This window comes from Mangifera indica, chromosome 5 (genome assembly GCF_011075055.1).
Source record: "Mangifera indica cultivar Alphonso chromosome 5, CATAS_Mindica_2.1, whole genome shotgun sequence".
NCBI classification, from domain to species: Eukaryota; Viridiplantae; Streptophyta; class Magnoliopsida; order Sapindales; family Anacardiaceae; genus Mangifera; species Mangifera indica.
Window position 1 is genome coordinate 18,907,688 of NC_058141.1, and position 118,412 is coordinate 19,026,099.

Here is a 118,412-nt window from a genome sequence, read left to right on the forward strand (position 1 = left end):
TGGTAAAACTGTGCCTTAGGGCGAGGCATTTTAAACACGTTAATGGGCTACAAATGTGAGCGTGAGCATAGGACAAAGGTCTAGCATGCGAATTTGGTTAACATTATGCACAGCGGACAGTGTGCCTGCTTTGTACGAGGAGGTGGGTTGGCCCTCATCTGCAATATCAAATTATGCAGCTGGGCCTGAGACAACCCAGGCCTGGCGTTTGATCGTCTGGAATCATATTTACGACTATTCAGATTCCCCAACAGAACTAGTTTTAAGCCTCTTTAGATGAACAACAAGCTTTTGCCAGAGAGGGAAAAAAAATCTCGCTTTTTTTTACCCCCTAATTTCTCACATTTCTAACCCTTCAAACTAGTCACATGCTAAAGGAAGGCCCTTAGATCCTCTAATGGATTCTCCAAGCAAGTGTATCAGTTACATATAAAGAGACAAGGTGAATGTGTTCAACCAAAATAGCATAGGTTTTTGAGTCTTACATGTGTAAAATAATTTGAGTAATTATTGAAATTCCCATCCAATCCAATAATTTTCACGGTCATAAAAAATTCAATAAAATTATATACATAAATAATTATATATTATTATATAATTAAATATTATTTTATCTTTAAATTTTAACTATTTAATCATATAATATATTATTATTGTGTATAAAATTGAACATATAATATTACTAAATTTATTCCCCAATGTGATAGCTTTGGATTAGATGATTAGAAAAGAGAGTTTAAGTATGTATTTACCTTATGTGTATTAATTAATTCAGACTTGGTGCTCATTGTGACGTGCACCACAAATTATAAAATTTTGGAATGCATATAAATTGAAATATAAGAAATATTATGTATATTAACTTTAGATACATAAATAAATAAATAAATAAATATATATATATATATATATATATATATATATATATATATATTTATGTGTGTCATCAGATGATTAAATATTAATTCAAAATAACTTAATCACGTAAAAATATATATAAATACATGTTTATTTGTGTATTTAAAATGAATAAAGATAGATTTATTGTTGAAATATATTCCAAAAACAATTTTAGTTTGTAACATCACTAATTCCATTCTGATTCTAATTAACATGAAATGCAATTCAGAACTGTATAATCCTTGACCAACCGAAATGTCCATTGGAACCCCACCGAACTCATGCCAAGAAGTTATGAACTATAATACCAAGAAAAAAGAGTCAAGAGAGGGATATGACATCCTCACCGTTAATCGGCATTAACTAGTAGTCACAAAATCTAAAATTTACGAATCAAATACGTCACAAGGAAATCTATCTTGAGTCGACACTTAGTGGGACCTACACTTAACCATCCAAGTTCTGATCAGACGGACTGGAACAATACTTCCTATTAATCAACAGCCCGCACAACATACCTGCCGATATTGACCTCATTCGATGTTGCTTTGGCGCCAAACCTGGGATTCCACTTCCATTCCACTCCTTCAACACCGTTGATGCAGTTGACGATGAAGAAGTCGTCGAATCACCACCGTCCGAACAAGGAGATTCAGCACAAGAAGAATACTCCGAAGACTCAGTTCCATTACAAACGGCATTAAGGTCAACAGCCATCGATTTCGATTTCCTCAGCCATTGCCTCTTGCCTTTCTCACTCTCTCCCATCAAATCACGATACCCAATCGCATCGCAGTCGTTAAATCCGGCGAAAGCAGAGCCTTCCATCAGCATTGCACCAATGTTAAGTACTCCATGAACTCTTCCAGAAGGACGGCGAATCTGAAGGGCCGTAAAGGACGGAGTCTTGATGCTGTTGGAGAGAACGATGTTACTAACGAGAACACGGACGGAGCCGACGATGTGATCGCGAAGATAACCGGTGGAGTAGATCTCCACTGAGACTGCCGAAGTTTCTGAGGAAAGAAACTCTGGCGTCACTTTAAAGAGAAACTTGTCATTCCAGGTTGGATTTTCACCTCCAACTCGATCTACTCGAGTACGGAGCTTGGTGGACGAGTTAACCCAGGCTAGGGCATATGTCTGAATTCGTTTGCTAGTAGAAGGCAACTTCAAACCTTGCGCAGAGATTAAGATGATCTCTAGAATATGAGATGCCATGTACTCTATAAGCCCCTCTTTCTTGTTTCTTGTTTCTGCGACCCTGATTTTACCAAGATTCAGAGGTGTGAGGTGGATGGTTCTTTCTGGAACCAAGAAAGGAAAAGTTAAGGCGTGTCATTGCGCCGAGTGCAGATTTCTCATGACTAAAATCTTGGTTTGTTATTCTGTTGGAGAAAGAAAATTAAAAGACTGCATCCAGTATTATATAGTAGCACACCTTGGACAAAAAACAAATACCAACCATAGGAAAAAATAAAAGACCATATAGAAGGGTGAGTTTAATTATGAAGAAAAATAAATTTTATTTTTGTGCATACCAAACACATTATGCGCCCATTACATATAGCATATTACAAATATATCACCAACTGTTACAGATTTTTAGAAAGACATTGCAAGCTTACATAGCAACATTAGCAGCCCTCTTCTTTGAGGAATTGTTATACAATTTGGTGTTGGAAGGTGAGTGTAGTGTTTTTCCGTAGCGTCTTATTCCATGCTTTGTATTCCTGGACAGCTTTCTCTCCAAATCTTTCACTCTTCCGGTTAAGCTGGAAATCACAGACAGCTGCTCTTTTCCTGCTTCCATCAGCTTCTCCATCATCTCTCTTAGTTTTGCATTCTCTTCTATTAACTTCTGATCTCTTTCCATCACTGTGTCCTTTTCATTATTAGATATCTGGTAAGTTGGTGTAGCATCGAGAACATCCTCTTTGGTGCTTTCAACCTCAGCAGGTAGCTCGTCTTCTACTTTGTCTTTGTCAATTAAATACACTACTCCGTCAAATTGTGAGTCAAGAAGCACCTTTTCTTCTTTCTTCCCATTTACTCTCTGCTCCCAGATTTGTTCTTTCTTTTCTTCGGACTCCCCAGTGTCAACATTCTTAACAGCTAATTCGGAAGAGGGCACGTCATCAACATCTATCATTTCTTGACCTCTCTCTCCAACTACGGCCACTTGTTCACTTTTTTCTTCCTCTCCTATAGAAAACAATGGTTGGATTTCCTCTAATTCAGATGCCATATTCACAGGAAATTCCCCCAATTCCAACATCACTTTCTTCGAATCTTCCTCTTCCATTAGAGCAGTTGTATTGGTTGCCACATTGTCAATTGCTTCACCATGGCATAAGGCCTCATCCTTCCCTGCCTTAATTTGTTTGTGCTCCCCAAATGCAGACACAGCTGGCTTATCTTCAATTACACCCATTGGAAGTTGAGCCAACATATTTGTCTCTGGCTCTTCAAATGCAGAAACAGCTAGCTCCTCTTCAGTTACACCCAGAGGAAGTTCAGCCAACAGATTTGTTTCTGGCTCTTTAGTGGCCGCTGTCTTGTCATCAACTTCAACTTCAGAGGCCATCATGTTATCAACATCAGCCGATACATTTGGACCTGATAACATGTTGGATTCCATTTCACCATCTTCAATCTCGCTCCCCTCTTTCCCAGTTAGGTTGATTTCCTCCAACTTGGAAACCGCAGGATGCTCTTCAATCATTTCAATAGGCAATTCTCTCAACTCATTCACCTGCAATTTATCATCCACAAGTAGTGTATCACTTGCTCTGGCAACCTTTGCTTCATCCTCCACCCTACTTGTTTTATAGCACGAGTCCTGAGATAGTGCTCCCATCATTACCTCAGAGCTGGTCTTCTCTTCTGCAACTATTGGCAATTGAACAGACTGTACTTCATTTGTCTCTTCTGTCTCTGACTTGGCAGTTTTAATCGCATCATGCACTCCATTGACAGCCGTCGCTTCTAATTGCACATTTGGAGTTAATTCTGCCACTTGAGAGTCCACGTCACCTACCACAATTGATTCTTTGATCTCATTCTCACATCTTCCATACCCCACTTTATTATCAAGTGAAAGCTTTGAGGTATCTTGACACTGGATTTGTGAACTCTGGGAAAGCTGACTCTGATCTTTCTCTTTCATTTCAATGCTATTATCACCACTTGTCTCAACAGAGTTTTCAAAAATTGCTGCCCTCTTGTTTTGCATTTCCTGCATGACTACATCACTGCTGGTGTCAATCCTGGGATCAACAGAAACTTCAGTAGCTCCTTTAGACTTCTTTGTAGACAACAGATCAAGTTTTTCCTGCAGAATTACGAGCTCTCTTGCCAAGGCCTTTCTGATGTCCCTAAGACTTGGATGCAAGCCCTAATACATCATCAATAACAATAATATCAGAAAGAGTGACATCAGATTTGATAATTGCAAACTACTTCAGAAAGCTTGCCCAGATAATTCATCTATTTACACCATCCAAATATCAATGACTGAGCTGACAGATTATAAAATTTACTCATCAACAATGAAAAGATGCCTAACAATGTAATTGAGAGATACTCCTTACAACTCCCACATAGAGAAAGCATAAAGAATCGAAAAAACAAACAAGATGTATGACACATAATTTTGACATCACTTTAAAAACTGTGGGCACATACCTGAATGGTGTCTAATTTCAGAAGAAGCCGCATTATCATTTCTCCAATTACATTCCTTTCCCTATCATTTTTCTGTAAATCAGAACAAGATTCAAGAGCTTGTATACGGTCTCTAATCTCTGCCACCTGTTCACGCACTTCAGCCATTTGCTTCAATTTCTTCAGTGGTTCCATTCTCCTAACCCCAAACCCCCGGTAGGCAGACTGAACACGTATGGCAGCTTCCACATCTGACAGATTCTTTCTCATTTTTAGTCCTTCACCTTCAGCTGCTCCGGCTAAATGAGATGTTTTAGTTACTTCAGTTGCCTTTGCACCCACCATATCCCCCCCATCACTACCCCTCTTATCCTTGTCAAACTTGCAACTGTCCTTTTCAGTTCCCTCTGTAGATGATTTCCTTAATATGCTTTCTTCAGAATCAATGGGCAACGTCACAGAATTTTCCCTCCGAGATTCAACAACCTTCCTCTCTGTCTCTGCTGGCTCCACCTCCTTGCTCTTGTTCAGGAAACCATCTTGTGCTTTTGCATCCTGTAGTGTGTTCCCTTTCAAACTTGATGAAGCAGAAACCCTAGGAGAGTCTTCTGCTTTCTCTCGTTTGTTAGAGCCAGGAGGACTAGGAGACCTTGAACTGACATTGCCATTTTTCTTTCTTGATAAAGGTTCAACTCTCAGACAAACAGGAGGTAACTTAGATGTCTTTTGAGGGGATAACTGTCTTCTCACACTGGTTTCTGTAGGATTGTCTGTCACAACACAATCCACATTCTTTGATGGACCATTGCTCACTTTCTTAGTTTCATCAGAATTGTCTGCCTTCCTCTGCACTTCCACTTTTTTTGCTGAATCAATTTCTTGATTGGTAATGCTCTCCAATGTCTGTGAACTTTTAGCCTGACCACCAAAATTTTTCTTGTTTTCAGATTCCATCTTGTTATCATCGATCTCTGAAGGCTTCACAGGAATGAACTTGAAGCTGGATAGCGGCTCCTCAGAAATTGAAGCAGCATTTGAATCCCTTTCATCTTTCTTTTCACCCTGCCCTTGCTCGCTGTGAGAAGGCATCCAGATTATAGGAAAAGGGAATTGCCTCCTTTTATCCTCAACTTGTTGATTTTGTCTTCCCTTCTCATCTTCACTTTTCATCAGGGATTTGAGGCCATTTATGTCAATTGGAAACCATCCATTCATCTTCCCTTGGTCCTTTTGAGCCTCCTCTTTCCCATTATTAGAAGGCACCCAGATAATGGGATGTGTGAACTGCCTCATTCTATCCTCGTTCAATTGGCTGTCTGTTCTCTCCTTATCCTCATCGTGCATCAAAGGTTTAAGTCTGTTCAAATCCCGAGGAAACCACTCATTCCAAACTGCTGGTCCCTTTTCCGAGGACTTTATATCCTCATGGGACTTTGTGCTGTGTGAAGCATTCTGGTCTGCTACCTCTGATTCAAGAGGCCTTCCATACTCAAAATTTTTCTTCATATACTCAGGTGGGATCCACATAACTGGATATGGGTAACTTTTTGACTTAATGGGAACCAATGAATAATTTTTCCTCGCAATTTCAGGCTCCTCCTCTTCAATCTTTACACCTTTGTCACTTTTCTGATTGCATACGTGATTAGGGCAGCCACAGCAGTGATAGTCTCTTTGTGCTTCCTTGTCATATCCATACGCTGGCTGCACCACCGAATGGTGTGAAGTAAGTGGGTAATTGACTAGGTATGGTGAAGTGAATGCAGGATTATGCCCACAGCTATGAAGGAATGGTGACGTTGGGAAATGAGAGGTAGGAGGATTAAAACTGTAATAAACTGGGTAGTTGCCAGGGTTGGAGCATGCATAACAGGGTATCATGTGGCCACAGTTGCTGCCATTACTCCATGGTCCATGCATCATAGGATGTTTAGCTTGATCCACCGTCATCTGAGGCGGAATACCATCATAGCTAGGATAATAATACTGACCCGAAGGCACCTGGCTTCGTTGGCGAGGACACGAGTCCACGTAAATGGGCATCATTCTAACTTGGGCAACACACTAGAGAGTTCTCGGAAAACGGTTGTAAACGTTGCTGTGTGAACCACCCGAAGTGTTGGTAGTGTTAGCGGCAATATCTGAAGATATCTACGATGAAAGAGACGAAGGCTGCAAGCACTATGAAAAGAAAGGTAAAAACAAAAGTATCACAAGGAGAAAACTTGATTCATTCAAAAATTATGTAACCTAGCCTAACCATTTACAAAGCTTACTTAAAATAAGAAATTCTTTATAATTAAATCAAATCCTCTCAGTAAAAATTCACAATAATAATACATAACGAAGCGTCTCAAATCCCATATTGTTTCCCTAATCCTGATAGAAAACAACTGCTATTCGGATAAATAGATAGACACAGCGACTCTATTTTATAAAACTTCCAACGGTGATGTCCGAGGTAAACAAACAAATACAAGTTCCGTTCGATTCAAAGAAACAGAAATTTCATGTGTAAAGTATAGACATTTGCAGTTAAAATTCATACTAGTCACACTCACTTCAAATGTTAACATTTTGCCAGCGAATGAAATATCCATGACAATTTTTAGCGCTAATGAGAATAAACAATTAATCTAATAAAAATGAAACTCCAAAAGAAAGTTGAAACACTAGAAATTAACCTGAAGAACAACTAATTACAAATCTCAACTAAATCTACTTAGAGTGTAAAAGCATTACTAACAACGTTTTTTTCTAACGTATACAGAATTGCACATGAATGTAGTTCATTAGGTGAAACCAAAAAACACCACATTTCCGAGATTGTCCAGCATAATCACAATATAATCTCAAGAAACTAAAGCTGAACTTTTGGCTTCTAAAACACAGGAGAAACAATCTTACATTGCCAAGCGGAGGAGAAAGAACTAACAAATAATTCAAAAATGAAAACTCCACCAAAATGGTTCCACAATCCTGATGACTGAGTTATCAGCAGGAATTCAATCCACAAACCAACACAACGATTCAAATTCTTGTTGCGACTTCTCTTAAATGAGTTACTTTCTGTATGAGAATAGGACTTGAGAGATTTTAGCCTTCTATATAAATATGCGCAAGTGTTCTTACTAGATTTTCAAATGAAAAAAGATCTTCAGTTTTCGAGATCTTTCGCGGCTTTCTTTCTTCGACTTGAAATGTCTGGAATTTTCTGGCCACGTGTGAATTCTGCTTCGTGTCCACGCAAGAAGCTTGTTGTTTTGCCGTTGTACCTGGTGACATTGGACTGCTCTCAGAATTAATGGCTATAATGTGACGTGGCGTCACTTTAGTGGCCAAAATATGCATGTACGCTATTCTTTCAAAATTGAAGTCTCCAAAATACAACTTCAGTCTGATTAGAGGAAGCAACTAGACGAAAATATTATTAATAATAATATATTTTTTTAAATAAATAATTTTAAATAAGTGATAAAATAATATTTAATTATATTATAATATATTGTTATTTATATATATAATTTTATTAAAATATTATTAATTTTAATCATAATTATGAGAATAAAATCAAATTAATTAATCAGATTCATCAGATTGTGAAACAGTAATTCAAACGAAAAGATAAATAAAAAAAATTATTTTTAACAATATTTTAAAATAAACTGCAATTGAAACGATGATTTAATATCAATTTACAGTTTAAGACGGTTTTAAATTAATCCAATTCCATGAATCATATATAATAAATTTAAAAAAATTGTAAAAATGGTAAAATCTACTTCATTTGACTAGACACATCAATTAAATCGGATCGAATAAAGGTTCGATACGAAATACGAAAAAAAAGCATGGTATGAGAAAGTCTAATCCGATACTGTAGCATATCGAGTTAGGCCCATGAGCTTATTGGGCCAGACTTTGGACTTTAATATTAAGTCAATGGACTGGCCTAGTCGGGCCTGTTACTGTTTAATTTTTTTTTTTTTATAATTTCTGCTGCCAGAAGCAAGGCTTCTGCCTTGCGGGCAAGGCAGAAGCCTTGTTAGGCAGAGAGGGAAGGTCTTCAATTTTTTTTTTAAAATTTTTAATTAATTAATTTTTTTATATAAATCTATTCAATTTTTTTTTTATTTTCACTTTCATTTATAAATCTCTCAATCTCAATTATTTTATTATATTTTCAATCTCATTTTCTCTTATTAATTATTTTTCAAAAAATATCTAAATTCATAAATAATAATTTTTTACGTTTATAATTTTAATTTTATCATTACAAAATATTATAAATAAATCAAATATCAAATGAATTCAATCAATTTAAATATTATCATAATATATATTTATTTACATTTTATAATTTAAAAAATAATTTGTATTTAAAAATTTTAAATAATTTGTTTAAATATTTAAAGTTTCGCCCGGCCTGACCCATTTAACACCTATTTTATATGGGCCAAGCCTTGGTCTTTATATATTAATGAATCGACTTGACCCAAAGCTTGTTACTGTTTAGACTTTGAGACCGCTTTGATCCATCGACATCTCTATTTGACTATGCATCTTAACCAAACACGCCTAGCTCACAAAAAACTTACAGCATTTGACGATATTTAACCGGTGTTTGTGCCATTCAACCCAAGTTTGCTTCTTCAAATTTGACTCTCTGTCGAAAGTTTATTATAAATATTAGCGCTTCTTTATCAATTGTAAATATTGACGCTTCTTTATTGAATTTACTGCCTACAATTAAGTCTCTCTTCAAACTCATTATGTTGACTCTCACTTTTTTAATAATGCAAAAACCTTGGGAAGGATGGTTTTCCCAACTTTCCAAATAATATTATTATATAATATATTATTTCCACTTGGCCGTTTAAACTTTTAACTATTATATAATATATTATAATATTGTTATATAACATATTTTGGCATTTTCAAACAAAGTTGACACCGTCAAGTTTAAACTTTGTAATATATTATATAATATACTTTAATATTCTCAAACTTTCCACTGCCTAACCATGGTTTTTCCAACTTCCCAAACAATATTATGTACAGTTTCAATACATTTAAAGTAGCTAATGTCTGCTGGTTTTATTTTAACATTTAACCATATTTTAGTAATTAATTTGTAATAGTATTTTTGTAAAGTTTTAATTAAAAATTATGCATAAATAAAAATTTAGTAAGTAAAGAATATGTAATTAGATATAATTTTTTTAAATTTTTATATAAAATTAAAATTTCAATTGAATCGATTAATCGGAATAGTCTAATCAATTCGATAAAAACTAATACTCTAAATGATTTATGCCCCAATCTTGTTCTTAAAACCTTGGTTTTAACTCATCAGGTGGTTGCTCGATTTAAGAAGTAGAGATGTGAAGGAGTTTGGGTCGACATGTGTCCTGGTTTGGTTTGCTCAACTTTGACATTATTTACAGGTTATGGTTCAAAAAATCGCAAATCGCGTTATGTCCGTGCACCGGCAGGGCCAAAAATAATATATATAAAATATAGTCAACCAACTTGCAAACACAGGAGCCGATCCGATAAAACTTACGGGGACGCAATTCAAAGGCCTGAGCCATACCCCGGGCCAGATCCGCAAGCCCACTGCCAGTGTCTGGCTCCAAGGCTATGATGGAAACTTTGGTTTGTCTATATGCAGCGCTTCATTTTATATTGGAAGATAGACGTCATTCACGTTACATGATAAAAGTTAAAAACGCAATGCATTTATTTTCCTTGTGGACGGACACCATTTTGTACACGTTCACGCAAGGGATTAAGGGAAGATCATCTTGGGGAAATTATTAAAAATAGACAAAATTAAAGGGGTCAAAGCGAAATTGCCCAAAAAATTTAGGTTTAAGCAAAAATGCCCATGTTTTGTGAAATGACGAAAATACCCCATATATAAAGTTAACTAATTTTCACTGTACAACGGCAAGAATATTCCAAAGTTTCCCACCTCCCACGGCAATCCCACGGCGAGCGTCATTTCCGCCGATTTTCTTTCGTTCCGGCAACCGAAAATGGCAAATAAGGTTAGTATATCTCCCGTAATCTTCTTTGGATCAAGTTATTGCTGATATTATTGAGATTTAACTGAGAATTTTAGGTTTGAAATTTTAGGGTTTACGGGTTGAATAATGCTTAAAATGTTTCGATTTTTGGTTGTTTTCGTTGAATTGATTGAGGGGTTTTATGTTATAAAATGTGTAGATTTGATTTATGTGAAAATCGGAGGTCGAAACGACCAAAAATTGGCCGAAAATGCTGCCGAATGGATCGGCCGAACGAAGTTTCCCACGGCAAGAGATTTCTCCCACGGCAGCTAAATGGACAATGGGTTTTTGGGGGTGTGAAATAACTTTTTTAAAACATTGGGTTTTCGGGGAAATATTTATCCCACGTCGGGTTTTTATGATATTTCGCAAGTTGGTGTGGGAAAAGCGCAATTACGAAAATGCCCTCCCTTATAAGCACAGCAAAATTTCATTTCCTCCCACGGCAAGTTGCGTTCATTTCCACGAAAATTCCAAAAGCATTCCACCTCCCACGACAATTCCACGGCGATCTCATTTCCGTCGATTTTGAAGCTTCCCGGCAACCGCAAATGGCAAAGAAGGTTAGTATATCTCCCGTAATATTGTTTGGATCAAGTTATTGCTGAAATAATTGAGATTTGATTGAGAATTTTGGTTTTGAAATGTTAGGGTTTACGTTTGAATATTGCTTAAAATCTTTCGATTTTTGGTTGTTTTGGTTGAATTGATTGAGGGCTTTGATGTTATACAATGTTTACCTTTGATGTATGTGAAAATTGGAGGTCAAAACAACCAAAATTGGGTCGAAAATCGCTGCCAAATGAATCGGCAGTCTGCCGTGGGAACGGCGTTTCCCACGGCAGCACGAGTTTTCCCACGGCAGCGAATTTTCCTTGTTTAGTTGGGGCTGAAGTTGGTTTTTTAAAACCTTGGGGAGCCGGATGAGTTTCGTTACAGCACAGGGGGTTTTAGGAAATTTGGCATATAACAGTGGACTTTTTTTATTAAAGAATTTTCATGAGGGGTTAAATTGAAGATTTTCTTATCTACGGTTTCTGACCGTGTAGTTTTCGAATTTTATATCCGTTTTTTTTGTTTTAGGTTTTTGTATATCTATTTTTCAAATTTCAAATTCGAGTTTTCGAATTTTGATGCTTTTTGACACAACTTACGATGTAACGACGTTATTTAAATTTAATATTTTGATTTTTTTGTTTATAGGATATATCGATTCGTTTTTTTCAATTTTTCAAATGATTTTTCCGTTAGCGAAATTCATAGGTATTTCAACGTATAGAATTCGAATTTTAGTCCCGTTTTTTAGAATTTCACCATTTTAGGATATATCGAATCGTATTTTCACGATCTCCGAACGATTTTCCGAGTATCGTCACTTTTAGGTATTTCAACGTATAGAATTCGAATTTCAGTTCCGTTTTTTCGAATTTCACCATTTTAGCATATACGATTCGTATTTTCACGATCTCCGTACGATTTCCCGAGTATCGTCACTTTTAGGTATTTCAACGTATAGAATTCGAATTTCATTTTCGTTTTTCGAATTTCACCATTTTAGGATATATCAATTCATATTTTCACGTTTCCCGAACCATTTTCTTATAATCGTCACTTTAAGGTATTGCAACGTATAGAATTTGAATTTCAGTTACGTTTTTTCGAATTTCACCATTTTAGGGTATATCAATTCGTATTTTCAAGATCTCCGAATGATTTTCTGAATATCGTCACTTTTAGGTATTTCAACGTATAGAATTCGAATATCAGTTCCGTTTTTTCGAATTTCACCATTTTAGGGTATATCAATTCGTATTTTCAAGATCTCCGAACTATTTTCTGAATATCGTCACTTTAAGGTATTTCAACGTATAGAATTCGAATTTCAGTTCCGTTTTTTCAAATTTCACCATTTTAGGATAGAACCATTTTCTGAGTATCGTCACTTTAAGGTATTTCAACGTATAGAATTCGAAATTCAGTTCCGTTTTTTCGAATTTCACCATTTTAGGTTATATCGATTCGTATTTTCAAGATCTCCGAACGATTTTCCGAATATCGTCACTTTAAGGTATTTCAACGTATAGAATTCGAATTTCAGTTCCGTTTTTTTGAATTTCACCATTTTAGGATATATCGATTCGTATTTTCAAGATTTCCGAACGATTTTCTGAGTATCGTCACTTTAAGGTATTTCAACGTATATAATTCGAATTTCAGTTTCGTTTTTTCAAATTTAACCATTTTAGGATATATTGATTCGTATTTTCAAGATCTGCGATCGATTTCCTTAGTATTGTCACTCTAAAGTATTTCAACGTATAGAATTTGAATTTTAGTTCCGTTTTTCTGAATTTCACCATTTTAGGATATATCGATTCATATTTTCAAGATCTCCAAACGATTTTCTGAGTATCTTCACTCTAAGGTATTTCAACGTATAGAATTTGAATTTTAGTTTCGTTTTTCCCAATTTCACCATTTTAGGATATATCGATTCGTATTTTCAAGATTTCCGAATCATTTTCTTATTATCGTCACTTTAAGGTATTTCAATATATAAAATTCGAATTTCAGTTCCGTTTTTTTGAATTTCATCATTTTAGGGTATATCGATTCGTCTTTTCAAGATTTTTGAACCATTTTCTGATTATCGTCACTTTAAGGTATTTCATTGTATAGAATTCAAATTTCTATTCTTATTTCTTACGTTTTGTTATTTTCATTTTAATTATTTGATATTTCTCATCTTTTTATATTTTTTTCATTACTACATTTGTTTACATATTTATTTATATGAAAGTCTAACAATTTTTACGTGATTGTTACAGGATATTTCTCGCAAAAGAAGACGAGTTGACAGCGAGCTACGCATTCCCGACGAGTCCAGACACTTTAGGGCAGATGCGATATCTCGTGCACAGCGTACTGCATTATCTCGAATTTCTTCTACATTGACCCCGCGTCAGCAGCGACTATTTGAGAGGACATGTTTCGGGTCATTCCTTCGTTTACCCGAAACAAAATTCTGCGGGATATTAGTTCATGCATTTCTACTACGACAGTTACATCCACCATTTGCCAGAGACGAGTTTTGGTTTAGGATTAGCGGGATCGATGTGAGGTTTAGCCCGTTTGAGTTTGCGTTGGTGACAGGGCTTTCGTTTAGCCGTCGGACTGATGTTTCTTCATATATTCCTCGCTCCTCCGGACATAGGATCAGATCTACGTACTTTCGCGGTTGTCCGAAGGTGCAGTATCACGATATTGAGCGTGTTTTCTTGTCGAGGGCATGGGGGGATGACGATATTGACGCTGTCAAGCTCGCCTTGTTGTATATTCTACACATGGTTTTGTTGGGGAATGATCGACGAAAGAAGGTGTCCACGGAGTACTTACAGTTAGTTGATCATTTGGACGGGTTTAATTCCTACCCTTGGGGCGTCGTTGTTTGGCAGATGACATACGATTCTATGTCACAGACGTGTGAGAGACTCTGTTCTGGACGTATGCAGGAAATCCGTAAATACGACCTTTACGGATTTCCTTTCGCATTTCAGGTAAGTTTTATATTATTATTTATATATATTAATTGGCAAAAATATAAATTGATTTATTTACATCGTAAATGATTATATTGCAGTATTGGATATATGAGACTCTAGAGACGTTACACGAGTGGATTGACCTTGTTGATCTTTATGTGTCCCCACGGATGTTGAGGTGGCGTACGCGAGACGTCCCTGTTTGGACTCATATCGGTCGTATTTTCACTGGTGATCCGGTATGTATTAGTAAATTAATAAGTCGATTAATTCATTATATATTATAATTATTTTGACTTATATATCTTCATCATTAGGAGGATGTCACATTCCCTCTTCGTCCATCAGTCATCGAGGAGGGTTTACCGTGGTACGCGGAGATTCGTGAGTACACCGGTTTACCAGATGCTGATTCCTCCTCATCTTCTTCGACCCCGACCGCGACTGCAGACGGGGCTCCTCCATCCTCGAGACATTCTGATGTACCCGTAGAGACTTCTGAGACACGTGAGGAGCCTATTCAGACTCCTGTTATCGAGCAGCATGTATGTTCCCCTGTTGTTCAGAGCCCACGGACGACAGACCATCCTAGAGTGGAGGAGCACCCTACCGTGGACGAGCATCCTAGTGTGGAGGACCACACTACTTTAGCGCACTGGGGTGCTACGATTTTACGTGAGATATCAAGTTTTCGCGATGATATCTCTTCGCAGATGACTCGATTACGTGACGATATCTATTCCCAGATGACTCGATTAGAGGATCGTATGACTCGTTTAGAGGACATCGTCACGCGTATATATTCAGCCCCCGTCGTTGAGGTTGTAAAACTACTTCTAATTTATTACTTATATAAAATGCGTTTAGTGTTATTATTCTAACAACTATTCGAACCATTCGGACAGGAGAGGGACGACGTTATTGGGATGACCTCCCCCATTGATACCGCAATACCATCCCATCAGTCACATGAGGTACGAATATAATTCAAATTTATATTTAATATCCAATGTCCAATGTTGTTATTATATTATAATATCGTTATATATAAAATGTCACTAAATAGATTTAATATTACTATTATCTTAGGGTCATCGACAGGATGGGGCACCGGTTGACCCTTCGGTGACTTCACCGATCCGATCTGAGGTATGTCACTTATCATTATAACTTAATTTTTAATACTATTTTGTTATCGATTAATTCATGATATATATTTGTATAGGGTCTTCGTCATGAGGAGGGTTTACCGATCGGATCTCCTATCATTTTAGATCATCCACTGGAGGTATAAAAATTATTGTTCATATGATATTTTATATTAAATATCATTAACCGTTTTTTCCTTTTCATATATATAGGGACTTCACATTGACATATCATCGATCGAGGGTTATTTCCGGACACCTTCCCCGGAAGTTCAGGTTATGGGGATTTAAGAAATATCATTGATCATTTTGTCTTTAATATTATATATTTTTTTAAATGATGTTTTGTCTCTTTTTCAGGATGAGCGACTCTGGTTACTTGCTGATATCCCGAGCTCGACCAAAAAGCTTGTGGATATCAGTTCACAGGAGGAGGACGTCCAGGAGGATGTTTATGAGACCGTTGACATTGAGGTTTGTCAATTATAATTACTAAATAAATATAATTGTTAAATATATGTCACTAAGATGTTTGAATATATAATTATGTAGCCTGTCGACGGAGCATGCGATATTGACTTTACCGTGAGTCAGCATTCTCCGGTTAAACCTCCTCCCGCATACGTACAGAAGGTAACATAAATCGAATAATGTGTATGTTTTTGTTGAATGAAATAATGAATTAATAGTTTTTTGTAACATGCAGTTGGTTCGTACTGCACGTGGTCGAATCGTCCGGAAGGTTCCACTGGTTCGCACCCCGTATACAAATCCACTCAGAGGGAGGGCGAAACGGCAACTCACGACGATTCCATCCTCTGCGGCAGACCGTGAGGAATCTTTCCTCACATGGTATACCAGAGCTGCGCCTTCTGACACACATGATGTGTACTTCATAGGATCAAAGACGAAAGACAGCTTCTGGAGGCTTGTTGTAGAGTTACGCGAGTGGTTGACCGACGATGTGAGTTGTCCATATTATATAATTTGGTAAAAAGCTAGATATATTTATTAATAACTAACACGTGAACTTGTTTATACCATTTTAGCATGTGGATTCCTTTTTGGCTTTATTACGTCGGCAGCAAGACGATCACCAGTCGACTATCTCACAGCGTTGGACGACTGCGCACACATTCTTCGGAGGCCATATTGAGATGGCCTGGCAGAGTTGGCAGACCACCCCGATTGGCGAGTTTGAGTTTTCGGGGCTCTTCACGAGGATGGTTGATGCAGGGTACACCCCGGGATTGTTATACAAACCATGGGGGCTGGTCGATCAGGTATAGTTTATATATATTTCTATTACATTCAAGAACATAACGACAACGATAAGTAACTGAAATGTCTCATTGTTTATAGGTTTTCATCCCTATAAACTTCGGGAACGCACATTGGGTTGCCGGAGTTATAGATTTCCGTGAGTGGTCGATTACGGTGTACGATTCAGAGGTTTCATTTTCAGGGAATATAGGGACTTTAGAGCAGCGCATGCGACCATACATGACCTTTATTCCCGCATTATTAGAGGCGACGAGTTTTTGGACTGCTTCGAGGATGACTCCACGACGTGATCCTTTCACTTTGCATCGAGCGTCGGATGTCCCTCAGCAAGGGGTAGGCTCCGGTGACTGTGGCGTGTTTATGTTGCGATTTTTTGAGTGTTTGGCGTTGTCACGGAGCTACGTTTTCCCCCGAGAGTCGTCTACCTCTATGCGTCGACGATTAGCGACGCAGTTGTACTTTCATTGTATCGAGTAGCTCACGGATGTATATTTATCGTTATTCCTATGTTTAGATGTATATATTTAGTGTATGTTCATATGTATATGATATACTTTATTTGTGGTTATATATAGATGTGTATCGTATTTGAGTTCATTTTTTACATAATCTTGTCCTGAAAAAACAATAAAAACGTATAATTACTCAAACATTTACACAATTGAAACAATTAGAGAAAATAAAGTAATACTGAAATAAAGTAACACTAAATTTATTACATCAAATGACAATACAATTACACATTTGAAACAATAATAAAAATACATCGGTTACATAAACCTGAAGTACAACAATGAAGAATCATATAAAAAACAAAATTGAGTATAAGCATGTCAAGATCTCGTTCCTTTGCCTTTTGTATGTGAACGCTGGGGGGTAGAGCTCGGGACAGGTGCTGGAGATTTACATTGGGTTCGTGTATGCCCCGGTTCATGACAACGACTGCAAATCCTCGGTGTAACAATTTCTCCTTGTGATGGATGTCGATTTCTATTGGCTGGACGACCTGGACGACGACTATCGAGGACGGGGGGCAATATAACTCTGTCTTCCGGTGAGTGTAACCAATCACATTGATTTCCAAGAGGATTGATTGGTTCCTGATATATTGCATGATAAATATCGGTGCGGAAGAATGGATGAACCCATGCGTGCACATTTGTCAATCTCATATGTCGTGCAACGGCAATGGCATGCTTGCACGGAATACGTGAAAGCTGTCACTTTCTACACGTGCATGACATGTCACCAAAGTCCACAATACCCATGAATCCACCAATTTCAACAACCTGATACCGAGTAGGTGTAATCGGTCGAACATCCAAACTTGCAGACTTTGAAAGACGATCACTGATCTTATCTTCCGCCCAAGGAGTGAGGAAGTTATGACATTCACCTGTAATTCAGAAAAAATATTAAGAACACATTTGGTAATATGATTAACAAAGTGGAAAAAAAGTATATGAGACAACTTTTAATTAATATCGATTTGATACTTACTTGCATGGGTTCTCCTCTCGTAAAACCATCGTTGCATTGTACCACGAATAAACTCCAAGAGCATGGTTATAGGTAGGCCCCGTGCATGTCTGACAAGGGCATTAAATGACTCAGCAATATTTGTGGTCATGATATTATATCGATGCCCTGGAAAGTACGCTCTACTCCAACGGGGAAAGCCGACATCCCGTAGATAAGCTCCAGCTTGGGGGTTCATTGAGTCAATGGATTGCATCATCTGCCCAAATTCAGACTCTGTGTATGATTTAGCGGCTTTCCAATATGCACCCGCGACCTGTAAGAGGGAAAAAAATATGAAAACTCATTGTAAGCAAAATGTTTGAAAATGATAAACTGTTATAAATGTAATAACTTGTTTACAATATACCTTTGAGTCTCGTTTATACTTTGCCCGCATGTTACACAGAAGGTGATGACAACAACATCCATGGTGGACATCTGGAAAGACTTCAGCCATTGCCGAGTAGATAGCATGATGTCGATCGGAGATTATTGTAAGCTCAGAGAGGTCAGGGATGCATTCTTTAATTCTCATAAGAAACCAACACCACGTGTCGTGATCTTCTTTTTTGCCGACACCGAAACCAATAGGGTATATTTGATTATTACCATCAAGAGCCACCGCGATAAATAAATGCCCCAGATATCGACCTTTAAGGAAAGCAGCGTCAATGCAAATAACGGGGCGAAGATATTGACTAAACGCACGAACGGAACATCCTAACGCCATGAAAAAATTTGTAAATCGATGCTCATCGTCTGTTTCAATAGCAGTAATGGTGCCCGGATTAGTACGTTGTAAATTGTAGCAATAATCTGGTAACAACATAAAAGATTCCTCCGGTGAACCCCTCAATGAATTGATAGCCCAATTTCTTGTCCGCCAAGCCTGTGAGTAGGAAATATCAATTTTATATCGGTCGGCGATGTCTACAATTATTTCTTTAGGTCGATAAATTCGATCAATCATCACAAACTTTGATCTCATTAATTGACCTAAAGCTCGGGCCCCAGCTTGTCTGTGATGTGGCATGATTTGATCAACTAAACATGTGTGGGTAGGATTTATAGAGTTGATCCCCCACACATCACCGACAGTGGACTTGGTTGCATGTATATACCACTTACAATTTGCAGCCTTGCATTTAATTTCCCACCGTTTCTTGTCAGACTTTTTAACACCAAATTGAAATCCTTTTAGTAAGGCGAATTGTCTCATGGCGTCAATCAATTGGACTTTACTATGAAAAATATCACCAATCTTGACCCCATTCTCCTCTCGGATTGATCTGGAACCACTTGATGATGCTGATGGTTGTGGAGGAAAATCAGGAAGCCACCTAAATGGATCAGTGGGGACATTGTCAAAAAACGGCCCAGAATAATTTCCACCACCTGAAGTAGGATCTTCAAGCCGTAAACTATCTATACCCTCGGTTACTGATGTCATATACTCAGGATCTACATCGTCTGAAGGAATGTCGGGCATATCGTTTCCATCGAAATCACCCCAATAGGGAACTATATCTTTTTCTCCATGAGCCCATGAGTTTGCAATATATAATGGGTCATTACTGAAATCAATCAACTTTTCCAAATCGTATTCTTTTTTGACCCAACTGCTTTCTTTTTCATCTTCATCCTCATATTCATCTTCATCTTCATCTTCATCTTCATCTTCTTCCTTCTGCCCTTCAATTGGGGTACATGTAACAAAAACAGGAATACATTCCTGAAAGTACTGGGACATATCAAGAAGACCTTGCACATCTTCATCATTTTGGATCTGGATGGGACAGTCGAGCTCAATTTTTCTTGGCTTCATTGATACTTGAATGTAGTTTTTCATTGGATCAATACTGCAATACTCCGTCAAAAGCTCAATAAATCCCTCGAATGTTGTTCCATAAGGGATTTTAATCAATTGTTTGGCTCCTCCAACATATTTCATTGTGTTGTTGCGACCTTGAATCCATTCTCCTTGGTAACGAACCGATGCATAACCCTCCATTTTAAATATCAATCCTGCAATGACAAGTTTTTGAAGATAATTATTCAGGTATAAAAAAAAATCAATAATAACTATGTAAATCAGCCGTACAATTATTAATAATTAAAAAAAACACCTCATATTTTTCTAATATGTTATTTATCCCCCTATAATTATTTAACAATTTATATAACAATTTATATAACACTTTCGTATGTTATCTTATATCAAAATGCATCTATCTGTTTATAACGTTCTATTTAAAACGTTTTTATAATATCTATACTTTGAAATAGATATTCAAATTCTATACTTTGAATTACTTTAAAATGTCAATAATAAATAATTTCTGCAGAAATCTGAAAAATACTAGTGGATATATCCTAAAACGATAATTTAAAAAAAAACTGAGCTTAAATTCAAATTCTAAAAATTGAAATACCCTAGAATGGTATTAATCGAACAATTCTAAAAAAATCTGAAAAATACGAGTTGATATATGCTAAAACAGTGAAATTCGAAAAAACAAAACTGAAATTTGAATCCTAAAAGTTGAAATACCATAGAATGACAACAATCGAAAAATTCTTCAGAAATAAGAAAAATGTGCATTGATATATCCTAAAGCGGTGAAACTCGAAAAAACCTATAATTTTAATTATAATGCGCCTACAATGTTTAATATGAAAATACGTCCTAATTTTAATAACATTTCATTTGACACTCTTGTATGTCGTCTTGTATCAAAGCAATCCCTATATATTTTTAACATGTTATATAAATCCTATATATATTGTAAAATATCTAAAACCCCCATAGCAATGTAAAATATCCAAAAACCCCCTATATTTATCCTAAATTATTTTAACCCCCCATACTTGTCAAATATTACATTTAACCCCATTGCAATGACATAAAAACTTTACTTAACAAATAAAATGAAGTTTTAGGGTAAGATTGACATAAATACCTTTTTTTGATGAATAGTATTTTTCGAATCAAATTTAGAAATACGAACTTCCTTCGTCCGAACGAATCCCTACTAATTGATGTTAACAAAAAAAATGAAAATGAGAGTGAGTGTTTGAGTGATATGAGAAGTGTGTGAAAATAAAATGAGTAAGGAGGGTTTATATAGATGAGGGGAAGGGTATTTTTGACATTTTAGAAAAATTAATAAAAATATATAAATAAATATGAAAATGTCTTTACAATGTAAAATATCCAAAAACCCCCCATTTTATCCTAAATTACATTTAACCCCTAATACTTGTCACATATTGCATTTAACCCCCATATTACGACATAAAAACTATACTTAACAAATAAAATGAAGTTTTAGGATAAGATTGACATAAATACCTTTTTTTGATGAATAGTATTTTTTCGAGTCGAATTCAAAAATACGAACTTCCTTCGTCCGAACGAATCCCTACTAATTGATGTTGAAAAAAAATGAAAATGAGAGTGAGTGTTTGAGTGATATAAGTGTGTGGAAATAAAATGAGTGAGGAGGGTTTATATAGATGAGGGGAAGGGTATTTTTGACATTTTAGAAAAAGTAATAAAATATATAAATAAATATGAAAATGCCTTTACAATGTAAAATATCCGAAAACCTCCCATATTTATCCTAAATTACATTTAACCCCCAATACTTGTCACATATTGCATTTAACCCCCATATTACGACATAAAAACTATACTTAACAAATAAAATGAAGTTTTAGGATAAGATTGACATAAATACCTTTTTTTGATGAATAGTATTTTTTCGAATCGAATTCAGAAATACGAACTTCCTTCGTCCGAACGAATCCCTACTAATTGATGTTGAAAAAAAATGAAAATGAGAGTGAGTGTTTGAGTGATATGAGAAGTGTGTGGAAATAAAATGAGTGAGGAGGGTTTATATAGATGAGGGGAAGGGTATTTTTGACATTTTAGAAAAAGTAATAAAATATATAAATAAATATGAAAATGCCTTTACAATGTAAAATATCCGAAAACCTCTCATATTTATCCTAAATTATATTTAACCCCCAATACTTGTCACATATTGCATTTAACCCCTATATTACGACATAAAAACTATACTTAACAAATAAAATGAAGTTTTAGGATAAGATTGACATAAATACCTTTTTTTGATGAATAGTATTTTTTCGAGTCGAATTCAGAAATACGAACTTCCTTCGTCCGAACGAATCCCTACTAATTGATGTTGAAAAAAAATGAAAATGAAAGTGAGTGTTTGAGTGATATGAGAAGTGTGTGGAAATAAAATGAGTGAAGAGGGTTTATATAGATGAGGGGAAGGGTATTTTTGACATTTTAGAAAAAGTAATAAAATATATAAATAAATATGAAAATGCCTTTACAATGTAAAATATCCGAAAACCTCCCATATTTATCCTAAATTACATTTAACCCCCAATACTTGTCACATATTACATTTAACCCCCATATAACGACATAAAAACTATACTTAACAAATAAAATGAAGTTTTAGGATAAGATTGATATAAATACCTTTTTTTGATGAATAGTATTTTTTCGAGTCGAATTCAAAAATACGAACTTCCTTCGTCCGAACGAATCCCTACTAATTGATGTTGAAAAAAAATGAAAATGAGAGTGAGTGTTTGAGTGATATGAGAAGTGTGTGGAAATAAAATGAGTGAGGAGGGTTTATATAGATGAGGGGAAGGGTATTTTTGACATTTTAGAAAAAGTAATAAAATATATAAATAAATATGAAAATGCCTTTATAATGTAAAATATCTAAAAACCCCCCATATTTATCCTAAATTACATTTAACCCTATAGTGAGTGAGGAGAGTTGTATAAATGAAGGGAGGGGTAATTTTGTCATTTTAGAAAAAGTTTTAAATAAATAAATATATATCAAAATCTTTTATAGTGTAAAATATCTAAAAACCCTCCATATTTATCTAAAATTGCCTTAAAACCCCTATAGTTAGTGGAAAAGTTATATAAATATGAGGGAAAGGGCAATTTCGGTATTTAAAAAAAGTCATAGGCTTTTTTTTTTTTGGAACAGTGATTTTGGGCATTTTGGCTTGGAAATAGTGATTTTGGGCATTTTGGCTTAATGGGAGGGCATTTTGGCTATTTTTTAAAATTTCCCATCATCTTGTATATTTCCTTCTCTCTTAGAATTTTGGGGCCAATCATGTCTCCGTTCTCATCAGATTTTTTTTATTTTTCTAACGCGTTGTTGACATTTGGGACACGGCCGGCTGGCTGCTTGCTTGGTATTTGACGGATCAGTATTACCCTCTCTGTACATAAGAAAATATAAAAATTTAAGCAATTTGTAAAACTAAATTATTAAAAGAGGAAAAGGATTACATCCCATCTAAATTTTAATTTAACCTTAAAATTATATTTATAATAGATAAAAAATTTAAATACTCACACATAAACTAAATATTTTCTAAATTTTTAGTTAGAAAAAGAGATAAAATCATCATTTTACTTAAAAACTCTAAAACTTTAAAATTTATATAATTTCTTTCTCGAGTTTTAAAAATTAACACTTTAACCCATTTTCAAAGTTTAAAAGGTTTAATTTCACCCCTACGTTTGTTTCATTCTCTGGCCACTATCATTTCGATTGATGATCGATGTTTTTCATCTAGCTTTCAGATTGGACTATGAAAGACAATAAAAGACAATCATCTAGATGTAATAACGAAGTGTTGTCTTTCATTGAGTCTTCTTGATCTAGATGATAAAGGGTTGTCTATCGTCAGAGAATACCTTCACTTCTTTTTGATAACTGGTCAGTTCCCTAAGTCATCAGTGATGAAACTAGTAAATGAAAAAAAAGTGAATTTTTTTAAGTTTTATTATATGGGTAAATATGAGTTTACTAAATTAAAGAGAGAAATTATATAAATTTTTTAAGTTTTAAGATTTATGGGTAAAATAACAATTTTATCTTTACGTCAAACTAAAAATTTGGAAGATAATTAGCACATTAGTAGGTTTTAAATTTTTTTATCTATTATCAGTATGATTTTGAATTTTAACTAAAATTTGGGTAAAAAATGACCTTTTTTTTTCTCATTAAAAAAATTTAAATTTAAAAAAATAGAATTAATCAGAGTTTTTAAAGAGAAAGAATTGACCAAACAATAACATAATTAACAAAGAAAACAAACAAATTATAATAACACAGATTTTAAATATAATTAATAAACAATACTTTGACAATTCTTTTGAAGACAATTGAATTGAAACTTCCTAACATCCAAGAATTAAACCACCATGACTTGAACGTGTAAACTGGGCTAGAACGAAGGCATGGTTACGTTATATACTAGCCTATATAAGACGATGTTTCTCAATTAATGTTAAGCGAAGCAAGAGACTATCCCATCACAATGGCTTCTCAATATCTAAGCAAAGCCCTAATCTTAATCCTCATGATAATAGCTGTCTTCTTCAGCGGCTCTAATGCGGGCGTGATTTCAGTTTACTGGGGTCAGAACTCAAACGAAGGAAGCTTGGCAGATGCTTGTGGCACTGGCAATTACGGAATTGTTAACATAGCTTTTTTATCCACCTTTGGTAATGGCCAGACTCCGTCACTCAACCTCGCCGGCCACTGTGATCCCGCCTCTAATGGCTGCACTGGTTTGAGCACCGACATAAAGGCTTGCCAAAGTCAAGGAATTAAAGTCATGCTCTCCATTGGAGGCGCTTCAGGAAGCTATTTCCTCGCCTCAGCTGATGATGCAAGGCATGCTTAATTTTTTATTACAATTATCATTTTGGTGGCTTTGCTGTTTGACAGAATGAGTAATTAATTAATTAATTAATGTTGCAGGCAAGTTGCCAATTACCTGTGGAACAATTTTCTTGGCGGTCAATCAAGCTCACGGCCACTGGGTGACGCTGTTTTAGATGGTATTGATTTTGATATTGAGGGAGGCACTACACAGCACTGGGACGAACTGGCCAAGGCCTTATCAGGATTTAGCCAGCAGAAGAAGGTGTACTTAACAGCAGCTCCTCAATGTCCATACCCAGATGCTTGGATGGGCGGTGCCATAAGCACTGGTTTATTTGATTACATTTGGGTCCAATTCTACAACAACAATCCTTGTGAATATTCTGGCAATGGTGACAACCTGAAGAACAGTTGGAATCAGTGGACATCAAGTCAACCTTCAAGCCAGATTTTTCTGGGACTACCTGCGTCTCCTGAAGCAGCAGGGAGTGGCTATGTTGCTCCTGATGTGGTTAACTCTCAGATTTTACCGACTATTAAGACTTCTGCAAACTATGGAGGTGTCATGCTCTGGTCAAGGCAATATGACAACGGCTATAGCTCTGCTATTAAGCCAAATGTTTAATTCAACTACTGCTTTTTCTTCTTCGGCTTAATAATTGGCTTAAAGCCTTAAACAATAAGTACTACCTTAGTACTCTCTTGATGGAATAAAATTATATTTTACGCAAAGAAAAATATCCTATTATGAATCCAGAAATTTGACTTAAAATTTCATCAAAATGGGTAAAAGTGTTGTGACCTGAAATCCTACATCGCTCATGTATTGTCTATTGAGTTTGTATATAAGCAGAAGTCTAAAGCTCTTAATTTGAACGAAGTGTTTTAACGTCGTGAGGGCCTGAAACCTAAAGCGGATAATATCGATCGAGCTGTTTATAACACGTTATCAGTATGATAGCGATGAAGGGGTGTATTATGACCTGAAGTCTAACATTGCTCCCGTCGTGTCTACTGAGCTTGTATATAAGCAAAAGTCTAAAGCTCTTAACAGTACGATAGCGATGAACGGTGTGTTGTGACCTGAAGTCCTACATCGCTCTCGCACTATCTATTGAGCTTATATATAAATAGGAACCTGAAGCTCTTAATTTGAACGACACGTGCGTTTTAAAGTTGTGAGGGTTTGAAGCCCAAAACAGACAATATCGATCGAGGAAATTTTCTACCTTACCATTTTCTTTTCTACCGTTTACTTTGACCTGTAAACATTGTCGTCCTCTGCTATCAGCCTCTACTCCATCTGGTACCCACTTAGAAAACAGAATTGAATTTTAAGGACTCCGAATTATCAATAAACACTTTTCCGGTAATGATTGACTGCTGACTACTGACTTTCGGGTCAACAAGGCAGACCGATGAGAATGTCGGTCAGATCGGGTTAAATTATTCGTTTCAACGGAATGGGCTGGAATGAAGAAAATTTGAAGTTTGGACTTCTTGGGTACAATTTATTATTTCGTAAATTCTAGACAACTAGGCGACGCCGTATTGGATAGTATCGATTGAACTTGGGTTCAGCCCAATCTAATTTCAAGCCCATGGCGTTGCCACCATAAATTAGGTTAAAGTTGAAAAAAAACAGCAAAGCCATAAGGAAATATGTAAGTCACCATTATTGCTTGCTTTCTTCACATCGGTTTTCTTACTACACTTTCTGCAGAATTATGTTGCTTTCATATGGCAAATTTCATTGTTGTCCAGTTAATTTTGGTGGAGGGAATCCCTGTCAGTGAGCCAAAGACTAAAAATTCTTAAAAGTATTTGTTAGCCTTAAATCGAAAAGATGGGAAGAGCCAAGAAGGCCGCTAAATTCCCAGCCATGAAGAAGATCATCACCAAGAAAGCAATCAAAAAGTAAATTCTATTTTTATATTTTTTCTGTTTGTTTATATTCAATTATTATTATCTAATACTAATGTTGATTTTTGTTCAATATTTTTATTAGTTACAAAGAAGAGGTTTTGAATCCCAATAAGAAAGACCATAACAAGGAAAAGCTTCCCAGAAATGTGTAAGCCTCTTTACTATTTTATGTAAACCAAAATAAGGAAAAATATTTTTCATTTATCTTAATTAGTGCTTAAATTTTGTGTATGAATTAGGCCAAATGTTTCCACGGCGCTTTTCTTCAAATACAACACAACATTGGTGCCACCTTACCGGGTCTTGGTGGACACCAACTTCATTAATTTCTCTATCCAGAATAAGGTAGGTTCTTTATGCTTTTAATTTTCTTTTTATTCATGTTAAAAGTATACCATTTAAGAGTTAAGTGATATCGGTTATTAAATATGCTCAATTTCTGCTTACTCGTTGAGTTTTTGTTTTTGAAATTACTGACTGTTTTGAAGAGTGGGGCTTTGACTCGCTTAACTTACATTCTATTTTATAATTTTCTTTAGTTGGATCTAGAGAAGGGAATGATGGACTGCTTATATGCAAAATGTGAGTGTTTAATTCCTGCACTTCCACTCTATTTTAATAAGAGCTTTTCTACTTTTATAAGTTTTGAACAAGTTTTAGGAGATAATGTGTATTAGTAACGTGGGTAACCATATGAATTGAATGAAAAATATGTTCAAATTTTAGTTTATTCTCTTCTTGTCTTTTTAAAATCTCTTTACCTTTTTTATTCTTAAAGCACTCCTTGTATTACGGATTGTGTGATGGCAGAGCTTGAGAAGTTAGGTCAGAAGTACCGTGTAGCTCTGAGGTATGTTCCCTAGTGCTATATTTCAGGCAATTTATCAGCAAGCTTTAAGTTCAATTTTTGGTTGTAGGTGTGAAAAGGTTCTAATTATTAGCTACATGTTCTCATGTCTTCTTATTGGAATTTGGGGATAGGTTTCAGCTAAATGTTTTTCATTTCCTTTTCAATCATTTGTTCTTCATAGGATTGCTAAGAATCCTCGATTTGAGAGGCTACCCTGTACTCACAAAGGGACATATGCTGATGACTGTCTTGTTGATCGAGTTACACAGGTACAAATGGCATCCATTGACTGCTTTGTAAAAATTTTATTGTCATTCATGGTCAGTGTAGTTTTCGCTGACCTTTTCTGGACATCCTATATTGTCAAATTGACGTTGATCTAAGATTTTTTTGAATTCTGGAAATATGAATGGCCTTGTTTATGATAGGAAAGAGAGGTTATAATTAAGTTGGGTAATGATGCTGCACTGTATATTGTTTGTATTGATAGCCAAATTACAAAATTTTCCTGGTGTTTTCTTGTACCTTACATGAACTCTGTTGGAAACAGCACAAATGCTTCATTGTTGCTACATGTGATCGAGATTTAAAGAGAAGGATTCGGAAGGTAAGGTTAACCAGTTGTAATTTGGCGCTGAGATACTTGAAACTAAAGCCCATCATATGAGGAAAAAAATTATGTTTCTTGGCAGGTTCTTGGTGTGCCGATAATATACGTTACTCAACATAACTATTCAATCGAGGGGTTCCCAGAGGCGACAATTGGAGGAGGTAGGCTGAATTCATAACTGTGAATGGTGTTGTATTGGGAAATTCATGGTTGACTCCTATTGGATTATTGTGTCTGATGCAATCTTGAATTTTAAGATTGGATATTTATCATTTTAAAAAATATTGAAATTGGTTGAATGATGCAATTTTATCCTGTGATAACTTTGAAATTGTTTCATAGGTTGGTTGTGTTTCTTTAATTAAAATTTTAATTTTACCCCTCATATTTAATTTGACATTTACAAGTTGCATTTTGTTGCAGCTCCAAGGATCTGAAGATGGGAGGATGGTCACTCAGAAATGCGGTATTCATGGGTTCATTCTTACTCTCGACTAGGAATGCTGTAGCTCCCCAATATTTTTTTCACTGAAATCATTTTGATCTGGTGACTGCAGATAGCATGCAACAGCATGGTTGTATTTTAGTGTAGAATTACAATAGTTTGAATCTTGAATGCTACCTTCTTTTTGCATTGCGAGTTTTATTTTTTTCCAAGGTTACTGAGTCCAGGCAGCACAATTTTGTTTAGACTTCTGCAATGCTGATATGGTTGCAGAAAACTGTAATTGTAAAATGTAGCTTAAGGCTTTTAGTCAACGTTATATTGCGGAATATTATTGTCAATATGGAGGAAGAATTTGATTTTCAATGACATAGACAACAACATATGCTAAAGAATTTGATACTAGCGGATAGAGGGCAAAAAATAATTAGAACTTCCAAAGAGCTAAAATTATACAAATTCACTGATGATTTGTCTTTACAAATATTCATGCCTTTTTCTTCCACTTTAATGTATCAACCTTGGAAATGGCATTAAAAAATGAAAAAGAAAATTGCCTCTGTACATTTGCCTTTCGTCAGCATCAAATGGCCATTACCAGAAGGAAGCAAGCGTGGACATAACATATTTGTGCTTCCTTTCTGACCAAAAAACGACCAGATGAGAGTTTAAAAATTAAAAAAATTATTTGATCAATCTACTTAGACGCCACAACCTTCAAAAATCAATATGGCATTACTAAAGTCTTGGTTTCACCATTGTTGAGTTTGAATTTTCTGTCTCTCCTTCAGGTGGGGGTTTCACATACCTGCCTATTACCTTTTGCCGGTGTCGTTTCTTCATCCTCAAAAGTTTATCTTTACTCTGTTGCTTCCTCTTCTCTTTCTGTCGACTTCGAAGGTTCCTCTCTCTCTCAATAACACCTTGCCATACAACCTCACCTGTTGATGGCCACAACCATCGTCGTGTAGGGTGGTCGGAATCTGTCTCTTCAGCCATGTCCTCATCCATGCTTTTTAAAGTGGTGTATGAGAACCATTTGATCCACATTTTACCTCTTCGGCTCTTAAAGCTGTGGTGTTCTTGCATTGCACCGGTCTCATGGTTCACATATATCATCCTTCTACTACTGTGGTATGCCCAGACATTTACAAGTAGCTCAAGCAAACGTAAGTAACAATGTTTGTCCTGCAGTGGCCACAAATGTGAGAAATCAACAAATAAAGGATACCAGATTCCTTCAAATAAATAACAGTTAAGTGGACCATAAACTGAGATTTTGTATTTATATAATGCCGGATCCCTTCAAAATGATTACAGTTAAATGGAATCAACCCAAGATGATGATGAAGTCTATATATGGAAAATACTGTTCTCTTAGAAAGAGCACAATTATATTAAGTAGAAGCAATGTACCCTTGAGATACTCAGATAACAGTATCCATTTTGATGGTGCTCATCATACATGTGTGCATCCAAGGCATCCACAAACATCCTGCAATGAGGAAACAATAGAGGCAATTTCATAAATTATTTATGAGATGTGCACAGGCCCCATTGCTAGTATCCAGAGATATACATGCAACCACAATTACCTTGAGAACATAACAAATTCTAGGAAGGATTTTGTTGGCAAAGCCCAACTCTGCATAACAGCCCATGTACCCCCATCTTCAGGCATGGGAGGTAAAACATTGAAATCATGCTTTATGCCATACATTCTCTTGAGAGACTCAGAAAATGCATACCTTCAACCACTCATCAATTGGAGAAACTAAGTCAAATATTCTCATAAAAGAAATAGAAAATAAAGTCAGAATTTAAAATAAAATTGTGCTTAATTAATTTATCAACTAAACAGCTCTTACTTGCAATTGCCAGCATTTATTGCATCACAAAACGACCAGAAATCCTGTTGTAAGGGGTTTCTTGAATCCATGTCCATACGAACCCAAAAGTAGAGTGAGTCACCATGCCTTCGTGTTTGAATTGCATTTAGCAATTCGTTTTCTGCAATCCTAGACAATGATGCCTGTTTATGTGCCCCAGACAACAAAAAAAGAGAAACTCATGTCCAGCCCTAACAATACTTGGAAAATGGAGTGCAAAACGTGTGCAGTGACTTACTAGCAAAACTCATGTCACCAAATTCTAATTTTTTGTTCCGATAACTAATCAAAATTAATGTTAACTAGCAGAACTCTCAACAGCTAAATGCAAACCACACAGTTTATGACAATCTATTAAAACCATATGTGCATTTAATTTGATATGTTACTCTATAAGTTTGGCATTTCATAAAGGAATGTCGATTTTAAACTAATTAGAAAAGTTATTGATATGATGTCAATAAGATAACCATGAACGAGGCTGCTGATGTTGACTAATCTAATAGCGTAGCACAATAATTCTCTTGCTAAAATTTGCATTCCATACTAAAAACTGTTTGAACCCACTAACCTGACAAGATCAGTCTGCCAGACCTGTATTCAGGATTGAATGTATTCTAATTTCCAATGAAGATGTAAAGGTAACTTAAAGCAGAGTTACAAAGTAAAATAACAAATCAACAACAGCAGATGGGCAGTAAGGTGAGACAAAGAGCCAAAAACCTTGTTTGCTGTTACTCTCCAAGACTGAAATCCTATCCAGGCATTTTTGTGCATACGATCTATCCGGTTTGCAATTGCGAAAAAGGCTCCATATTCACCAAGGCTGTCTCGGTAGTAAGGATTGTTAAGGAGTGGCAGACGGGAGGGTGCATCAACATCATCTGTTCCAGGTCTTCTGCCTTTGGTGGACTGAAAATATAGCCGATGGAGCCACATCAAAAATGTAAAAAAGAAGATTCTTTCATGCAGGTTCCAGTAAAAATTAGTTATATAATAGTATATTTAGGGAATGAGCATCAAAACCGTAGAATAGTACAGAAAGGAGGGAAGCTTAAAACTTTACTATAATAAATTTTTTTCTTTAGATAACAGAGGATATACACAGTTTCGATAATTTAAATGCAACGCACCAATCCAATGCCACGATAAAGCGATCTATGGTGCAGAAAAGGCCAGGTTCCTTCCCCGTAATAAGGTTCATAAATGCACAATGGTTGACCTGTCCTTTCAAGTTCACCGTCCTCTCGTTCATGCAAATCATTTTTAGACCGATCAGCCCTTTTGGCACTTCGATACACTTCCTCCCATGTCCCATGAGATTGTTCACTTCTATCTTTCAACTGCATAAAATTCCAGAGAATGTGAAAAACTAAACCAAATAACAGGATCAGATATTATTCTTTTTTAATCACCCTTCTCTTGTTACATTCTTGATATCAATACATAGGCTTTATCCTCTAAAAAAGTAAAAGAGAGAGAAAGAATTGTCACTGTTCAGCACGACTCTTTACCTCTTCTTCCTCTCTCCTTTTTCTCATGTTGAATATCCCAAATAATTTTTCTTCCTCCCAAATCTCATATAAAAATGAGTCATCTGTTGCAGGCATAGAACCATAGCTCTCTCTTTGTGTAAGGTTCCACTGTCCCTCAACTTGCTTTAAAAATCTCTCACTTCTTGAGGTTCTTTCTTCATATGTTGAATTTGAAAAGGTTTTAAATAGTTGCCACTGCCATTCTTTCTTAAATTTGAGGGGAAGTTCTCTAATAGCCTTTGGCATTGCAACTTCTGATGGGAGCTTGAGAACATTTTCTAGCAGCAAAGCATAACTTTCAATAGTTTCAAAAACCATCAGGTTCTTAGCTGTAGCTCTTCCAACTGAGGCAATATTGCGAGCCAGAGGTGATAATTTTCCTTTTGTAATTACTTGCAATACAATTTCTGTCAGAACTCTGAAATTTTCTTTAGGAAAAAGATAGCCAGTCACCCTGTCAGCAACCTAATTGTTATTGCCAATCAGTTAGTACTTCATCAACAACCAAAATAAATAAATAAATAAATAAAAGATGATTTATAGACAGATATTTACTACACCCAGTAAGCTGCATGAGCTGCTAATTATAAAATGTACAAAGGACACAGCTCATATATTTACATCCACTTGTGATTGAACCATGTGTCCCCCCAGCCAATAGCTAGTTTTAAATAGTGAATTTCGAACAATAGGTTTCCCTTTGAGCTTTTCAGGCTTCATGTGGGATTAAATTTCAGATAACCATCAGACCAATGGTAGCAGTTAAGAGGCAGAAAAACCACAAAATGACCGAACCGAAAATAAATCGAGTTTTTGATGCATGAGAAGCTATTACAGCTAAGAAGAAAAAATCTAGTTAAATTCTAATACACCTTATTAATTTTAGTTGACTTCAGTATTTGAATTTACCAGGAAACAAAAACCGGAAATAGGTAAAGAGACATGCCTACTCTAACTATTGGACAGTTTTCATGGCAGGGAAGTATGCATTTATAAGTTCAACTTGTTAGCCAGTTTAACTAAGACATTGAAGAATCAAAAGCATACATATTTCTTGATGTTGGAGAGGTCTGGAGCTATGATTGGTTTCCCAAAGCACATGGCTTTCATCAACATATCAGGAAAAGATTGCTCCTCAACAAAGGATCCGTATATCACCACATCGGCCATGTTAAGAACACTATCAGCATCCTCTTCAACAGCTATGTGCTTCACAACTCCTGCAGGATAATGCAGGTTAAGAGCAACGGCCTGAGGGACAGAGAAAAAATGCTGGTTAACCAACTAGATGATTAGAAAAGTTTGTACACAATCAACTAGAACCACAATTTTGAAGATATGTAGTTTATGCCAAACCTCAATAGCAATGCTGTAATTTAAAGATGAATCCCTGCTCAGAATCATGATTTTGATATAAGAATTTGATTCATTTTCCACTACAGAGTCAGGAAAAAGTGGCAATAAAGCCTGTAAAATAATGGCATGCTCCAGCCATAAACCCCTGTACAGAAATTGGCTTCCTACAATTGCTATGACAAGATCATCAGCACTATAGCCCATCTTGACACGTATACTATTGTTGTAAAAAGCCACTTTGTTATCAGCTTTCCATGCTCCAGCAGGAGAACCCGGAATAACATAATAGTTTCCAGAATCAAATGCAGAGTATATTATCTGTAGAAAGCACAGAAAGGAAAAAATCATTGGGAATCAATCCAGACTTCAGCACCAATCCAAATGCAGAGCATATATTTGTACCAGATGATACATAGATGCAACTGTCCTGAATACTAATGACCATGATATTTATTGCCTTTAAAATGAGAAAGTGTCTAAAAAGATGTATGCAATCAATGTGTGTTATTACCGGCAAAACATAGTCAGGGAATACAACAACAGTGGCACGGTTGAAAACTCTTTTCCACTCATTCACAAGCTCAAGTTGCCCATTTGAAGGATATTGTCTAGAATGAATAGCGAGTGTTTTTTCATGGATGGTCCATATGAGAGGCAAAGACTTGAAGGGTTCCTGCATGAGACTGTAAAAAGTAAAACCATGATGTTAACCGACTGATAACAATTAAAAAAGAAAATAAAATCGAGCACAATCAAGTCCAATCCTGAAGCAAGGTCTGAAGTAAAGGAAGCAAAAAGATTGCATCTCCAATCACTGCTACAAGTGTTTAGGTCACAAACTGCATACCAAATCCAATTTACATCCAAAGGCATTGTCTCTAATCCTAGAATATCATATATGTTGCATTGGAAAATCTTCTGGAATTCTAAAGATCATTCAAGTGAACAGTGTCACTGCAAATGCATCTTAACCTGAAGGTATGCTTGGTTCGGATAATCTTTTATGACAAAAAATGAAAATTATCACAAAAATAGATGACTTAGAAAATTACTAAATATAAATTATTTCTATGTTTGATAATATTGACATGTATAAGTAATTATTGTGTTTAATTGATCATACTAGAATATTATTTTATTTAAATGCCTTTAAATGATTATTTAGTATAAATTAGTATCATGTTTAATTAAATTAACATGTCTATTTGCTTTGTACATTTTCTAAAATATTCTCTTTGTTAATAATGTATTAGGATTTTTTATGTTGTTATCATGTTACTTGTTATTTTAATTGAAAATGATGATATATTTGTTCTAAAAATTTAATAGGTGAGGATAAAATTATAACAAAATTAAGATTGCTTTGGTAATTTTTTGATAGTTAAAGCAGAGTTAGTAATTAAATTACTTTCTATTTTACTTTTTATTACCCCAAACGAAACACCTCCTTAGAGTCTAGACAACAAAAGAAATAAAATAAAAACATAGGATGAAGGAAATATGGATGAGGGAAGAAAAGCAACGACCTTGAGAAGCAAATTTCAAAATATAAAGAGAAAACAAAATGAATATCTTACAGGGAAAAGATACCCTTGGCTTCAAGAGAGTTCACAACTATGCCATCATAGCTGCAAAAAAAAAAATTACATCATAATGTAAAATAACCTAAATCCATTATATGTAAAGTTGCCTATAGAAAACATTCAATAGATCAGAGAGAGCCCCAATAATGAGTAAGTTGTTCAAAAATTGAACACATTACCACTCCATTTGCTGGAGTTAGAAGGCTTAACACAAAAAATAAGAAACTTATCAACATGAAACACATACTTCAGCCAATTTACAAAATTCTTGATCTTGTCACTGGTTTGAAGAATGGTAACTGTAACTCCAATGTTTTTCCAGACTCCATATGCAGGACCATCTGCAATGGAGTAAACCTGCCAAACGAAACTAAAACGTATGTGATACTGAGACAAATTTGTTTATCCCCTTATGTCTAATGCAGTACATATAGCATGATTAACCAACTGAAACTTCATATTTTCGAGCCTTGGGTTAGGTTCATGACTACTTTTACTTTGCTTATTCTATGCACTTATTCAAGCAATTGAATCAAAAGAATATTGATTGACCACAAGGATAGCTAAGATGAATAAAATTGAAACTGAAGCGATCCAAAAACTTCTTCACTGCCACAAGTTAAGCTTAACAGAAGATATAACGTACAAAGGTCAGTCCAGTACCTGAATTGAATAGCCAATCTCTTGCAATGCAGTTGCAACGGTCACCATTAGCAATTGCTGTGGATCAACCAACAGATCCGCAAAAACCTTCAAGTGGAAACCAAAAAAAAAAAAAAAAACTATAACACAAATAAAACAAAAACAAGAAACCAAGCAAACCCATTAACACATTATTTAAACTTTTGAGAACTACTGCAGAATACTGACCAATGCAAGCTGGGGCTTTCTGTACCCAAAACGGTGTTGAGTCCTATTAAAAACATTGGTCAAATTAAATTCTCTGTTTTCTCTTTGAAATTTCTCCATAAGCTTTAAGGGCTTAAATGTAATATCTTCTCCAAAATCCAAGAGGCCCATCTCTTTCAAGAACATCAAATCTGGAGGGACTACATCCATTTGGTGCAATGAATCATCAGATTCATCCATTACTGAACCAGGTAAAAACATCTGAAAAATAACAACAAAGACCAAGAACACAGCAACTGCGCAAATCCATTGTAGATAATCTAGCTTCTTGAAAAACAAGAAACGCGAAAATCTCGATCTATGTCTCTGTAAAAAGGGGTGCCTCTCAGTTCTTGATGAAGAACGGCCAAGATTCTCTCTCTTGAATGGAAATACCCCACTTTCTAAAGAACCCATTTACATTGCCATCAAAATTACATAAAAAAGAAAAGAAAGAAGGCGCGTCAAAACAAACACATGCAAATCAGGAAAGAAAGAAGAAGAAGAATGATACAAACAAAAGGGGTATCACTAAGAGAATTAATTCCAATAAAGAATTGAGAGTGTTTAAGCAGAAGATGAGAGAGTAAAGGATGCTTGTGAGCTGAGTAAAAGAATGGTCACGCTCAGACTAGAGAGAGAGAGAGAGAGAGAGAGAGAGAGGAGATATCTTAATTAATGAGTGAGGAGAGGTGCCTTTCCCCCTCTGTGTCGGTCCGTAATTTGTCAAAGAGGAAGGGAGACTTCTTGCTAGAACAGTAGAATATAATTAACGAGAAATCAGGATAATAAAAAAAAAATGAAGCCGAGGGCAAATGTTTAAATATCCAAGCTTCTTATTACACAAAATTATTTATTTAATTATTATTTTACATCCAATTTTCTCATCAATTTTAAAATCTGCATGATAGGACCGTTATATTTATACACGTGGAGCTAAAGTAATGGGTGCATGAACATCTAATGTCATATGCCTTTGTTTTATGTGTAAGAGCGGAAGGGGCTATTGTTGAAAACGAAAGGGGATAGATAATAATTGTGTGTTATTATTATAAGGCCAAAGACTTATCCCATCCAAAATTTATTATTTATTATTAAAAATTTAAATATTTTATTTATGGTTTTTTTGTTAAGGATTAAAATTACTTGATTTTTTTAATTTAAAAAATTAATTTTTTAATTAAACTTTGATATATTATTACTTTTTTAAGGTTTTTTTTTAATTTTTTATTAGCATCTCTTTCTTTTTTTTTTTAGACACTGTCTTCAAACAAAGATGCCAAAGATGGAAACAATATTTTTGTCAACCTTCATCTAAAGACAGTGTTAGAAAAAAGAGAAAGACCAAAGTCGATTAGAGATGGTGTTAGAAAATAAAACAAGAAACCGTAGAAAAGAAAATATAATATTTTAAAATTTAATATTAAAAAAATTATTAATTTTTTAAATATAAAAAAAATAGATAATGTTAATTAATTCTATTTATTTTAACAATCCACGTATAGATATTTAAATTTTTAATAATTAATTACTACCAATTTAAAAAAATATAACAAATTTTGAAATGGAAATAAGTCCTTTGGCCGTAAATGTTTTGGGAAAAATGATTGATTATTCGCCAATAATTAATTACTATTTTTATTTATTTATTTGAAATTAACTGAATTAATTGGAAATGGTCCGCAAAGCCTATTTATCACTAAACTAGGTTTAAAAATGAATACAAGAAGCACGACAAATGTTGATGGACTTGTTGTGACATCATCCTTAAGACAATCGGCGTTAATACTATTCAACCAGATGAAGAGATCAACCAAAAAATTCACCCAACCACTCTCCAGTCTTCATTTTCGAATTTTCATACATAAATTATTGATGAAAATTAAAATAGAAAAAAAAAAAAAAGGAGGTGAAGTACAATCTGATTGGTTAAACAAGTTGACACAGAAACATTTGCAGTGACCTTTTTTGTTTTGTAATGAATTTCCCTTCATTGCCCAACCAATGTCAACACAACACAGGCCTTTTTTAAATACAATACCATCTGACTTTTGCAAACTTAACCCAGCCAAAAATACAATGAAGAACTCCCATCATCAGTACCACTGCAACAATTTTCACATTCCTCTCTTCGATTCCATGATGCTGGCTCATAACCAGGAGGATGATCCATTGGCAAGTTGAACTCCATCAACTTTTGACAAATAATGCTCATTAATTCAGCACAAAGACATCATATAATTTCCCCCCTTGTTATAACCTGCCCAAAGGTGACTCGAGGGCATAATCATCCACCAACCAGAGACTATAATCACGGAAGCGTTTTATCTTTTTATCAAAACCTGTGATATAATTATTATGTACGATTACATGCACTCCTTTAGTTTCCTGTACCCATGTCTGGTTTTTGAAGTACAGTCCTCCTGTTGGAAATGCTGCCTGGGGCAGCAGGTACAGATCCACCTATAGAGATATCAGAAGTAATTAATCATCAAATGAATCCAAGCAATAAATGTCTGAAGATAATTTTTGAAATGTTATCCAGAAAGCACATATACATATATGTATATCCAATGAGACAACAGCAAAGGAAAATGATAATGTAGACTAACCAAAGCACTACTGATTTCCAGAATAGTACTTCCTCGAGCACAAAGGCACGCTATTAGAAATGGAATTGATTAACACACATGTGAAACCCAATAGACAAAATAGAGTTTTGAAGCTAAAGCGTAACAGATGGAATTAGCAGGATGATATCAACAGTGTAAAAATGCATTGGACAGTTTCCTATCATAATTCTCATTATTCAGGCATCTAACGAGCACCATAAAACAAACTAATCCAAATATTCTGTTTGATCAACAAAAGCCTTCCAAAATAAACACGGCTAACATTTCATTTCAATTATGAAGGCACAAATCACTGCACATATGTTGCCAAGGTTTTCAAAGGACAAGATGCAGAACCAGGACACTCTAGTTTTACAATGCGTCAGGTATGATCCTTACAGTTTTGAATTACATACGAAACCTTATAGTTCTCTTACATTTGATCGAAAACAATTGAAATAAAGCAATGATTAACTTAGAAACATGCAATTCTTTCATTAGGTTAAAATAAACATATATAAAGTACACATATAAGTACAATTAAGAATTTACAGTGATAATTTGATAAACCCAAAGAATAAAAATCACGCGCTGAGCTAATTCCTGCAACTTGTATAAACAGTAAATTTCACATTTTACCCCATCTTGAGCAGGATGATGTCAAGAACTTAGTCATCTATGACCATAATTTGAATAAGCCAAGAATTGAGAATGCTTCACACAAGTCAGGCTACACAGCTAAAGCATTCAACAAACTAATTTTCATTCATAGACCTCAAATTTGTCGATCACCTTCTGGTGACTAAGCACTTTGACATGAAAATTAAATGACTGAAATTTCTAGGAACCAAGGATGCAAGCCAAGAACACACAAGGAACTTACCTGCCCAGCTGTTCTATTCAGTGCCCAGTTAAACGCAGGCTGATCATTTGCTTTCTTTGCTTTGGACCATGGTTGAGCCTGAAGCTCTTCAATCCATTTCTTCATAACTAGTTTCGCTCCATCAGTGGGCCTCATGAAAATCATACAGCTACATATATAAGTGCGCCCTTTTTTCCCAGGAGGCGGCAGATTATGGGAGTGGTTAAGTGGCTTAACCTGCTTCACCAAAGAGAGAAAAAGCATCATTGGAAAAGAAAAGTTTATACTATGATACACAATATTATGCAGCATAGAATCAAAGCTTCACCAACAAATAACATATAAAGGTAGTAGTAACATTAGTGCATACCGCTGCCATGTCATCAGTGAAGTACACATCATGACTTCCCTTTAAATATGGAAATGGATCTCCCAACCAGACCATATCAACATCATTGTACATAACATTATACCCAAGCTCCAATATATGCAGCAGATGACGAGGCCTTCGAGATGTAAAATTAAAGAATCCCTACACAGTAAAGCCAAAATCAACACCATTTCAGCATTTCACAAGCAGTTAACTCAATTAACTAACCCATGGACCGACAATTAAGTCAAAACAACTTAGCTGAGTATAACACATACAAGAAATGTTAATTATCTTATCAGCATTATAGCGAACACAAAGCCCTAAGCTATATAATACATGATGAATAACAAACTAATCCAACAAAGAGTCAAATCAACAGTAGATCAAATAATGTTTAAGGCACACAAAGCTGATCAAGAAACATCATAAACTTAAATCGTCTTTTGGTATAGTCATAGAAGAAGAGTTAACCTGAGAACCAAACTTATGGGCAGTTTGTGAATCAGGAGCAGGGGGAACGAGCACGGCGTGACCTGGCCATTTCTCGTTAACCTTATAAAGGGTGGCATAATCCTCTGCAATCACCAGAACTTTATCTTGGTGCTTTTGCCTGCTAATACTAATCAACCAGTTATTCAGAAATGGTAAGTAAGGTTGACTCACAGCACAAACAATCACAGTCCCGTTCTTGGCGACGAACGACACTGCTTGAGACAGAGTGTAATCGCGCCATTTAGCGAGGGAAGAGGTGGTGTTTGGGAACATGAATCGAGGCGTTCCAACCCAGGGAAGGATTACTCCGAGTAGGACTAAGAGAGTGAGCAAGACCAGAAGAGCAGTTCGATTAAGAAGCGACATTGGTCTTTCAAAAGATGTTGAATTGCGTGGAGAAATTGGATAGGGATCTGAAAACGGAATGTGTAAAGGTCTTTGGTGAAGGAACTGAGACATTTTTGCAACTTATCAACAATAAACTGAAAAATCGATTTCAGAATTTTTCTGAATGATTTGGTGTGATCTAATACGCTAGGAAGCTTCAGTAGTTTCCTGTCGGTGGAGACTTTTAGATTGGATCTCTTGTGATGTGCTCTCAATTTCGGTAATAGGGTCGGGTCTTCTTCTTTCTGTCCGACTTGAATGCACGGATCCGAAGTCGGATACACACTGCTCGCTTTTGCCTTTGTGTAGACCAACTGGCTCCAGCTAGCCGGCTAGGTAAGACGAGTAATTACCCGCGCATGACTAAGGGTGGATTCATAAGACTTGAGAGTTTGACCAGTCTGGACCTGTGCAAAGTTTGAATTTAATCTTTAATATTTAGTATGAATTTGAGATAATACATAATATTATTATAAAAAAATTTTAAAATTATTAACAAAATAAACAGTATTATTAAAAAAATGATCAGTATTATTTATTAAATAAATAATATAATTAAATAAATAAACAAATGATCTTGAATTAAACTCTCTAAATCAAAATAAACTCGTTTTAGCATAGTCATGGATTCGATTGGATTGGCCTCATCCTGTCCAAGACTCATTTTTAATTATCTGTTAATCCTTTATAATTCCAACTTAAAATTTTCCCTTAGTTTTCTTAAAACAGAAAGTCTGCCCCAAAGCAAAGGCAATTCGAGTGACTAGTATTATACTTTTCACTGGTAGCAAAAACTGCAAATCATTTCATTGCTGGCCTGGTTATTTAAATAATCACATCCGCAATCAAGATTCAATTACCATTTCACCAATTGCAGAACCAATATACAAATACAGCAGGACAACTGCTTTGATTGTATATTTGTTGGTTTACATAGAATCATTACAGGAGCTTATTCATATTTCCTTTCATGCTCTAAACAGAAACATTAAAAAAAAAAAAAAAGGGATTTGTAAGAGGAGAGAAGCAATATTTATCATTGAGCATCATCAAAATAACCTATTTTATTCTCAAATGTACATATCATGACAAAGATAGAAGTTCAGTAACCTGCACAACTAACTTTCAACAAATCAATTACCAGGGTTACAATTATGTGAACAGTCGTCTTAACTGTCTTCATTATGAGAGTTTATACACAATTTGCTCAATTATTATGCCAACAAGAGAGAAAGGTTGGAGTAGAAGAAACTATTATTACAAGCAATTCATTATCAACAAGCATAGGAGATGATTAATGGCAACTCCACTAAGTGCCATCTTGGTCTTGCTCTCAATTGAGAGGATTCATGAGACATAACCAGTCTTAAACTTGGATGTTTTCTGTTTAACAAAGAAAGCTGATAGCATACTTTTACTGCGAGCAGGAGCACGGACAATCTCACGCCTTGGGTTGTCAAATGACCTAAACGCTGTTAAAGCTTTGGTACCCTCCAATGTATCCTGCAAGAGAGAACATTTTATGTCATGCTTCTACTATTCCTCAACAATCATAATGACATACAACTGTTACTAGAGAGAAGTCCAGAAATAAAACCAGTCAATTATGAGCCTAACTTTAATCAACAGAACACATGATCCGGAAAATGCACAACACTAAACAGTAACCTACAACGATCTTTGTTTAGAAACATAATAAAATTATTTTGATAACACTATCATTTTTTCACATGATATACAATGCATTATACAACAGTTGAAAATTACTCTCTCATGTGCATGCAAGTGGCACACCTTCACACAAAATTTTCAATGCTTAGATGTGCAAGGTGTGATCTTATCAACTCATAAGAACTCAATTAACCAACTGTCACATGCCACTTCAAGAGTATGATCGAATCAATAGCTGAAAATTGACAAATTTAGGGTATCATGTCCCCTTTCCTCAAATGAAGGCAAATGACTCTCTACACATAGTTGACTAACATAATTCTACCAATACTATCCTTCACCAAATTTGAGTAGACCTTAAAACCTAAACTTCTAAACTGAAGATGACCAACTATTGTTTCTTCATAACCATAAAGATGTTTCACACTAAGCAAAGTTATCATAAAATTATTGGATAAAATAATTTCAAGCATCCATCAGATATCAATACAAAATATTCTCCATCAGCAACCCACCAAACAATTTCAGCCACTAAACAGGGCGCAGGATCATTGAAGAACAGTGAAAGATAATCACAACTATAGTTATTTCACACTAATCTAAATGAGTAGCAACATGGTGCTTATGCAGATCCACTGCGAATACAAATTTCCCAGCACTACTATCCCCAGTGGTCATGCTCAGAAGATTGTTCTGCCTAGTGCTAGAGAGAACCAATCGCCAACCTAAATTTACCAACCCAGACCACTCAGAACCTGCGGAAATGAACAGCAGTTTGAAATAATACTCTTAATTTGGCCATATAAATAACACCTGCCACCTACATTGACATAAACATGTATACTTGATATCAATGCCTACAAGGACTGAGATTATGAATTGTTGTGGTTTAATACCAATAATGGTAGTCATTTAAGTACCCAACTACTCGTAATGATAATCTATTAGCTCATTACTTGGGCATTGTGATTCAATCTTCACACCTTTATTAAAGATCTTAAGTCTTATTCCTATCATCCACTTCATTTGGAATCACAGTTTATAAGCCCCAATGGGTATACAAATTTCCCAGGAGATAGATATTTGAGCACCCAAAAAAAAAAAAAGAGTAGGTATTATGAATGATCATGTCTGCCACACCAGTAAAAAGCTTATACATATTGAAATTTTAGACAATCCACACAAACATTATGTTGTTATCGAGAGAAGCATAAACAGACAAGCCTCTCAATTAGAAGAGTGTTGGGCATGTCTGTTTTCTTGTTGATTTTGACATTACCCTTCGTGTGACACCGAATGTTTGCACAGCTGCACTAGATGTAGGACCTGCACCTGATACCGGAGCAGGGATAGCAGAGGACTTTGTCCGTATATTCTGTTCATCACCTGCACCAATAAGAGTTTCCAATATCAGATCTTATCTCTAAAATGAGTTATAAGCCAACAGCTAAATTGCCAGTATTAAATTTATAGAATAAGGTACCATTCTTGTGATACATACCCAAAAGATGGAAAACTCCAGAATCTTTAGGGTCAATAGGGCTACAAAATAAGCAAACATAAAAAACTTTAATGCCTCAAAAAATTATCAGCATCATGGTTTATGTAAATTGAAATGTAATTATTGTCGTGAGCAGGCATAATTTTACACTAACCTTGCCAAAGCATTTGGAGTCCCCTTCAAGGTAGACTTAGTTTCAGAGGCTAAATGCCAGGAAAGAGTTTTTGAAGCAGCAAAACCTAAATGAAAAAGTTATACAACAATCATCAGCTGAACAAGAAAAATCATCAAACTGCTACCAAAAAAAAATAGAATCCTCTCAGAACACCCTTTACACCTGAAGGCTGAAGACGTGTTTGAAAATGACTTTGTCTAGCATCAGTCTGTATATGTGGACTAAAATGTACCTTCTTGTTTACAGAATCTAGTTTGAAATGTCAAAGCAATTGGAGAGAGAGATGAAAAAGTTGTGAGAAAAATAAGTGCACATCATCACATCAATTAGCACTTCCAAATGATGCAAAAATAACTAAACTTACTTGGCAAAATATAGTGCTTATGATGTCTTGGGATGAAGGCTAATAACTGCTGCTGTCGAAGACCTTCCTTGTTTGTGTAGGTTTGACATGTCAGAAGTTGCTATTATGAACAGAACACATATGTTCAGTTCAGGTCATTCCATATCAAACCTGTTATGTAAATACATAATTACTTGGAGAAGGAAAAAAAGTTTACCTGGTTCAAACAAGAAAACTTTAGCTCCATGGTAGAGATATCAGACGATTGCTGCTCAAGAAGGTCAGACAACTTGAAAGCCACAGTGCCAAGGTGATCAACAGCATTCACAAGGGCTCGTACAGCATAATCTTTCAGGTTATCCAGCACCCTAATACATGATGTCATGATGACATTGACTTAGAGAGGACAAAGGATGCATCAGATGCAAACACAATGAGACAAGCATGCGGACTATTGCTGATGCTTAATGATACTCATGTGACTCATCACACAATTCCGCACAAACCAAAGACAATGGTACAAGCCTTGTGCATACTCCTTAGAGCAGGAACCCAGTAAGCCAATTATACACTCTCTGTCTACACCAAACCGATCCTTTTCTAATCACATTCGTTTTTATTTGCAACATAGGAAATACCCCCATCATTCAAGCAAACACCAACAAGAATCTTGGAAAGGAGTTATCAGTTCAAACTCGCATATACAATAGTGAAGTCAAATCAGATACCTAACTTTAACAGAGCTAAAATCAGGTATATATGCCTTCACACTAACTTGATAGTAAATCAATTCATCTGGTAAATACATCAAGGAAAATTAGATGAAAACGAACAAGTAACCTTACATCTGTTTCTGCTCACTATGGAGATAAGACTTTTCACAATATTCTGCAGCTGAATAAAGTTGAGGTCTTAAATTCTTGAGCTCCTGTAAGGACAACAATGTAAGGATCAAACTTATATCAAAGCCTTCTGAGCTGTCATGTGGCGAATTCAAAACAGTCATGCAATAATTATTGAAAAAGCAAACAAGAAACTGTTTAGCAAGCATAAGCACATAAATCCAGTGAGAAAAGAGGACAACTAGTGCCATCAAAAGGTCGCAAGTACTATGAAACTTAATAAGTTTAATGTTTTACTCTCTTGCTAAAAAAAGAAAAAGATCACTCATCCTAAGAGAGATATTTAGCAGAAGGTCACTTTAACATAGATTCAGATGCCAGGTACATGTCATTTTCTATGAGAGACCAACCTATGTAAGCTTGCAAGGCAATTATTTTCTTATCCGAGTTTAAGTCATTATAAATCCCTGCAAAGTATTCACCACTTTGAAGTAAATTCAATGCTCTTAATTAAAAAGGCTTACATTTTGGCTCCTAATTAAGTAGTTAAATTTTGAATCCTAAGTTTCTCGTAATTAATACCCAATAAATACAATAAGGAAAAAAATTCCAAATTTTAGTTTCTCTTTATTTCACCAAAATTTCTCGGCAATAAAACAAAGCATTATACAAAGTCAACCAATACAAGAAACGCATCTCCACACTGACCATACAAAACACCAAAAACAAGTCAATCAATAAGAAATAATCCAACATCAGATCTGCATCCAAAAATTGTACTAATAAATACACAAAACTTGAGAATTAAACCTGCAAAGCTTTGACGAAGCTTTTACTACGCTCCATGGACACCTCATCAAACGTCATGGCTCGATTCTCCAGTGTTGTTTGCTCCAGTACTTCCATTTCTCAGATCTTTGAACAAACCCTAAAGGTTAAAGCATAAAACTAAAACACAAAAAATGCAAAAAGATACAGTACATTAGAATAACAAAAGTAAGATTTGCGATTCGGTGTGAGGTTAAACAAATCAAATAAGAGAGAAGAAGAAAGTAAGAAAGAATGAGTGAAGTAGAAGCGATTCTGAAGTGTGAATCGATACTTGGTTTGGAGATAGAGTTAATAAGAAGGGAAAATGACTCTTTGATGGAAATATATTTATTAGGGAGTGTGTACGTGTTTATTGTGGTAGTTGACACTCTTCACAGAAACGGTGGTTTCTGAAATCTGATATAAATAAAATAACTAACACCTATAGACTGTGGTCACTTTAGCTTCAGAATATTTATTCATAAAGATCAAATTGCCCTAATGTAGGGTCTAGTCAACCGGACGGTCAATTGTCTGTTGTTGGTCTCTAATTTCATCCGCCTCAGGCTTAGCCTTTGGGTCTACTGTAAACCACATTTATAAAAGAGTCAATGGTAACAAGACTAACCGCAGAAGAAAAGAATACTTGTGAAGGAGGTTGGGTGGCCAACAGCATAAATCATGGAATAATAATTAGTTATGAATTCATGATAATGAAGTAATTGAAGTCATAAGAAGCAAAGATCGGTGGCGGTGATGTGACATCATCACACAAAGAAAGAGCAGCAAAAAATTTTGTTACATTTAAGCTGCACTCTCGTTTCTTCATTTACAATGTTGTCTTGTAAAATTTTGGACATGATGAGTTGCTCATTTTGGCGGGGTCGGAAATGGCACCATAATAGATCGAAACACAATCATGTTGATGATTCTGGGTGGCCCATCACGGCCCAAAAACTTATGGACACTATTGACAAAGCGGAAGTAAGCATAATTTGCCACAATATTCAGAAATTTGAATATTTTGCTCAACAACTTAGATCTACATAAAATATACATAATTATTAGTGTTTATATATAAAAAAAAAATGCATACATATATCTTACAAAATACATGGTACATAAGTTGTATAACTTATACCTAAACTCACTCTCTACAATATGTACACAACTCTGATACAAATACGGTCCGCATTTGAAAATTAATGACGGCAGGTTAATACAGTGAGTGTTTATCATAGTATACTCTATTCAATATGAGACCGAGTTGGCAAAGGTTGCACATAGCAATCTATACTGACTTATCGGACATCAGCAATGGCGCCAACTTCAAGCTCAGGAACACTCAATCATAGTATGACATGCCAAAACTGGAAAGAAGACTCTAATTTGAATCAGATGATGAAATTTCGAAATAAGTAGGTTTTGGGGTTGAAGGGCAACCAATTGATTGGATTAATTCTTCCACTGCAAGTACGCGGAACTTTGGTGGTGAATTGACAGCAATGTTGTCAACACGGTGCTCAAAGATCATCCCATTCTTGTCAAGTTTGTACTCAGAAGTGCCATCAAATCGTCCTTGACTCTCCCAAGGAATACGTGGGATACCATGGACAGTCCAACGAACCATTATGATATCCTCCATAGGCTGCCAAACACTGACTATGTCAAGCCACAATGCCCTGAAAAATATTCTGCCATGTAATCGCAAAGCCCAGAAAATTGATTTGTAGTTCTCAATGCCGATAAAAGTATTCATCGGATCTTTAAATACAATATCATCTCTGGACAGAGATCGACATTATGTTAGCAAACTATTCAACAAGAAAGAAAGATCAATTTCATATACAACTGGATAAGACCCAGTAAAAAACATATTAACAGCATCTGATGTTCAATGTTTCATAATATCACTGGCTATATATATATATTAGAATATGTTATGTATGTAAGTACACACACACACACACACAAAAGCAGACCCCCATAATTTGATAAATTGAAACTAGATGACACCAGCCAAACTCTAATGAGCATCATTTCGCATACAAAGAGATGAGAAAAAATGGCATATCACATCATCTCGGTTATTTGGCATGCCAAAATGAACTACTTATTTCATCCTTCAATCAAATGTATACAATTATATGATTTATATATCTGCAAAGAAACCATCAAACTTGATCCACTATAACACACAGAGCAATTATCTAAACGACCACCTAAACATCCTTAATTTGACCAGCATAACATAAACGATCCCCAAGTATCTAAAAACAGGACAAAAAAATCAAGTGACACAACTGAAGACAACCTAACTTCGAAAAGATACATTCATAGATTTACTATCTTGAACTCTTGTTCAGCCAAAGCCATGATTAAAATCTGATGGAATATAATTTACAATTATAATCAGAAATATACATTGTTTAAATCTCAATAAAAAACATTTAAAACTGCAATCACAAGTACTCATCAATCATTCCACTTCAACTCCTGAATGCAATATCAATCATCATCATAACCATGAAGAATTACAAAACATATAATTTGGGGACAAAAGAATTCAATTAAACCTGTAAATATCGAAACTGAGCTCTCTATAGAAGAGAGCAGAAAACTCTTCTCTTATAGTCCGAATCGCATAACCCATGTTCACATAGTAATTTTGCTTCTTTTCTTCTTCTTTGCTCGGCTTCACGGGAGCTGAATATTGTCCGTACAACCTAACATTTTTATCCAATCTCGAAACCCTAACCCTAGTCCGAGAATCAATTTTCTCATTATTGCTCAAATTAGCAAGATTCTTGTAATTTCTAGAATTAGGGTTAGGATTAAAGAAGAACTTGCGGGAGATTTCAGGAGTAGAGACGAGAAAGGCCATTGAAAAAGTAACAGGGTCGATACTTTAGAGTAACCGAAAGTTGAAATTAGAGGGAAGTTAGACAACGAAACGCCATTTTTGGGAGATTGAAATGTGATTTTATAATTTATTTATTCTTTTAGCAACTGGGAAGGAGAAGATGTTTATGCTTTGGATAATTGGAATTACCCGGGTTGATTGAAATTAAATTTAAAAAAAACACTCTGATTGGTGGCTGGCTGAAGTTCACATCGCAAATATGAGTAACATGGCTTGGAATATTCCCTTTTGAAGCTTCGTTTGCTCGTGTGGGCCCTTTTTCTCTGTAGCTGCCTTTTTTTTTTTTTTTTTTTTTTTTTAAGTTTTCAGCCTTTTATTGTATTTTCCCCGGAAAGACACATGAGGTTTAGTTTATTTTGAAAGCATTATCATAATCCTTTTAAAAACTTAAATATTTATTTATTATTTAATTATTGTTATTTTTTAATTAATTATAATAATAAAATTATTATTTTATTTTTAATATTAAAATAAATAAAAATTTTATTTATCTTTTTAATTTAAAATTTTAATAATTTTATCTTATCTAAAAATTTAAAAAGTTATACTTTCTTTATAAGATTTGATTTTTTTAAATCTCATGCCATTTTAGGAAGGCAGTTATCCAACCTTTTCACAATTGAAAATCTAACCAAAATAATTGAATCGCTCAAATTTATACTTATCGCATGAATCTGTGTATCAATTGAATGATGCACATACTTGAGCGTCATGTTTGCGATGCATGAATCCATGAGACATGCATAAATTTGTGCAATCCTAGCATTTTAATCGAATTTTTGGTAGTTTTTATATTGGAAAATCACCTAGAAGGGAGGTGGTGAGAAGTTTGGTCAACGGCCTTTCCAGAGTGTTGTCAGATTTAGAAAAATCAAATTTTATAAGAAAATATAATTTTTCAAACTTTTAAATAAAGTGAAATTATTGTTTTTTGAATTAAAAAATATAATATAATCTAATTTTATTTATTATAATATTAAAAATAAAATGATAAATTTATTCTAATAATGTATTAAAAAATTAAATAAAAAAATTGAATAATAAGTATGTGTTTAAATTTTTAAAACCACATGGGTGAGTTAACCTTGGGTGAGAATAAGTCTTTCGGCCTATATTTTGTCTTGCAAAGGGCTGCAGCTGCGCTGGTACGGTCCAGCAACATTACGATTGGCCCTCTAATAGCTGTCTTCTGACATGGAAAAGTTGTATGATAAAAGGCTTACAGTTAAGATGCTGGGCCTGATTTCTTGTGATTTACATGGCAAAAATACCTATGCCCACCCAAAATTTGATGCAATTCAAAGCATATCTATAGAGTTTGAAAATTTTAAAATCTTATTCATAAATTAATTATAGTTAAAAAAATTTATTAAATATAGAGATGAAATCTTTATTTTACTAATAATATTTAAAAAATACATAAAATTTATTATATTTTCTTTTCTAAGTTTTAAAAATTAATAATTTTACTTATACCTAAAGTTTTTTAACTTTGAAAAGTCATATTTTTTCAATCAAACTTAGGGCTTTTTTCTTCTTCTTTTTGGCTACTATCTTCGGCATCTATGACCTCCTCTATCTATCTTAAAACGTTGGTTTACATAAGACGAGATATAATGACCTCCTATCTCCAAATCTCTAACAAAGATATCTAGAGATAAGAGATCATCGTATCCGTTGTGCACCAATCAATATTTTAAGATGAAGGGAGGAGATTGTCAGCACTAGAGATGGTGGGTGGAGGGGTGAAAAAGAAAACTTTAGGTTTGAAGGGAAAATTATGACTTTTTAAAGTTAATAAAATTTTTGATAGAAAAGAAGTTATTAATTTTTAAAATTTAAAAGAAAATTTTAATTAATTTTATAATTTTTAAATATTATTAAAATTTAAAAGGAAATTTTAATTAATTTTATAATTTTTAAATATTATTAATAAAATAACAAATTTATCTCTATTTTTAACTTAAAATTTTAATAATAATTAACTCATAAATAAAGCTACAAAAATTTTTAAACCCTATAAATATAACTTTAAAAACATATAAAACCTTTGATGTGAAAAAAGTCCGGTCGGCCAACTTTACATCATAAATGCCTTTGTTGGGAGGAAGTGCGGTGCGGCTTGCTGTTTGGTCCCTCTTGCTTTCCTTTTCAATAGGCCAAAGTACTATTTCCCACCCAATGATTGTTGTTTTTTTAAGTATCCCCTCTTTAATTTTGAAAATCCTAAATACCTACCAATGAACAGTTAAATTTAATAGAACTCTAACTTCTTAAATTTTATCTCCTTTTCGCTCATAAACTTTAAAAACTAACAGTTTTTCCCTAACCTAAATTTTAAAAAATGACAGTTTTTTTCTAGGGTTTAGTTTTTAGATCTCCCGATGTCAAATTTGATGTCGTTACTGGTCGTTTATCCCTCCTGAAGCTTTTTCTCTCTCCAACGATCTCTTTCCACTTATTTGAACATTTGATCGACGTCGAATGAGGCTTAAAAGATAACGAGAGACGAAGAGCTTAATCTATGAAAACGAAGCTCTTCCTCTTTCAAAAGAAGACTGACATCGAACGAACGTTCAAATGGGTAGAGAGAGACTGTCGGAGGGAGAGAAAGCTTCGGAAGGGATAAACAATCGACAATATTGTCGGATTTAGCATCAGAGATCTAGAAATCAAACTCTAGGAAAAAACTATCATTTTTTAAAACTTCAGTTGGAGAAAAACTTTTAGTTTTCAAAATTTAAGAGAGGAAAAAACTATTATACTTTAGTTTATTTTTAATATTATATATAAAATGATAATTTTATCTTTATTACCGTTAAATTTAACTACTTATAGATGAGTATTTGAGATTTTCAAAATTAAAGGAGATACTTGGAAAAACAATAATTCTTAGGTAGAAAATAGTCCATTGACCTTTTCAATATGATGAATTGTAACAAGTTTTTGTTGCTTAGAAAGTAATGCTATCTTTTAACTTTTATATGTTGATTGATGTGTCGGAACATAAATATTATTAATATATAAATAACATATTATTATATAATTATATATTATATTATTTTTAATTTAAAATTATTTAATTATATAACAATATATATTTAATTATATATTAATATAATTCAGTTAATTGTATAGTTTTATTAAATATTTATAATAATAAAGGGTATTTTCATCCTCGATGCCAATGAATTTCATAACAAAATTTGACAAACATGAAAAAGTTTTCGTTTGTAAAGTTGGAGCATGGATAAAGATCAAGCAAGATGGCTTCTGAATCTGAAATCAGAATACTACCAAATTGATCAATCATGTCGATCACAGTTAGCTGAAATGGGAATCACGTTGACTAGTTCAATGTATTTCTCATCAATTCGGCTTCAGAAAGATCACTATTTTCACAAAGGAAAAGAGGACACCTTAGAAGAGGCTACCTCAAATTCAGACAATAGGCTGAAGGAATAACTGAAATAAAAACCTGGAAATTGAAATAGAAATTAGATACCATTGTTGAAACAGCAATTTGGGTCTGCAAATAAATCTCCCCATGTAACTTTGGGCCATCATCTGGATTTTTATGCTTTGGATATTATTTGAACATGGATAGTTCAGGTTCATTTCTACAAGAAGTGTTCTTTCAAAGCAAACCTGTAGAAATGTAGCTCACCGTAAAAGATTAACACAATATATATGGCCCATTAGTACTTCTGCAATTGTCTCCCAATTTTTTCTTGGAAAATCTGCACATTCAGATGAAGTCACCTCAGCTTCAAGAGAAGATCAAGTTTTTGGCTTTCCTTGTTAAGTCTTCAAACAAAAAGATCATACAGCTCTATGTTAATAGTGGAATCTATGACTTAAATGGCAATTTTATCTTCTCTGGTTTTCTCTGGCAAACATCCTAGTGGCAGTTGTACTAAACAATAATAGAATCTTTCAACCAAATTGTTCAAGAAAAATTCGTCATAAAATAGTAAGAGAAAGCTTATTCCGCATGTTGGAAGTATAATATCTTCTTCTCGGATTAATGATAATTCTTGAAAAAGGAAAATCTGTAGAAATAGCACATGCATCTGCTGATCTACAGTACTTATGAAGTTCATAGTAAAGTTAAACATAAAAAATTAAACAGAAAACGAAAGGACAAAACCCAATTGATATGAAATTTAATATCCATTTGTAAATCAAATGCTGGAAAGAAATACAAATTTATCTTCATAAATAGGCCATCAATGAAGAAGCCAAAGCCTAGGGATGCCAAAAAAACTAAATTCATGGCTGGCCTTCATAAAACAATTCAGCCATGAGTATTAACAGCTTCCCAAAGCAAATTCTTGGGGGCAGGATTGGAGAGGTCTCGAGCCTGGAAAGCAGCAGTCCTGAGAGTCCTAATGGTCCATACATTAGCCTCCCAGAAGGACAAACTCCTGTAAGGTAAATTGTGCTTCTTGCAAAGAGCAATCACAATTGGTGAAACCTTCCTCAGTTGGCACCTTGGCAACCTTGGAAACAAATGATGTTCAAGCTGAAACTGCAAGCCACCATAGAACCAATCCATCCAAGATGAGCACGCAATATCCAATGTCCCACTTGTTTGCTTCTCAAACCAGTCATTGCCATTAGGAGGCCCAAGATACACATTCGCAGCAAAATGGTTCAAACAAAACTGAACATGTTGGATGGATGTAACAGCAAAACTGGAAAAAACAAACATTACCCTCTCCTGCCAATTCGGTAGGCATGAAACAAGAAGAGGGAACCAAGTCCAAAAAACAAGAATTCCCAGTATGTTAACGCCTCTATCAGGTACCTGACGCTTTGACAATAATAATAAAAATGTCTGTAAATACAAATTAAGCCTTCCAAAACACATCACCGGGTAAAAAGTCCAATGCTGGTAACTAACAAGAAATCTAGCAATGGGATCAAACGTCAATTTTCGGCCATAAAAGCAAGATGTGATTGAATCAAACAAACGTGAAGATACAGCAAAAACTGGTATATGTTGAAGATCAGGATCATAATCAAGACTATTGCAGGCAATATGGTGAGCGTTATGGGTCCACTTCCACCAAGCAATACTAATCCCAGTTAAACAATTTCCTGAAATAATTTGAGCGATCTTGTTATAAACTGGAGTCGTCATAACCTGGTAGTGCCCAGAATCGTGTCCCACATAAGCACTTTGAATCCAGAGAAATCCCAATAACATACCAGAACCCAGATGAGCCCAGACACTTTCACAAGACAAAACGCCATAAATAACAACAGCAAACATAATGAAAACAGATGTAAGAGCATATAATGCCACATGATTTTTCTTCTCAAACATACCCTGTTTAGCAAACTCTGCAACAAGTCTTCTGTAATCTTTGGAAACCTCAGATACCTTAAAATCTTTCAGATAATACCCAGTAAAAAAATTGTCAAGATATTTCCAAGCGGTACCGGGATGATACGCTATAAAGGCATCAGTTACATCTTGCCCAGCCAAATTCAGAAGCGGTATATCACCACCAGGATGCTCCTTTGCCCAATGTGTGACATCGTACACCTTGCCCTGGATAGAGATCCACAGGTCCTGAGGCTTGTTGTGCTCTTTAAGCTCTTCCGCCGAAAGGTATTTCTTTTCAGCCTCCATTCAGGCGATACAAAGTGTGAAAACAATGAAAACAAAATAACGAAGAGGAGGAAGAAACAAATTAAATCGAGAATCCCTGTCAATCTGATTTATTTCTACTGGGTGGTTTTCTTTATGAAGAACCAAACAGTTAGGTAGAGATTCCGATTTGATTTGTGTTTGGTTTTTGAGTTTGAGATCTCCCTTTCCCTCCTCTCACCGTGTTTGTTTCCTTCTGCTTCACTTGAATTTATGTTACTCCATCCATGGTCCTTTACAGCTTCGCATACCGCTAGACGGTTACAGTGAATCTGTGGTAATTATTATTTTTTATTTTCTTTTATTCTATCAACGGCTCATAAAAAAACGTGTCAACTCACTCAACGGCTAAGATTACGAGGTTAGAGTTTGTTACTTTATATTATAGATTTGAAGATATTTTTGAAAGGCTGGCACGTGATTCGTGGACCGTAGATACTTGTGTTGTTACAGCACTGCCAGACAATATTATAAATTTATCAGTGTTTCTTGAAATACTAAAAGTGGAGCCCATTACAATTTTCTAAAATATAAATAATACCCAAATTTTAATATAAAAATAAAAACAAATATATAGAGAGAGAGAGAGAGAGAGATGAGATTTCAAAAATTTTAATACTTATTTATTAGTTAATTATGAGTAAAATATTTTATTAGAGATAAAAAATAAAATTATTATTTTATTATTAAATTTTAAAAATTTATATTACTTTTATAATTTAAAAAACTAATATTTTATTATGTTTTAAAATTTTTTCTTTTTCTTTTGTTCTAAGGTTTTATATTTTTAAAATTTTTTCATTTGGAACACCCCCATAGGCTTTTTAAAACCTTTTTCACCCACTCATTTCAATTTATATCATCTCCTATGGTTGAACGGGTGACAGTTAGACAATGAGAGAGTGGTTGGATGATGTTTCATTATCCAAATCTAGATGACATTTTGTCGTTCAAATTTGCATGAGAAATATTGACGAAATGATAATATTAAAACCCTAGAGCGTCAACAAAAGCTTAACATTAATAAAAAGATGGCGTTGATGAAAGGACAACATTGACCATTTCACCATCCAAAAGAATCAAAAAAGGATGAGTTGACGTTTCTAGATAACGAAACATTGTTTTTTGTCAACACTTTATCATCTAACCTCTGTTATTGAGTCATCAGAGATGATATAAATTGAAATAGGGGTGAAACAAAATCTTAAAAAGTTTGTGAGAGTGGTTGAAAATGAAAAAAATTGAAAAGAATGAAACCCTAAAGCTAGGGGGAAAAGTAATTTTTTTTAAAATTTAATTATAGAACAAATTTGATAATTTTTCAAACAAAGGAAAAAAATAATATTAATTTTTAAAATTTTAAAATTTAATAATAAAATAATGATTTTACTCTGATCTCTAATAATAATTTTTTAATGATAACTAATTAATAAATAAATATTTAAAATTTTAAAATCTCATAAATATATCTTTATCTTAATATTAAAACTTGGATGAAAAATAGTTGGTTGGCCCATAATAAATTTAAAGATAATTTTCCTTTGTCAGCTCAAGATTAATCTTTTATTTAATGATGTGGAAGAATTCACAACTGGTATAAACGTGTAATTGGTGTCCCGTTGCTTTTGGTGAAAAAAATATCTTAATTTCAACATAATTTGTGCTTTAAATGTATAATTTTTTAAAAACTTCCTAATACTTATCATTATGTAAAACCTTTTCCATATCTTATTCGTTATACTTACCACTTACTATTTACAGTCCGTTAATATATAGGAAGAACGGCTTCATAAATTAAAACAAATCAAGTAAATTTTATTTTTATTTTGCAATGAAATTAATTTAACTATCAGCTCAGGAGAAATACTCTAATGGGCCATCCCTGTTGCTTGAAGTCTCTCTCTCTCTCTCTCTCTCTCTCTCTCTCTCTTTTGGTATATATGTATACCTACATATCATTTTCCAAACTTCCGTTTACCTTACATGTAACATTTAACTTGAACAGTTCCAACGTAAAAAGCAGTTTATCTGTATTCATCATCTCCTTTCGTTCTCATATAATTCATAGCTTTAATTCAAAGTTAAATAAAGTTTTAACACTTTTTCCCTTTAATTGTGATCGCATACTACATTTCAGACGGCATAATAAGGCATGATTCAATGGGGACAGGGTTGAGATGACCTCAGAATTCCCTGGCGCAATTATGAAACCCACAGCTGCATACGAGCTGTGGTTTTAATTATGAATGCAGCACGAGTACTTGTCTCATAGTATAAATGCAAGTCAAACCCCAATAGCACCCTTATTTTGACTTAATTTAATTACATCCATATATGATGCATTTTCAAGGAATTACCGTGGTTTATAGCGGGCACAAGGAGAAGAGAAAACTCTAATTAATTATATCACTTGCTTAAAATTAGTCCAATATGCTGATATAGTGTGACAAAAGCAATTAACCATACTTGTGTGTGATCTTAATTCTTAAAAGTTAAATAATGATATTTTTTTTATATAATTAAATAATTTAAATTAAAAATAAAATTATAGTAAATTATATGAGAAGATATTATTATTTATATATAATAAAATATTATTTATAACAACTGCGGCCCATGTGTTCAGTTTACTTCATGAGGCTGATCTGTTTGACTGGTATCTCTGAAAGCACTTTGCAGCTGTTAAATATTGACCACAGCTTTTGATAAATATTAAATATAAGCCTGTGGTATTTGTCTGAATAAGTTGCTGGGCTGCTTGGATTTTCTGTGGAAATGATTGTAACAACTGGCCTCGTGCTCATACTTTTCTGCTCCTAATTAACACACAAGACATCCAACTCTCCTACATTTCAGATTCCTCCACCTTCTATTGTCCCTTTGGATTTATGTTTAGGACATGCAGCACAGGTCCTATGTGATGCGCTTAGCCTGATGGCTTATCAATCCATTTCTTTGGTTGGCTACCGGTAAGTTATGGGAAGAGGATGAGCATGAGGCCAGTTGATAATCTTTGAAGTATTTTAAACTACTGAGTTAATCATTAATTAGTAATTTTTCTTAAAAAGTTGTGATCTTCGGATAGAGTCTGAAATTGACTCGAAGATATAAGCATCCAGGTAAATGAAGAAATTAAGAAGTTTTCAAAAGGGAGAGTCAAAATTGCATTGAATGATATCGTAGATAATTCGCATGGTCTAAATAAATGACACTTGCACGAATATTAGTCTTACCTTGATGTTTTCAACTTTGGCTTCGTCTGATGTGATCGTCACCGTCAGTGCACGGCCTCCACTTGCATCTAATTAAGGGGGGACATTAATTGCCTCGTGGGTCTAGGAATGGATTTCAGGCGAACTAATTTAAGCACTTGTAAGAAGCGCGCACTTTTGATTTAGGGAAAATGAAAAATTTCCTTTCATCGTAATTTGTGTATAGATAACTTATTTTAAAATTTAAATAAATATATTATAACAACAATCTATTTTTTTTAAAAAAAATTTATTTTATTTTTATACAGAGATTTTTTTTATAATTTTTTTTTATCTTTCAAATGATAAAAGAATCATATATAAAATAGAATAAATACTTAAAAAAAAATTAAAAAAAAAAGTTTCAGATTAAGAATTCTTAATTAAAAAAACTAAAAAAAAAATAAAAAGATTGGCTGAGACGCTAACCACTTTTATTATATTATATTTTAATTATAATATAATATAATATAAAAAAAACTTCAGTTGGCAAAGGTTCACGTCAGCCAACCTTTAAAAAAAAAAAAAAAAGAAGGGTTGGCCAGACGCCACGCCAACCCCTTAAATTTTCCCCAACCCCTTATTTTTACCGCCAACCCCCTTTTCCAAATCTTTCCAATTAAAATTAGTTTTCAGACAATTTTTTTATTTTTTAAATTATTACATTAATAATTTTCTGCAAGATTCTTCTGTAATAAAAATTATTCTTTCATATTTCTACAATAAAAATTATTCTTTCATGCTTCTACAAATTTTTTCTTGTAAAATTCTGTAATTTATTTTTGTTTTGATTCTTCATATATATATATATATATTGATGTATTTTTTATATATTCAATATTAAGTATACATAAATATGAATTTTATTTTAAATATTGATACTAAATATTTATACATTTTCTCTCTCTACAGTGCATTAAAAGTAAGTAATATTGAAAACTTAGTTTTGGTTTTTCAAGGTTAAAGACAAGGGCAATTTAAACATACATTCTATTTTATAAAGTGATAAAAATGTTTAGAATGTAAAAAGTGTAATATAAATGTATGCGTGGCCCAAATGAGGGTAAAAATTTCAATTTCCCTTTTATTTAAGATCAGCTACAGGAATGACGCCAGTACCTTCAGTTCTGTACGCCTTCTTGCCTTGATTGCTATATCCTAAAAGGAAGCTTGCAAACCATTGCTGTATGGATCATAATGACCGTCGAGGTTTATCAAGGGATCCATTGCAACTTGCTTTGTGTTAATGGCTTAATGCTAATCAAGGGGTCCACCAGACTTTGGAAAAATTATATGCATTTGAAAGTTTCTTGATCTTTTGATTTTCCAGCAGTTGCAATGAGTGTATAGCAATTAGCATGCATCATCATTCTCAGACATTGAAACAAACTTTCCTTGCTAGCAAAATGACCGCAAGACTCCATGCATATGCACAGCCCAACAAAGAATATTACTGTTTTGGATATGCCTCAGCCAAGTGGCATTCAATAGCTACTCACCGAAGATAATAAAGAATCAAATCGAATATTCCACTGATTTATTCCACTACTCACCGTCCGAATCCCTTCTAGATGATTTTTTTTTTTTTAAAAAAAAAAAATCATTACCCATTTACGTGCCACAGAGATTGAAGTCCATGTACATAAAGCTGCTTAATATATCAATGGGTCAGGCCTCAGCCTCAGGCAGTTAGCAACAGAACGAAACATTGTCAGCTCTGGCCCAATTTCAGCAATACCCGCCAAATCCCCTCTTATGTATGTATGTATGTATGTATATGTATATATATTGGAATAAAGCGTAATAATTTGTTAGAAATATGAATATTTATTAACTTGTGAACATTTCAGTAACCTGGGTTTGCTGAAAGATCAAATATTAATTGGGGAATATTTGAGTTTGGTTAGAGCTCAATTATCAGTTTGGTTAATTTATACGAATTTGAAATAAGTTATGATTCAAACTTGAATATAAGAGTTTTATATTATCAAGCTCAAGTTTAAAGAGTGTTTGGTTCATTAAACTCATGAGTTTGAAAAAGTTTGATTCACATCGATTTCCATGCCATTTTAATTACTGATGTACATAAAAATTGACATCGTTTTTGGTTTTGTTATAATATCAAATTTAATTCAATTTGAGCTCAACTCAATATTGGACCCCTCAAGTCTCACCAAACTCAAACTGTATTACAAGATACTTATAGAGCTCAAATTGAAACTTAAGTTCAACTCTTTCAAACTTAGCTAAAATTAAATAACCCTTGTTATGGTATATACAATGAAATAGTATGACATCTATAACCAAAACCAAGACGAATAAATAATGTAAGGCACGAGAAAATCAAGCAAATTATAAAATATAACATCATTCCAATCGCTGGTGTTTCTCTTGATGGTACAGTGTTGGTGGACAAGTTTTTCACGCCTGCTGATGAATAATTTTGTGAAATTTAACTATAATGTATATATGTACACATACATAAAGTTATTGGCTGACTAGAAATAATATTATTTTACCTTAATATGATGGTATTTTAAATGGTATATGATAATAAATACCTATACTTAAAAATTGTTTCCTCATTGACTCTACCCTTTCTCGTTCGGGACCTGTATATATATATATATATATATATATATATATATATATATATATATATATATATACAAGCTTATCATCCTTCATTAGAACTATTGCCCTAACTGGTCCATGGAAAAATCTCATCCTTTAGCCATTGAAAGTTTTTCATCTAGTTGGTTATCAAATGCAACATCTCTTAACAATTCCAGGGAGGCACTGGACTGCACCTTAGTAAAAGAAACCCTCAACTTTAATTTTGATATTCCTACATCCCATGTTGCTCTTCTTCATGCTGATGAACTTTTTTCCGATGGCCTCATCAAACCTGTATTTGTTCATGATCCTTCAGAGAGAGATTCCTCTAATAGCTCAGACTTCCTAACAGTCTTACCGGGCTCTTCGTTTTGTGTAAAAGGTATTGGTATTTCGTCCCTGGAGGGTCGATGTGATTGCTTTCTAAAATGGAGAAAATCGTCCAAGCGAATCATCCAGAAGTGTTTTGGGCAGCTGAGATCGCTATGCAGTAGAGTAATTATAAGAAGCTCAAGAAAAAGAATTAGGGTTAACGATATTGATAGGAGACTAGAGTGGGAAGTTAGGAGGTTTAGCGATAATTCACCAGAAACATCCCCACAGCGAAGTACGGCATATTATTCAGTGGATGAATGGGGTGATATCGAGAGCTCAATCCGTGATGCCATTCTTCATTGCAAAAGATCAATAGGTGTGTTTATCGACCTTTAATCTCTTTTTTAAGCATGAAGTCGTTAACAGTGACATCTTTTAAGCTTGATTAATTGATCATCGTGTTCGTTTTATTTCAGAGAAATGATCGTTTGGCAGAGACGACGAAGAGCGGAAGGAGAAGAGTCGTAGAGGTTTCAGAAATGCATGGCTAGAGATTGAGCATAAGTGGTCCTTTGTCCGTTTCTTCGTGTTCCTTCTCTTTTCAGAGAAATGATCGTTTGGCTGAGACGACAGAGAGAGGAAGGAGAAGAGTCGTAGAGGTTTCAGAAATGCATGGCTAGAGATTGAGCATAAGTGGTCCTTTGTCCGTTTCTTCGTGTTCCTTCCTCTTGGATTAAATCTGAATATGACTCGCAGAAGCTTCATAGATACATATATAGCTGTAGAAACTCTTAATTAATATTGGATGACACTTATTTGTTGTTTTCTGAATTTTATACAAAAATGATCTTGTTAAAATAATTACATATTATTTGTCCTCTTCTTCTTGTAAGTTTAAGAAGATCTCCATCACCCTCCTCTCTTTCCTTGTAATTGTAAATGTGAAAATCTTAGTAAGGCTTTTCATGATCAAATTAATGTTATAGTATACCACTATGTCAAGGAAGTTAGAAGGCAAATTACAGAAGGCAGTATGCTGTAGGCAATTCAAAATCAGGAAACCAATTGCACAAGAAACTATAAGCTGGCTTCTGTTGGAAGTGTATAAGCAAGCAAGGACCAAGTTGACGAACATACTAATTTCTTGTTCTTCTGCATGATTCTTAGCACTCAGAAGCAATTCATCTAATCCTTGGAGATGGACTTCAGGAATGTTAATACGTTCATAACAGTCAATGGAATCTGCAAATGTGTTTGCATTATTAGGAAACGGAGAAGGGATTTTCTAGAACAAGTTGATAGGATAGAGACGAAGTATGGTCGGGAGAAAATCCATGATTTGCAGCAGACATATATCAATTAATTGTGAAGCAAGCAGCACCGCAACATTTGAATTTAGCTAGCCTGAATGGAGGGGACCAGACCCAGTTATTAATTGTCTTCCCGCAACTTACTTGTTTTTCACTATCACACATCCCATTCCTGTTTTCTGTTGTTGGCTAAAGGGAATTCCATAGAGTCTCCCATACAGTATAACGTTCTCGTTTACGTGTTCCAATGTACAATTTCACATCACAATGTACACATGTATCATCTTTATATCTTCTAATTATCCTCATGGGATATATAATAATACCTTATGTAAAATGATAGTTTAGACAATTTTTTTGGGCCAAACGACGTGTCTTCGCCGGCCATCATGCCCAAGAGAGCTGCCAGAAGGAGGCCGTACCAGATAAGAAGAGGCTTGGTCTGGAGGTCACCGAAGAAGAAGAAACGATGTCAGAAATTTGAATTTGAAAATTAGAAACTCTAGGAGGAAAATGCTATTTTTTAAAATTTAGGTTAAGGGAAAATTATTAGTTTTTATGGTTTGAAGGAAAAAATAATACAACTAACCGACTCAGTTAATTTTAACAGTCTATGGGTAAGTAAAAGAGATTTTCAAAATTAACGGAAAAAACTTGAGAAATACTCATATTGTGGGTAGAAAATAGTCCTTTGGCTATTTTTTTAAAATAGTTGTTTTTTTCACTTATAAATATGTTATATAATACATAATGATAGATTTGAATCAAGTCAAACTTGAATTTGAGCTCGTTCATTTGGTATAAGGCTTGAATTCGATAAGTTTAAAGGATATGTGCTTTCAAGCCTATGCAAACTGAGCTCAACAAATTTATAGCAAAACAACCTTGTTTTGTGAGGTTCACATATTATAACATTGACACAAAATGATGTCATTTTGAATTAGTCAATACGATATTATTTTATCTACATACATGAGTCTTTTGAGTTGGTCACCTCCGTAGCTCAAACTTGATCACATTGCATATTCATTACTCGAACTCGAGCCAACTCAACTTGAAACCAACGTTATTAGCCCGTGCAAGTTGAAAATATATATTCAATCCGGCAAACACATTTTTTCAACTAATCTCAAGTCAAAGTTGGCCAATAAGCACCATATTCGGTTTCAATATGCCTACGCGAAAGTCATGATACATTGATACCGAAATTTACTTCCCAGACCTGGTCCAGCCCAGTTAGAACAGCAGCTACTTATATGGTTTAAATCCTAAACAGGTAGAACTGCGATTTATTAAAGGAAGGAAAACTAACTAATTGGAAAAGCAACTTCATGGAAATGTATGTCGAGAAAAGCACCCAACATCCTTGAAAAACCGTAAAGACGAATTGGATGGGGGGACCAGAGAAGTCTGATATACGTTTCATGTCGAGATGTCGGCCATAATGTCGTTGTTATTACCAATGAAAGCACGAAAGGGGAAAAAAATCTGACGGTCGAGATTGACATTCAATCCATGCATTTGGCATTTCAGTGTTAGATAAAACAGCACGAAATCTTTGCCGTTTAGATGATAAGGTTTTTTTGTAAGTTTTTTGTGAGTTAGCACCATACCTTATGTGCCACGTTTTTGTTGATTATGTTATCGCTGTCTGATTACAAACTTGACAGGCAACTGGTAACTGTGTTTAGGAATGCTGGTAGCTTTAACTTTGGACTTTAAAGCCCAAAATTTGTCTTGTGATGAATCAATCAAGACATTCAAGACGTGTTGATTGTAATGTCCGTGTCTTCTGGTTATTGGTTAGCTTGGTGTCGTGGAACATTAAATAATATAATTTATATTACATTTGACTCGAATGATAATTTTAGCCCCATAATTTCCAAAATTTTGGTTCAAACCCAATAATTTATATATTATTATTATCTTCATATTCATTATTCGAAGTCAAAATATAATATTTTCGGGTTTTAAGATAAAAGATTTAAAATTTTTTTAAATCTACCAGTATTTTCCTTAAACGGAATTGGGAATACACAAAGTCACCGAACCAATTATCAGCAAGTTCAAACTCAATTCTAATATTCAATTTAAACCGTTCAAGCTCAAACTTAACGTGATAATACTATAATCAAGTTCGATTTGTTTATAACCCTAATCATATTAACATGAATTAAAGTTTATGGACTTCTATATTTCCAGCCAGCTATGGCTTCATGTGGTTGCAGGGTCCAGACTAGGTCACATAATCAAACAACGCAGTAGGCAAACTGGCTTAACCCAAAAATCAAATTAAAAAGGAAAAATCGTTAAGTTCCATATTTCAAGAACAGTATATGAAAAAAAGAAAGTCTGTAAGTTAAAAACTAGTTTTTTTTTTAATATTTAATTGTATTTTTTTGAAAATAAGTAGAATAATAATTATCGACAAATGGAAAATAATAAGAGACAATTAGAAAATAATAAACAGTCAACAGTCTTTAACATCCAATAAAACCATTAAATTTACTTTTTCTAAATTAGAAAATAATTCTAAATAGTAATGCCATGAAATAGAGTCAACAGTTTGATTTTGAAAAATTTTCAGGACAGTCTTCTCAGGAACTGAAAGAAATTTTTTGTATAAAGAGAAATATTTTTTCACATATTAGTTGTCTTTGGATTTCCATAAATGGGTTCAAGTAGTTTAGCGGCTTAGGCCCATGATGACTAAAAATATAAGGTTCGAGAATATTGTCAGAAGTGGGATTTGAACCCACGCCCTCTTTCGAGGACCAGAACTTGAGTCTGGCGCCTTAGACCACTCGGCCATCCTGACGTTATAGGCTTTTGCGCCTTTATGTTTTAGAAGTCTTATTCTTTCATTTTCTGGTTTATCATCGATGGCGATTTGCACTGGCTTGATAGCAGTTCGTTTGAAACTTGGAGCTGCGTTAGGGTTTGGGAAAAAAAAGAGTTTTTCCTTTTCACGAGTTGTCTTACTCGTTCGGAAATCTTCCTTTGATCATGTATGTTATCGAATCTTCTTTTCAAATGTACGTATTTTCATCTTAATAGCTTATGATTTTTTCAAAAATTTGGAATTAAAAAAAAAAAAAAAGAAAAGAAAAGCATGATATTACCGACATTAAGATAACTGGAATAATAGCCTTTCATACTAATCATCTTATTTCTGCTATTAATTTTCGATGAAATTGAAACTGAATAAAGGATTGGTTTTCCTTTTGGTTGCAGTTGAGTTATCTTTAATCTTTCTTAGTAATGAACCCTATAGCATTTCAATCCGCACCGCCAGGTGTACGTCCTCCTCGGCCTTGGTTCCCTTTCTTGCCACCTGATCCACCACGGTCAAGTGCTTTTTGGGAGACAAGAAATGTGTCTAATCAGTTGAAAGAATTTCGAGAAACTCTAAATCTTGCAAAAGCAATGTATGTATGTACTACTTTTACTTCTATAATAGTAGCCGAATTTTTGTTGTTGTTTAATTATAAAATTATCGTTACTCTTTTAGGTAGTGAACTTTTAAAATCAAATTACTATTTAAAGCAGGGAGAAAGAGCTAGAAATGTTAATGGCAATGAAACAAAATAAAGAGGATGATGAAGAAATTGAAAATGGATCAAACAACCATTGTGTTTCCATGTTTTCAAAATATTTGGAAGATACAAGGACTGATTTGGAATTTCAAGAAAGATTTTCAGTGGAAGCTGCAAACTCTTTGATGGCCAAACTACGAGCCCAGCTGGTGCCTTTTAGGTTTGTTTCTGATGAAACAACATCATGGGAAGAGAAATCTTTTGCTGTTAGATTGGTTAATAAAGCACATAAGTCCAAACGTAATAAACTTTGGAGGAAAAGAAAGAGAAAACGCATTGCAGAAAGGCTTGCCCAGGTAACTTTGCATTCTTCACCACAACTATTCTCAAGTAATTTTGCAGAAGTGCTTATTTTGAGTGTTAACCTCTGTTTTTACCTTTAGGAGCGTGAAAGATTTGAACAAGCTGATCAAGAAGCTGATGAGTGGAGGGCTAGGGAGATTGCTAAGGATATTGCAAAACGCAAGGTACTTGAATTTTTAGATATTAATAATTTGTGCTTTTTGGCTATTATTGGTGCTCGTCAGTTGTTTATGGGATACCAATAACACGTTGTGAATTATATAAATTTCTAAAATAGATGGACTACTAGTTTCAATTCATCATTCATCACTGGCTTCAGTCATTTGTCAACCCTAGATGGGACTCTTTAATTTAAGAATTATGATGTTGGTTTTAAGTTGCCAAAATCATAATTCTGAATAAAATGCATTAAAGCTTGGAACCTTGGTATTTCCAGTAAGTTGATATCAGATTCTATGGAAACTGTAACTTCTTGGGAATTTTGATGTATTTAAAATATATGTTCTTTGTGCAGGACCAGTGGAGCCATTTAAAAAGATTAGGTAGTGAAGTTTAATTGCTTTGATAGGCAGAATGGAAACGACTAAAGGAAATCAAATGTAATGAGATCCATAACTTAAAATGTATTTGAGTCAATGCATGAAAACTTACTACTTGCATAATCACAGGCTTTGTTTAGTTCCTATGAATGAAAACCTTGTGTAAGAAATAATCCACTTATTTAGGTGCATTTAGCTTCTAGAGAGTATCATGCTGTCTTAATAATGCCCTGCCCTCTAATTAGCCTGGACCTTTTGGCCCTTTCGGTAAATAATATCGGGCTTTGATAAAACTTCTGGTCATGTTCATTTTATCACCAATCTGATATGTTTAGCTTAATGAAATGTTGTTTTTCACTTTTTGTTCATCAATAGAATCACTAAAATCACTTTCTTATTTATTTTTTCAATATTCTGCTACTTTGCTGCCTTGTAGTGACATTATGTGTCATCAGTCTCATTGAATCTTGTTCATCGTGCAATTAGAAAATTGTGTTAGTAATTTGCATGGAGTTGGGGTGATGCATGTTTATGCGTTTAGCAACTGATCAATGTAAGATTTCAGGTTGAAAAGATGAATGAAATTGCCAAGCTTAAAGCAAAAGAGGAAAGAAAGAGACTGGAATCTGAGGTAAGAGTTGGTACATAATAAATCACAAGATACTTTGTCTCCCACAAAGATTTATTGAGATGTTAGATTTTTGTTTCATGGTAAGATAAGTTTTGGCTTGGTGAACCATTATCCTTTTTCTAAAAGACTCATGTGTGAATAGGATTATCAGATACAATTAGATTAATGCTTATGTTTAATATTTGTATCTATTCTTTTGTTTGCACTTATACAGCCGTTATCTTACACCGTCTTTTATATTTCAGCTTGAACTGGTTTTAATTGTGGAGAAATTGCAAGAATTGCGCTCCATCAGGATACAAAAATTAAAGAAACAAGGTAGGTTTGTTAAAATTTGCTTAGCTGCTTATATAGTGTTTTTACCTGTTGTGCATTTGGCCCAACCACCTTGCATTTATAGTGCAAATTTTCTCTAATTCTTATTGTGATAGTAAATTCCAGTGACTGATAGTTGTTTGGTTATAGTTAAGATGGAATCTGGTAGTTCTTCCATGTAAAATGTGAAAATATATGCTTCTCTGTACTCCTAAATTAAGTATGAATTGTCTCGGACCTTTATGAAGTTTCTGTGACAGTTCAACTTAAAAAATTAAATCCACTTTTTTACCGTCCTTGGCGATTTGGCATTTGTGTGTTGTAAAACTTCACTTTATCTTTACATAAAAACTAATTGTGACTACTTGCGGAAAGGCAGCTGGCTGTGCTGTTATAGTCATTATTATGTAGATGCTAAGGTGCATTCTTGTTGAACTCTAGAAGACAATAATTGCGTGTTTTTATTTTTCTTAATGAATTCGTGCATTACATGAGTGTTTGCGCATGTAACATGAATAGGATATATCTGCACAAATAAATACAAGTGCTCCTCCAGTAGTAATATTCCATCCTATATGAGACTTAACATTATTGTTGCCGTATGATCATGCAGGCCATTTTCTTCCAGAGGAGGATGACAAATTTCTTGAGAAAGTGCGAGCTGCAGTTGAGGAAGAAGAGCGTCAAGCATTGGCTGCAGCAGACACAGATGCTGCTAAGGATGCCATTGCAACTGCTGAAGAATCTAGAAAAACCATTGATAATTCTGAAGCTGTGTCAAAAGATGAAAGCAATGATGATGATGGAATTGAGAGAAGTAAAGACCAAAAACCTGAGAGCTTAAACAAAAGTGAGACAAGTGATATCACAGATAAACAATCTGGTAAAAACAGATTTGATAGGCAAGGCTTTGCTGGAGTATATGATTCTGTGGCAAATTTACCTATGGAATTCTATCACTACTATCATGGCAGCAATACAGACATGGGCACACTTATTGAGGTATTTTCAGATAATTTCTATATATATATTTTTAATTTTGTGTCGGCTTGCTGCCATTTACTAATTCTGTGAGCACAAAGGGTTCAATTTGAATCTGTGCCTCAATTGGCCTTATTTTGGATACCAGCATCTGTTGTATTCAAGTTTGTCATCATTACTAGAGGCACTTGATCTCAAGTAGATTCTGTCCAACCCTTGCAGGTTAGAAGAACATGGGATGCATATATCAGACCAGGTGGAAGGTAAGCGTTCCAATTCTCTTTTGCTAATCACTAGACATTGATCATAAATAGTGTTCTGTTGATTGCACCATCTGTTTTGCACTCTGGTGCTACATTCTACAATTGGCAGCCCTAGGTACAGGGGGAAGGCACAGGTACCAGATTGAGTCGTACACTGCTGCTCTGTATCTGGGAGTTGCTTAGTACTATTTTGATGGTGGACCTGGCATCTGCCATTTTATCATTTGATAAAACCACCAATTAAATCATTTTATCCATCCGGGGCATCCCCTCCTGTGTGATAAGCATGTCAGTACTACCACCAAAGTCTCCACTTCCAAGCCTTCGATATGTTCTTTTTTATTAAAATATAAATGATGTATTATGGTGAAAGTACTTGATAATTTTTGTGCATAAAAAGATATAAAGCACATAAGAAACTAAAAATATTTAGTAAATCATATGTGGTTCTGTCTGACTCCGTTCTCCTTTGTTGCAGCCGCATCCCAGGTCATTGGGTTCAGCCGCCACCTCCAGCAGATGAGATATGGGCATCTTACTTAGTGAGGTCCAAAACAAATGACACATAAATAAATTGCATATAGGAGGAAGGGTTTAGGGTTTTAATTAAAAAATGATGAGGATAATTCTTGGTTGATCAAACAACCTCTAAATGCATATTTTGTACTTCCCATAATTTCTCTATTTTATGTAACTTACTAGTTTGGAATTTTATAATCAGATTGATTTTTATTTTAGTTAAACCATGCATATTCTTCTTTTAATTTTTCAAACATTGTTGACATCATTCTTAGTGAACTTTGTGTGAAGTCATATCATAAATTGGCTTAGAAAATGGGAAAATCCAAATGTTATGTGATAATGCTAGTTGTGAGTTACTCTCTGTTATTCTCTTTTAAGTTCTTAACGCTTATAAACACTCTAATCATCTCCACCAATGGGAAAGTCATGAATGCTTTCTCAGTCTCAATCCTTTACATATGTCTGACGGCCAAAGGACTATTGGCTACCCAAGTTTTAATGTAAGATTAATACACATTCATGAGATTTTAAGAACTCAAAATAATCATTTATTAAAAAAATAAAATTTTATTATATTTTTACTTTTAAGTTTAAAAATCTCATAATTTTTTTCTATATAAAGTTTTCAAATTTTAAAAAGTGACTATTTCACTTTCAAATCCTTATATTTTCTTTTATCTTTTTTTGATAACAGTAACCATTTAAAGACTAGATAAATAATCAATGACCATCTCTGACAAATAAATTTTTATCTCTTTTGTCGGTCAAAGATGGGTGTCGGCTCTCCGTCTATCTTTAGATGGTCGTCAGACAACAGGAAAGAAAAAAAAAACTTATAAATTTAAAGTGATATAGTTATTTTTTAAAATTTAAAAACTTTTAGTACACCCTTTAAAACCCAATTTCATTGCATGAGATAAATTATATTATATGATATAATTAACTAATTAAGATCTACAATTTTTTTTTGTAAGTAATTAAGAGCTTGAATTGCTTTTTAACTTTTTATTTAAAAATAAATTTTTAATTGCTCGCTATTTTTAAACCTACACAACCTATAATTTTAACAAGTTTCATGTAGTCTATTTTCACTTGTTGTCTTATGTTTACATGACTTTTTGTATCTTTATACACACTTTTCATCTTTATTCATTCATTTCATGTTCATTCAATCTTCATATACTGCAACTCAATCTAAGGAATGTAAAATTCCGATGGAAAATAGTCTTTTGCCCTATATTATTTCTTCCCTGTTTCGACATATATGGCTTTTGGGCTGATGCTATAAATTTTGTCCCCCCAGAAAAGCAAGAAACAGCTTCCTCTGGACTTGAGTTGACCAAAGGGGTAAAAAGGTAAAAGAAATATATAAAAGTAAAACACGGCTTACTATGGTGGTAACTTGGAAAAGGACCGAAAAATCGGTTTCGATGAATGATTGCTTAGGGTTTCGGCTACGTATAAATTCAAGTTGTAACGGGCTAATCTTAGATCCGCACCCGCTTCGAAATTCACCTGGTGCTTTCAAAATAAAAAATAATAACATTTAATTTCTTCCAAACGTTTTGCTATTTCCATCTCAGATCTACCCACTAAAGCTTCGCGCCTTCGCCGGTACATTTCTCTGCCAAAACTTATCAAATTACCGACGAACTTATTTTTTTCATTTCTTCTTTCTCAAAGGTCCTATACACATCATTTGTTGATCTTTAAGATTTGAATTTAAGGATGTGGGGAACCATTGCTAATTTGAAGGAAAACCTAAACAAGATTGCACTTGATGTGCATGAAGGCGACAGCGATGACGACGAAGAGCTCACGATCAGCGGTTCAGGCAATGGAGACGTCACATCGGTCTCTGATCGGAGAAATTCTCACAGGTTTGCTAAGTCAGTCTCGCGTTCTCCGCTCCCTAATGGAATTGATTTACCACGAAATCCAGAGGTATTTTTAAGTTTTCAGAATCAGGTTTCCTTTGTTTTCATTCATTTTTGTTGCTTTGAAAGTTCGAATTCATGAAAACTGGTTTGTTTTTTTATTCATTTTTTAGCTATTGAGTGCATGCGATACCATATGGCATTTAGTATTGTTTGTGATTCTTGTAGATTGAACAATACAAGGCAGAAATTAAGAGGCTTCAAGAATCTGAGGCGGAAATTAAAGCATTATCAGTTAATTATGCGGCCTTGTTAAAAGAAAAGGAGGTATTATTATGCTTATTTGCTTTATTTTGTTTCTTTAGTTGGTTCAAAATGAAATCCTAGTTTGAAGTCACGATTAAGCTAACTACATTGAACTGGTTTGATACTAAATTATAAGACGGTAAGAAAATTATCTTTGCTTCCTCAAGTATAAAATTTGTTTTAGTTATATGTCTGAAAAACGTGGCTGCTCTAGTCTATATTATATTGGATATATACATTTATAGATGAGCTATCTAGTGCTAGAAACTATAATTTATCACTTAAGTGCATCCTTTGCCATCCAGCTTGGCTATTGCCGTAGGAACATCTGTAACAATTAGTGATTGGCATATTGTGTTAAATAAATTATTTTAAATCTGGTCTACATTTTTCACATTGCTGCTGAGTTGAAATATGTGGAGCATCTTTCATACTAGCTGAACCCATTGATTGTAGTTGCTCAGTGCAGTTGTCTATTTATTTCTAGAATCGAAAAGGGGAGTCATATGATATCTCTTCATGATATAAGTAATTGTTTTGCATGTGAAGGTTGATAAGAGAGCTAGCCCTACTGCAATTTTCCAGATGTTCAATTTCATACTTTTGGCTTTTCTTTTTTTAAAATCACAATTCCTTAAAATTGCCTTATTGCAGGATCAAATTTCTAGATTGAACCGAGAAAATGGCTCACTGAAGCAAAATCTGGATGCAACAAATGCTGCTCTGAGTGTATCTAAAAATGAAATTTCCAAAGCATCAACTAACAGCATTAATGTTCTCAAGGTAGCTGCTTAGGGCTCAGTAAACTTCTTTCTGCTAGAGTTCATGCTTTGTGATACTTATTTTTGCTGTCAATTCTTCATGATTTTTTGTTTTTGTTTTTTTTTTTTGTTTTTTTGCTTCAAATTAAAATCTTAAAGTCAAATCTGGTTGATAATATATTCATGGTCAAATGTATCTAGTGTTCTTTTTCTGATGTTATTTTGTGCTGCAGTTAACTTGTACAACTTATGATTAGGAAAAGGCCAGCTTCTTCTATAGCTGCACTGTGCAATGCATCTTGGTACATGATATTGGCCATGGTATATGACCTTCCCTTGCCATTGTTCTGTTATTCATTGGTTGGCGATATACAGTGGCCTTCAGTTAGATTAGTACTTCTGAGCCAAGTGTTGAACAAAAATTGCTGACTCTAGGGGGCCTTCCTTTCCACAGTCTAGAAGTTTTAACAAGGTGAAACCAGATGTCACTATGTTTAATAGAATGTGTATGAAGAACTTTTGTTTCATCAGCCAGTGTAAAATCTTAGTGGAAAGACAAGTGTTAGGAGAGAGCATATAAAACCTCATGGTTGGCATGGGTGTCTGTTCAGTTAAAAGTCTGTGCACTACAGTAAATAAACTTTAGCATTCAATATTAGCTGACTATAATACTTGGTCTGTTTTACTACACGAGTTGTGCACTCTCTTCTTTCTTTGTTCAGTGCATTGTATTTTTTTTTGTGTCCATATTGTGTTCTCTTGAACATGGTTTTTCTGCTTACAGGTTGAAATTTCATGCGCTTTGTAATCTCTTTAAATAAGAAATGTGGCTTATCGATAATCTATTGGGCATTTCTTGAATAAGTGTGTGTTCATGCAGGGAAGTGGTGATCTATCACCAAGTCGACAGAATAAATTTACTGCTCAAGTAAAGAACCGCCCTTCTGGAAACCAAATGCAGAATGGTGTATTTTCTAAACAGGACAGTATAGGTAATGGAGTTGCCAATGCCAATCAACCTCTCATCATTCAAAGTAAGATGGAGAATAGAAATTCCGCTTCACAAGGGAAAGAAAAGGTAATAGCACCCCATTTTTGTTCTGTTCTCTTTTACATTGAGAGACTTTCTTGAGCAACTTTATTACAAAACAATTTCCTCACCTTTTGTTGGATCTTGATGCTAAAATATCAAGATTTTCATTTTCTTTCAAAGTTGTTATAGCTGTGTTACTTCGTATTACAAATTTTGTTCCTAATATTTCTTGCTTAGTGTTTTCTTTTTGAACCCCTTGGAAAGATTTATCCTTATGCGCGGTGATTTTTTTTTTTTTTCTGCTATCTCTACTATTTTATTGTTCATTTTTCTAAATGACAAATAAATTTTACAATGGATATGTGAATGCCTTCTAGGAGCTTGCAGATTTGCTAGAAGAGAAAAATAGGTCCCTGGCAGTGGTGCAAGCTACTCATGAGTTGCAAGCTAAACAGCTTAGATTAGAATTGGAAAAAGAACGTGAGAAATTGGCAAATCTGCAGCTAAAATTACAAGGTATATTCTGCAAGGAATATAGTACTATGTGAAGTATTAAAATTTGCTACCTTAAGTTTTTTGTTGTTGTTTGTTTTAGTAAATTATTTTCTTAAAGGAAAAAAATGTATAATCTGATTTCTTTATATTCTCAGAGGAACAGACGCAGAATGAGTCTCTCCAGGAGGAGCTCAAGTCGCTGAAAATGGATAATGAAAGAGTAAGTTGTAAGTTGGCTTAGGAGTGGATTTTATATGGCCTTGTCACACTATTTGATCATCAATATTAGGCTGTAGTATGTGTAACTTCTTTTTTCGCTATCAGATGTTATTTCATGATTTATAAACTTGCTGTTGGAGTTTGAAGCTAGATTAATAGTTTTACCCTTAATATAAGGGTACTAGTGTGGAGTTTCCTGATGTCTGACAGATGTGCAAAGATGCATATGTGCTAGCGTTTCCTGTTTTAAGAAATTTTAAGTGCCTGAGACTGAGTGGTCCTTTTTGAAGAGAGACATTAGACTAATAGAGGCTTCTGGTGGGAATATATTGTTGATTGCTTTCTTTTCTTTTTTCTATGTGAGAAGATGGGGAACTTTGTAATTTATCTATTAGATAAATACCCACCCTCATTTGAATGTATATGTTTTGGGGCAAAATTGGATGATAATAATTATAATAATAATAATATTATTATAATAACAAAATCAATACTTCGCATCCCATGCAGTCATGCTACCTTTTGTATCATTCTCACAACATTTAATAAATTTAAAATTTTCTTTGCACGATTCATTAATTGTTCAGTATATGGTCATAGCCTTTGCTTGCATTTGGGAATACACAAAATTGATTCAGTTTATTTTTCTGCTGTTTCTCTATATTCCCTTTTACTAAGTGCTTTTTAACAGCATGCTTTCTTCTGTATTGGCAGAACTCTCTAGAGATGAGCAAAATACGCAGAGAACTGAGTGAAAAATTGTCAGAAATAAGTAGATTGCAATTGGAGTTGAATAGAAGGGAGGATTCTGATGATATCTCAGAGAATTTGGAAAGAGTAGTTGCAACTCTAGAGAGGGAAAACAATAAACTTAAGGTTTATAATTATTTTTATTTTAAAGTTGCTGAAATTGGAGATTTTTCAAAACTATTATTTAGTATTTGCCCTGCTTTTTGGATGAGATTGAATCTTTTCCAATCTTACATTAATGTTCAGGTGGAGAAGAGTGAACTTCAGGCTCTTTTGGAAAAATGCAGGAAACCTTTGAATGACAAAATCTTTCCAGATGCTTCAGAAAGTCCAAATCAACATCCAAGTAGTTTGAAAGGGGTCAGTCTTCTTTTTTGAGTTTGTGTGTTTAATACATTCAATTGTGCTAGCCCCAAGGGACAGTAATGCCAAGCTATATTGTATAACCCAGTGGGCTTGCTCTTTAATCCTCCGCTCACTGTGTTACTTATTTCCTCCAAAAAGGTAAAACTATCTGAAGGTTTCCCAGAAAGAGAAGAAATGGAGCTATCTTTACAGAAACTGGATAAAGATTTGAAGGAAACACGCAGTGAGAGGGACAAAGCATTACAAGAACTAGCCCGTCTTAAGCAACATCTGTTAGAAAAGGTTGCATTCCAGTATTTTCAACTTATGATCTCATATATCTTTCAAATTTGTGTGATCTGTATTAATCTTTATTAGTTTTGTGGCATTTGCTTTTGATTATATTGAGAAGACACCTCAGAGTTAAGTTCTCTTTCTTGCACATAATTATATTTCTCTTATGAAAGCGATACAGCCTTGTGAAAAGAATGGGCTGGTTAATTCAATTCTTCTCCTTGACAATTCACAACTGAACACTTTAAAATAATTATTACAGCCACGGTTCCTTAATAGAGATTCTAATAATCAGTAACAGTTGTGACGGTTAATGGTTTAATTGTTGTTACAAAGGAGTTTTTTAAAGATATATTGACAGTCCTCACTATATTATAATTTGAAATTTGTGATGTTCTTTCCAAAGCTTTGGTATCTATGTGAATACCACTTCCTAGAATCTCTACTAAATTCATGATGTGTTTAGGTTCATGTGTATTTATGAATAATTTTTATCTTCAAAATGTTCTGCACTAAAAAATTAAAGATGGTCTCTCTTGCTCAAAAACTGTCTAGGAAAATGAAGAATCAGAAAAAATGGATGAGGATAGTAAAATCATTGAAGAGCTTCGTGAGATTAATGAATATCAAAGAGCTCAAGTATTGAATTTGGAAAGAGCTCTGAAGCAGGCACTGGCAAATCAGGAAAATGTTAAGATGATGAACAACAATGAAATTCTGAAGTCCAAGGAAATCATTGAAGATTTGAACCGAAAACTTGCAAACTGTATGAGGACATTGGATGCCAAAAATGTTGAACTCTTAAATCTTCAAACTGCTCTTGGGCAGTACTTTGCTGAAATTGAAGCTAAGGTAAATTGACTCTTAACCGTGTCTCATGTATTTTACTCTTTCTGAAAGCTGAGACATCTGAATTTTATGTTGGATTATTTTATCATGCGCACAGGGACATTTGGAACATGAGTTGTCTTTGGCAAGAGAAGAATCAGCGAAACTTTCTGAACTTTTGAAAGTATGGCCTGCCCTTCTTTCCTTTGTTAAGTGTGTCTGGAAGTGTTTTTTCATATAAGATCCAATTTATATTCCCTGTCTTGTTAATCTATTATAGTAGCTATTTTTCTAAAGGTGGGGCTTATAAGAAAATATGAGTGTTAGTGTTTTGAAAGCCATTTTGCTTCATATTTTCAAGAGTCTATCCCTCCTCCAGGATGCAGATCATCGAGTAGAAGTATCAAAGAGGGAAAAGGAAGAGATCTTGGTCAAGCTTTCTCAATTTGAAAAGACAATGGCCGAGGGGAAAGGCAGAGTAAACAAGCTTGAGGAAGATAATGCAAAACTACGCCGTGCTCTTGAGCAAAGTGTGACCAGCCTTAACAGAATGTCACTGGATTCAGATTTTCTTGTTGACAGGTTAGCATGCTTAGGATCTTTCATGCTGAACAAAATGTTTATTCTTTTGGTGTACTCAGTGGCAGAAATCACCAAAAACTTGAATTTTGTGCTTACATAAAATTTTTGTTGGCTGCATAGATTGTGATATAACATTAAGATAGCTTATCCCATGAAGGGCAACCGTCACCTATAAAATCAATTTGGAATTATTTCGTGTTGATAATGATACATGATTGGAAAGGAAAATCAGTGGTATAACACAATGAACATATATTTTACATTTTTACTTTTCTCCTAGCCTGTATTCTTTTTTTCCTATGTTGTGTTGTCAACCTCTTTAAGAGGAGTCAGTAGCTGTAAATCATTTGTGAATTGTGGGGTTGCTTTAGTTTAAAGTGTTTTTTCTTCTTTAACAATCAAATCCAAACAGTTGATCACTGAATTGTCCCAAACTTTCTTTAGTGGGATCATCATCACCCCACCCACCATACACCATTCACATTGTCTCTTCCTGAATTTTAGAGATTAAAATTTGAAATTCATTTCGCTCATGCTGCCATCTTGTGGGTAAAACTGTGATTGCCACCCGGGTAAATTTACTATAAAAGTTTCATTTCTCTAAAATGAATGTTCGGATGTTCCTATCTTCATTAAGTAAAATTTTGAATATTGCAAAATCTAAATCTTATTATTGGTTATGCTGGCAGGCGCATTGTTATCAAATTATTGGTTACATACTTTCAAAGAAACCACAGCAAAGAGGTAAGATCTTTTAGTATTGTTATCAAAGGTTTAAGACAAAGATAACTATCAATTTAACCTTCATTTATTTCTTGACATGCTGATTCAAACAATTGGTTGGAGCATCCAGCCTGATCAGTTTTTGTGTTTAGATGATAATAGGAAAATTTTTATTCTTTTTCTCTGAGCCCATAACTCCTTTTCTTCTAGCCGTTGTGGGTGATTTGAGGCAGATGTTTGGCAGTGAAAGAAAAAATCATAGAAGAGCAAAGATCTATGTCTGAATCCAAAAGAATATCTGACTAGGTTGTTTAAATGGTGTTTGAAAATTCATCTAGCTTTAAGAAACTGTTCAGTCATTTACTGAAAAGGGAGAAAAAAAAACTTCAAATTCTTGCAACCTAACTAAAGTTGGCATCATTGTGAAATTTCCTTTCCAATTGGCTAAACTTGTCATTCTCATTAAGTTTCACTCATGCACCATTGTCATCATTTTGGGTTTCAGGTTCTGGATCTCATGGTTCGCATGCTGGGATTTTCTGATGAAGACAAGCAGAGAATAGGTGTCGCTCAACATGGTGCTGGAAAAGGTGTTGTTCGGGGAGTTTTGGGCCTGCCTGGCCGCTTAGTTGGTGGTATCTTGGGAGGAAGTTCAGCTGAAGCACATTCAAACATGGCATCTGACAATCAGGTTCATATGTTTTTAACTTTCATGAATTCATGCCTGCCATCTATTCTTTTAGAAATTAGTTATCTAGTAGGTTGCTCTAAATTGGCTTCTCCCGCAAGTTATTTTAAGCTGTAGTCTTTCATTCTGTGTTCGGTGTGTTTAACACTTGGTTTCATTATCCTGGAGCTCCTTTGCGCTGCTCTGAATTAAATGATGATCATCTACTGAAATATATCCTAATGGTTTGGTAAGTATTGCTTAATACTTGCTTATTTTTATTTGTTCATTTCAGTCCTTCGCAGATCTATGGGTTGATTTTCTTCTCAAGGAAACTGAAGAAAGAGAGAGGAGAGAATCTGCAGAGAATAATGCTCGACCCAAGGAAGATATACCTGGAAAAAGTCCAACTGCAGAGACTCGTATACCTGACCCGCGAACAAACACACTTGTTGCTCCCTCTGGTTTCTCAAGGTCGAGTATATCACCCAACCAAAATTTTGATCCTCCACGAGCCCCTGGAAATTCAAGGTCATTTGATCATTTTGATTCTGAGTTCTCAACTGTTCCTCTATCATCATCAGAGAGCATTTCTCGTCTCTCAAGATTATTACCCAAGTAATGAGAATATGTTGAGTTTGTGTAATTAATCAAAGGTATAGATTCTTTGTTGTTATTGTAGCTGTGCAATCTGGTTCAGTCAATTCTTTTTATACACAAATAACAAATGGTTTCTTTAATAATAGCTCATGTTTTGTACACCAAACTGTAACTTAAACGCCAGAGGTATTAAAATGCAATTCAAATAGAAACGGACAGACTCTGTACTGACAAATTGATATAAAAAGGGTTTTGGTTACCTTTCCTGTTTTTACTTTCACATCGTGTTTAAATCTGTCAACTTATATCAGATTGAAAATGACATATAATAATATTAACGATAATGAATAAAGGATAATTTATAATACAATGCGTGACAAACGTAACTGTTTGTGGGATGATGGTTTACATCAGTGCCTAGAGAGATAGCAACTACAGCTAGGGATCGGACAATAAATTATCAGAGGAGGCCTAGATGAGAATATAATAAAAAAGCCCCGTCGATACCCAACTAAATAAATTAATAAATTCAGCATAGAATTCTTTTTTCAAAACAATATGCCGGTACGACATGATCTTTTCTAAAGAATGCATCACGCATTTCATACTCGAATTTGAAAAACTTATGAGTTCATATAATAACATGCATCACAGCTATCCCAGATATATAAAACAATTTACAAGAAACTGCTAATATACAAATATAACCATCGTTGTCACAGAATCATCTAGAGTTGAAAAGTGCTATCTGCAAGCTACCATAAGCACATAAATAAAATCACAACTCAAAACTAACCCCACAAAATGCCTAAACCAGTTCAAATTGCAAACCAAACACTTGAAACAAATTGTAGGGAACACGATTACAACCAGAATATGGTTAGAGAACAGAATCACCAACACCAAATAACCAGCAATGACTAGCTAAACTAGCTTGGCTTTCAATGGACCCTTTGGAATCTTGCTCAGAACCTTGGCATCAAAAACTGCATACTGTTTTTTTATCTCAATTGTTGCCTTCTCAGCTAAGGGGTCAACCTTGTCTTCATACTTCTCATAAAGAACAGGAACAGTGTGTAACAAAACAAATGCTGTATTTATAAATCAAGAAATCAGAATCTTATTTAATAAAAAATTATTACTACACGCAACATAAATATATCCCAAAGCACTTACATATATAAAACAAGGTCAAGAAGTTGCACCGACTCCCCACAATCGACAAGACCCACAAGGCAACTATAACCTGACATCCAAAACATAAGTAGAATTCTTAATTTAAAAATCAACAATGAAACAGAAAATAATGATAATAGAATACTTTCCCAAAATAAATAATCGAATAAGCATCATCAAGCTATTAAGGCAACGTACATCAGTACAAGCCAAATATCATAACTAGCAATCAAGAACATACTGTTTTTGGTCCACAAATAATTAAAAATTCATTAAAAAACTTTAGACACATTTCTATTTAGCGGTGAAATATTCACAAACAAGTTATAAGGATAGATGATAAACATACAATGAGAAACTTCTTTAAGTCTCTTCCAGATGCAATACTCCGTAATACAGCCAAAGCCCAGTTGATCTCAATTGTCAATGCCGAAGCAACCTGTAGAATTGGCTCCTCTGGAAGATGAACTTCAGGGATGCGGGGAGGAGCCCTACAAATAGAATTTATTAAGAGTTAAGTAATGGTTGAGATGTCAAAATATAACTAAGGAATGAATCAATCTCTGTAGGGCGGAAGTATTGAAGAGCCAAAAGCTTACTTCTTGATGAAGCTGTGCGCACTGGACCACAAAAACAGTACTGCAAGTGAAAGTATTAAAATGTGGCTGACAAGAGTAAGCAGGTGGTATTCAATCAACTCAAAAAGAACCCAGACTGCAGTGGCTCCACCAAGTACGCCGGCAGAAATCTTCTTGTTTCTCCATAAGAACACATCAGCAGCTGTAACATATCAAACAAAAAACAGTAAGCGTGAGCGATAAAAAGAATCCTTGGGCCGAAACTTAACACCCCAAAATCTTTCAAACAAAATAAACTATATCAACTAATCTAAGAAATCATTTCTCTGGTTAGTTACTCAGAAATATTAGTTAAGAAAACAAAACAAGATACTTCATCTCTTGTTCTTTAATATGATTATGAGAGATCAAACATCACATTAGAAAAAAAAAAATTTATCATCTTAAGTATTACTATCCATAGTATTAGGTTTAAAATTCCCTTGCTTTTGGTTTCAATAAACAACAGTAACGAATCTCAAATTTGAAAAACCCTATATTTTCTAATATCCCTTCTGTTTTCTCATCAACCATACAGAGGTTTCAAAAATCACTATAAAATAATATTTCACAATAAATAATATAGAGAACGTTCACAATATATCATCAAACAAACAATTAAGTCAATCTCGAAATAGAAATCTACTTCAAAAAAATGAGTGAGTATCCATACGTTTTCCACCACCCAAAACATGGTGAACCGGTCGCTCTCTGCCAAACAGACGGAAAACCTTGGCCTTCACCGACGATGGTGAGGCCGGTTTCTGAGTATCGGAATCCGAATCAGAAGACGACGATGAATCGTGATCGTCACCGTGTATCTTCTCACTTATCTTCTCCATTATCGACTCTACTGGACCCTCCTTATGCTCCGCTTGTTCCGCCATGTTTCACGAAAACCCTAATCCAGTTCAGAAATAAAATATTTTTCAGTGCTATATAATTGACACTCCTATATTTTTAGATATCTGAGAATGTGCGAGTGGGGCTACTTAGACTAATAAATGAATACGAGGCTGAGGCTCAGGTTCGGGAAAATTTGCTATCGGAGAGTTGACGGCGTTATTGTTTATATTTACGATGATAGACGCCGTTATATTTGATTTTAAGTTTATGTCGAAACGTGGAGACAGCACATAGACGGTGGATGTTTGAAAAGGCACCGACCTGGAAAAAAGCACAAAGGACACGTGGCACTTTAAATGGCATTGATGCGTCGTTTGGACGGCTAGTGAGTAGTGCTTTGCAGTGGGGGGGGTGAAGATAACATCAGTGGGCTCCATGTTGGCTGAAGCCTGAGCTTATTGGAATATCTATTTGAAGGCAATTATTTATAGTATACAGTAATATGTATCGGTGGGATTTATCACTTTAAATTTTAAATGAAAATCTAAAACTACAGACTAACTTTGACGGAATTACTTTTTCCATCTTTTGGTTTGAAAATTCTACTTTTTCACCCTTTAATTATATTTATTAAAAGAATTTTTTTTTTTTAAAGTTGGTAAAAAGATAATAATTCTCTTTATCTTTATGAAATTATACCCCAAAAAATTATAAAATTTTTATTTTTTTTATAATAATAAATTATAAAAAATCGTATATTTATTTATTGACGATTGTTCTTCTCTCATTTTTGTCACTTTTACATTGTTTATCTTAAAAATTATATTAACGATCCTTCTCCCCTTTAATAAATTTATTTTCTAACTCCAATTTTTTTTCTTCTATCTATTTTTGACGACTAATCTAACTTGCAACTCACATTTGGATCTATCAGTTCTTGTTTTTAAATTTTTTGGCTCCATTAAAGTGTTTTATGACAACTAGTAGGAAACAAAAATGAAGAGAAGCAAATATAAAATAGTTAGATTAAATATATAACTTGTTTACACTATTAAGGTGGTGATTTTATCAAAATTCAGGTGGGAAATAGTTATTTAGCATATATACACACACAATCATGCTATGTATGTCAGATATGGTTTCAAATAGAAGAAGATTTTCCTAGTGAACTATTTTATGGACATGCCCATGACATTGAGGTACAAGCAAAATAAAAGAATTATATAAAATAATGTAAAACTAGGAACATATATATGAAATTGGCAAGCATAGATGAAAATTATAAAGCAAATTATTTCTGTATGGCCAATGAAAGTGACCAATGAAACAAGATGTAGACGGTATCGACTTGCTTGCTTTAATGCTTTGGGTTGGGTCATGATATGGGTAGTTGGTGGTTGATGTGGGGAAACATTTCTATAAAAGTGATTTACCACTTGCGCAAACAGAATTATTTGAGACTTAAAATTGAAAAACCCAATACTTTAAGTTAGCTATGTGGAAATACAATTGCAATTAACATATACTTCACTCAATCATCGGAATGGTCTTGGTGGTTTCTCAAGTATTGCAGAGAAAAAGACCTCTCGATCATCTTTGTCTCTCTTTGGAACAATCACCCAGTTATGCTTCTTATATCTCAGGACCTTAAAGGCCTCCAAGTAATCACTCAAATCCTCCTTCAAGCAGAAAAAACTGTCGATCCAAAGCAAGCCCCCTGGCCTCAATACTCTATCCCAATCATATAATACAAAGTCCAGGAGCACAAAATCGATCCAACCATCAAGAAACCTTGTTGTGTGAATTAAATCTAGAGTGTTGTCAAAGAATGGAAGCCTCTGATTTATTGTTAAGTATAGAGGAACAAGCCCTCTTAGAGCTATCATTTCACTAAAAGGTGCACCAAGATTGATAGTAGCTGAGACTACTGTGACATTGAACTCCTTCATCCTGGCTGCAAAAGTCCCAGTTCCTACACTGAAATCCAGGCCAATTCTGATTTCCCCAGGCTTGATATCAAGTACTTCAGGTATCAAAAAATCTGCAGTTAAATTAGTGATGGGGTCTAATTCCACCTGTTTGATCCATCTGGGCATTTCATGATCAGAAAGATTAAAGCAATCTGCACACTTGAAAAACCCTTTCCGAGATGTAGTACTGCTTGCAAGACAAGTGAAGTTTTTGCATCTATACTGACTCCATCGAACGTTTTTATTGTTAGGAAGCTTCCACATTGACTCATTGATGGGGAATGGTTTCATGTACAGCTGAGGAGCTCTGGAGAAGCATCGCCTCCTCGGTAATGGATCACACCCGTGAACCATCAGCTTTTGAGCTAGTTTCCAATCATCATTACAGATTTCACCAACATCGTAATCCATGTACTCTTCAAGCTCTTTCTTCATGGCAAAACAAGCGTGGCCTATACTAGTGAAGGTAGCATTAGCCCCCATGAAGTTCTGTTTTCCTAATCTGTTGGGCTTGATCTTTACATACTTGCGTATCTCTTCGATAAAAAAGTAATCAGCCGGTTGATCAGATTGTTGCTTTGGCTTTAACAGAGGATGAACAGCTTTGAAATCATTGTTATGCTGGTAAGTTCCTTCATTGGAAGGTAAAGATGCCTGCACTGACTCAATAAGCCCCAGAATATCAGCGAGAAAAGCACCGTAATTTAACAAATGTGGCGGTGATGATGACGAAGAATCAGCGAGCAGGTCTCTAATGTCATTCATTTCTTTCTGGATTTTCTGAACAACAATGTCAACAGTCATTCTCACTTCACTTCCAATTGTGCTTTGACTCTCAGAATTTATATGATTACAGAAGGCATCAGAAACAAGAAGAGATCTTACAGAGTAGAATTTGGACAATATAGCAATGCAAATGAAGAGAGCAAGGGCACCCAAAATAAAGATTGAGCTGCGAACCCCTCTAATTGTTCCTAACTTCATCATAACATTTGATTTTCGCATCTCTGTCTTTATTGGAAAATTAACCGAAAATGTGGAGTTACAAGAAAAACAGCCACAGTCAACAGTTACGGAACAATTCTTACAGATTTTGGATACCCAGATAGGTTTCCTCAAAATTTACATCAAGTTAATGAGAAATTACTACAAGAATCATGTAAAATCTTTTTCAGTAGAGAGTACCTGAAGCCCGAAGCTGAAAGCTATTGGCTGAGAGAAGCAAGATGAAGATTTGGGAGAGGACCGGGTGAATTAGACGAAGTTGGCATGTTTTAATTGATTTGCAATGGTGCAGAATTGGAGTTCGAAATTTTTTGAGATCAGAGTCCTCTGGGCCATTTTTTTTTCTTCATTTGTAGTATTATTGAGTTTTGACCTCCTTGAAAGCATTTCCCACGGAGTAAGTAACCTACTGAAGTCAAGTGGGACTGTTGAATTTCTAATCCACGAAGTCTGCAATTCTCATATAGTGTCACATGATAGGTAGTCAACGCTTCCAAGTTCCAATAATTCAGATCTCCTTGACCTTAAGCACGCCAACCTATTATTCCCATTGTCCAATCCCACTTATTTAAAAATGGGATATTAAAATTTTTGTGAAAAAAATCAATCTTATAAATAAAATTATTATAAATATAAATGTTTAAACAATTTTATCAAAAATTAAAAAGAATTTAAAAATACTACCGTTTACATATAAACTTTAACCTCATTACCATTTAATTATACAAAATTTTTTGTATTTTTATTATATCTTGTAAATATCTTTTTTTGTTCATATAAAGATATAAAAAAATAAACTCAAATTATAGATTTATGATTATTGATAGTTAGATTTTTTAGTTAAATATAAGGTTTTGTGAGTAATAACAAAATGTTTATAGTTGAAAACTCAAATTATAAATTATGTATTGGTAGAAAAACAGATTGATAATCCTGTCAACCTTACTTTTACTCAAAGTTGAAGATAAAAAAATTTATGTATTATACTATCTTTGTGATATAAATTTTAATGTCTGAAAAATATGATAAATTTGTCACATTTAAGGGTAAAAATTTCAATTTTTCCAATAAAAAAAACGCACTTATCTTAAATGAAAAAATCCTGAACAATGAAGTTATAGGACAAGTAACTTAAATAACAAAGGACTTGAAATCTTTGGATAAAAAATGTTTAAGTTTGAGATTTCTCAATAATATATCAAGATTAAATATTTGACATATGATCTTACTCTTGAGTGTTTCATTTTATGTTCAACTTGTAACACTGTGGAAATTAATTCAAATAGTAGACACAATTATCAAATATCTTTGGAAAAAAAAAAAAAGACAGATGAACATCCTAAGTAAGGAACTTTTTCATTTTAATAAATCTACCAAGAAAAATATCATCTAAAAGGAAAGAAAATCATCTTAGTATGAAAGCTTTTGTCTTCTTGGACAACCTACAAAGAAAGATACTTGGATAAAATAGATCAAAGTACAAAGAATAGTTCTTAATATATAGAAATAATGCCACTAATAAAATTATTGTCCAGATCCTAAGACCATGAAGATCAGATTGCTTGAACTGAGCAAAGTTTTTTGCTTGTTTTAAGAAATGAAAGATAAGTCTAGCAGAATACAAGTCTAAAATGTTCAATTTATTTATAAATGTATTTTCCTGTTTAACAGAAAGTGGTTACAGGCAACTTCATCTGACTGCTGTTTTATATTGCGTTATAATATACACATGATTGCCAACAACTGCTTTAAAAAAATACTGTAGAAGAAAAAGCTTGGCTTCCTGCAACTGAAGTTAAAATCCATGATTATATATCAGCTGCTTAAGGCTTAACAACCCTCTGAATTACTAACACATTAAGCCAAACTTCACTGTAGTGAAGTAAAACAGTATACTGGAGGGTTTCATCCTGTTCAAAGTGGCAATAAAAAGACAAAAAGAATAAGGAAGAGTCAATCGGTCAAACTATAATGGGGGGAACCAGGTGGATCTGTACCTGGGTAACCTTGCCAGGAAATTATCAGGATGAAGAACATCTTGTATATATGAATCAAATAAAAATGAAATAAAATTAAATTTAAAAAAAAAATCAGATGATAAACTTTACTCAATTGATTATCAGTTCTGCCGAGCGTAAGACATCAACCACTCATGTCTTTTGTACTCTAAATATCTATCCAATCAAAGCCCCAGAATCCATCAAACAAAAACCCCTGTAACGCTATAACTACTTATAAAAAAAAATTAACAAAAATTGAATTTTTACAATCATCCAATCCAAACCACGCCCAAACACACAAACAAAATCCCCAAATCACCCACCCAACTGTAAAAAATCCAAACCGAACTAAACCCATATGGCATATTATCAATCACCTCCTCCGATCAGCAGCGTATTGAGCCAACGGCACGACCTCTTGTAACGGGGTAGAAAGAGGGGTCGGCAACGGCGAGTTCCTACAAACTGGGCACGACCCATTAAGCTTTAACCAAGCATCAATGCAACAGAGATGAAAATAGTGTCGGCATTCGGGCATCATTCTTAACATCTCGTAATCTTTGTACTCGCAGAGACAGATCGAACAAGTCGTATTATTACTATCAAAACCACCGCCGGAAATATTATCTTTAGTGAACTGAAACTTGGGATATGAGTTGATGACAGATTGGTCTAACCCAACAACTATGGCATCATCATCTTGGTTTTGGCCTTGGTCATCATCATCTTCAGCAACGAAAAATACACGAGGGACAATGATTCCATCAGAATTAGGGTTGTGGGTAATATTTGGGTTATTGTTCTGGGGGTTAGAATTACGATAGCGAGAGTAACGGCAACAGATGTAAGAAGCAAGAAGAATAGTAGAAAAAAGAACCAAAAAACCAAGAGCAATGGCAATGGAATAGCCAAGGCCAAGGTTTGTTAGGTAATTGGGTGGTGAAGAAGGGGGTGTGGTGGAAATTGGAGTGGACATTTGAAGACGTTAAAGGATCCATTTAGAGAGAGGAAAAGTTGAAAAAGATTAGGGGAGTTTTTTTGTGGAAGGTGGGTGGGTTTTCCAGCTGCAGCATTTAATACATGGTTTGGAATCAGAGGCTGACATTTATTATGGATTGTTGTGTGAGTTGTGGGTGGATTCAAGAGAATATTATGACTCCATTTTTAATTAGTGGGCATGCCTTTTGAATCTCTTCTTTCTATATTGTGTGTATGTGTGTGTGTGTTTCTAGTGCCATCTTCTCCATTACATGTAACACATTGGTCATTACAAAATAATTGCCTTTTCAAACAGATTTTTTCAGTTTCTCACTTTGGGATTTTCTGGTCAACTCTGTTGCATACTGGAATCTTTCTTTTCTCAATAACCAAACAAATCCAACCCACCAGAATTTGGTTTTTTTTTTTTGGCTTTTTGTGAGAAAATTTGAAAGTGAACTGCTGGTTTTTCTTTATTTGTAATGTGAAACAAAGATTAGCAAGAAAAATAAATTGATGGATTCCGGCCATGGCACAAAAAGAATCTATCCATACTAAAAATATTAAAAGTTAATTACATATCAACCAAACATTATCTCAGCCATTAACATTTTAGTTTAGTTGAATATTACTTAAGCGGCAATGGAAAAGATGATAAGATAGATAGCTTCCCAGTGTTCAGGCCCAATTTATAGATTCTCACTGAAACAGAAAATCCAGCAGAGATAACAAATCATACACAGAAAGCAAAATTTGGTGTTGGAAAATTCGGCTGTTAAGCTAGCTATTGGTTGGCTGGGTAAGCTTGATGAACCTAAGATCTTATTCCTATGGGTAATTGATTTGTATAAAAATTAGAAAATTTAAATATAATTTTTCAAATCAAATTCAAATCATCCTTTTTTGTCTTAAACTCAAGTCTAAGAACTGCCCAACTCAACAAGAATGCTATCTAACCGAACTCGAGTCAAACTTCTTGCCTTATCTTGTCTTCTCTTTTAGAGTCATTTGCAGGAACACCAGAAGACAAAAATAGACTTGGGTTTAAGACCCAGATAAAGTTGTTTGTTGCAGATATTCATGTACGTCTCTAATTGCTTTTATTTCTATTATAGCTTTGGTAAGAGTGGGTTTGTTGGAGAGTGCTGGAGTAATTATTGACCTCCATTAATGAAATTAGAAGAACTTTATTAGAAAAGAAAGTCCTTCACTCCTTTATCGCCTCTTTAGTGTATTATAAATGCATTTGTCCATTATTTTCTTTTTAAAATTTACCCTTCTATAGTCAATAATCAATTGCATGCAAATCTTTCATCAAATTAGCTGCAACATGGGGGGCCAAGATAAGACTCTGGTCCATTGCATCTTTAATTTCAAAGCAAAGTTCCTTCTTCCCAAATCCCACTTTAGTTTTCCCTTGCAGCCGCCTCATAATACCACTATTCTTCAGCGGTCAAAATTTCACATGAATCCTGCAACGTTTTTAGCTTTTTGTCATATTTGGTCAACGAATCTTTCTTTATTTCATATAATTAGCATAAAGTTGCAAAAATACCAATTAACCCATAAAAGCTACATTGACATTAAAAATAATTACCATAAAGTTTTTAATATAAGGTCACATAATGTCGATTTACCAAAACAAGTAATTCAGCTCTCCTCTGTTCTTGTTTTCTTATATAAATATATTTTATTCATGTGTCTAGACTTTTTTGCAGGACAGAAATCTTATGAGTAATTCTAATCAACGATGAAGATTTGGGCCCCTGTCCCACCTTCGTTTTAAAATTATAAATGTTGTCCATCTCAGTGTTGCGGTCCTGAGAAGTAATCCGACTATTGGTTTATTTGTTTGGCAGCTTATATGAACGTGTAATGGTGGAAGAAGTAAGGAGTTTGGTCCGTCAAGGGGATATAATGAGGCTTACTTCATCTACTTGTAATGAAAATATAGCCATCGTAATTTAGACAAAGACGTTAATGCTTTTCAGTTGGTTCATCTGGCACTTTCAGGTCTATTGAAAATAAAGCGGATTTAGTGGACTATAATCGTATTCTAGAATAATGAATAGAAATTTGGTTAAGTGTCCCTTTAACCACGAGGAATCCCTTTGAACCAGACCGTATTTTCAGAGATAAACCAACCACATCAAGTTCAGATTTATGACTTTGCCAAATCTCAAAACCAAACTTTTCCACTTGGATATTTCGTGTGCTTAACTACTCAAACTAGCCCTTCAGCAATTAAGTTTCTTTGCTCATCTTAAAACTGTTTGTAGACGATGAAAAGGTCCATCTATTTAGAAAGACCAGAATTCAATCAAATGAGGCAGCTTATGTTCAGAATAATCCAGATTATTTCAGGTCGGATCTGCTTTAAGTTCAATACTGAATTCGGTGAAGTTGATTTGAAAAAGAATAACATTATATGATAGAAACGAAAATAAGGACACTACAATATTGTACACAGAATGAAAATATAGCATACAGAAAATCCTACATAAGTGAAATTCAAAGACAAAAGGCAAAACTCTACCATATTTTACATGTCAAAAACTATTATTCTATGCACAGTAAGAAAGGTAGTAGTATGTGTATAATTTTGTGTATAAACAATGACGGCTCATTATATGATTGGTTAGTTGAAAATTAAAGATAAGATAATATCCAATCATATAGTGATATATTATTATTTGTACACAAAATTATATACATAATATTATTGTAATAAGAAATCAAATTCTAGAGATAACCTTTTCTCTTGCACTTCTGTTCATGAATTCTCTGGCTCGAAATATTAAATGTCGTGCTGCAATTCATGGTCACAGTGACATGCCTCTTGAAAACATTCAAAATATTCACCCTTCCACCAACTCTCGAATAGCTGTCCACAGGGAAAAGCCCGGCCCCATAATCCGACTGCAAATTCGGGCTAGACAACAACCGGTCCGTGATGATATCCACCGTGACATTCATGCGCAAAGTTCGTCCGGCCTTGGTTGTGCCGGGTGGCCCTCTGGCTTCACCCACTAACAAGCCATGATAATAAAGGCTTGTTGTGGTGTTACTGTATCTGAATGAAGCTACGTTTGGATTTTTCACTGAAATGTCTGCTATAAATGACATGTTGACCCCAGGCTTCGGAATTGTACCGCTAATTAGTTGAAGCTGGGTGACTGTAAAGCCATTTAATTTTATTTTGGGTTCCTTCACACGGAACACTGTCAGTATTAGAATAACCATCACTACCGCTAGGATGAGCACTAAAGCTATGACGTAACCACAACATTTGACGCATGCTCTGTGGCGGACTTTCTTTACAGTTGAGGCAGCCTCCCCACTGTCGCTGCTCAATCGGTCGTTGCCCCGAGCTAGTGGCCATACTTGCTCTCTTTCTACCATGGCTAGAGACTAGATGACTAGGAGAAAAATTATGTCTGTTATTGTGGTAGTGCCTGCTGGTATTTGGCTTTATAATGTGCAATTGTCGTGTAATTAATGTGAATGAAGGGTAATGTCAACTATTATTGACTTTAAGTAATTAGAATTTAGTGCTGCGTCCCAACCAAAATTTAAGTTTGATGTTTTTTCCACGTCTTTTATCAATCTGGGTACTTATCATCTTTCTCGTGGATCAATTAATCATCAAATGGAAGGATGGAGACAATCCATGGCTGCCAAAATTCTACAGAATCTTATCGTTATTTGGTATTATTAATTTAATAAGATTTAGCTCAATTCATAAACTTGAAAATTTTTCTTCGCTAATAAAATATAATCTCAGTTATGACCGCAAAAGTTCTCAATATATGTCAACACTGCAGTTGTGAAACAATTAATGACCTGCAATGCAAGTTACAAGCCTCAGGATCATCGAAGCCAATAACGTTTGATTTGAATTTTGGCGCATGGGATGGGATATAGATAATACACTTTGGTAAAATTGGCGTCAGTTTTCATGTGGTTCATGAGTAAATGCATTGTTGACCATACCAAAAGCAAGTAGCGGCTGTCAACAACACTTCATTAACTCTGTCCACATACTATGCAGCAATGTTTTTTACGCCGGATGGGTGATCCGATTAATTATTTCACTGATTTATAATTTTATCGATTTAATTGATTTAATTAAAAAATTGATTAATTTAATTTAATATCAAATTATAATAAATAAATTTTATTTAAAAATTTATAAAAAATAAAATTAATTAAGATACCTACATCTATAAAAGTTAAAATATATTTATTTTAAAAAATAATAATTATTTATTTGATTTCAATGAAACAAATAAAATAAAAAAGGTTTCAATTTTATGATATAAAAAAAATATAATTTTATAAATTATATTCTATAAAAGATATGAAATTTTTTTATTTTATTTTTAAACTTTTTTTTATAAATCTTTAGAAATTCATCCAATTTAATAAAAAATAATCAAATTATTTAAAAATAATTAAAAATTTGGTCAAACTCAATCAAATTAGATTTTGATTAGATTTAACCAAATTAATAAAAAAAAAAATTATATTAAATAAATTAAATTTAAAATCGATTCTTAATTTAATCAATTAAACTAATTGATTCAGTCTGATTTTAAAATTATTGCAAAGACATAAAAATAAGGCCGTCTCGCACGTAAAGAGGTTCTTCGGGAAGCGAACAAAGACAAAATCAATTCCTAAAAGCGGAGGCAGTTGTAGAACAGTGGGCATTATCCCAAAACACTCAGAGTCTTCGTGGCCTAGCAAGCGCCTTCAATGATATATTTTGCGCCAACTTCCAGTCTTTGTTTGCGTAAATTGGCTTTTCGATTGCGGATATTTTATGATCAGAGAGGCTATGGAGGAGTTGAGGAAATGCCTTTTTATTCTTGTTTTGTAAGATCATAGATTTAGATGAGGAGACTGGTGGCATAACTTGGTTGAATATTATCAAGGAAGGTGACGACTGAGTTGTTGTATATTTGACTGAAGACTATAAGCAGCAGGTAGCAGATGTAACAACTTCTTCTCTGAACAGAAACTTCTGCTGGTGACGCTTCCTATTTGAATATATGAAAACAAAAAACAAAAGAGAGACACTAACTTTATGAACTTCATCACAAAATTAATCATATTTAATGTAATGGGTTTATTTGTTGTCTTTGTTTTTGAGCTCTTGGAAAGAAAAAGGGTTGGGGGCTGGTTGGAGCATGCATACTAAAAGTAGGACAGACATGGGTTCCCCGAAGCTCTCTAAAAGTCCCTATTAGTTTTTTTTTTTTTGTTGTTCTTTTATAGTTCTCATTATTTTTTCCCATTATATTATATACTACACATTAGAAGATGGGACCAATTGGATTCCTATGTTTAATTAGTATTTTTCCTCGGACAAAATTTGAGACTAAGCTGAAATTTAATTAAAACAAGACCAAGATTCTAAAGTAATAATCTTTCTCCCCTCCTCTAGACCTTAAATAAAATAAAACTTGAAATATTTTATTTAAGAATGTTACACAGTTGGAGATGTGTCTAAGCACTTGCATGCTAAGCAAACGCTCTACCAAATGAGCTACATCCACCTTTCATCATGCTTTAAGTTCAAAATAAAACGAGAGATTCAAACCCGTGCACCCAATGACAGAATTGGATAAAATAACAGCATAATTATTAAACTGGCACTGGTAAAGAGATATAAGTTCAGTCAAAAGCAATCTTTGAGGCTAGGAAGCTTGATCTGGCCCTTTTTCGAGAGAGGAATGGTGAAGTCTCCAATGACAGGAAGGTCAAAGGTAAGACCCAATTGCAACTCATAGTCAATGTCCCAATCCTTTGCAATGTCCTTTGCCAAACTCACTAGTACACTATGTGGCACTTTCAACCCTACGTTCAGTATTGTCTTCTCATTTGCTTTCAGTGAGCCAGGGTCTGGCATTTTCCCAGAGACAATCACCCTGAATCAGACACGCAATATATACTAACTAAGATGTATATTTGATGGTATAGACACTTTCACTTGGAAGATTCGTTATATATACATAGGATAAATGAAGAAATAAATGGAAAATACTGAGAACTAATGAAACCTGCCGGCGCTTTTGAGGATGTAGGAGACCTCACAAACGGGAAGTGAATGGCTGTAGGGATTGTCGACAGAGACCTTTGCATTATATTCCACACCTTCACGACTCACGCTGTTCAAACCAACGCCTGTAAGGTTAGCCTCTGGCTTCTTCATGTTCGTCACCTTCTGTGAAACATAGTTCTTTGCCGCCTCCACAAACTTCGACATTTTGTAGAGAGAGAAAATCACCACGACGGCCGAGATTAAGATTTGATTATTTATCACAATACTTGTGCAGGATGTCTCTTTGAGATTTGTGACACGTGTAAATGTTCGATAATATGGGTATGATTAGGAGGTCTGTATTCTCTTAAAAAAGAAAGGAAATAAAATAAAATATTTCCTCCTCTTATTAGAATTTCCAGTACTGAATAATTTATTTACCTACCATAATGCATTTGCAAAGGCAAAGCTACCTTAACTTGAGATTTCATATCTTACCATTTGTTCTCCGTTGCCACTGGATAAATTCACGATATTGATTAAAGTTTCATATACTTCAACAAAAATTAAGAAACTTAACCCATTGTTAATTGACAATTGTTATGAACCAGAAAAGGGCAAGGATGGAAAAGTCTCAATTTAGCTGGTTACATAAGAGTAATACTTTGTACGCAATAGATAAATTATTTGTATTTTCTTCTTGATTTCGAGGTAACAGTTATTATTTATATATATCATCATATAAAGATTTAATATATTAATATATTTAATATGTTATATGCTCATGTTATATGTTCATCATGATCATTTATGGTATCAAAAAGCTTGGACGATCAAGCTTTATGTGCATTGCTAGATTGATGATAGGTGTTGTAAGGTTGCAACAAATGATAAAGATTCACACTTGACCTAGATTTGCTTATAAAAACTCAACGATGATCCCTTTTTAATCAAATTATTATTATTTTTAATTTGATGTTCTTTGTAATATGTAGCATTTAATACTATTACGACTATTATAAATACGAGGTCACCTATGAGGCAAGTTATTCAGTTGAAGAAGGGTGACTGGTGAAGGCTTAAGGGCTCACATTCTAATTCTTCGTCTCAGTATTTCAATGTTCATTTATAATACACGCTTAGTATTACATGTCTATTGACACTGAGTTGATAATAAGTAGATGAAAAACGTCTGTTGGAGGTTGATAAAGAGAAGAGGCCAATGTGGCCTCAAAAAAAGAGATTGTAGGATGATGACCATCTTCTTGCAATAGTTGAATCTAGTCTTATAGGCCTATCTATGACATGGACAAGGATTGTCCTACTCTTCTATCTTGCTCTTCCTAATCTTTTGTACTATGTATATCAATAATGAATATTAATTTTTGTACTAACGATGATATATCACTATATGATTAAATAATCTAAATTAGATATAAAATAACATATAATCATATAGTGACATATTATCGTTAATACACACATTAATACTTATTATTAATATACATAATTTTACTCTTTTTAATTAGTATCAAAACCATTTTTAATAAAATTGTATACGCATTTTTAAGTACATAATTGAGTGCATAAATAATATATCATCATGATGAATATCTTCTTGCAACAGTTGAATCTAGTCGTATAGGGGCTACCCATGCCATGGACAAGGATTGTCCTTCTCTTCCTTCTTGCTCTTCTCAATCTTTATTACTATGTGCACTAATAATAAATATTAATTTATATACTAACGATAATATGTCACTATTTGATTAAATAATCAAAATTAAATATAAAATAACACACAATCATATAGTGACACATCATTATTAATACACATAATTTTACTCCTATTAATTAATATCAAAACCATTTTTAACAAAACTGTGTATATATTTTTGAGTGTACAATTGAGTACATAGATAATATATCATCATGTGATTGAGTGATTTTAAATTAAAGATTAAGAAATATCCAATCACATAATGACACATAATCTACGTACCCAATTGTATATTCAAACATATGTACATATAACATTGTTCAACCATTTTATAATAGTTTTCTACTTATGATATCTTTCTTATAGACATTTGACTTTGAAACAATTAATTTGATAGTGAATCACAAATCAAGTAACATAAAAAGATAAACTTAAATAGATCATGTGTGTTAAGAAATTAAGAGAATTTACACAAGTTTATTTATTATATTATATAGTCTGATATATTGGTCCATGTACATAAAAGTTCACACTAAATTACATTACATGGTAAGAAAGAAAGTAATTAAGCATATATAATTAACCTGTCAAGAACAAATGGTTTTTGCTTGATTTGTTCTTGAAATATTAACGCACATACAAGTAAAATGAGTGAGATAATGATAAATTAGAACCTAGCAAGGAATTGCATTTGCTTGAGAAGAGGAGTTAGGGTTTCCATTAATTTCTCACAGGGATGGTTATGAATTCCTTCGTAAGTTGTAACCACGATGCTCGTGTCTTTTGATAGCCTTTGCACCTGTTTCTTGACGTTGCATGTATGATGTGTGCAGCGGTAGTAGCTCCTTTTGTCCATGTTCATAAACAAAAACAAAACAATAAGTAATGAGTTTCAGAAAATCTGATTGAAAAAGTGTCACAAAAGATGCATCGATGTTGGCACACCTGGGATATGTGCTATTCTTTACAGCTTTCTGTCCATATTTTCTCCACCTGTAACCATCATCAAGGATGTCATCAACACTCCTAGTCTGAAACGCAAACCTAGGCCGGCTGGTTTTTTTCATTCTGCTGATTTTCCTCTTACTCTCCTTGCACCACTTTTCTTCCTCACCTTTACTCTCAGCCATAGCACAGCTATTTTCCATCATCGGACCAGTCTCTGCCACCCCTGATTGACTGGAAAAGAGGGTAGCCCAGTCAATGTCCGAAAATATTTGAGGTTCAAGAGGGGTTTGCAGTGATGAAGAGGGGAGTGAAGGTGTGAATAGATAGGGAGAACTCGGGTTAAGCGGTGGCAATAGAGGTGGCGTTGATGGGATTGAGAATTCATGGCCTTCCATTGGGGGCTATTGAAAGAGGAACTGAGAATGTAGGATAATGGCAGTTTTAAAAGAGTGAAGAAGGTGTGTTGGAAGGTAGAAGAGGTTGGGCAGACCCACAAAAGAGAGATAGAGACAGGTTGATGGAGTTTGAAAACGGGGAGACCTTCATATTTTCATCTCTTAAACTCAATGTAAACCCAACTAAATCTCACCTACTTCTGTTCAACTGCCCTTGAGCAAAAGGAGACGTGCCCAACATGCATCGTTATCACCAATGTGTGCATGCTGATGCGATTGCCCTTACCCTTTCATCGCCTCAGCATTCTATCGCAATATTAATGTAACACTACACACTTGCTTAAAAAGCCACCGTTTTTTATCCATATAATACTGTTCACCAAACCATACGCTACTGACTAAATTTTGCCCGGTTCCTGGTCTTCCTTCATACTATTTATATAAAGAAAAGTAGATATAAGATAAAATAAATTATATAATAACCAATATAACATCAGCTTGTATAAAATAATTTATATTAATGAAAGGGTTTAAGTTTTGGAAGACATAAAAAGTATAACCATAAATCCTGTGTTTGGTTTTGAGGCCTGCCCGGGGGATGTTCGTATTCACATTCAACCCCACCACAGCCAGAAGACATGCGTTGATTAGAAGCCTGGGAAACCCCTGAGTAGGTCACCTACAATACAAGGACTTCCTAGAACTGTTTTCTACTAATATTGGCCAAGTAACATTTCAAGGCAGTACGGTAAAAATGACTAAATTATCACTCAAATTGAGAAAACAAGAGGCACACAGACACAATCTGTAGTTGCAACAGCAAACCAAATTACTTCGTATTGTAGGAATTTTGTAGGCAATGTAGAAATTAAATATACATCTGCAGAACTAAACTATGATATATAGCCATCCAAATACAGAATTTAGTCATGACCAAAATTTGGAAGTTTGAAGCAATAGGTAGGCAGAGGTGAGGAGAAAAATAAATGAGAACAACAGATTCCAAATATCCTGGTCCCAACAAAATTCATCTAGACTGCATAATGGTGATCAGCAGCTCACAATGTCCCTGTCGGCTTGAACTTTTCATCTAGAATGTCAAAATTCATTCCTTCAAACTGCAAGAATTTAATGCAAAACAGATAATGGTATCCAGTTCCAGAAAACATTTATGTGTGGCTTGGAAGTGAAATAAGATATCAATATCAGCTGATAATCATCTTGTTAAGATATTCGGCTTGCTCAGGAAAATACTCCATAAGCTCCTCTTTGGTTACCCAAACAAAATCCGCACATTTTCCAATTTTAAACTTGTTGGTTGCAATCACTTGAGACTTAAAGAAGAATCGCTGGCAAAAGAAGGAAATCAAGTGACAATTAAATACAAACAACTAAAAGTCACATTCAGAATAAAGAGAAATCGGGATGATGTTCATATTTATTAAAAAAACAATATATATTGACAGTGTGATACTATATTTGATATATATTTATCACCAAAAGCAAAAGGAATACCATGCATACATATTGATAATGCCCTTCTTTGAAGAACATATATTTTCCAGAAAATATACCTTACAAGATGGAATATCTTGCACTTTGTCGGTAGGCTGTACAACCATGTGACCCATAGGAGCGTTTCCAACAAAATAAGTGTGGGAAAGGTCTCCGAGGACAGATTTTAAAGCAGACTCAGCACACTGCAAACATATGAAAACAATTTTTATGAGAGGGAGAAGAAGGCAAAGAGGAGGGGTAGGGGATAAATTACCTTGCGCAATGTCTCCTCAGACTCATATATTTTTTCAGGAAAATGCCAAACAGGCTTACCATCAGGAGCTCCATAAGCATTGCCATACAGAAGAAGATAGAGTCTTCGGTCAAGTGCTCTCTGTAATGATCTTCAGAAAAAAATTCTAAATTTCAAGAAAAAATCATAAAAGAGGGTCAACTGTGAAGTAAGAATCCCACGTTAATGTAATTATGTAGTGACTAGATGCATTACAATATAAATAGCATCAGAAGTTCAGTACAGACTAGAAGAATCCCACTTGACTGAAGATAGAGTCTTCGATCAAGTGCTCTCTGTAATGATCTTCAGAAAAAAATTATAAATTTCAAGAACAAATCATAAAAGAAGGTCAACTGTGAAGTAAGAATCCCAGGTTAATGTAATTATGTAGTGACTAGATGCATTACCATATAAATGGCATCAGAAGTTCAGTACAGACTAGAAGAATCACAAGAATCTTCTCAATCTCACAAAACATGAATATTAACATGGCCACCACAATAAGAGACGAATTATCATGGAGTCATATCAAGCAATGGGTTAATAAAGCACCCTGAAGAAACAAACTCCAGTTGAAAGCCACTGATGACATTGCTTTCTTACTTAAACATTAAGTCAAGCATATAAAATAATTTATATAAATGAAAGGACTTAGGTTTTAGAAGACATATATTAAATAGCCATAAAAATCTTCAATTTACTTTCTATCATTTGTTTTGTCAGCTTCAGTAATCCGAGGAGCTGGAACATAGTCAATTTGGTAGTCCCCTTTTCCCCTGTTATAAAGTAACAGACAAGAATTGTTAACAACAATCAAAACTCATAAGGTTGAGCATTCACAATAAAGTTGGATTACAATAAAGTTAGACATGGTCTAGTAGAACTGTTAAGAGATGCTTTATGTCAACTTGGATTACTATTAAGCATTCACAATAAAGTTTAGTTTAAGGCAAGACATATGCCAACATGAAAGTAATAGCTTATGAAAATAAGCCCCATAAAATTAAGTACAGCAGAGAAACATACTTACCTAGAATTAGACTTATCTAAGAATTCATCTGGATATCTGCGCCGATATTGCTGTCTCCACCGAAATCTAATACCCATAAACCCCAAATCCAAATTAGGTGAAAGAAAGAAATATCTTTAAATAAAAATTAAATAGTAAAAGAAAACCCCTCAAGGATTCTAATTATCTACCACCCAGAGATAAAAAATTTGTGCCATGTGTTTTTGCAATTTCAATTCCCAAATAACTATGGAACTATAAAATAAATTTATTTTTCCAGGTTCCAAATGAAAAGTTATCTAATCTACTTAGCTTCTATTACAGATTGAAATTGAACCAAACATTATTTAGAGATCACCACAACTGAAACACAACATCAAGTTATAGGCGTGCGTTTTATAAGCACCCACAAATAGTTTTCGAAAAGAAAAGGCAATGAAAGCAGCAACTCACGAGAACTCTTGGAATGCATAAACCACAGGGTCTATTTTTGGAATAACAACAGGCAATCTCTCGAACAGCACAGATGCAACAATATTCTCAGAGTTCGTGCTAAACCCTCTCTTTGCCACCAGAGGAAGAACCAGCGATGTTAACGATCGCCGCATTATGGATCTACAGATAGAAACTCATAAAATTTTAAAGAGAATAAACAGAAAAACGTTTGAAGGAGAGTGAGAAATTTTACTTTTTATTTATAGTTTGAATGAAATTTCATTAGCTTCCAAAAGCCCCACTTAAACCCTAGAAATGAATTAGCAGAATGGTACTGAAGAAGAACAGAGTGAAAAGTTTAACGGGGATGAGAATACCGGAGACTGGTAGAGACGGTTGTTGAGTTGAGGGTTTCCCCTTTAGGTCTGTTTTTTAACATATTCTAAAGCAACCGGACGGGTCGGTTTACTCTCACAATAGCCTTAATTGTCAAAAACCCAAAAAGAAAGGCCAAGCTCATGGTCATACAGATAGACATTCTTCGACTCAGCTTCCTTTGTAGTTTTCACAAATCATAATTTTTTGATTTTGCATTTAAAACCCTTACTGTAATTGTTGAATTTAAATGAGTGGAGCTACGGCTTTCCAGAGATCAAGTTCTTGAAAAGTAGGGCTACATTTTTTGGTACATGATACCTTGATAGATCTCACAACCGGAACTATCAAAATCCAGAATAAATACAAGAAAGAATTAACAATGAAAAGAACAGATTAAAAAAGATTTGATTTTGATTGATAAAAAGTTGTTTTGTACAATAGAAGTCTCGTCTTGAGCTCTAAGATGATGGAAATTTAAAAAAAAAAAAATTATGAGATGGGTAAATTGCAGCTTTTAAATAATAAAATTAAACGCAGTACAGTAACAGATATCAGAACAAAGGCCTTTTTCCATTTAACATTCCCATCAAGTGATCAAATACATGTCCTCCATCATCACGTAGACCAGAATGCATGTATTCGTTAGTTATCCATAGCCTAATTCCCGCTATCTGAGATGCTGTCTCCATAGCTATTTTAAAGTTGACATACACATCGTCATAATAAACAGCAGCTGCAACAGGTACCTGGCAATGGTAGAAATGAAATCTCTCCGTAAAAAATCATAAAAATGCCAAGCTAATCTGAAGAAAAGGAATCAGATCTCTGTTACATTATGTTCTTTGTAACTCATGATTCAGAATATTAACAAATAATGCTGCAATATACCTTGTTATTATTTAGTGTTGCAACATCATAAAGGGGAGGCCAATCCTTTTTCTCAGCTAACAAATGAGCAGCTTCTTTAAAAGGTCTCAAGGCATGAATTTCATCGAACATCCAAGGGAAGATCATCTATAAAGCAAAAGCCAAATACATTATAGTAGAAGAGCAACAAATAAAATCAACAAGTGAAACCATAAAGGATCCACTGGAAGTCTGGAACTATAGTAACCAACAAAAAAGCTAACCCAATTAAGGAGTTGGTAAAATTCTCTCCTCCTGACTGTTGAAACAAGACAATAGATAAAAATGAAACAGAAACAGCTAAGCAAGAAAAGGAAAATATGCAAATTATCAATCAGCTACAAATTAAGATTAAGACAGGAAGAATACAGAATGAATATGTTATCCAACTTTTGTGCTTTCACATAAGTTTCATAAGATAATGTTATGTCTACCTCTCCTGTAAAAAAAACAGGACGGCCTCCTTTTGCAGCCTTAATTGGATGAAATTTGCCCTCATAATCAGCCATTATTCTTTCAGCTGCCCACCGTGATGAAGCACCCTTTAAAATTATAAAAATTAGAAAATTCATTATGCTCAAAATAAATGTATCCACTTGTTCATGTGCAAGAAAATGCAAATCAACAGAGCAAAGCCTTGCGTGATATATTTTGACCAGATAAGAAAATCTAGACCAACTCAGGCCTACTTAAGCAGCAGTATGATGTAAATGTATATATGTATGTATGTGCATGTGTTCACATGCAGGTGCGGGTGTGAGGGAATGACGTTTGTCTAAATCAAACTGTATGTCATAAAAGAGGATTCGGGAACTTACTTGACAGTATATACTCTCATGCATCAGAACAAAAAGTGGATTTGTATCAAAATCTAACCATTTTTCAACCTGCATGCATCACTGACTTTATGATAATTCTGAACATGCAATCTGAAAATTCAACATTTGATAAAATAGCAGAAATTTGCTTACAGCATTCAAGAAATAGTAACTAATTTGTTTTGGAGCTCCTGGAACTATTACAGGATCCCAGACCCTCTCCAACCTATGGGATATAGATAATTTGATCAGAAAAGGAGGGAAGTAAAGCATTAACCGAAAACTGGAAAGTTACTGAAGAAACAGGTGCATATTCATGATGACTTACGTATAGTGTAAGCGCTCAAAACCAGAACTGGATCCTAAAGCATCCAGTCCAAGTGTTTGCAATACTCTTGGGGTTAAAATACCCCCTGACGGTAGAAGCACCTAAAAAAACAATTGAGGCAGGTGAAAATTGCAAACATTTATCTAAAATTTCAGCATCAGACAAGCTACCAATATCCTATGTGATAGATCCTCACCCCGCCTCCTTCAGATTCAGCCAAATGATTCACAATATCACGTACAATTTCAACATCCTGAGGGAATCTCTTGTAATACTTTTCATTCTGCAGAATAACCTGATCAAAGCATAATTTATAGACAAGATCTGCAGTGCATCCATTTCCAAGTGGAGGAGTTCCTCCAGTTAGAAAAGCTTGTCTAAGTCCCTGAGGTGCTTGGCTCAAATAGGTAACCGCACAAAACCCTCCATAGCTCTACATAAAGAAAAGCAGCATCAATCTCATTGTCATGCTGGTTCTACTTCATTGCACATTATAACAAACAACCGAATACTAAACTGAATACAAAGAATACGAAGCAAAGGTGTGGATCAAGAAATTGACAAACATAAGCCATATTAAAATGAGAAGACATGGAACATAAGAATGCTTAGTTATGACAAAAACGATCACTAGACTGAAAACAAAACAATCCAGTGATCCAATCCAAAATACCTGCCCCAAGATGGTCCATGGTCTGGCTTCAGGATCAAGTCGAACTCGAATAAACTCAGCATCATTTACTATATTGTCAGCTCGAAAATGTTTTAAGTAGTCAACCAAATTCTCAGCAGACTTTAGTTGCAGCATGGATGATGTGGACAAAGGAGTTGATAGGCCAGTTCCTCGCTGCAGAAAATAAAATAAACAGGGAACAAGGTAACAATGACATTGAATATTTAACAAAGGCAATAATTAGTACATGGAACTAAGAGGGTCCCAGAAAAATGCCTGATCCATCAATACAACACGAAATTCCTCGCATGCTTTCTGTATCCATCCACTGGATTGAGTTGGTCGTGGGCACTCAAAACCCGGTCCACCTTGTAGAAATAACAGGTATGGTAGTGGTTGCTCTTCTTTACCAACTGCAACATCAAGACCAGTAAGGAACAAGACAACACCAACATAATTAGAAACAAACGCAATATACAATGCATTAGTAGGTAGCTTCTAAATTGTGTTTGTGTCTACGTCACGAGTAACCCTTTCCACGATAACTAGTATTTAACGCATTCCTGTAACCCAATTATACAATTTGTATTTTCCTCTAAAAAATAATTAAAACGATGAAACGACAAATAAGCAAAAATATTGGATTTCGACCTTTATTTCTTCAATTTTCCAAATTGAATTTTTCTTTCTTTTGCCGTCCATACGCAAGAAATGATTCAACAAGAGCAGACTTTTACAAATACGCCAAAATGAAATCAAAGAAGTACAAGAATCAACTGATGATCAACAAATTACGATTCAGACAAACATTTAATAAAGAATCTTTAAAGTTGGTACCGGCAACAACTTCGCGAGCGAAAACGGTGATCTCTGGAGAGGCATTGCGATCAATAGAGTAATCGAGAGGAACAGTGAAGCGATGGTCGCGAAGACGAAGTTCCGGCACTGAAAACCACTCACCAGTGACGTGTTCCGGCGATGCTTCTCCGGCAGACGCATTAAATCCAGCCATGGAGATGAACCCGCGCCCTGAGTTCTGGCAATGGTAAAAGTGAACTCTAGTCCTAGGAATTAGTGAAACTGTGAAAGGAGATAATAATGAGGAGCATAAGCGAAGTAGTGGAGGTTTTATCAAGAAGGGTGGCGCGTATCTTGACAGCATATTTAGGTGCCCGAGGAATTGATTTTCTGGAGCGGCTTATCTGACACGTGGCGATTGAATTTTGGTGACGTTATCGGATTAATATAAGACTAAAGTGCCCCCCGTTCGAGTATCACGAAATCCAACATACTGACAGAACAACATAAGATTCTTTGACACACACAATTCTTGTAACAATAAAATTTTGTTTTTATATATATAGATTAAATTGTTTTAAATTAAGCATATAATAATATTTAATTTTATAATAATTTATTATTTTTGTATTTAAAAAATATATATATATATATATATATATTATTACCTTATTTGTAATACCTAAAATAATAATTATTCAGAAAATAATAATTGCTGATGGGTCAAGGTCCAAATAAATGAAAAATCTCTGCTAGAAGAAAATAAATAAGCACAAAACTTATTCATCAGCTTAGTTAGTAAATATAAGAATTAAAAAATATATATAAAAATTATATTTATATAATACATTTAATAAAAAAAATCATATAATTTGAATATAAAAAAACATAAAATATATATATATGAGTTTAATATGACATATCGTTAATAATATATTTTTAAAAATATTATAATATCAATCATAATTTTAATACTTTTTATAAATCTTTTTATTAATAATTCAAACATAAAGTATCTAATTATATATTAAATTTAATATAATATAATATATAATTAAGATTTAATTATTATAAAAAAATTATCAAAAAAAATTAGATATCTAAATGATAAAAAATTAAGTTTTTTATTTTATATAGTTATGATGTTATAATTATTAATTTAAAATCTAAAAGATATTTTTATATTTTATAAAATTTATAAAAAATAAAAATATTTTTTAATTCATAAATTTGGACCGGCCTATTTAAATATAGTTATTATTATTCATAAAAAAGAGCAGTTGAAATCCTCTTGAAAATTTTGAGGAGTTGTGGGTTATACTTATGTGTAAATTTTATGTTCATACACTCCCCAAAAAAAAAAAAAAAAAAAAAAGAGAACAAAGATGAGACGACAAATAAAATTGTTGTTCTTCCCAAACGTTAACCCGTCTATAAGCCCTTCTATGAGGGTTGGACGGAAAGTTCAGGAGTAGCGATTCTCCTGATTCATCATGAGCTTAACGAAACAAAGGAAACTCCTTATACCCCAGTGTTTCTTCCTTCTCCGTCACCTGTCCGCGGAACCCACTCCCCACGTACCATCAGAAGCACCACCACCTCTACAGGACTCCAAATCATCATTAATAGCCGAAGCCATAAGCCTCTTTCTCCAAACCCCACATAATGAATGGAAATCCTGTTCTCAACTCAATAGCCTCCTCTTTTCTTCTTCTCCCACTCCTAGTCTTTTCTTCCAAATCAGTCGTGGCTTTCCTTCTTCTTCACAAGCTCTTACTTTCTTCAATTATATCAAATCCAACTCAATTTCACAACACAACACCCAATTACTGTCTTACACCTTTCAGGCCATTTTTGAGCTCGCCAGTCGTGAACCAGATTCACATAACAAGCTCTGTGAACTTTATAAAGAATGCAAAGACCAAAACGTCCCTCTTTCAATCAATGCTGCCACACTTCTGATTCGCCGTTTTGGAAGGGCTAATATGGTTGATCAGTCGCTTCTGGTGTACAAAGAACTTGAGCCCAATGTTAGAAACACGCATATACGTAATGTGTTGATTGATGTAGTATTAAGAGACGGGCGGTTTGATGACGCCCTCAATGTGCTCGAACAAATGCTTCAGCGGGATTCTGAGTTTCCTCCTGATGATGTTACTGGGAATATTGTTTTCTACGCTTTAACAAGAAAGGACCGCATCAGGAGGAATGTGAGTGATGAGGAAATAGTTAGTTTGGTGAATAAATTTGGTGAACATGGAGTTTTTCCCAACATGTTTTGGTTGACACAGATGATTTCCAGACTTTGTAGAAATGTTAAAACATGTTTAGCTTGGAATGTTTTTCATGATTTGATGAAACTGGGTGCTCCTATAGAAGTGGCTCCTTGCAATGCGCTTTTGACTGGTTTAGGAAAGGTTAGAGATTTTGAGAAAATGAATCAGTTATTGTTGGAGATGAAGGAAACTGATATGCAGCCTGATGTTGTGACCTTTGGAATTCTAATTAACTGGTTTTGTAAATCATGGAGAATTGATGAAGCCTTGGAGGTGTTTGAGAAAATGAGTGGAAGCAAAGACGTTGAACCTGATCTGATCATTTATAATACTTTGATTGATGGTTTTTGTAAAGCAGGGAAGGTAGAAGAAGGATTGCGTCTGATGGAAAGGATGCGATCATCAGAGGGCTGTAAGCCCAATGTTGTCACCTACAATTGCTTGATTCATGGGTTTTGTAAAGCAGGCAATATTGAGAGTGGGCAAGAGATTTTTGATCAGATGAAGGAGGAAGGAGTTATGCCAAACGTGATCACTCTTAATAGTTTGATTGATGGCATGTGTAGACATGGAAGAATCAGTAGTGCAGTTCAGTTTTTCAAGGAGATGATGAGGAAAGGCTTGCATGGAAACGCTGTTACTTACAAGACCTTGATCAATGCTTTTTGTAATGTTAACAATATTCAAGAGGCAATGGAATGGTTCCATGAGATGTGTCAAGCTGGATGCTTTGTTGAAGCAACTGTTTACTATGACCTGATCTCTGGTTTGTGCCAAGCTGGAAGCGTGGATGATGCCAGTATTGTATTATCTAAGTTAAAAGAAGCTGGTGTTTGCCCTGACAGTGTGTGCTACAATGTTCTGATTGGTGCGTTTTGCAAGAAGAAAATGTTAGATGAAGCTTACGAGATGTTCAAAGAAATGGAAGCTGCTGAGATTAGGCCAGATTGCATCGCGTATAACACTTTGATTTCCTGTTTTTGTAAAGCTGGAAACTTTTTAACTGCTTGTAGAGTGATGGAAAAGATGCTTAAGGATGATCTTGTGCCTACCGTTGATACATACAGAGCTCTAATACTTTCATATTGCTTACAGGGAAGGGAGGATGAAGCAATGAAGATATTTAGAGACATGACTGAATTGAAGGTTGCACCGAACACTGTGATATACAATGTTCTGATTGACTCACTGTGTAAGAATAATCAAGTAGAACTTGCTCTTTGTCTAATGGATGATATGGAAGTTAAGGGGGTGAAGCCAAATACTGCAACGTTTAATGCCATGTTTAAAGGCCTTCGGAAGAAGAATATGTTGGACAAAGCATTAAAATTGATGGATAAAATGATTGAACATGGTTGTAATCCTGATTATATATCCACGGAGATTCTTACTAAATGGCTCTCTAAATTCAATGAAAATGAAAAATTAAAAAATTTTGTGCCAGGATACAAGGTTCTGTTAGGCCAACATATCACAGAAGACTGCAGAAGTTTGAAGCAATGAAGGTCGTCAAGAGTAGGACAAAAGATAAGAAGAAGCAGATGAGGCAGACAGTAGGAGATATGGCAGGAGGAAGGCATTTAGGGCACCAGAGGAGAACAAAAGATAAGAAGCAGATGAGGCAGGAGAAAAACAGACAAGGCAAGAAGAGAAGGTAAGACAAGAAGAGAATAACATTCACTTTGTGATTAAGATCCTTGTAAGCAGAGTAGCTCTGCAGCATTGATAAACAGGCAGAGCGCTTGGTTATTGTGATCATTGGCTGTAATTTTATTCTTTTTAATAAAAATATTCTTTTTCTCACTGTTAGGACTAACGTTTTTGTCACGCAAGGGCAAGAATTGAGAGGGAAAATGGTTCAAAGGAAGATTAGAGGTGTAAACGAGGCAACCTTGGAAGATTAGGGGACTTTTCAAGCAGTGTTCTCATCATTCAACTATGTGGACAAAGTTGTTGTCTAAGGGGAAGGAATTGTAAGGCCCCGATTGTAGCAATAATCACAAAAAACATCGGAAGGATAAAACAATGATGGTCTGTAAGAGGACAAAAGATAAGAAATAGCAGTTGCGACGCATAAAGGCAAGAGAAGAGAAGAGAAAAGAAGGCGGGAGTAGTTTTCAAATTAGTAATTTTGGATTGAATAATAATTAATAAGGGAGGGTATCAATTTAAACATGTTAGACATAAGAGAATAACATTCAGCTTGTGATCAAGATCCTTGGGAGCAGACTACGGACATTGATAAACAGGCAGAGCACCTGGGTATTCTAATGGTTGGCTGTTATTCCATTCTTCTCAATAAAAGTATTTTCTCTCACAAATCCAGTGTTTCCTTCCTATAATTTGCTTGAGAATTTGAGTGTTCTATCAGTTTCTGCTGCTCCTGCATGGAGACTGGATGTCGCTGGGAGATTGTAATTCCTGGAAATGCACCTGCAGCCTACTTGCTCTGAATGAGATTAATTCGGCGAACGTGGCCTGAGATGTATGCAATTCAATTTTTACTGTTGTAATACATGAGAAACGATAGAAATCTGATAGTACATTTTCTGATTTATTTAAATATTATACTAAGGATTATTTGAATAGCTGTAAACCAAAAGATTTTTTTTAACAAGTCAGAACCGTTTCTTTCAAAATAGATAAAACCTAAATTTAATATTTGATTTTATAATTATTATATAAAATAAATTAAGAAAACCAAAAAATTTCAAACTCGTACTCCAGGACTTTGCACTCCTAATCTTTTACCCCTCAAAGTTCCTCTTGGGGCAACCTATTCCCTGTGTCCAGACAAGTTCACCTCACAAATAATAATTATTATTACCAGGAATTTAGTGAACCCACAGGCGATAGCTGTCTGTTTAATCTTACCCAGTGAAGTACAGTGTAGATGCTTTTAACTTGAATAACAAAGACGCCATATTCATTCAATAGTAAAGTTAATGCAGAATATGAAAGCCATTCTCTGGTTTCTCAGAAGCCCACAAAAAGTTAAAAACAGATGAGCATGTTCTTGATAACTAGCCCATCAATCCAATTAACGTGAAATTTCTTTTTTTTTTTTAATAATAATAAATGAAAAAAAAAAAAAGATTTCATTGCTAAGCTACACTGTTACTTTGCTTTGCTGGTATACGAACTGATTCTCTTTTCCTCTACAAGACTCGCTAATGGACTCAATAGGTTCTACTTTTTTACAAGAAGATCCTGAATAACTGTATAATTTATATTTAACAAAACCATTAACATTAATAACGCTGAATTGTCCACCCAATCAGATACCACCGGCGTCGTTAGCAGCGCTGTTTGCAACCCAAGGAAGTCCGAAATTCACCGGAAAATTTTCGGAAATATTTTCTCCAGAGGCGAATCCTTCTAAACCCACAAAGAAATCATCACTAATTCCAACGTCTGAGAACCCAAGATTTTTTTCTTCTTCTTCATCTTCTAGCATATCTAGTTCTAGTTCTCTCCTTTCGGTATTTGCACTCTGAGGTACAAGCTCTTTTTCCACTTCTAAGGAGGTTGTTGGAGAAGAGGAAGAGAAAGTGGGTTTCTCTGAAGAAGAAGAAGAAGGGGGTTTGTTAGAGTCACTAGTGGTGGTGGAGGTGGTGGTTTGGCCTTGAGGCGTCACGGGTTTCTGGCGCGTGCTGCCGGCGAGTGAGTTTCGGTGAGTTGGTGCTGGGTGGTTGTGCTCTGCTGTGTATGTTACTATGAACATACCCGGATCCGATCTGTGTCGCTCCACTTGTTTACGGGCCAAACACCCCTTTGAACTGCTACATCTGTAATAACCCCTGTTCAATAAACAAACTATAATTACCCCAACACAATTTTAGGCTCATCAAAAATGGAGATTTCATTTTAGATGCACATATTTGTTGACTTAATGCACTCAATTAAAGACAAACCTTGGATAAGGAGAGCCCTTGATGGGTTTCTGACCATATTTTCTCCATGCCCAAACGTCTGAAGAAAGACCCTCTTCCGGAACTTGGCAAACCCTTTTCTGCTGATTCTTTCTGCAGAAAAATAATAAAGAAAAGCCAAAAGTTAATATATGTATATCTCAGCAAGAAAATGAGACGATTCTCATGTTCTTCTTTCTCAGTAAAAATAGGTACCTTCTTTTGGATCGAGGAGTATTTGTTGTAGAAGAAGTGGTTACAGAGGGAGCCAGAGATCGCTTAGGCTGTTGTTGTAGTTGTTTGACGAATGCTTGGTCCCTGGATGCAGCCATTGATGGAAAAGAAGATATGGGTTTGCCACTAACCACACTACTTTTTGGTGAAATAGGATTAGATTTAGGAAAAAATGGCTTGTAAAGGTCATGCAGCTCTTCGATAGCATTTCTCGCTTCAAAAGGATTGATTAAAGAAAAAAGAGGAGCAGCTTGTTCACAAGTAGCAAAAGAAGAAAACAAAGATTGAGCATCAAAACCATCCTTGAAAGATGCAGTAGCTGAATTAGTGACGGTGGTGTTAGCAGCAGTGGTGTTGCAGCCTCTGACCACCGCATGCAGATCCCAATCTACCTCCATGGCTTCTAAAATCTTTTAGAGACCAAGGTCTGTGAATCTGTACCGCGCTTCTCTCCTACTACTGTTAGACAAAGCAGAGATAGAGAAAGACAAAAGAAGGCGCTGACTTTTGAGAGGAGAGAGGCAGAGGCAGGACAATTATATATATAAAGATGGAGAGAGAGAGAGAGAGAGAGAGAGAGAGAGAGAGAGACATGGGGAAACATAAATAAACAATTAAAGTAAGTGTTCCATCTTCGGTTGGGAGCCTAGATAACATGCATACCAATTAAGTATTTTAAAATTATTATTATTTAGTGATTTAATAATTTTAAATTAAAATAAAATAATATTTTATTATATAATAATATATAAATATTTAATTTAATTATCTATTTAAAATAAATTTTATATATCAAATTTTAAGGGTATAATATTTATTTTATTCTTTTATTTAAAGAATATTAATTAAAATATGTAAAAGAAATTGTGTTTAAATTTTTTTAGATAAAATTTTAATAAATTTATTTTTTCAAACAAACTCAATATTTATTTTAATAATACTCTTATTTTATAGTAATTATCTTTTTTTAGTCATATTTTTACTTTAACAACATTTTCTTCAATAGAATATTTCAACATCATTATATTAATTATAAGTTTAGTAATTTATTAATCAAAACATTCATAAACTTATTTTAAAACAGATCAATTTTTGGTTTGATTGTTTATTATTCAAAAAAAATTTACGTACAAGTGAGTGCAAGTGTGAACGCGATCAAAATTCAATTTTCTTCTCCATCAATGATAACACAATAAAAAATCTGGCCTATTGTAATTAATATCCAACGTTCGAAATATAAAAAATGAAGTCATCGTTATTTTGTTATACATTTCGATTGTGATATTATTTAGAAAGAGAAATATTTTAGTTTTGTTAAATTTTAGATAAAATAGTAAAATAAGGAATCTACATATATTTTACTTATAAATATAAGTATCTTAAATATTTATCTAACAAGATTTACGTGTTAATTTTTTTACTTATTTTAATTAATTTTTTTCTATTTAAAAATGAAAAAATAAATGGAGGAATTTTGTGTTGGGTAGAAAAGGGAGACAGTGAGAAAGAAATAAGGGTTGGCATCTCTATGTTATTTTGTCCTTTCTCTTTTAACTTTTACCATTGAAAACCGGAAATGGTTTATGGTATTGGCGTTGACTGTGGAAAATGTCAAAGCCCAACCAAGTTCGGGACTCTTCATGGAAAAAGGTCCACACGCTCTGCTCTGCTGACAGCTCGTGAGTTACCGACACATGGAAAAGATAAAAAGTGGAAGCCAGTTAATTTGGGTATTCATTTTTCTATCAATTTCGGTGAGTGCCGTGCTGGAAGAATGTATCCACAACCTTCACGCGCTTATCAAAGCCTGCCGCACGCGCTTCTCATGTCTTTATTCCATATTACTAAGTTGGCAATCAAGAGCAACTTTTTTCAATTTGATAGGACCGAACAACATAGGCATAATTGTTTACCATTTAAATTTTCTTTTCGATGGTTAGTATTTGACAACAAAAATTCCAAGCAAATTTGGTTAATTTTCCTTATTGTTTGGTCATTTTGGTATATCCTTTGGTCATTCTAAAATTATGGTGATCGGACATAAAATTAAAAAAAATTAATGCATGTTATTTATTTTCAAAAAATATAAAAGATCCTTTTATTCACAACTAATTAAGTTGATAGACATAAAAAATATATATTAATAAAATCATCTATATATATATATAAATTTATATATTAGCAATAATTTGTTATTATATGATCATATAATTTTGAATTAAAAATAAAATAATATTCAATCATATAAATATAATGATACGATATCATTAACAAATAAATTAGTATTTACTATTAATACATATAATTTTACTTATAATATATAATAAAATAAAATATTGACATTTTCCCAACATAATTTCCTTGAATGTACAAGATCCTTGGACTAAAAAACTACGCATGGTTGGGTGTAGTCTCATTTATGATGAATGTTGTTTGCTCGACTTAATTTTTTTATAGTTAAAATTATATTAGAATTATACAACCACCCCTTGTTGAATGCAACATAATGAGTCTAGTTGATAATGTGATAATTATACCCAATTGTCGAGTAAAAACTTCATAAAGACAACAACAATAAGATTGATGAGATGATGGTGGAGACTTGTGATTGGTGGTATAATTATAAAAGTGACAATTAGTGAATGGTAGAGGTAAGAGGATGTTGCAATCATCGAACATTTGAGTTGCTCCCAGCACACATCGATGAAAACCCAACAACTCATAACTAAATCAACAAGATTTAGCCCAACAAAGGTTGTCATATTGTTGCATGACAAAAGAAAATGGTTTTTACCATCATCACATATGAACAAACTAACTTTTTATATTTAAAAGGCCAAATGATTATTTCCAGCCCAAGGTTTGATGCAAACTCAATCTCTCATCCGTTAACAATCAAAAACCCAAACTCTTATTTATGAACTACTTAAATTAACAGAAATTGTTAACTCTAGGGGTAAAAACGTCATTTAACTAGTAATATATTAAAAATAATAAAACATTATCTATTTCTCTTATAAATTTAAAAAACTAATAATTTCTCTTAAGATTAAATTTTAAAATGTTACATTTCCCCCTTAAGGTTTTCTTCTTTTTCTCTATCTTTCTTTGACACTGTCGTCAGTTGAAAACTCTCTACCTCCCCCTTTCCTCCATTTTTTCTATCTTCTCTCTCCCTTTTCTTCCCCTTTCTAACACTAAAAAAGGGAAGAGACGAAGTGTTGTTTCATCTTTGGACAAAGATGAGACTTCTTCTCGTCCATCACCTCTTGCTCCATCTCTGGATGATGGACAAGACAAAGCCTCGTCTTCATCCAAATCGTCTCATCCAAGACAAAGCAAGGCTTTGTCTCTTCCCTTTTTTGGTGTCAGAAAGGGGAGAGAGAAGCCAGAGAAAAGGGATGAAAAGGGGAGGGAGAGAGTTTCAAGCCAACGATGATGTTGAAAAAAGGAAGAGAAAAAGAAGGAAACCCTAAGAGAAAAATGTAATATTTCAAAGTTTAATCTTGGAGAGAAATTATTAGTTTTCTAAATCTAAAGGAAAAATGAAGAATGTTTTATTATTTTTAATATATTATTAATGAAATAACAATTTTACCCTTGAAGTAAACTATTTCTATTAATTTTAATAGTCTATAGGTGAGACTTTGAGTTTTCAATAGTTAACGAGTGAGGTTAGATTTGCATCAAACCGTGGGTGGAAAATAGTCATTTGGCCTATTTAAAAAGTTGGAATATGTCTTTTTATCCAAATTCATGTGAGAAATAATTGTTTTTAGGTGTAATTAGTTTTATTGTTTAGGTATAAATTATGGATAAGTATTATCCAAAGTAACATACCTGTTAATACAAATCATTGTTAGGTGGTAAAGGACTCAATCTTGTGCCAAATTTAGGCAAAGTAAGGTGGATGCTTGGTAGTATTCTTTATGGATAGCAGCTTCACACAGACTGTTTTCGAGGCCTAACGAGTGCTACGAGTGAATGCGTAGCTTTGTCTTCTCTTATTCAATTTCGAGTTACAGGTTAGAGGGAAAGAGAACTCCCCAAAGCAGCCATTCCTTTAAGAAGAGCCGCTAAAGCCCTTGTTATTTCGTCTGTCCTTCACCGCTGACTGAGCCGCTTAAGAACTAAGGGCATCTCCCAGATGATGCCAACACAGTCATCTTGTCTTCAGCGATATCCGTAGCTTGTTGATCGCATCTTCGTTTAGGACAACGGATAGATCACTTTCGGTGTCTATCCCAAAATGAAGCAAGCAAACAGGTTTAATAAATGTAATTGTAAATTTAAAATACAAAATAATATTTCCACTTCACTTCTCACTTAATTTTGCTTCATCCACTCCATCATTTCCTTTCCCTTGGAATGGGCGGAGTAAAAAGAGCATTAAAAAAAATTAATTAATTAACTCTCGCGCCACCTGTGATGTGGGTGACAGATTTGCTTTGCATAGACGCCAAGAAATTAGGGTTATCCAGTCTCTTAAATTGACGGCTTAAAGTGAGTTACATCGTTCACACTATAAATGTCGTTTGATGAGGCACGTGGTGTCGTTCGAAATAAGGTGAAATGGCACTTGACACCTTGCAGATTTTGTTGGGCCCGCATATTTGGCAAAAAAGACATGCCGTTACCAGAAGGATCGCATGCCTCGTGATTCTATGTGAAACAACTTCTTCTTTTCTTCAGAATCCTATGATCTGACGGTTAAAAAATTGATTCAATACCATTAAATCTGCACCGATAATCGGGTTCTTTATTCAATTTTTTCAACGGCGGATGATTCGCTGACAGTGTCTGGACGAAGTTATGTCAATTGAATTTACGAGAACTTCCGACGTGGGATGCACGGGGCATTCAAATTCAACAGGAAACATGTGGGGTCAATGACCAATAGGCGGGCCTGTTCACAAATTGTAAAAGTCAATATGAGTTGACCGGATCTTATCGCACTAGGGCTCCAAATTATTTGCTGTTTGACCAAATTCATATGCACATTTTTTATTTAATTATTTATTGCAATATCTTCGTTAAGGTGTTCTGACTAATTAATACATTATCCTTTCGACTGTCAGATTATCACTTGAACACTTTATCTGAACATGGGCATGCCTAGTTTCCCTTAATTGTTCTTGGAACATGTCAATATGGGGTTTCAGGGAGACATGTACTACTTACTGCCATTTAATGGTATATAGGGAATGGTAGGAAAGAAGGGCAAAAATATTATGACAAAGTCAGTTTGTGAAGTAAACATGTGCTGAGAGATTAATTGCTTAATATTGACAAGTTTTTTGCAGCAAAATAGAAAGGAATAAGTTCCACGAAGTAGTGATGATGGTGGAGATCGAACAAGACATGAAGCATTTCTAGAATTGGACCACCACACCACCACCTATGAGGCTACAACACAAGCTGCCGGCATACTTTTTCCTCTTTTTATCTTAATGCCTTTTTTATGGTTAAAACGGGTAGGAATGGGGTTTGGTTGGTGGAGATCCTTTTTTATATCTTTTTTCCTAAATCTACTTATATGGTGCTTGGGGTATTGAGTCTAGAGTCGTCGATTTGGTTGGTCAAATTAATTAGGACAATAATGGAATGAGAATTCCAGATTTTCGGTTACTACGTCGACTTCGACATATGGGTAGATCGACAAGACTGGAAAAGATGTGGAATCGACGAGCCATGATGATGCATTATAGTGGTGACCGTTGAGTCATTGACATGTTCTTTCATCTTAGCACTGGCTCCACTAAAATTTTCTTCGTCCATCAAAGTTTTCTCTATGTACAAAATTCAAAGAAAGAGATTGAGCACTTCATAGTGGGTGCGAGAGAGGCTGCCAAAGTTGTGAATTTAGAGGAGGCACCCACCCCATTAAGGGGCAGTGTCAAGTGTCTTAATCACTGGCTACATTTTTTTTCTTGTTTTTGCAATCCCATCTATGATTCATTGAACTTGCTAGAATTAAAACCTTTTACTTCAATTTCAGCTTCCATTTGTGCCGCCTCCATCATTATTCATTAGAGGCTATCCTCAACCCCATACACATGAGCATCCTAATATACCAAAACGCTAGAATGTACAAAGTTTAAAATTTTATGACAAATAATAACTTGTCTTGTGGCCCTTCTGTCTATCTTGTTTGCTATTTCATTTCTCCAATGAATTTCTAGGTAAAAATATATCGATGACCTGAATCAATCTAGCGTTGCATAAAAAATAAATAAAGAAATCAGAAAAAACGGAAGAAAAGATAAACAAGCATTATAAATCACTATTCACTGTCACCGTTTATCTCTAAGAATTATCATTTACAAAGGCATAAATCAAGGCACAAGATAAACCTAAAACATAAATTAAAGTGATTTGAGACCATGAAAATATAACTATTCTGACTTCCCATTCATACCTTCACTATATATACTCAGCAAGGAGGTAAAAGACAAGGCAATAATTAGAGCATGAATCTGTTGAACCCTATTCTCTGCATGGAGATGACTTGTTCTGGTGCCACAAAAATCAGGTGTCGCTTCTCTAACCATACTAACTTCTTGATGTCAGAATTTCAAGAACTTTCGAAGGTTACCTTCATATTGGCATTCCACTTCTGTTTCAACTTAGCTTGCCCACAACGAGCTAAGCTTGGTTGCAAGCTTTGCACTCTTGTAGTCCTCCCTAAGCTGAATAAACCTGCATCAGCAAAACTTAGGTTCATTAGAATCACGACTTAGGAATTAAGAGAGGTCTACCGAAAGATGCTAAAAAGATAACAAAGAAGTGATTATGAATAAACTACAAAAACAGACACATACAGCATGCTGAGATAAGAAGTCCTTACTAAATATGCCAAAACTTTACAGTGTGATTCTATCATTCTTTATCAGCTATAAATCACCTCATGATGAATGATAAAGACATTTGTGCTTACAACTTGTAAACAATAAATTTATACATATTTTATAAGTTTGACCATAAGACATTAAAGAGAAATTTTCTCCCAAGGAATACCACCTGATTTATTCTTAAAAATTTCAGCACTAAGAGTAAGCAACAATATACCTTTGTGCATCTTTCCGAATACTGGGTGTTCCCTCAAACAAAGTAGAGAGGCTTTCAGGAGCAACAATGAAGACATTGGCCATGCTGGAGACCAACATTTTATTAGTAAATAGAGATAGAAAATGCTCAAGTACAATCTGAAAACCTTGTAAACTTTTTGCAACTTACATGCCCAAAAGTTCAAATTTCTCATCAACAGATGGAGCATTAAAACTGCGCACAAATTCTCCATATTCAGTTATGTCACGTTTCAGGCGCAATCCTCCACTGTAGAAAAGCAAATCAGAGATAGAAGGGACAGAAAATATAAAATGTGAAATGACTTGATTGTGAAATAGAAGGTGCCATATTTTTTTTTTTTTGGTAAGTAATATCTTCAGGGTTTCACAAGCAAAGTAGAGACTCGAACAAAAGTTATCAATTTGAAAATTCTAATACTTCACCAATTTTGCTAGTTTCTGGTTTCAAAGGTGCCATATTATTTATAAGTGAAATAAAACAACAATGGAATAGAGAACAGAACACATTTTTGTTTCACAGAACACAAGTTACATCTACAGGATAGTCATCAAGAATAAGAAAATTTCCAAAGTTTCTAAGATGCACAACACAACAAAAACCCATAAAACTGTAGGAGTCTAGCAACTGGTACAAGAGACACAGAATTTGCTATAACCAAATTGTCTCTGCTTAATGTGAAACTTTGGGCAGCTTCTCTTACCATATGCTATGAGTCACGGCAATTGCTACAACATACAACAAATTACTCAGTGATTATGTATCATAAAAGAACTTCATAATTTCTTTTAGCTAATTACATACTCTAAATATTTCCTATTATTGAAATAAACTCTAGCAACAATTCCAGAAATATTTACTTAATAGAAATTAACAAGACACAAATTGGAGCAATTAGCATTACCTGGGATTAAATGTGAACTTCTGCCAGTGATTAAGCAGGCCTTTATGCAAACGGTTTCCCTGGAACAATGAACATCACCATGTTATCACTACAAACTTTGTACATAGATACTGTTGCCTGACCTCTGAAAAATTACATCACCATCACCCACCACTTGAGGAAGAGAAATAGCTTATATTATAGAAATGAAATGCTAACATCACTACATCACATTATTTAAAGACAGAATTGGCACAAGTGTTTAGGAAGGATATGAACTGATAGAAGATATATATTGATGGGTTAAAGCCACTGTTTTTCATAGAATGAATTTCAATCAATCTAATTTAAACATACAAATTATGCTTATTTAACAAATGCATGGCAACTCACTCACACAAGCAACCATGCTAGGAAAGTCAAAGAAATTGGGTATAATAAAT

General features: G+C 34.4%; 24 protein-coding genes and 1 non-coding gene across 38 annotated transcripts in view; 7 read left to right on the forward strand and 18 right to left on the reverse strand.

The window, feature by feature from the left end:
• Positions 1 to 1,156: 1,156 nt before the first annotated feature.
• Positions 1,157 to 2,298, reverse strand: LOC123216749. The gene has a single exon (XM_044637306.1). It carries the CDS (start codon positions 2,119 to 2,121, stop codon positions 1,348 to 1,350), a length of 774 nt encoding a protein of 257 aa, XP_044493241.1. The 5' UTR covers positions 2,122 to 2,298; the 3' UTR covers positions 1,157 to 1,347.
• A 103-nt stretch (positions 2,299 to 2,401) lies between these two features.
• Positions 2,402 to 7,767, reverse strand: LOC123216748 (BAG family molecular chaperone regulator 6-like). 3 transcript variants are annotated; one of them, XM_044637304.1, is made up of 3 exons: positions 7,502 to 7,767; positions 4,588 to 6,738; positions 2,402 to 4,297 (listed from the first exon to the last, which is right to left on the reverse strand). In XM_044637304.1, the coding sequence occupies exons 2-3, from the start codon at positions 6,610 to 6,612 to the stop codon at positions 2,525 to 2,527; spliced, it is 3,798 nt and encodes a 1,265-aa protein (XP_044493239.1). In that variant the 5' UTR covers positions 6,613 to 6,738; positions 7,502 to 7,767; the 3' UTR covers positions 2,402 to 2,524. The 3 variants fall into 3 exon arrangements, with proteins under 3 accessions (XP_044493239.1, XP_044493237.1, XP_044493240.1); XM_044637302.1 differs by having other exon boundaries at positions 4,588 to 6,747; XM_044637305.1 differs by having other exon boundaries at positions 4,588 to 6,747; positions 7,474 to 7,767.
• A 6,184-nt stretch (positions 7,768 to 13,951) lies between these two features.
• Positions 13,952 to 16,268, forward strand: LOC123216432. The gene is made up of 9 exons (XM_044636840.1): positions 13,952 to 14,197; positions 14,281 to 14,421; positions 14,500 to 15,003; positions 15,088 to 15,156; positions 15,272 to 15,331; positions 15,408 to 15,470; positions 15,544 to 15,606; positions 16,037 to 16,081; positions 16,230 to 16,268. Exons 1-9 carry the CDS (start codon positions 13,985 to 13,987, stop codon positions 16,266 to 16,268), a joined length of 1,197 nt encoding a protein of 398 aa, XP_044492775.1. The 5' UTR covers positions 13,952 to 13,984.
• Positions 16,269 to 24,470: 8,202 nt separating this feature from the next.
• LOC123215669 (acidic endochitinase-like) lies at positions 24,471 to 25,643 on the forward strand. Its single transcript, XM_044635864.1, has 2 exons — positions 24,471 to 24,896; positions 24,984 to 25,643. Exons 1-2 carry the CDS (start codon positions 24,505 to 24,507, stop codon positions 25,510 to 25,512), a joined length of 921 nt encoding a protein of 306 aa, XP_044491799.1. The 5' UTR covers positions 24,471 to 24,504; the 3' UTR covers positions 25,513 to 25,643.
• Positions 25,644 to 26,509: 866 nt separating this feature from the next.
• On the forward strand, positions 26,510 to 29,084 carry LOC123216717 (rRNA-processing protein FCF1 homolog). Of its 2 annotated transcripts, XM_044637243.1 has the most exons (9): positions 26,512 to 26,804; positions 26,896 to 26,961; positions 27,053 to 27,158; positions 27,353 to 27,395; positions 27,591 to 27,663; positions 27,845 to 27,932; positions 28,214 to 28,270; positions 28,356 to 28,434; positions 28,697 to 29,084. In XM_044637243.1, exons 1-9 carry the CDS (start codon positions 26,734 to 26,736, stop codon positions 28,708 to 28,710), a joined length of 597 nt encoding a protein of 198 aa, XP_044493178.1. In that variant the 5' UTR covers positions 26,512 to 26,733; the 3' UTR covers positions 28,711 to 29,084. The 2 variants fall into 2 exon arrangements, with proteins under 2 accessions (XP_044493179.1, XP_044493178.1); XM_044637244.1 differs by lacking the exons at positions 28,214 to 28,270; positions 28,356 to 28,434 and having other exon boundaries at positions 26,510 to 26,804.
• Positions 29,085 to 29,128: 44 nt separating this feature from the next.
• Positions 29,129 to 36,664, reverse strand: LOC123216716. The gene is made up of 14 exons (XM_044637242.1): positions 35,952 to 36,664; positions 35,745 to 35,831; positions 35,329 to 35,438; positions 35,076 to 35,126; positions 34,010 to 34,181; positions 33,499 to 33,816; positions 33,190 to 33,393; positions 32,122 to 32,607; positions 31,741 to 31,950; positions 31,331 to 31,519; positions 30,587 to 30,750; positions 30,314 to 30,466; positions 30,135 to 30,213; positions 29,129 to 29,906 (listed from the first exon to the last, which is right to left on the reverse strand). The coding sequence occupies exons 1-14, from the start codon at positions 36,384 to 36,386 to the stop codon at positions 29,457 to 29,459; spliced, it is 3,108 nt and encodes a 1,035-aa protein (XP_044493177.1). The 5' UTR covers positions 36,387 to 36,664; the 3' UTR covers positions 29,129 to 29,456.
• A 1,072-nt stretch (positions 36,665 to 37,736) lies between these two features.
• On the reverse strand, positions 37,737 to 41,019 carry LOC123215958 (UDP-D-xylose:L-fucose alpha-1,3-D-xylosyltransferase MGP4-like). The gene is made up of 4 exons (XM_044636283.1): positions 40,288 to 41,019; positions 39,814 to 39,975; positions 39,465 to 39,680; positions 37,737 to 38,432 (listed from the first exon to the last, which is right to left on the reverse strand). Exons 1-4 carry the CDS (start codon positions 40,765 to 40,767, stop codon positions 38,223 to 38,225), a joined length of 1,068 nt encoding a protein of 355 aa, XP_044492218.1. The 5' UTR covers positions 40,768 to 41,019; the 3' UTR covers positions 37,737 to 38,222.
• A 715-nt stretch (positions 41,020 to 41,734) lies between these two features.
• On the reverse strand, positions 41,735 to 46,513 carry LOC123215959 (protein ABIL1). Of its 2 annotated transcripts, XM_044636284.1 has the most exons (9): positions 46,038 to 46,499; positions 45,231 to 45,313; positions 44,603 to 44,753; positions 44,407 to 44,506; positions 44,205 to 44,291; positions 44,022 to 44,106; positions 43,868 to 43,908; positions 43,646 to 43,752; positions 41,735 to 42,198 (listed from the first exon to the last, which is right to left on the reverse strand). In XM_044636284.1, exons 1-9 carry the CDS (start codon positions 46,131 to 46,133, stop codon positions 42,043 to 42,045), a joined length of 906 nt encoding a protein of 301 aa, XP_044492219.1. In that variant the 5' UTR covers positions 46,134 to 46,499; the 3' UTR covers positions 41,735 to 42,042. The 2 variants fall into 2 exon arrangements, with proteins under 2 accessions (XP_044492219.1, XP_044492220.1); XM_044636285.1 differs by lacking the exon at positions 44,205 to 44,291 and having other exon boundaries at positions 46,038 to 46,513.
• A 567-nt stretch (positions 46,514 to 47,080) lies between these two features.
• Positions 47,081 to 49,160, reverse strand: LOC123215960. Its single transcript, XM_044636286.1, has 2 exons — positions 48,614 to 49,160; positions 47,081 to 47,821 (listed from the first exon to the last, which is right to left on the reverse strand). The coding sequence occupies exons 1-2, from the start codon at positions 48,919 to 48,921 to the stop codon at positions 47,422 to 47,424; spliced, it is 708 nt and encodes a 235-aa protein (XP_044492221.1). The 5' UTR covers positions 48,922 to 49,160; the 3' UTR covers positions 47,081 to 47,421.
• A 3,924-nt stretch (positions 49,161 to 53,084) lies between these two features.
• Positions 53,085 to 54,855, reverse strand: LOC123217629 (delta(8)-fatty-acid desaturase 2-like). Its single transcript, XM_044638718.1, has one exon. It carries the CDS (start codon positions 54,599 to 54,601, stop codon positions 53,258 to 53,260), a length of 1,344 nt encoding a protein of 447 aa, XP_044494653.1. The 5' UTR covers positions 54,602 to 54,855; the 3' UTR covers positions 53,085 to 53,257.
• Positions 54,856 to 60,546: 5,691 nt separating this feature from the next.
• On the forward strand, positions 60,547 to 61,773 carry LOC123217547. Its single transcript, XM_044638623.1, has 2 exons — positions 60,547 to 61,177; positions 61,278 to 61,773. The coding sequence occupies exons 1-2, from the start codon at positions 60,583 to 60,585 to the stop codon at positions 61,283 to 61,285; spliced, it is 603 nt and encodes a 200-aa protein (XP_044494558.1). The 5' UTR covers positions 60,547 to 60,582; the 3' UTR covers positions 61,286 to 61,773.
• Positions 61,774 to 64,845: 3,072 nt separating this feature from the next.
• Positions 64,846 to 64,929, reverse strand: TRNAL-CAA. The gene has a single exon. It is a non-coding gene; the product is annotated as a tRNA-Leu (tRNA).
• A 42-nt stretch (positions 64,930 to 64,971) lies between these two features.
• Positions 64,972 to 69,482, forward strand: LOC123217548 (U11/U12 small nuclear ribonucleoprotein 59 kDa protein). Of its 4 annotated transcripts, none has more exons than XM_044638626.1 (9): positions 64,972 to 65,119; positions 65,346 to 65,539; positions 65,658 to 66,003; positions 66,091 to 66,174; positions 67,115 to 67,180; positions 67,426 to 67,498; positions 68,109 to 68,497; positions 68,699 to 68,739; positions 69,218 to 69,482. In XM_044638626.1, exons 2-9 carry the CDS (start codon positions 65,373 to 65,375, stop codon positions 69,306 to 69,308), a joined length of 1,257 nt encoding a protein of 418 aa, XP_044494561.1. In that variant the 5' UTR covers positions 64,972 to 65,119; positions 65,346 to 65,372; the 3' UTR covers positions 69,309 to 69,482. The 4 variants fall into 4 exon arrangements, with proteins under 4 accessions (XP_044494561.1, XP_044494563.1, XP_044494559.1 ...); XM_044638628.1 differs by having other exon boundaries at positions 65,661 to 66,003; XM_044638624.1 differs by having other exon boundaries at positions 64,988 to 65,146.
• A 1,264-nt stretch (positions 69,483 to 70,746) lies between these two features.
• Positions 70,747 to 78,900, forward strand: LOC123217549 (golgin candidate 4-like). 3 transcript variants are annotated; one of them, XM_044638630.1, is made up of 16 exons: positions 70,748 to 70,875; positions 70,989 to 71,205; positions 71,367 to 71,465; positions 72,099 to 72,227; positions 73,086 to 73,283; positions 73,616 to 73,754; positions 73,889 to 73,953; positions 74,667 to 74,828; positions 74,949 to 75,062; positions 75,207 to 75,350; positions 75,897 to 76,193; positions 76,288 to 76,353; positions 76,549 to 76,751; positions 77,441 to 77,495; positions 77,980 to 78,165; positions 78,437 to 78,900. In XM_044638630.1, the coding sequence occupies exons 2-16, from the start codon at positions 70,990 to 70,992 to the stop codon at positions 78,761 to 78,763; spliced, it is 2,400 nt and encodes a 799-aa protein (XP_044494565.1). In that variant the 5' UTR covers positions 70,748 to 70,875; position 70,989; the 3' UTR covers positions 78,764 to 78,900. The 3 variants fall into 3 exon arrangements, with proteins under 3 accessions (XP_044494564.1, XP_044494565.1, XP_044494566.1); XM_044638629.1 differs by having other exon boundaries at positions 70,747 to 71,205; XM_044638631.1 differs by lacking the exons at positions 70,748 to 70,875; positions 70,989 to 71,205; positions 71,367 to 71,465 and adding an exon at positions 72,439 to 72,526.
• Positions 78,901 to 79,417: 517 nt separating this feature from the next.
• LOC123217550 (reticulon-like protein B1) lies at positions 79,418 to 81,506 on the reverse strand. Its single transcript, XM_044638632.1, has 5 exons — positions 81,208 to 81,506; positions 80,517 to 80,697; positions 80,267 to 80,408; positions 79,918 to 79,987; positions 79,418 to 79,832 (listed from the first exon to the last, which is right to left on the reverse strand). Exons 1-5 carry the CDS (start codon positions 81,419 to 81,421, stop codon positions 79,666 to 79,668), a joined length of 774 nt encoding a protein of 257 aa, XP_044494567.1. The 5' UTR covers positions 81,422 to 81,506; the 3' UTR covers positions 79,418 to 79,665.
• Positions 81,507 to 82,793: 1,287 nt separating this feature from the next.
• On the reverse strand, positions 82,794 to 84,843 carry LOC123217560 (probable methyltransferase At1g29790). The gene has a single exon (XM_044638642.1). It carries the CDS (start codon positions 84,353 to 84,355, stop codon positions 82,916 to 82,918), a length of 1,440 nt encoding a protein of 479 aa, XP_044494577.1. The 5' UTR covers positions 84,356 to 84,843; the 3' UTR covers positions 82,794 to 82,915.
• Positions 84,844 to 86,450: 1,607 nt separating this feature from the next.
• LOC123217562 (RING-H2 finger protein ATL68-like) lies at positions 86,451 to 87,609 on the reverse strand. The gene has a single exon (XM_044638643.1). The coding sequence runs from the start codon at positions 87,329 to 87,331 to the stop codon at positions 86,729 to 86,731; it is 603 nt and encodes a 200-aa protein (XP_044494578.1). The 5' UTR covers positions 87,332 to 87,609; the 3' UTR covers positions 86,451 to 86,728.
• A 2,127-nt stretch (positions 87,610 to 89,736) lies between these two features.
• On the reverse strand, positions 89,737 to 90,793 carry LOC123216225. Its single transcript, XM_044636622.1, has one exon. It carries the CDS (start codon positions 90,733 to 90,735, stop codon positions 90,076 to 90,078), a length of 660 nt encoding a protein of 219 aa, XP_044492557.1. The 5' UTR covers positions 90,736 to 90,793; the 3' UTR covers positions 89,737 to 90,075.
• A 2,223-nt stretch (positions 90,794 to 93,016) lies between these two features.
• On the reverse strand, positions 93,017 to 93,604 carry LOC123215585 (desiccation protectant protein Lea14 homolog). Its single transcript, XM_044635745.1, has 2 exons — positions 93,399 to 93,604; positions 93,017 to 93,266 (listed from the first exon to the last, which is right to left on the reverse strand). Exons 1-2 carry the CDS (start codon positions 93,602 to 93,604, stop codon positions 93,017 to 93,019), a joined length of 456 nt encoding a protein of 151 aa, XP_044491680.1.
• A 1,955-nt stretch (positions 93,605 to 95,559) lies between these two features.
• Positions 95,560 to 96,863, reverse strand: LOC123216982 (probable WRKY transcription factor 43). The gene is made up of 2 exons (XM_044637701.1): positions 96,045 to 96,863; positions 95,560 to 95,944 (listed from the first exon to the last, which is right to left on the reverse strand). Exons 1-2 carry the CDS (start codon positions 96,440 to 96,442, stop codon positions 95,767 to 95,769), a joined length of 576 nt encoding a protein of 191 aa, XP_044493636.1. The 5' UTR covers positions 96,443 to 96,863; the 3' UTR covers positions 95,560 to 95,766.
• A 385-nt stretch (positions 96,864 to 97,248) lies between these two features.
• Positions 97,249 to 100,323, reverse strand: LOC123216980 (39S ribosomal protein L46, mitochondrial-like). 3 transcript variants are annotated; one of them, XM_044637698.1, is made up of 8 exons: positions 100,041 to 100,323; positions 99,697 to 99,858; positions 99,265 to 99,330; positions 98,936 to 99,010; positions 98,448 to 98,537; positions 98,214 to 98,343; positions 98,017 to 98,142; positions 97,249 to 97,791 (listed from the first exon to the last, which is right to left on the reverse strand). In XM_044637698.1, the coding sequence occupies exons 1-8, from the start codon at positions 100,115 to 100,117 to the stop codon at positions 97,648 to 97,650; spliced, it is 870 nt and encodes a 289-aa protein (XP_044493633.1). In that variant the 5' UTR covers positions 100,118 to 100,323; the 3' UTR covers positions 97,249 to 97,647. The 3 variants fall into 3 exon arrangements, with proteins under 3 accessions (XP_044493633.1, XP_044493634.1, XP_044493635.1); XM_044637699.1 differs by having other exon boundaries at positions 99,932 to 100,072; XM_044637700.1 differs by lacking the exon at positions 98,448 to 98,537.
• A 126-nt stretch (positions 100,324 to 100,449) lies between these two features.
• On the reverse strand, positions 100,450 to 104,070 carry LOC123216979 (proline iminopeptidase). Of its 2 annotated transcripts, none has more exons than XM_044637696.1 (10): positions 103,619 to 104,069; positions 103,058 to 103,194; positions 102,782 to 102,955; positions 102,305 to 102,541; positions 102,109 to 102,209; positions 101,934 to 102,006; positions 101,781 to 101,849; positions 101,397 to 101,504; positions 100,945 to 101,070; positions 100,450 to 100,802 (listed from the first exon to the last, which is right to left on the reverse strand). In XM_044637696.1, the coding sequence occupies exons 1-10, from the start codon at positions 103,941 to 103,943 to the stop codon at positions 100,608 to 100,610; spliced, it is 1,545 nt and encodes a 514-aa protein (XP_044493631.1). In that variant the 5' UTR covers positions 103,944 to 104,069; the 3' UTR covers positions 100,450 to 100,607. The 2 variants fall into 2 exon arrangements, with proteins under 2 accessions (XP_044493631.1, XP_044493632.1); XM_044637697.1 differs by lacking the exon at positions 100,450 to 100,802 and adding an exon at positions 101,187 to 101,221 and having other exon boundaries at positions 100,997 to 101,070; positions 103,619 to 104,070.
• Positions 104,071 to 104,945: 875 nt separating this feature from the next.
• LOC123215254 (pentatricopeptide repeat-containing protein At3g61520, mitochondrial-like) lies at positions 104,946 to 107,935 on the forward strand. Of its 2 annotated transcripts, none has more exons than XM_044635271.1 (2): positions 104,946 to 107,509; positions 107,666 to 107,935. In XM_044635271.1, exon 1 carries the CDS (start codon positions 105,073 to 105,075, stop codon positions 107,356 to 107,358), a length of 2,286 nt encoding a protein of 761 aa, XP_044491206.1. In that variant the 5' UTR covers positions 104,946 to 105,072; the 3' UTR covers positions 107,359 to 107,509; positions 107,666 to 107,935. The 2 variants fall into 2 exon arrangements, with proteins under 2 accessions (XP_044491206.1, XP_044491207.1); XM_044635272.1 differs by having other exon boundaries at positions 107,689 to 107,935.
• A 914-nt stretch (positions 107,936 to 108,849) lies between these two features.
• On the reverse strand, positions 108,850 to 110,554 carry LOC123217366 (WRKY transcription factor 22-like). The gene is made up of 3 exons (XM_044638365.1): positions 109,983 to 110,554; positions 109,770 to 109,880; positions 108,850 to 109,655 (listed from the first exon to the last, which is right to left on the reverse strand). Exons 1-3 carry the CDS (start codon positions 110,396 to 110,398, stop codon positions 109,133 to 109,135), a joined length of 1,050 nt encoding a protein of 349 aa, XP_044494300.1. The 5' UTR covers positions 110,399 to 110,554; the 3' UTR covers positions 108,850 to 109,132.
• Positions 110,555 to 116,253: 5,699 nt separating this feature from the next.
• Positions 116,254 to 118,412, reverse strand: part of LOC123217015 (exocyst complex component SEC10b-like) — a 9,469-nt gene continuing 7,310 nt past the window's right edge. Inside the window, exons 22-26 of the mRNA XM_044637743.1 lie at positions 117,991 to 118,049; positions 117,237 to 117,335; positions 117,069 to 117,152; positions 116,596 to 116,699; positions 116,254 to 116,513 (exon numbers count right to left, since the gene is read on the reverse strand). Of these exons, the coding sequence (XP_044493678.1) occupies positions 116,627 to 116,699; positions 117,069 to 117,152; positions 117,237 to 117,335; positions 117,991 to 118,049 (315 nt within the window). The 3' untranslated portion in view covers positions 116,254 to 116,513; positions 116,596 to 116,626. The remainder of the gene's footprint in view (positions 116,514 to 116,595; positions 116,700 to 117,068; positions 117,153 to 117,236; positions 117,336 to 117,990; positions 118,050 to 118,412) is intronic.

What these genes read in the sequence shown, in the direction of transcription:
- LOC123216749 (XM_044637306.1), bottom strand. Translation starts at nt 2,121, where the DNA reads ATGGCATCTCATATTCTAGAGATCATCTTAATCTCTGCGCAAGGTTTG.
- LOC123216748 (XM_044637304.1), bottom strand. Translation starts at nt 6,612, where the DNA reads ATGATGCCCATTTACGTGGACTCGTGTCCTCGCCAACGAAGCCAGGTG. An exon ending in TGAAATTAGACACCATTCAG is followed by an intron (nt 4,298 to 4,587) that starts GTATGTGCCCAC and finishes ATGATGTATTAG; the next exon opens with GGCTTGCATCCAAGTCTTAG.
- LOC123216432 (XM_044636840.1), top strand. Translation starts at nt 13,985, where the DNA reads ATGGTTTTGTTGGGGAATGATCGACGAAAGAAGGTGTCCACGGAGTAC. An exon ending in GATTTCCTTTCGCATTTCAG is followed by an intron (nt 14,198 to 14,280) that starts GTAAGTTTTATA and finishes ATTATATTGCAG; the next exon opens with TATTGGATATATGAGACTCT. An exon ending in TTTTAGATCATCCACTGGAG is followed by an intron (nt 15,471 to 15,543) that starts GTATAAAAATTA and finishes TCATATATATAG; the next exon opens with GGACTTCACATTGACATATC.
- LOC123215669 (XM_044635864.1), top strand. Translation starts at nt 24,505, where the DNA reads ATGTTAAGCGAAGCAAGAGACTATCCCATCACAATGGCTTCTCAATAT. An exon ending in GCCTCAGCTGATGATGCAAG is followed by an intron (nt 24,897 to 24,983) that starts GCATGCTTAATT and finishes TTAATGTTGCAG; the next exon opens with GCAAGTTGCCAATTACCTGT.
- LOC123216717 (XM_044637243.1), top strand. Translation starts at nt 26,734, where the DNA reads ATGGGAAGAGCCAAGAAGGCCGCTAAATTCCCAGCCATGAAGAAGATC. An exon ending in AAGTACCGTGTAGCTCTGAG is followed by an intron (nt 27,664 to 27,844) that starts GTATGTTCCCTA and finishes TGTTCTTCATAG; the next exon opens with GATTGCTAAGAATCCTCGAT. An exon ending in TAAAGAGAAGGATTCGGAAG is followed by an intron (nt 28,271 to 28,355) that starts GTAAGGTTAACC and finishes GTTTCTTGGCAG; the next exon opens with GTTCTTGGTGTGCCGATAAT.
- LOC123216716 (XM_044637242.1), bottom strand. Translation starts at nt 36,386, where the DNA reads ATGGGTTCTTTAGAAAGTGGGGTATTTCCATTCAAGAGAGAGAATCTT. An exon ending in AGATTGGCTATTCAATTCAG is followed by an intron (nt 35,439 to 35,744) that starts GTACTGGACTGA and finishes TTCGTTTGGCAG; the next exon opens with GTTTACTCCATTGCAGATGG. An exon ending in GGAGAGTAACAGCAAACAAG is followed by an intron (nt 30,751 to 31,330) that starts GTTTTTGGCTCT and finishes GCACATAAACAG; the next exon opens with GCATCATTGTCTAGGATTGC.
- LOC123215958 (XM_044636283.1), bottom strand. Translation starts at nt 40,767, where the DNA reads ATGTCTCAGTTCCTTCACCAAAGACCTTTACACATTCCGTTTTCAGAT. An exon ending in CCCATAAGTTTGGTTCTCAG is followed by an intron (nt 39,976 to 40,287) that starts GTTAACTCTTCT and finishes TTTACTGTGTAG; the next exon opens with GGATTCTTTAATTTTACATC. An exon ending in TCACTGATGACATGGCAGCG is followed by an intron (nt 39,681 to 39,813) that starts GTATGCACTAAT and finishes TTGGTGAAGCAG; the next exon opens with GTTAAGCCACTTAACCACTC.
- LOC123215959 (XM_044636284.1), bottom strand. Translation starts at nt 46,133, where the DNA reads ATGGAAGTACTGGAGCAAACAACACTGGAGAATCGAGCCATGACGTTT. An exon ending in TAAGCACTATATTTTGCCAA is followed by an intron (nt 44,292 to 44,406) that starts GTAAGTTTAGTT and finishes ATTTCAAACTAG; the next exon opens with ATTCTGTAAACAAGAAGGTA. An exon ending in TGGAGTTTTCCATCTTTTGG is followed by an intron (nt 43,753 to 43,867) that starts GTATGTATCACA and finishes TTATTGGTGCAG; the next exon opens with GTGATGAACAGAATATACGG.
- LOC123215960 (XM_044636286.1), bottom strand. Translation starts at nt 48,921, where the DNA reads ATGGCCTTTCTCGTCTCTACTCCTGAAATCTCCCGCAAGTTCTTCTTT. An exon ending in CTCAGTTTCGATATTTACAG is followed by an intron (nt 47,822 to 48,613) that starts GTTTAATTGAAT and finishes ATCTCTGTCCAG; the next exon opens with AGATGATATTGTATTTAAAG.
- LOC123217629 (XM_044638718.1), bottom strand. Translation starts at nt 54,601, where the DNA reads ATGGAGGCTGAAAAGAAATACCTTTCGGCGGAAGAGCTTAAAGAGCAC.
- LOC123217547 (XM_044638623.1), top strand. Translation starts at nt 60,583, where the DNA reads ATGGAAAAATCTCATCCTTTAGCCATTGAAAGTTTTTCATCTAGTTGG.
- LOC123217548 (XM_044638626.1), top strand. Translation starts at nt 65,373, where the DNA reads ATGAACCCTATAGCATTTCAATCCGCACCGCCAGGTGTACGTCCTCCT. An exon ending in GAAAGAGACTGGAATCTGAG is followed by an intron (nt 67,181 to 67,425) that starts GTAAGAGTTGGT and finishes TTTATATTTCAG; the next exon opens with CTTGAACTGGTTTTAATTGT. An exon ending in ACAAAAATTAAAGAAACAAG is followed by an intron (nt 67,499 to 68,108) that starts GTAGGTTTGTTA and finishes ATGATCATGCAG; the next exon opens with GCCATTTTCTTCCAGAGGAG.
- LOC123217549 (XM_044638629.1), top strand. Translation starts at nt 70,990, where the DNA reads ATGTGGGGAACCATTGCTAATTTGAAGGAAAACCTAAACAAGATTGCA. An exon ending in ATTTACCACGAAATCCAGAG is followed by an intron (nt 71,206 to 71,366) that starts GTATTTTTAAGT and finishes TGATTCTTGTAG; the next exon opens with ATTGAACAATACAAGGCAGA. An exon ending in GGGAAAACAATAAACTTAAG is followed by an intron (nt 74,829 to 74,948) that starts GTTTATAATTAT and finishes ATTAATGTTCAG; the next exon opens with GTGGAGAAGAGTGAACTTCA.
- LOC123217550 (XM_044638632.1), bottom strand. Translation starts at nt 81,421, where the DNA reads ATGGCGGAACAAGCGGAGCATAAGGAGGGTCCAGTAGAGTCGATAATG. An exon ending in GCGCACAGCTTCATCAAGAA is followed by an intron (nt 80,409 to 80,516) that starts GTAAGCTTTTGG and finishes TTCTATTTGTAG; the next exon opens with GGCTCCTCCCCGCATCCCTG. An exon ending in CTTGACCTTGTTTTATATAT is followed by an intron (nt 79,833 to 79,917) that starts GTAAGTGCTTTG and finishes TTATAAATACAG; the next exon opens with CATTTGTTTTGTTACACACT.
- LOC123217560 (XM_044638642.1), bottom strand. Translation starts at nt 84,355, where the DNA reads ATGCGAAAATCAAATGTTATGATGAAGTTAGGAACAATTAGAGGGGTT.
- LOC123217562 (XM_044638643.1), bottom strand. Translation starts at nt 87,331, where the DNA reads ATGTCCACTCCAATTTCCACCACACCCCCTTCTTCACCACCCAATTAC.
- LOC123216225 (XM_044636622.1), bottom strand. Translation starts at nt 90,735, where the DNA reads ATGGTAGAAAGAGAGCAAGTATGGCCACTAGCTCGGGGCAACGACCGA.
- LOC123215585 (XM_044635745.1), bottom strand. Translation starts at nt 93,604, where the DNA reads ATGTCGAAGTTTGTGGAGGCGGCAAAGAACTATGTTTCACAGAAGGTG. An exon ending in ATCCTCAAAAGCGCCGGCAG is followed by an intron (nt 93,267 to 93,398) that starts GTTTCATTAGTT and finishes TGTCTGATTCAG; the next exon opens with GGTGATTGTCTCTGGGAAAA.
- LOC123216982 (XM_044637701.1), bottom strand. Translation starts at nt 96,442, where the DNA reads ATGGAAGGCCATGAATTCTCAATCCCATCAACGCCACCTCTATTGCCA. An exon ending in AAGAATAGCACATATCCCAG is followed by an intron (nt 95,945 to 96,044) that starts GTGTGCCAACAT and finishes CATGGACAAAAG; the next exon opens with GAGCTACTACCGCTGCACAC.
- LOC123216980 (XM_044637698.1), bottom strand. Translation starts at nt 100,117, where the DNA reads ATGTTAAAAAACAGACCTAAAGGGGAAACCCTCAACTCAACAACCGTC. An exon ending in TATGCATTCCAAGAGTTCTC is followed by an intron (nt 99,331 to 99,696) that starts GTGAGTTGCTGC and finishes TATGGGTATTAG; the next exon opens with ATTTCGGTGGAGACAGCAAT. An exon ending in TTAGATAAGTCTAATTCTAG is followed by an intron (nt 99,011 to 99,264) that starts GTAAGTATGTTT and finishes ACTTTATAACAG; the next exon opens with GGGAAAAGGGGACTACCAAA.
- LOC123216979 (XM_044637696.1), bottom strand. Translation starts at nt 103,943, where the DNA reads ATGCTGTCAAGATACGCGCCACCCTTCTTGATAAAACCTCCACTACTT. An exon ending in CTGAATCTGAAGGAGGCGGG is followed by an intron (nt 102,210 to 102,304) that starts GTGAGGATCTAT and finishes TTGTTTTTTTAG; the next exon opens with GTGCTTCTACCGTCAGGGGG. An exon ending in TTTGAGCGCTTACACTATAC is followed by an intron (nt 102,007 to 102,108) that starts GTAAGTCATCAT and finishes TATATCCCATAG; the next exon opens with GTTGGAGAGGGTCTGGGATC.
- LOC123215254 (XM_044635271.1), top strand. Translation starts at nt 105,073, where the DNA reads ATGAGCTTAACGAAACAAAGGAAACTCCTTATACCCCAGTGTTTCTTC.
- LOC123217366 (XM_044638365.1), bottom strand. Translation starts at nt 110,398, where the DNA reads ATGGAGGTAGATTGGGATCTGCATGCGGTGGTCAGAGGCTGCAACACC. An exon ending in ACTCCTCGATCCAAAAGAAG is followed by an intron (nt 109,881 to 109,982) that starts GTACCTATTTTT and finishes ATTTTTCTGCAG; the next exon opens with AAAGAATCAGCAGAAAAGGG. An exon ending in AAGGGCTCTCCTTATCCAAG is followed by an intron (nt 109,656 to 109,769) that starts GTTTGTCTTTAA and finishes TTTATTGAACAG; the next exon opens with GGGTTATTACAGATGTAGCA.